Genomic DNA, 137,591 nt, shown 5'->3' on the forward strand with positions numbered 1-137,591 from the left:
GAGAAGGAGGGTCGGAGATGGCTGCTTGGTGACAGACAAGTGACAACTTGGTGACAGGACAGGGGCGACAGTAACGACGAGAGCAACGACATGAGGACATTGCAGTGTAAGGACATTCGTCGCTAAGCTTATTATGGATACGGGTCAGTGGTACGTTATGAGTTGGGAAAGGTGAAGAAGACCCCCAACCAAAGGTTGACATGTATGTTAGTGTTGACCGTCTGACTGACTAGTTAATCAGTTGCAGTGAGTGGGCCATGCCAGCATTCAATGAGATTGAGAAACACGGAAGCCCGGCGGAGCGGAGATCGTGTTTGGCGTTCATCAAACCATGTTGCAACTTATTGACTAGAGTGGCTCGGGCAAAGATTCAGTCTCCGCCCGTGCATTGATGCATGTCACGGTTGGTTAATGGTTATCATACATCTCCCTCTCTCCGCAGCAGACTGCAGGAAAGTGCTAACTTAGTGTGGCAATTCCCTGTCAGTAAACATCAACAGAAGCAGAAGCATCAGCCATCATCCAGCCATCACCTCTCAATCTCATTCTCACCCTAACCGGCTGCAAAGGGCGACTCTAGTGACTGTGTGGTAACTCCTGGCCACATATCCTCAATCAGCAACGTCACCTAACTCCTCTCCCCCTCCCACAGGCGTCACAACTCGCGCTGGGCTCTGGAGCGGGCCAAGCGGACCGTGCAGCGCCAGTTCGCCACTGTCGGCGTCCTGGAGAGCCTCAACACCACACTGGCCGTGGCAGAGACGCTGCTGCCGCGCTACTTCGCCGGCGCGTGGGACAGGTTCTTCATCGATCTCGTCGGACAGATCGGTAAGGGAACCGAAACTACATAACAGTTCTTTGCTGATCTCGTGAGCCAAATCAGTGAGGGAACAGCTAGTTCTTCATAAATGTCTTAAGCTAGATTGGTGAGGAAACAAATAGAGCTTCACATAGATCTCGTAGGGTAGGCCAAATCATTGAGGACACTCGCAGCTATGTCTCTGCATGCCTAGATACCTAACTCCAGGCCCAATTCAGGAAAACGAGACAGCTGAGCTTGTTTGATTTGCCGAGGCTAGCACACTGAGTGGGTGTGTTTTGTAAGACAAGTGGCTGCATTCCACTAGCGCTGAACATGAGAGACTAAGTCGAAATGCCGGATTGTCATGCTTTACGCTCGTGAAATGAAGAACATTTTTTCGGGAGTTTTGGAGATCATGCACTGTTGTCTGGACACTTCCGAGGTCATGCAACCCTCTGATACCGCTCAAAATCTGGAAACTATTCATGAGTCAGTGCTTGCCTTCAAAATGTCCCCTCTACCCAACCAACTCTGTGTGACTGTCTGGCGAGCTCTCCGCACCTTTACCTGGCACCCCTCAGCACACCAGCGCCACCTGCTAACTACTACTTTTGTCTTCTGCCGCCAGGTGACTCAATGATCCCGAGATCGCTGGACGAGCTCTCACCAAAGGCAAGGGAGGGTCTACGGGCGAACCTGACCACTGAATATGAGTTTTACGACTTCGTGAAGCAGCGAGTTGAGCAGCAGTACAATGCGTTTGTTCCCGGGTCATCGTCATGATCAAATATTGCTGGCTATAACTGCCATAATCCTCGAGATGAACCTAGGAAGAAGCCACGGGGCGTTCAATGCTGTGATGCAAATGTCTGATGGTGTTGCGTGGAAACCCTCGTGTTCCGGCTTGATTAAGTTCAAATAGCAATCGATGAACAGTAGAGACAGAAAAGTGTTGCGGAACGAATCGCGGAATTCGTTCAAGCGGGCGTTAGTTGGTGTCAGACTTCATCAGACATCAAGACCGGTAGGTATTGGCTGAAGTTAGGCATACCTACTTGATCCTTTGCTTGACACCCGTTCCCTTCAACGATTGTTGAGCAGCTCTGAGAAGTTCAGTAAAACACCATGTTGCATTCAATCTGAGCATAAGTGTTGAATACACGACTTTTCCATTGTGATTTGGGAGCCCGGTACATATTTTCCATCGTTTGCGGTTCGTAAATGTGTGGGCCGTAAAACACTACCGACCTCTCAAGCCAACGGCGAACCCTGAGCTCGAGATGACACATCACTTGCTACAAACTACGCCTCTACACGACTGTTACAACAACTCGAGACCAGAACAACGACTTCTGTTCTCAGCGGAAACACAAGCATCCGCTGTTATAACACAAGAAAGCATGCATTCACCTACGCCAGCCGTCAGCCATAGGGCTAAGGGCACGCTTTTCTTCTCCCAAGACAAGCTCCCAACCCACCACAATCACAACAAACATCTACTGTTCTCTGCTGGTCGCCCGTCAATCGACCCCTCCCCCTCCACTGCCATTAGTACCCCTCCCAGGGGGGGGGGGGGGTTGACACCTGGCGGGGGGCCACGCCTCGGGCCAACGGGCTCTGATGGATCATGTCGGTTTAGCTTACTGACGTGGTCCATCATTTAGCTGTGATGTATTGGAGGCCGAAGGTGGTTGTGAGAGAGGGACGATTGATGGGTGTTGTGACAGTATTTTATCACTGGGTGGATGGCAGAGGATCGTGATTTGTTGGTGCGGTTAAGCCTGCAATGTGTCACGCTTGATCCTGTGAATTAGAATAATGGTAGGAATTTCTCGTTTAAGCCGAACATTTCTGGGGCGCATTCGCGCATCCCACATCAGACTTGTCACTGAGAGCACAAGGTAACAATAATATCCAAGGTTTAAAAAAAATCAATTGTAGTTGATATGGCTTCAATCCACTTCAACTAAGCAATCCCTCGCACGTTATCGAGCTAACATCTCGCCGGCGCGTGTCCTCACAACACACACGTGTCCTCACAGCGCCCGATGCACCGGCCGTGAACCGCAGCAGCGAGCAGTCCGATCGCTCGACTTCACCGCACGTTGGCCCCCAGCCAGCTCCTCTGAACTCGGCTGTCTCGCCGCCAGTCCCACTGTGCGCTGTCAAACGGCGCGTGCGTCTGGGCGTGCGTGTGTGTGAGAGACCGAGTCCCTGGTTTGTGCCTGATTGTGCTATTCTCGTATCCAGTCTGGCACTCGTGGAATAGATCTATCAGAGTAGTGCAATCGGTGTGGTGGAAGGTAAAGCAGACCGCAAAACCTTCAAAAAGTGTGAGATTAAGTTGCTATTTCAAATATTTTCCTTTAAGCTTAACTTTGAAGATGATACATTTTCAAGGCATGTGATTTAGTAACGTAAGTTCCTGACAGAGTGATTATCGCCATTCCTCACTCCTCCAGTTTCGCTTATTTAATTGCCTCTTTCTCTTCCGTAACCAGTCTCTAGTTTCTACCTTGTTTCGCACCAAGCCCCTCGGCCAAGCCCCTTCCACCCCCTCGGCCCCTGGGTGGCACTGTCAGGTGCGGCTGCGACATGGATAAATCCCACCCTCCATTGATAAATTACAGCACGCTGGCAGCGTCACCATGTGATGACAGGACGGCATGGGAGCGAGGTGGCACCCAAATGACAGTGACAGCGCCAAAGCCGCTGTCCGTGGCATGGCTGGCCATCCCTGCCGACCTGGTCCCTACCGCCGCTCTATTTTGGATAAAACTGCGGTTGCTGGCGCCCCCGTCACCGCCGTCTCGAACACGGGGTAACGAATGGTGACGGCTGGTGCAGAGTGCCAGGTGGTGATCTCATCGTGATGGGCGCAAGGGTGACGTGTCGCCGTCACTTCCAGTCGTGTCACGGGCGGGGCTTCCAGTCTCATAATGTGTGTAGTCACGTCTGCGGTCCGGGGATTCGTCACTGGGGAGACGTAATGGGGCGCCAAGGTGGGGCGAAAATAGCGATGATGTGGCTTCAGAAACAGAGCGAGAGCGAACGTTATGAAAATAATGCATCTCCTTATTATGAAAATAAGCTTATGTCCCACCCGCCACTGGCAGCTTTTTTCGGTGGAGCCAACACGTCCTGTTGGCTCCACCGATAACCTCATAACACAAATATGTCCTTAAATAAAATAATCAGCAACTGAAAGCTTTACCTTCACTAGCTTTCACAATCGGAACGACCCTCGCTGCACACGTCAACTTGTATTGGCAGTTGCACGAAAGAGGAAGCAAGCCTCCCGCCGGGTACGTCCAAACGCCACAAGCCGCCCAACACAGCAGGACCACAGGCCCGGCCGGCCAGGCACCGGCACTCAGCCGGAACATGTTAGAAATTCTCCAGCACTGCCATTAAGCCATCACAGTCCACCCAACAAGCAGCTCTCCGAAATACGTCGGTATACGTCGGTAATTTGATAAAGTCCACCAATAGAAAAATCCAAAACCTAGGCGTTGCACGTGCACGTTGGTTTGTGCGCGTGCGCGGGTTCACTTCTTTTTGCCGGTGAGTCCCGCACCGGCGTTGAATTTGAAGTAAATGATGTCACCGTCCTCGACGACGTAGGTTTTACCTTGCTGTCGGTAGCCGCCGGCCGCCTGTCGAAAGAGACAGAACATCAGACAGGTCATCGGGTGGGTGCGGAAACCCGTACACCAAGGGCAATATGTGTCAGAAACGGTCAGCGTCACCGGGTCAACGGGTCAATACATCAGGGTCAGGCGGTCTACGAACGGTCACGGAAGGCACCAAAGGTCAATGCTAGTACAGTCAACAAACCGTAACCAAAGCCACAAAACAGCAGCATGTGCTAGCAATAAACAATACAGCATGACAAACTTCCTCATATTCTGATCGAGCAAAGGTCAGAACTGTCGAAACTTTCATAAGAAATGAAGACAAGAGCACAACAACCTGCGCTGCCCCTAACAATTTTCTCACTTGTTGATATATACCGTTCGGCTGCATATTGCTTTCCAAAGGCGTGACCACAAAATCAACCGCCGCGCTACTGATTCACAGGGTGATGTTCAAAAAGCCGTGAAGACTGCCGCAATAATGTGCGTCCCATAAATAACGAGAACAGAGCTCATCAGAGCTGGAACCGCTCTGTGCGTCGTACAGCGGTGGAGCGCAGACGATCGGTGACGTCTGCCCTCTAATTGGTCCCTGATGCAGACAGACGTCCTGTCAGACGACACGCAGCGCCATTCTCAAATTGGACAAATGGGGACCGATCGAACACAGGCACAGGCGAGCCGTGGTCTGCTGTGGCGGAGAGGAGAGGAGCGGGAAAGATGCAGACATCACCAGGACCAGTGGACGTCGAGCATCTTGCCTAGTATACAAAAAAGAGGGAAATAATGAATCACTTCTTCGACTTCACGTTATGTTACCATTAATGCGATTGGGAGTGCCTTGAACGCTTGATTTAACGCTAATCAAGAGTCGGCTTATCAGGAGCGTCACATTAGCCGCCGCGCTAGGTGCGACCTTCCAGAGCGCCGGGCCCGGTCAGACAGGGTCAGTAAACAATGACACCCTCTGTCGCACCCTGTTATCGTAAGCCTTTCTCAACAAACACAGGGACACCGGCCGTCATTCACTGCTGTTTGACAGTAAGGTGTTAGGAGACACAAGACAACAACACACACAACAGACGGACAGGCGTCCGCGACCCTACTTAGACGGTCGTCCAACGCCCTGCCAGTGCTTTCCCCTCACCCCCCACCCACACTCCACCGCCAGCCCCATAAAGTGCCCCCGCTCCCCCTCCCGTCGCATACCACACTTATCACCGAATGACGGGGCGCTATTTTGAGTAGCACAGCCTCGTTTCCCGGAGGATCATCCGACAAACCTGGCAGAAAGAGGCGCATCGGGGGCGCGCGAGGCAGCCCGGGCCCACGCACGTTCGGGAGGGGAGGGGGCTCTCGCCCACCCGGCTCTTGTCTGTGCCGGTAGACTGTGACTTCGACGAATCGATTACATCATATTACACAGCCCACGTCACACGAGAGTAGATATTAATAGACCGTATCCTTGTCAAAGACAAACAGACAGACCATGTAAATGAGACTCTTTAGGATCAAAACGGTTCGTGTTTAGATGAAAGATCAATAGTAGACGCCACGCTATTTTTGACCTGAATAAGGACATAAAGCTGAAAGAGGATAATAAACCAATCGCTATTTTCAGTTTAAGTATCGCCATAAAATGATACCTGAGATACAAATGTTACGAACTTTGATCAGAATGCGTCGTTACATCGTTCCAATAACTCTTTTACTACGTGATTAATATACTTGAGAGGAAAACCCCTTGGGAAAAAATGAAATAAAAGCCAGGCGATGTCATTGCGATTAATCGAACGACATAACACAAAAAGAACGCATTACACTTTAGTAGTATGCCAATAAGCAATGCTAAACCAAAACTCTGAATAAATAAACAGCCTCAGCTTGGTAGTCCCGTGGTATTCCCGACAGAACTGAGTTGGATCAGAGTGCAGACTTCGACAGAGCTTGCCAACAATCTGACTAGTACTCTCGGCCAGACAGACGCATACGCACTGACGCAGAACACGCGTTTCAGTGCACATCTGCAAAAAGCTGGGACTCGGGGCCAGATATTGAGGGCCGTGCAGCAAACACACCCGAGAGAGTCAGTCAGCCAAACGATAACGGTTCGCAGCTGGGAGAACTGACAGCGGCAGAAGAACGACAACAAGGCAGTCAGCAGCTCGTCGAGCGATTTTTTCGCAACAAGCCGTCGTAACAACATCGTTCTTTTCCCCAGCGTTCTTTCTAGAAGTTTGCAGGTTTTACGGACGCCAACAATTCACATTGCAGGCTCATAACAGCTTCGACCACGTCCTAATGACGTAAATTGTTCTAAGCCCCTGCCGCTTCCGAGACCTATCCTGGTCCCCGGCAAAAATCGGGAGCTGAGAAGATTCGAACCGAAACCTCACTACCGAGCGGACCGGGTCGGGTCCTCTTCCCACAATCTCCAGGAGATCTCAATGACGTCAATGCTATTTTGAAACAGCAGCGGCGCTTTTCCAATCAGCTGTCTACTGCCCATCAATCTGTCGAAGAACAGCCACACCTCGCAGCAATATCAACTGTCGACCGCGCCAGTCTGTATTTTTACACCGGTCTCCGACCACGAGACCGATCCAAACGTGTTTGGATAGTACCAACATCCGGTTATCACTCCAAAGTGGCCTCCCTGACATTCAAATTCAACCCAATCGCGGGAATTAAACACAACCCTTCTCGCTAGACAAGTCTCCTGAGAAAAGACAAACACCACCAGACAGGGTGCAAACCCGAAAACGATTGCAAACCCAAAGCCAGAGACGGATGCATGATCGAGATCCAAAGCCAAGGCCGTCTCAAAACCGATCCGCGGCCTCCGTCTGAAATATACCTCCGGGAATTGGACGCTACTTGGCACGGCTTTGGAGGTGTGAGTCGGTCGGCTGGTTGTACAAAGGCCAGAGGAGGGGTCGGGCCGTGCCAGTGAATAAGCATTGCGGCGGAACATGGCGCCAAATATTGGCGCGAGATCAACACCAAAGCACGTATATGAACTGAATCAGAGACCGAATTAGAGCATTGTGTTTGGCTTAGGGCTCGGGTAGTTTATTGTGGATGCTAACATGATTCGAACCAGCATCTGAGGGCTTGTTTACTCACCTGTCGGAAGGAAAACACGGTTCGCTCGGAAACGAGTCAGAAGGAAGAAAGAAAAAGAATATGTTTAGCCCGCATAATATGACTTCTTTGCGATATTTACTCATGCTAGTAAATTGTTAACTCTTAAATCAAAACATATGCATATGAGCACAACGACGTAAGTTTTAAACACTTTTGACTCAGGTTACCTGTCTGGATGCATTCCGACGTTTCAGGTTACTGTCGCAGGTCACCCGAGTCAACCGACACGATGACCTTGTTAGGCTGTGTGTGGAGTTCCGGCACGTTCCACCCATTTTGTGAGCTTACCGTCCGACTCCATATGTCCCCTCGCGTTACCCACTCCCCACTCTCTCCCTACAGAGTGGCTACCGGGCTGATTCACTCCCCTCCCCTCTCTCTGTGGGGCGTGCTCTGTCACACACCAAGGACCGAGTGCAGGCGCACGGACAGTGCCCCCGGGGAGCGACCCGCCGGAGTAGAGCTGACACTCTCGGTAGTTTGGGGCCGGCGGGTCAGTCGGGTCACGGGGAGAACGGTGGCGGGTGTGTCGTGCGTGTGGCGTTCAGGCAAAACCAGAGTGATTCGGCGTTTCAGTTTCGTTTCGCGGTGTTGTCCGTTCTACCTGTCAGTCTCGGTGACTGAGAAAACAGCGCCGTTGACTGACACTTGTTGACAGCGACTGTGACTGCCGTGATCAGTCAGCATCCGAGCTCACACGTCAGGAGCAACACTGACATCACAGCCGAGTGCATAAAGTGATCGAGTTTGTGAAAGCCGCCGTGCCACCGCCCACCGTTCTAATCTCGCCGCCCGGGGCCCAGTTTACGAGAACGTGCCGCCCAGGCGTTCTCAGAGGGAAACTAGCTCTCAAACACCGTGAGGGACATAACTCACCCAAACTGCGACCATTTGCGACAAACAACCGCCTTAGTTATCACCAACGACCAGCAGGAATTCGGCGGCTGACTCCAAAAACTCCAGCTCAATCTATTCCAACTCCAACAACCCAGAGATTCTCCACCGACAGTCCAACACATCAACACCTCCCACTTGTTCCCTGGACCCTAAGTCCACCAGGACAGCTGTCCGGGACAGCAGCGTTCTGAACAGGTCCGGGACAGCAGCGCTCTAGACAACGGTCATCAGCCACCTGCCGACGGCGGTGGGGCGCTGAGACGAGCCGACAACCGCGCCGCTACCACCGTCGGACCACGACCGCCGCCATCGGAGCCGACGGGACCGACGGAGCCGTCGGAGTCGACGGATCGGACACGTGTTGGGGCGCGGAGAGGTCGGCCAGTCGGCCGGCAGCCAGCCGCTAGTCAGGTGGTGGCGCGAGCAGTCGTGTTCAGTGGTCGGTTGGACGGCACGAGAGCGGAGTGAGGTATACTGAGCAGTGGCAAGTGGTGTCCAGCGGGAAGTGTTTGATACGTCTGACAAAAAAAAAAATGTTGGTGGAAATTTTGCGGGTGCAATGTAGCAGTGCTGAAAAGGTAATCGTTGATTAAATTTGCTGTCGAATAAAACCGCACTCCGTGGCTTAGAGGTATTCGCAAAGCGCCGTTGCTGCACACTATATTACCAAAGCATCGAAACCAGCATGGTGGGTAAGCGACAAGCGCTGAAGAACAAGGCCGTGGAAGCCACGGCAAAGCTGGCCGCAAACCTCTCTCACTCCTCACCGAGTTCCAACTCTACGGGCGAGAAGACGGCAGCCGCACCCAGCACCAAGAACAAGATCAAGAAGCGCATCCGGTGGCGTTCGGCCGAGCAGCCGCGGCCCGTGATTGTCCTCGCGCGCCGCGCCGACAGCTGTGTGCTCCACCAGCCACCGGCCGGGTTTGCAGAGGTCGGCACAGTCCGGCGGGCCTCCAGTCCGAGCCCAAAACGGAGTAACTGTGACAGCGAGTCGAGCGGAGCCAGCGGGCCGGCCTCGCCAGCAGTCGGAGGGCCGAGGTCGCCCAACTCTCTGGAGGTGCCTCCGCAGCAGAAACTCCGCCCGCTGACGCTGCCGCCGCGACCGGTGACTGAGCAGCACGCGCGCCAGCAGTCCGCCTCGCCCCGGCCGAGTCCGTGTGTGCTGGAGGAGTGTACAGAGCTCACGCCAGCCTTTCCGAAGGCAGTGACGCTCACACCACGACCGGTTAGTGAGCCGGTGCCGGAGGAGGAGGCGCCAGTGATGCCGGCGCACCAGCTGCGCCACCGCCGCCGCTGCGCCGCCTGCCGCTCCTCTGAGCCGGCGGCGGCGCAGTGGCGCGCCGTCCGCGCCGAGTTAGCAGCAGCGCTCGAATCTGCGCGCGGTGTGCGGCCCGTCTGCTCGGCTCAGGATATACTCATCACGGCTCCGTGTGATGTGAGCAGCGATCTACCACCGTCGGGCCGGCCGCGGGCACAACCGGTGGACGGACGCACGGTGGCCGGTGACGCCCTGTGTGACTTCAACCCCGCCGAGGGGCCGTTCCAGTCCGAATCCGCGCTGCGTGCCGGATACTCCTGGCTGCCGGCCGGCCTACCGTCCGGAGCCGCCGGCGAGTTCATGCGGCAGCTTCCCGAGCAGCTGCGGCCGCTGCTGCACTCGCCCGGCCAGCGGGAGCGCACACGGCGGCTGCTGCGCCAGCTACCCGCGCACGACCTCTCGCTCGCCTGCTGTCGACACGTCAGTGCCGAGCAGCGCGGAGCGTTCGCAGAGTGGGCGGCCGCGCGGCGCCGGCTAGCGCTCGAGGCGGGCATGGTGACGCGTCTGATGGGCACCAAAGTCTGCCGCGGCTGCCGAAAGACCATCACCGCCGGCGCGCTGGCCGTCACCGCGCGTCGCTTCCCCATCTCTGCCTGGCACCCGGCCTGCTTCCGATGTGCCGACTGCGCCGAGCCGCTCGCCGACCTGGTGTTCTGTGAGCTGTTCGGAGAACCGCTCTGCCTCCGTCACCACGGCGAGCGACTGCGACCGCGTTGTGCCGCCTGTGACGAGCTGATATTCTCGGGCGAGTTTGTGTGCGCGCTCGGCCTGGCCTGGCACCGCGAGCACCTCGCCTGTGACCGATGTGCAGTGCCTCTAGACTCGCGCCGATTTGCGCTCCGACTCGGCGCGCCGCTGTGCCTGGAGTGTTACCGTGCCGCCGGAGCGCCCGTCTGTCTCGGCTGTGACCAATCCATCGAGCTCGACAGCCGCCAGCTGTCGTACGGCGGCCGGCACTGGCACAGCGACTGTTTCACCTGCCGCGCCTGCGGGACGCCTCTCGAGGGCCAGCAATTTGCTCTGCACGACGGACGAGCTCTGTGCGCCCCCTGCTGTGGAGAGTCGGCCGTCGCGCCGGCCTGTAGCGCCTGCAGCGCCGCCATCGCAGCAGACACACCGCAGGTCGTCTACAAGGCGTTCCACTGGCACCAGGCGTGCTTCATCTGCTGCGTGTGTCAGACTCCTCTCGATGCGCGGACCTTCCTCCCCAAGGAGCAGCGCCTCTTCTGTCCGCGCTGCTACGAGGACACGTTCGCTGCGCGCTGCCGCGGCTGTGGCGGCACCATCACCAGTCTCGGCGTCACCTACCAGGGCGAGACGTTTCACCGGCGCTGCTTCGTCTGCGCCGGCTGTGAGACACCGCTCGCCGGTCAGAAATTCCGCAGCCGGGCCCAGCGCTGCTACTGTGCCGACTGCTACACAAAACTGTTCTCCAAGCGATGCGCGTCCTGTCAGGAGCTCATCCCACGAGAGCCGGGGACGAAATACAGCGTGTTCCGCGACCGCTGCTGGCACAACGCCTGTTTTGTGTGCACCGTCTGCAAACAGTCGCTGGTCGGAAGAGGGTTTATCGATGCGGATGGAGAGCTGCTCTGTGCCACGGCGGAGTGCGCCGCCAGCCAGCTGGCCGCCAAGGCTGACAACTAGCGGTTAGGCGCGGAAGCTCCAGTTTCGGCGCTGGCCGCCTGGTACGCTGAGTGAAAACTGGGTTTGGGTTCATGAGTTTTGCTATTGCTGTTTGCTACCTGTTGGCTATTTTGCTTGTTGTTTGATGCACCGTGTCAGCAAACGCTTATGGTTTTGCGCTGTTTGTGCCAGTTATAATGTGCATCCGTGCTGAAATGTTGAATAAATATGAAGAATAAAAGGGAAATGAAAATACCTACCACGTTTCGAAGGACTCGGGCAATGAGCACCGAGCAGATTTGCCACGGTAATCTATAAAATACGGTTTGGATCTGTATATCGTGCTATAGACATCCGGTCTCGGAACGCAGGACAGCAGTAGAAGTAGACCACACCGATCACAGTACAATAATTCCGCTGGCTGCCTAGGACCACAACTCATGGAACGCGGCATTAGATCTGCTGAAGCCCCACTGCTCCACTTAAAACGCCATAACCCACACATGTGTCAGCACCTAATCAGTTTAATGAAATGAACGTCGCCTTTATGCGTATGGGGGGGGGGGGGGGGGGACGAACCCACCAACGAGCGAACGGTATGCACGACACATCGGCCCTGGAACTACAAGACACCCGGCAATCCATCGGTATCACAGGTTCACTCATTGGCCACCAGGGGACAGTCCCGTCAGTTACCACTCAAAGGAGCTCGACTTTCGTTTCTCAATTCTCTTATACCAAAGACACCATAAATTTTCATTAAAATATCCATGGATATTAATCAAAGCAAGAATAGACGAAGGTAGATATCTACTGTCATAGCTGCATAGGGGCATAGATCATAGACGTGTGCGATATTCAGTTCAATATTCTCGTAATCGGCTGGAGCAACTCAAAACTCTCAATCTTTTATATCTTACCCAATTCAGGGCTGCGGAGTCGATGGATTTTCGGCGACTCCGACTCCGACTACGACTCCGACTCCGCAGCCCTGTTACCCATGTTCACAAAATCAACGGTCACACCCGAACCCCACTCATCGATCAGCAGTTCTCTCACCTTAACGGCTGCTTCTGAGCCGAGCTCATGGAAGTCAGCGTACTTCATGACCTCCGCCATGATGAAGCCCTTCTCGAAGTCGGTATGGATCCGGCCGGCCGCCTGGGGCGCCTTGGTTCCGGCCTGAGGGTAGAGGTCAGGTCAGGGGTCAGTCCGCTGTGTGGTAAAGACGAGCAGCGATGATATAGGAGGGCGGGGAGCGGGACACGCAGAACAGGGGGTCACACGTCAGCAGCACGCCACACATTTAACGACAGGATGTGCGAAACGAACAAGGGTTTACACAGCACGGAACAATAGAATGACGCGCGAATGTTTTACGCCTGTTTTCTGAGCGGTTGGTCTCCTGTTTCACTTGAAATAAAAACGGAACGTCAGTCTTCTGAGGCTAGAAAATTGACAGAAAACAACAGGAAATGCTTGCATTATGTTCACTGTTAGGTTTGGTGTAAGGACCATCAGATATGAAGTGTTTCCTTATCTTGTCGGTCGTCTTTGCCTTTCCCTACCTTAACCCTATTAGTGGCAGGGGGGGGGTTGTTTTTATCCACCCCTCAGGTTTTTCGGGATTATCTCCGAAACCGCTGAAGCTACGATGCTGAAATTTTCTGACTTTTCCTAAAACTAAATTGGGCACATTCCCTGAAAATTTCAAGTTCATACCTTTACCAGGGGCGGCTCCAGAGCACTGGGAATTGGGGGGTTCTATTCGTGAAGCGAGTCATTTGGGGCGAAGATCACGATGCTGATGTATTATAACTGTATACACCAGTTTTACGAACATTGAATGAAAGGTATCATGTGATAACATATACAAAGTTATTGTGCATCCTCTTTGGACACGTTTTTGCTATAATAGGCGGATCCAGGCGTCCAAAAAGGGGGGTTATGTTTTACCTCCCAACATAGGTGCCCTGACACCGCCTATGCATGTCCAATACAATTGTAGTCGTTTTCTCATAAGAAAATTGTAACATAACAAGACCATTGCCACCCTTTTTAGAAACAGTACCAACAAAAACCTTATTTACTATTCTTTTTGTGTACCCCCAATCTCAATGATCTGTATCCGCCTATGATTTTTGAAAATGCATATTTTAGGATCCATGTGAATTTCTGGTTCATTCTCTATCGATCGGCAAAAGTTGCGTTAAGATTGGTTCAGAAACCTGGCCGTGATAAACAGTCTAAAATGTATCTGCAATTTGCCCGTTTTTACCCCCCTCTTCCCCCCTATTGACATTTTTTAATTTTTATTTTTTAGAAATGTAGATCACGTTGAGCGAAATCGAATGCCGTTTGAATTTTGAAAATCGGCCCGTTAGATCTCGAGATATCAAGGGGGGTCGTAAACAGCCCCCCCCCCTGCCACTAATATGGGGTAGCCAGGAGCCTGCCACTAATAGGGTTAATTATCACAAAACACGATATAGCCGGGTTCGGTTAAGCTCTAAAATTTGACGATTGCTAATAGCTTTGTTGAAGTTCTGCAACCAAACCCACCGAACAAAGCGTTCCAGTAAAACCGTACGCGCGCCTGACAGCCGAGACCGCCCATTTCACGACTACGGAAAGGAAGCGCTCACTAAATCATCTCCCGTGATTACACCCAGAAACAAAGATAATTTCCTACACTCCAGGAAAGATCGGCCCACATTTCAGCCAATGGCGCGTGGTATGGTTTTCCGGGAACCAACTCATCTAACCAGCTTCCGCCGCCGCAGAGCGTCTCCGTTACAGGTAACCGGTTCGGTAACCATCCCGATAACCACATCCCAGGTAACCGCAGGAGGTTACGTGCACCGCAGACACGTTGTAACGGCCGCCGCCGACCGCCGTACCACCGCTCTCAGTCGTACCCAGCGCGCTAACCATCGCACCTTTATCACAGACCCCCTCCCATCTCTCCTCCCCGCGTCTCGCCGGTCTGACTCCCCTCCCGCAATATTCCCCGGTACCCCGTCCCCATTCTCAAACCCCGTTCAAACCCACCGCTGCCCCTTGGTACTCCCCTGTGCTCTAAATCAGGGCACGAGGGGGCGGAGCGGGCGCGGCGGGGCGCCCCTTTCCCACGGCCAGATCAGAGCGCTGCCGACAATCGACTATTTACTAAACACCTGTGATAACCAGGCGGGCACGCGGCAGACCCGGCGCCGGCCGGCGCATACCTGGCGGCGCCACGGCGGCGGCGTGGCCGGGGGCGGGCGGGGGCGGGCCGCCGGCGCCGGCTTCAAGGCGCGCCGCCGCCGCCACCGCAATCAGCCCAGTCTCATTTGTTGTCACGGGGCGGCGGCGGGGGCGGGGGCGGGGGCGGCCGGGCGTCAAACGCGACCGCAACAGCTCCAGAGGCGGGCACCTCCGCGGAAACGGTCCGCGTCGGCTCTCCTCCTCCCCGGCGACTGCTACAAACGGGGGCGGGTCAAACCCAGCCCATAGCACAGCTCGGTTTGATTTTAGTCGTAACCTGTGCGCGGCTGAGCGCCCTGCGGCAGTCGGCGGTTGGAGAGCGCCGAGAGGTTGTTCGGCGGACTCATTACATGGGTCCCTTGTTTAACCGAGCCGCACGAACAAGGCAAATAGGTGGGATGGACCGCCGGGAGAGTGGACGCCGACCGACTCCTCCGCGGCGGAGGATAAAGGCAGCGGACACCCACGTGGAACACAAGAAAAACAGACATTCCGAGCAGTGCATGAGGCAGTTTGCTACGTATTTGCACACATAGAACAATATGAAACCCAATGTCCATAAAGAGTACATTTAGCCATTTCACAGCAACAGGACATACGCACAAAAATGAGAACCAAATCCAAGACTTAACGGCTAACGCTTGCAGAATAGCGTAGGTCAAGCCAAGGTGCCAGTGCCATGGTGCCAAGGAAGGTCAGGCCATTACACATAATCGCTTATCATATATTTAGCCAAGGAATCGAGATAGTTCCTGTATCATTCTTGATTCTCGAAAACCCGTGACCGTGACCCCTCCTCCCTTTTCAGCACATCTGTCCGTGACCCCGCCGCAGATCACTCCCTCCCCTCCCAGTGACCTCTCGACCATCATCCGCCCGCCCGTCGCCGGTTGGCATTTCGATAGTCGCCTCCATACAGGTCATTGCGTGTGTGATTGTGGAAAATTAGCGCTGCCGGGGGCGGCGGTATCAGAAACGGTGCCGGCCCGGGTCCGGGGGCGGGGAGGAGCGGTCACCAGGGCCGCCGGCTGACCCGACCCGGGGGCGGAGAGCGAGGCCGCGGGGTCGGCCCGAGGCGGGCGACGGAGGAATGCGAGATGATGGAGGGACACAGGCGTCCAGTCCAAATGATTCATCATATGTAGTTGATTTGTCCCAGCGTAAGCCTCAACCATATTCCATCAACCATATAGCTGCGTGAATTTTGCTGGCTAAGGAAGTAACTACAAAATGTTCTGTAAAAATGTCGCTGTCAAGATACAAATTCAACACATTCACCAATCCGATTATTATATTTATACAATTTTTTACATTGCGGTGAGCCGCTGACCCTTAACATCATGCCTCTGGTTGAAATAAACGTATGTATTTGAAGTTAAAACACCCATTCCTTAAACCCCGACCAGATTCCCATAAATCAAATCCCCGACTTCCAGTTGACAGAAAGGGGACAACACCCCTGCGCAGCGGGTCTCCGGTAACCTGCACACGTCTGTTTCTGCGCCAAATTGGCCGTCCAACTCCTCACTGCGCCGCGGTGCGCCGGTCCCGTGCTGTTTATGCTAATACCCCAGCCATGTCCGCGGCAGTTTAAATTCATTAAGCCTTTGTCGGTGAACTCGCACTGCCGAACAGCTCGCTTAAAATGCGAAAAATGTTCTCTGTTAGCGGCCGGCCGTATTATCGCGGCTCGGACGTCACGTGTCGGGACGGGGACGCGCCGCACCGGGTGACGCTTGGTTACGGCGGCAGCGTCATCCGAGCGGCAGCGCGTCATCCGCCCCACTGCGTCATCGGAGCAGAACGTCATCCGCCTCACCGAGTCGTCAGGGGATTCGGTGCGTCCCCGGATCGTACGGCTAATTTGGCCGGCGCAGAGTCCGATCAGTGATCTCGCGATCGAATGGTGTCGGGTGGCGAGTTCTGGGTGCCAATAGTTTAGACGGCTCTCAGATTTTAATTCATTTGTTTTTTGGAAAAGTTTCAATTATATTTCTGTATCTAATTTTTGTAGTAACATGACCTGAAGATCGCTAATTGACTTTAAACTTATTCGCCTTTGGGACTCGAATACCTAGCACTAAAAACTTATGTCACGGACACCAGAGTACCTACTTTATTGTATTTACTCCTACCAATATACCTAACAAAAGGCCTTTGTTCCAGCACCACTACCAAACCTAAGGTAAATAAAAAACATCGATTCCGAGTACCGATTTCCGTTTGTCCGGCTGTCGGTGACACTGGCCCGGGTAACACTGCCAGAGCCCAGCGTCGGACGCGTCTGTACGGAGCTGCCCTCTGCCGGATAGTGGCCAACAGTGACAGCCAGTGATACCCACTACACAGCGACACGGGCCCCGTGATAGCTGAAACACGGTGAATGCCACTGGCGAGGATCCCCATGAGCCAACTCCTCCAGCAGTAGCTTACCTGGATGGTCCAGGCCTTGACCTCGTCAGGTCCGCAGGTGAAGAAGTACTGCAGGTTCAGCGCCTTGTAGCCGGCCACAATGATCTTCTCCAGCTGACTGCAAAAGGACAGACGAGGAAACAGTTAATTTGTGAGCTCAAAGAAACAGTGATGCGCTTTCCAGGCTCAGTCAAAACTAGCTAGCAAAGACGATTTATCGCAGACAATTTCAGGCTAACAAAATCATGAGGTATTGTATTTGGTTGGTGAGGTTCGATCGGTTCGGCTCCAAGTAGGTAAAGCTGCTCAGCTGGCTAAGTTTTTAGTAGTTACAAATTTAAATGATTAATGCGTCAAACCACAGTACCGACACATCGAGTATTGATTGCTCGCGTGTTATGCTGTTTGTGTGGGGCACAGACATCGATAATTTCGAAATATAAAATTATCCATCCGAACAGAAACAATTAACTATTGGGACGGCCCAACGACAGATATGAGGTAGAAAACTCAAATAATTAGGCAATCAAGAAGAACTCGTTAGTGCCTAACTGCCATTTATTCTGTTTCGATCAAATCTATATTTACAGATTCACTTACGGAACACAAAGAAACATTTCCGGAAAAACATACAGCCAGACAGAAAACCATGCCGTTATGCCGGTACAGCCAACAGTATAAAACGTGTTTGAACTGAGTCAGTGCATGTGGGTACGTTGTTGAGGTTAGTGAGCCGCTCTCCGAACCGCAGAATAGCGGGATGTGTAATGCAAACAAGATATGTTTTGGGTACGGCCCACGGGACTGGCGGTCGGCGGAACATCCTTTGTGGATATCTAAATAGGAGGGATTTTACATGCAAATGAACAAAGCCTTGAGTTCCGCCAGCAAGTGGTGCCCCCACCAGCTGGTTTCAACCGACTTAATTGTCTGAATTCTCAACGGAGGGAGTGAGTGAAAAAGGTAGCACGCCACCAGCCTCAGTGCCTTGCAGTGCCGGTGTATCACTTGGTCTAAAGTAGGTAGATATCCGAGCCAGTCGTCAGGTAACTTAAAGGCCAGAAGTGATTGCTACTATTCAACTCGAACAGTTAACGTCTATTGCACCAACACTACACTTAGCCTACGTTACATCAGACTGCCATTACATTCGCCATTCATCGAACAAATACGACCTATGCAAACGGCCCGTTTTTCCGTTTCGCGATGCAGAACACCGATAAAGCTCCGATCCATCACACATATCCGTCCGGGGCGGTGTGGTTTCGGGCTGTGTGACAGGGGACCGGGGACCGATCTGTCACCATCGCTGTCACCGCACGTCCCTCCAGCTGGGGACACCCCTCCTCCGCCCCACACCACCCCTTCACCGCCCCCATACCTCCCTGTAACGCACCAGGCGTCCCTCCGTCCTTCAAACCCCGCCGAAACCACGCCGGCGCATCCCGCCGCATCGATAAACCACCGCCATTGCATGCTGACCGCGGCGATAACACGCACCCAAAAAAGCGCGCGCGCCCGCCTCCCCGAACCGCGCGCGCGCCACCGGCCGGCCGGCGCGCGCTTTTTCTCGTGTCGGCGGCGGCGGCGCGCGGCGCCAGCCCGCCCGGCGGCCAATTTTGTTTTCGATCTCATGGCTCTGATAATGATACATACGGCCACAACGACGCTATCATTTCCGACGATTTGCCGGTGCGCCGAATCGAAGCCGGCCGGGCAAATGACATTCTTTCCCAGTCGCAATGACGATGATTGAGCGAAGGGCGTAATTGGCGGCGGCTACAATGGCGGCGGCTCGGTAATGGACTGGGAGCGGCCCCCAGAGACACAGCCACAGCCCCACACAGACACACACAGTGGACTGTGGAACTCGGCCGGAGAGGGCCCAGCTCCGCCGGCGCCCCGGGATCGCCAGTGGGCCGGACACGGACCGCGCAGGACACCAATTTTGTCATTACCCGGGCATATGATTAATCGGGCGGATGGTTTTGTGTCATTTGTCTTGGAAGGCGGTGGGTCGCGGCTGGCGGCGACAGGCCGGGCGGTGATGGCAGCGGAGGGGGGGGGGGGCGGGGAGCCGGAGCCGGAGAGCGGCGAGGCTTCAGACCGCGTTATTCACTGCGCTTCAGTCAGATAAGTTGACATTACAAGAAGATTCCAGTCACTGATATCGCCAGATTTTGATACAGACGAGCAATTTCGTCAAGCATCTATCCATACTAAGACAAAACTTAGTGAAGTGTGTTCAGAAATAGTGACCTGCAAACATCAACTCCCATGTTTCTACCAATGTATCCTGACACCCAGCTCGACAGCGACATAAGTCACAATTATTGAGCATCACTGATTCAGTGATTGCGCTGAGAAATGTCACTCATCTGCGAACTGCATTCAGCATTCCCGTTTGCTTCATGCCCGAATCGATGCCGGCTGACGTTTGTGAGACAATCAAACGTCAGTGCGAGCCGACGCTGAGCTGAGTGCAGGCTAGTTTATAATTCAGGATTCAGGAAATAATGGAGTTCGATAAACTTTAATTAACTCCGCCCGAAAATGCAACCATGGCAAGTCCCAAAATGGTGCAACACTTGTGAGCTGCGGGCTTAATCGCCTACTTGGACTGAAACTTAGGTCCTTTTTTACCTCATGTCTATTCTTATGTCTTGATTCATCGTCACTGTATCGGCAAGCAAACAAGCAAAGAAACGACAAGCAGATCTAAGCACTACCGACTCAAACCTTATTTCATAGAAATTTCACATATCTGCAATCTGTACCTAATTCAGTTCGCACCCTATCAAAACTAATGCCGGCTGACCGACCTTCCTGAGTGTTTCAGTAAACAAATCTGAGTCTCCATCAATGAAACACTTCATGCTTTCTCGAAGTGCTTTCGATGCAATTTTTCACCGCACCAAGGCGTAATGATTTTGAGAATTTTTGAGCAATCACGTGCGAATGGCATCTTAGAATAATGACCAAACTCAGCCACACGATAGTTACCTACATTTCATATGCATATGGCCACGGGCCCACTGCTGATCAGTTCTTCGAATGTCAGCCGGCTATCGCCTTACCCCGAAAAGAGTCATCACTATTGCTTACACCGCGCACAGTGATAGTTCGCTCCCATACACCCTTATTTCAGAAATCCCTCACATTCATTCCACCGACAGACCATAACCGGCGCTGCCTAAAAAAGAGCCGGTTACTCTTTAACCGGACAGATACAAACGTGCTCACATTGAGCGGCGCCACTCTCACCCATCAGGTCGTAATGGCAGCTCGTAAGCGCACCCCGTTAGCTAGCTCACACCAGCCCCCGGTCCCGGTACCAGACGCAGTCATCAACTCAACAGGGCCATTTGCACCACCGGTTCACCGCGGCAAGACTGGCGCCATGAGGCAGCCCTGGCGCAGCGTATCAGTCCTGGCGCACCAGATTTGTCATATCATACAGTGTCAATCTTAGAGCACCGAGTCAACCCTGGCGCACCATGTTATTATGGGCGCACCGCGGCAACCCTGGCAAAGCGTGTCAACCATGACATACTGTGTCGCCCTAGCGCACCGTGTTAATTCTGGCGCACCGTGTCCACCCTAGCGCACGGTATCAATCCTGACGCACCGTATCAATCCTAGCGCACTGTGTCAACCTTAACGCACCTCTCTATCTTCTCTGACCCCACTCTGCCCCTCTCCACAGACCGAACGCTCTCTCGGGGCCTCGCCGCGCTCTGCCGCCGCCATTTTGTTCGTTTGTGGTCGGTAATCGGCCCTTGATAGCGCATTAATAGCGGCGCCGCCATACTGGCCCGCCCGGCGGCGGCGGCGGCGGCGGCTGGAATGGGCGGCCATTGGAGGGCGGACTGCCACCCCACCCCCCACCGTCCCCGCCCCAACCGGTATCCGGAGAGTGATATCAACAGGATGGGACGGGTGGGGAAGGGGTGCGTGTGGGTGGAAGGGGGGGGGGGGTAACTGGTCAGGGCACAGTCCGAAGATGACAGACGAACAGGGGCAGACGGACAGGAAGACGCAGACGAAAGATGACAATAGCTTGAGGAGATACCAACACAGACTGAGAGTCGAGAGACAAGGACGCGTCGAGTAAGGCCAGCTACAACTGTCTTCGCTCAGAAAATAATAAATTATACAGAAAAATAATAATTCGAATGGTAAACTTAACTCTGCACTTACGTCGGCTGGTAGCCACCGCCCATAGATTATCGTGTGCTTATGTTGAGACATGGCCCTCCATTATTTCTGTCCAGTCACGCTGCCCACGAGGTGCATCATCATATGATAATTCAGGCCCGTTCCATCAAGAAGTATACCAACAATCATCGCATGATGGCTATTGTCAGACAAACTGCTGGCGATTGTTCCGTAACTACAGTTGAGCCACGCCAAGCAGTTAGGCCAAGTAGGTACTTCGCATGACGCCCAGCGAACGATGCACATTGCACAATGCACGTTGCAGAAGGCATGATAAAGACATCACGATTGATGGGAACCAGACAGCTGGCAGCCGAACTGTCAGACAAGATGCATGGACATTTTTGGCGACGGCTTCAAACATGACGCAGTCATTCAATGAAGTTCCGAGGCGACACTGAAACACAGATACCTACTGCTACAAAACTTTCCATTACAGCGGCAACGATGGGAAACTAAACCATGACACCGAGACAGAGAAAAAGGCCTTCTGCAGAGAATAAGAGTGAACAACGTGCAGTTGCATTTAAATGAAGTAAAGGAAACTGCAACGAAAATATCAGACATGCTTTGAAAAATACGTGAAGCTGTGAGACAAACAAAAAGACAAGAGGCATGAACAGGAATCCAGACTCCTCCGAACCACAACGAAGAATCCTGGGGCCACCAAATTAGCAAACATTCATCACACAAATAAATAACGACAAGGGGCCAGCCCACCGCCCGAAATGTCACCCTGCCCACCAATTCACGCCATGAATCAGTCACGACCAGAGCAGCGTCCACGCGCTAATAAACACCCTGTGGTGGCACGTGCGTTCCCGCCGGGACGCGGGGAGGGTCCGCCCTGCCCCGCCCCGCCCGCCGTACCGCCGCCGGGGTTACTTATTAAAGATGACAAAACACAGCCCAGCTGTCACGGAACGATGGGGAGAGGAGAATAGGGGAGGGGAGAGAGACAGTGTCCACTGTCTACTGTCCAGACATCCTCTCAGTCCCGCACCGGATACTGAAACTATAGCAACAAGCCGGACCGCATCCCGATTTTCGCTCGAACACCCAAGTTCCCGAATCAGCTCAGTGGGTTTCAAAAACTATTGAACCACGGTGATTTGTCTTAGAGCGGCACAGATGCGTCAAACTATAGCCAATACCATACTTTATCGGTGGCACTGTAACAAATGACCTGAGCAAGTGGGTCAAACGACGCGCCCGGGGAGCAGTACTAAATAACGGAACGCACAGAGGCGCCATCGGAGGGCCCAGTAAGGAAGTGACATCTCCGAAAATAAATGACACCGCCGCTGAAATACCCGCTAATGATGTGGAGAAACTGTATATGGGCCGCGAAAGTAAGTCCAAGTTAGCGAGAGCTGATGCGTGGGAATAAAGTTTAGGTGTCGATTGAGGCGTTCAGAGAAACAAAATAAAAGATATCTTATCCTATCGTTACATGTGGATACCTTCAGTTTGTATGCAAAAACAAAGTCTCAAGGAAATTATACAAATGTAAGGAGAAAAGACCAATACTCGTACAAGTTCAAAAGCATGATGTGACTGGCTTGTTTATTAAAATCCGCAGATGGTGGGCAGTATTTTCATTTAAATCATTTCTAATAAAATAATATCAAGCAAGCGCATATGAGTATCACATTCCACGCTTCAACAGTCGCCGTAAGTACCGTCCTAGCCGCAGACACCAGACTAGGGCACCACACCAGACACGCCAGACTGCCGGCGACTAAACCGTGGGAGTCACACATAATACGATAATAACCAGAGGCCACATGGGACGGGTTACTGGTGACATTGGAAAAGAACGTGACACAAATATTTGATAAATTTATTATCTTTGATCAATTTACTAAATAAAATTTCTGACAAATGATGGCATGACACTGTTTCGGATACTCCAACTAGATCCTAAAACACTGGGCCCTGCTATTCATTCTGACACCCCCAAGACAAATCAGTTCTTCCAAATTGGTTCCGCCCATTCTTTGTCCGTCAACAACCCATGTTCCTCCCCAGCCCCACCCAACACCAAACAACAAAACCCCGTCCATTTATCTAACGGAGGCGCGACAAACGACCTCCTTCCCCACACAACACCTCACCACCGCTACCGCCACCCCTGGTCACTACCGTCCGCCCCTCCCCTCCCCAACTCCACCCAGTAGTCGAAGGCCGGTCAAAAGAGCGTCGCCCGACCCTGGCGACATACCTCCGCTCGGTAAACTGTCACGGGACGCTGTTAATTACCACACGGTGACACAGTCTCATTATGTCCCCCAGGATTTGGTTCATTAGAACACCGAGGGGAGCCACGCCCTGGCTGGTATCGGTTCGACGTACTGTCACAATCGACATCGACAGCTGATACCCTCCGCAACCCGCCACTCCTTCGAATGCAGCGCAGCTGCTGTTCGGCGCAGAGAAAATATAATGGAAGTCCATGACGTTTGAAATAGTTGCACGTTAAGCCGGTTTACATTCTCCACTCAAAATTAATCCCATGATGAGGCTGGACAACATCGAACGTAGCTCATAGCTCGCCCTTCCCACCGCGAACATTTGCGGTCGCGCTAGCTCCGGTGACTTCAATCTCCCACAGCACACGACCACCAGCGCGTCTTGCGGCACAGTCTACCTCCCAGGTCCGTCTCCTACCCTCCCACCGCGCCGGCCGGGTCCAGCCGAGACGACCGTCGTCGTCAGTCCCATACGACCGCGCCCCGCGGTGCCCAAAGGATTACTCCCAGCGGCGGCACCGGTTACATCTGTCCCGCGGCCGACGACGGCCCGTTCTCATGATTCCGCGACATTTTCGGTGGCCATAAATACCGCCGATCGGCGCGGCTCGGCCGGGTAAAGGCGGCCGCGGCGACGGGCCGCTTTGTCGGCACAGCGGTACACCGTGTCGGCGCTATGTCCAAGGCTGCACGGACCCACTCTGCCGGCCGGCGGCCGTCTGTCAATGCGGCCACCACTCGCGACGACATTCGGTCGACACGGGGGGCCGCGGCGCGCGCGCAAAACGAAAATCGGACCGAAAAAATCAGCCCCGTATAGTACCCAATGCACAGCGGGAGTTGCGGACGACCCAGAAAAAAATCCACCCGGTCCGGAGAAATATGATCGGCAGAGTCGGGAGAGCAGAGAGAGGAGTGAGGCGGCGAATCGACGGACGATATTTACGATGACTGCAGGCCTTTGAGTCGGACCGTGTTCCGCGGCTCTCACAATCCCGCCCATTCTTCAGTCGAGCCCGCATAAAGGTGAACTAATGAACTGCCCACTGAGAAAGTCCCCGTCGCCGAAAAGTTCTCACGGGTTCTCTCGGTCGAGATGTATAAACAGGTGGGATTTTAAGTGTCGCAAAAAATATAGAGATATTCCTGCGGAATTTGACTGAATAACTCCGGGAATAGGAGGAACACAGCGCGGGCAATCCCAGACAGATTGGTGGTGAATTATACACTTCTTCAAATAATAATAATAATAAGCTCAAACGCAATCACCATCACTTGGCGATAAGCAAGCAAGATTAGCAAGATAATCAAGCGAGCGAGAACGTGTTGTTTCCCAACAGAGACAACAACAAGCTTTCAGATGCAAGCTTTCAGTGACACACTGACAAGGCCCAAGTGATGCATAGCGTCGCCCAGCTAACTAGTCGACCTCAGCGACCCGCCCTCAGAGCCTCGATCCCACCAGCCCGGCCCCGAGCTCATTGCCCCGAGCCGACTGACCTGGTGGCCTTGTGCTCCTCCTCGAATGCCTTCTTCTCCTCTTTGGACATGTCAACCACCTGAAGCTCGAAGGCGGCAGAGAAGGGGACGATGAGCGCGCCGGGGTCGCTCTTTTCCACCGCCTCCTTGATCTTCACCAGCCTGACGGGAAGGGGGCAGAGATCAGAGGTCAGCAAAGGCCAAGATCGACGGTCAGAGAAGGTTAACAACGACAACAGATGTCAGGTAAGATCACACCATCACTGGACGGGCGCAAAATGACCATTGCAGTCGGTGTGCTCTTAAGCCCCTACTACCAAAATTAGATCACTGGTGATCAGCATTGATTAACAGTTGTATCAAAGCTGGTCAACTGCGATCCAGGATGTCAAGAAGGTCATCAGATGTTAGGGTAGCAGTTCATTCTATTGGGGTAAGGAAGTATGCCCCGAGGTCAACATCAGTCATGGATTAGGTAACATGGAGGCCATCTGCTAGTCATTTGAACAGTATGAGTATAGCTAGAGCCAAAGGCTATTTGTGATGTCCTTCAATGTTGACAGTGGAAGGCTGTTTGTCGGAAATGAAACCAACTCATCAAAACTAATCAGGAAAATGACAGTGGAGTTGTATGGGAATGTATCGGTATGTGAGCTACGAATGGGGTTCACTGAAATTAGAGGCCAATCACGGAATTAATTTCAATTGCGTTGATAACCACGGTCACTCAATTTCCACAATCATCGGAATAAAAATTGACGACCGACCACATCACCACATAGCGATCACAAAGTAAACAAAAACCATTCACACAACGCCTAAATACCAAATAGCCTCCAAAAAAAAGATCCAATCGCCAGCTCAGACTATGTATCAGACTGTCTTCGTTGATCTGTGACGGTACTGAAGAACTTCACACCAATAGCATTTAGGGACAAGGACCTCCCGCAGCAGACAGGAGGTCCTTCCGTGCGGTACCGGAGCGTCCGTCCTGTTCCGCCGCCCTCAGCGATACGACCTGCCATTATCGCCACAAACAACACCGACAAAAACGAACACGGCCCCGGCGCCAGAGACTTGGCGCCTGTAAAGACGGGTCGGTCTGTTTCGGTGGGTAGGGACCGTCAGTGGAAGACGTGGGTTAAACGAAGACTCCAGTTGCCATTTGTATGTCAGATTGTGTTTCTCAGTTCCAACCGTTTCACGATAAACGACTGTATGTCATTTAGGCGAGTTTTCAGTAACCGGATTGAAGCCACCGCACTCTGCATTCCCTTAGATTATAAGACCGCTGATACCCTACGAAACAAGGGACGCTCCATCTCGCCGCCACACCACCACGCACTCTTCCAAGACCCTCATCCCACCCCACACCGATGACCGGCTAACCCGAGCCCGGCGGCAGACGCCCCTCCCCGGACGGCGCCGGGCGGTCGGCGCCGAACACTTAGCCCGTCAGGCGTGACATGACCTCTGACCCTCAGTATGACGTCATCGGGGTATATGTGTCATTACGGCGCCCGCAGTTCCACTGGTCTGATGAAATGGTAATTATGGAGTTATCGTGAATGCGGAGGTGGCATCTAAAGCGCGGTGGGCGATGGGCGTAGCGCGAAAAGCGATGGACGTGCCGTGGAAGGGAAGCTGAGGGCGATAGTTGCGATGGTATCAGAGGCATTTGCAATGGAGCTGGTGGTGGCAAAATAAATTAATTAAAGGTAGTGTGCCACCTTTGAAAGATTTCCCATTTTATTTTTCCTAGGATAAGAAGCTTCTGTTTTTACCTAATATCGCAAAAAAAAATCAAAAATGGGCCTGAAATAGTGCCTTTTTCGCCTAAAAGTTTATCGGTTTTTAGATATGTATAACAACTGTAGTGGGCTCACCTGCAAACAGGCGTCGGGCAACAATCGCGAATGCGGCGCACTTGTGATAATAAGCAAAGGTCATTATAGTGTTACGACCATACGACGTACGGGAATGAGTTATCAGCTGTCTAATCGTAGACAACACAATGTCGAGCCTTAAACTGTAAGCCCGTATTGGTATTGTTTCTTTTATTTGGCTGTCGAACATTATTTATGGTTTGAAATATGATTTTATGTAAAATAATTGATATGATAAAGCCGTCTTATAAGTTATGACCCCATTTCACCACACGCAAGTGGCAGAAATGACAAGATCAGCTGACGCATTTTTCTTGGCCGAAGTCAGAGCGCGCAGCCCGACGCACCACCACCGCACCACAAAGTATGAGCAGAAGCCGCGCCCAAAGCCAGGGCCCCGGTAACGTGAGGTAGCCGAGTCGGCGGCCCCGGGCTATCACATGACACCGGGAGGACGCGCGGCTCCGGCTTGGGTCAGCGCACGCTGCCCTGACTCGGCTACCTCACGTTACCGGGGCCCTGGCTTTGGGCGTGGTCTACCGCACCACCTAACAGGAGTGTTCGAAACCGCAGGAGCTGATGATGAACGGGTTTATCGAAACTTGATTGGATGAGCATATCGGTAATAGCGATTTCAGTGTGTGCATTTATTGTTCATAGTGGTGTGAAATGTGGTTGGGGTACGACCGACAACCCGTCGGGGCGAATTTCGCACTGGGGTACTCAAAATTTGAAGAATTTAAGACGTTTCCATGAGTTTTGAAGGTATGGATAAGTTCTAAAAATCCGGTTCTCCTTATCTGGGCCATTAACTCCATACGGTCCAAGAAAGCTGGCACACTACCTTTAATCGATCAATGTGCCACAAATACGACATAGTCGACCGGGGCTTTTTGAAATGCGGGACTATGTGGGTAGTAATAGTGACACTATCAGCAGTTCTTACGAAACATGCGTAGAAGAGCCTAAAGACCAAACCCGAAAACAAAAACGGCCAGGAAGCCGAAAACAGCGCAGGGGAGGGACATCCAGGTCGAAATTTCCCTTCCTCTATATTTACGCCCGATCTGACACCAGCTGGTACGGCGGACGCACGCTGGAGTCCTGTTCTCTGCCGACATGCGGGCCAGCTGGGACCGGTGGCACGCACCTGCCCCCTCCCCCACCGCGCAGATGCGTGTCTCCCCCCCAGGATATGGGGTATGGTGACACATCGGCCGGCTGTGATTGACGGCACCAGTCCAGAGCGGTGTGAAATACTCAACGTGCATGAATCACGAGGTGGTAACTGGTAAGGTGGTTTTATAACGTGCACGAATCCTAATTCGACGGACGTGCGATATGAAAAACAGCTTACTCCAAAAGCGAGGAATTCCTAACATCACAATTCTGACAAATCTGTAGCCAATTAAACATCAGCCCCAATCATCTCTGCTCCAAATGGAAACTCTCAGTCGCCATAATCAAACACAATCGAGTCGTTCGACTGACAGCGGTGTTAACCAGTCTGCTGCGGCACCTCTGACGCACGGCGGCGCGCCACAAAGGAGGCCCGCGCGCGTATCGGCGCCACATCTCGCCGCCGCGGCCGCAGTGCGCCGTAATTGCCAGCGAGTGCGCCACGATTGGATCAGGGACCGCGGCGCGGCGGGGCTCCCGCTGCATGAGTCGGCAGCGGCCGGACGGCGAGGGCAGAAATCAGACGGGCCGCTGACAACTGAAGTTCGCCGCCGCCGCCGCTGGCCAGGCTCCCGGGTCAAATGTGCGGACACTAAAGTGTCGTGTCAACAAAGCTAAAAAATAGTCCAAGTCGTTTACGCATTGGTGGGATATTGAATAGTTTTTTATGTTTAGCGTCTTTCGGATGCGGACAAGATGTATATGTTGAACGAATCGTGAGTTGATGCAGTAACACGGTTCGGTTATAAACCAAATTTGATAAGGATTGACATAATTATCTTCTCTGATATAATTTGTCAGCTTTTTCATAGAGCTAATAAGCGGTGACAATGGCATTACAATCACCATGTCGCAACAACCCATCCATAGCGTGACCTTCATCAGTCAAAGAAACTGTCTTCGTATCACATGTCAAAACGAAAATCATTACAGTGAGCAATAACAATGGCAGTTTAAAGCCTACAAAACACCATATACCGTCCGTTGTCCCGCAGCCTGTCAGCCAGCCTATTATCCCACATGATCGGTCGGGTTAGCAAACAAACGACCCATCACACGTCTCCAGCGGTGGCCCAGATCCCGCAAACAGGTGCCGGGGTGCCCCGCCGCCGCCGCCGCCCAAAACCGGGCCACGACGAACAGCAGAGGACCCAGCACAGTCCCCTGCGATACCCTCCGACCGGGAGAAATTGGCATCCCGCGGTGCGCGCGCACAGCCGAGTCCCCGCGCGGGATTAATAGCGCGGACCGCTCGGCACAGCTACCACATTACACAGCCCGGCGGGGGGTCAACCCTTCCGCGTCTGACGGGCCCGACCGGAGTCGGCCGGCCGTCTCTAGGTCGGGCGGTCACAAATCGCGACCCTCCGGAGCCCGGCGACACCTGGCGACGGGGCGGCGAGGTCGGCCGCCGCACGGGAGCGGCCCAGCGGCGAGAGAACCTGTGCTCCGGAGGTATTACAGCGACGGGGACAAGCCGATGGTCTGATTACAGCACTGGGGGCCGTCCGGGAGAGGGCACTCACCATTTGTTCTTCTTCCGTATGAAGTCCTTCTCCGAGAGGTTGACCAGGTAGATAACCGGTTTGGTGGTGAGGAAAAGGTGCTTGTTCAGGACCTCGATCTGCCAAAGAAACGTTCCCAGAATTTTAGCGCGCAACGAAAACGAGAAAAACGACAAATTTGTTTTCAGAGCAGTGCAAAAGATTGAAAACAAACCATGATTTTCTGCACTGATGAAGTAGCGGTTTATACGTAAACAAAAAACTATGCAACTTTCCACAAAGTTTCATAGTCTTATGATCAACAGTATCATAGAAAGTCGCGAGCTTGCACAAGCGCAGCGATCTCTTGAAGGCAATATTGCCACGTTCGTGTCTCCTGCACCGTGTGAAAATCGTGTGAGTGCCGTGTGAGTGGCATGTGACTCACCTCGTGGGCGTTCCAGTCCTGGAATCGGAGGTGCTTCTTCTCGTCACACAACACCGACTTGATCTTGAGAAGGATATCCTGCCGAACAAAACATGCAATCGTTCGTGAATGAATCCAGTGGTTAGGGGCTCGATTATTAGGCGGCCTGTTCCTTCGGTTCGCTTCCGGTCCTTTCAGTCTACAACTACGGAATAATACTCAAATGCCTTCCGAAACGTTAATACTGTCTGCAATGCTGAGTCACTACCTAAGTGAAAACGTACACAGCGCTCCAGATTTTCACTAGAAAAAGCTCAAAAGAAAGCAAAATGAAAACATAAGTCCAAACCTAACCAATAACCATAGGAAACACTAGTTCTCTGCCATTGCACGTCCTAAACCACCCACCCAACAAACACGAAACTTCTCAATTTAACCGGCAATCCACAAAGGATTCATGTAAAAAAGTCCAAAAGACTCCAACAAATGTGCGTTAACACTCAAAAACCCAAACAATTCACCCAACCAATCTACCCATTTTCCGCACAATCTCACCGCACTTACATATTCGGGTTTAGCCTTTTTATCGGACCGCAGTGTGGTCTTCTCGAACTTCTCGATGTAAGGCAGCAGGTAGGACTCGTCTTTGAGTCGCAGCTCCTCATTGATGATGCCCAGGTCACGGACCGGGTCCACCTCACCCTCCACATGAGTGACGTCGTCGTCGTCGAATGCACCTGCGCGAGAGGGGATGGGGAGGTCACACACAGGTGGATGGATGGGTAGCTTGGTGATAGGATGCTAGGTTCGCCAGCTCGTTGTCTTTTAGAAGGCATTACGTATGCACGTATGATCGCATTGTTAAGCCAGCAATGTGTTAGAGAGATAAACATTGGCTAAATCCTGTTTTGAAAGCTAACCCTCTTGCACTGATTGCTTTTATGTTAGGTACTTCTCAGAGCAAATCAAATGCTATTCAAAATGCGCACGAATTTCGTCTGTAAGATTGTGTGTTTATGTTAAAATATTTCCTTACTGAAACCAAACAAATATATCGCCGATCGGTTCACCATCAGCCACACTGCTAATTTAGCTGGCCTCAGTCACCAGCCACCCAGCGGCAGTATATATTCAGTTACCACGCTCGCCTAACTTTCCACCAGCCGAAATCCTCGGACCTGTCGGCAACTTCACTGAACCTCCGACGAATGCGGCTCAATGAATCGTAAACCACCCCAGTGGGCAAAGGCACAAAAGATGTTCAATTAAGCGGTGCGCCCCGCACAAAACGCATGAGGGAAACAGGCAATGAAAGGCCACCTTAACACAATGATGGCTTGAATTTATTGTTATCCAGTTACAAATGATTCGGGAACATTGGGGAGTAATATACAAACCCATAAAACCACCTGTTGAAATGGGCACCCAATTTCCCACTTTCCAAAGCGTGAAGCGATAGCATCAAAGGCAATTACAGACATAAGGCTGTGGGAAGATTAATTTCCCGGGCTATTTTTAACCGGTTGAACGGATACCCAACCGCTACCCTATCAGCCAAAACAAATACCCCGGCCTCGCACCAGTGCCCACCACCATAAAAAACAACACAATTCCGACCACCCGGGGAGAACAACGCCATCTCAGTCTCCGGCGGCACCTAACCCCCGCCACAAACAGAACCGGTGACAGTACGCAGCCCTGTGCACACCCTCCACATGTAAATACACAAAGTGACGGGCCGGGTATTACTGAGCTGTGCCGCCACGGCCCCAGGTCGCCGCCATCAATTACCGGACACCGCCGGCCGGCCCCGGCCCGCCCTTTGGCGGCGCCCGGCCACGTTAATTTATCGGTCGCACTCTATAATTAAGCATATTACACCGTTGTTCTTATGACCAGAATGCGGCGGCTAGGATTGAATAGCGAGACAGCGACCGCGGCCCGGCTGAATTATGAATCGCCAGGCATTTAATGTATTCGGCAGCCGGGCGGCGTTTTTTCCTGTAAAACAGTCTGAATAGAAGTCGGAGACCGATGTGCGGTAAAAAAACGGCGAGTATTCCGAGGTCGCAATGTCGGCACGCGCTATGAACTCGAAAGGTCAAGAGCCGCCGTTTCGAGGAACGTTGCCACCCACCGACACAGCATGAGGACTGAGGAGTATGCTAACAGTCCGTCCCTTCCCCCTCCCTTAGCACAGCGTGCGAGCCACTCGCAGTCACAAACAAAGCCGCCATCACAGCGTCGGGAACGACGGTCGATGCGTCGGCACGCGAGGCGCCAATCCGTCCGTCACGATAGCCGGTGGAGAGGGGGGGGGGGGCGCACGCAGTGGGCGGAGTCAGGCCGGGGGCGGGACCGGCGCCGCTCCACTGCGCCCCACCCAACCGCCCGCCCCACTTCGTGTCAACAGCGAGGGAACACCCTCCGACACCCCAACACAGGCGTGCATCGTTAACACGCCGCAGCATGACAACTCAATTCTCACCGAAGTCGCTCGGTGGAGGTCATTTGCACCCCATCAGCGAGCAGCGGTAGCCAGGGAATTCGTCACCTGCTCTCTCACCCCTCCCCCCTGAGTTCATCAATCGTGTGCCACCTCGATAGCTTATCATCGCTGACCACAGCTGCCGACAGCGCCGGCAGCGACGGCCGATCGGCGTGCAAAAACGCGCGTCAGCGGCCGACTGTCATTAATAAACAGCTCTGGCCGGGGCGGCAAATGGCCGCCAAACTCACACAGCTGACCAGGGACCAGGGGTCATCAACACACTGACAGAGAGCACGGTCTGACTGTGGCGAATACTCGTATAACCATCCAGTCCGTCATTTGTCACCAAAATCGTATTGACAGATGATCACAGACTACCGAGTCACTGGGATCTCATAGGCTGATGATCACCGAGTCTACCAGATCTCATGAAGACCGTGAGCTACGGATAACGCTATTGATACGACCAACGGAAGATCAAACTTCATCACCAGACCATAGGCTGGACCACATGTACATCTTTTTTTTTGCAATGAGTTAACCCGCGCCCCACTGGGGGGGGGGGGCTATTTATAGCCCCCCTCCCGTTTTTCTGCAATAACTTCCAAACCGCTTGACGAATCGACGCCAAACTTTCAGTACCTTCGGCTGCATCAATTTGACACCTTGAGTCAAAATTTGAACTTCGTAGCTACTATAGGTCGGCCGGAAATGACGTCAGAGTGACGTCATGTTCGTCCGATTTCGACGCAAAACATTGAACCACGGCAATCGCTCCCAAGAGCTCAGTTTTTAAGCTAGATCCAATTTCTTTGCATGAAAGAACTCAGAATTGACCGCGCTATCAAACTGCTATCTCGGATTTTGAAAATTTTGAAAATTTTGAAAATTTTATATAATAATATTCAAAATCTATATTTTTTATATTTTTTTCAAAAAGTTTTTGACTTTTCGAAAAAAAAAACGGAATATATGTGACAGAACGCATGATTATGACTAACTCTAGCAAGTTTTAGCTAAATATCTTCAAAAATGGCCAAGTTATACGCATTATTGCAAAAAATTCACAATTATTAATTTTTCAAATCAATTTTTCAGTACGTATTTGGCATCGTACACCAATATAAATGGCACCATCGTGTTCCTGAGCTCAAACTGCATCCAATAGACACCTTTTTTGTTGAAAAATTTCAACTTCAAAATTTGACCTTTTTTGACCTGAAAGTGACCTGACCTAAGCTAATTTCGACTCAAAATGACCTTGAATGACACAGACGACATCAAATTCGAAATCTATGGCCTAAATGGACCATAAAACATGTGTCACGTGACCGACGCATGATATATTTTCGTGACCTGTGATGACCTGACCCTGACCTGAAAATCAAAGTACAAGTTTGGTACCCTCAAGGTATCTAGAGCATCTGTTCACGAGTGTGGAAACCAAAAATGAGCCTGATCTGACTTGTAAGACGGCGGCCAGAGCCCAAAATGTGAACAAGCCAAAGTGCTAATAATTTTTACTTTGACCTGACCTGTGACGTCATCGGTGACCTCGAGGTCAATGAAATTAGGTTTCGCTCGACAGTTTTTCCGGGGCTATCAGACGCCGTTTGAATTTTGACGATCGGCCCAGTAGTTTCGGAGTTAGGAGGGGGGGCTATGAATAGCCCCCCCCCCCCAGTAGGGCGTGTTATACACAGACCCCAGTGGGGCGCGGGTTAAATCCTAGTAACGAGTCGGAAAGGCATAAAGAATGAAGCTATCGACTTGTGGGAGACTTGGGTCAAATGCATTGCGGCCAAATGCGACTAACGATGATGAATTACCATTCGTCCAATAAGAAACCAGCAAAACTGCAAAAAGCGAGGGAGCTGTGAGAAAAATATCCGAATGATGTGCCAAATCGTTGAACAACGTGAATCACCATCACGTCACGCTATGGCTATTATTTACTCTACGATGATCTGATTCACTTCTAGAAACATGACCTCGTGAAAATTGGGCCTCTTGATATCGTAAGCTAGAATTCACCACACACAAACTACTCCTGTTTCACCCGAAATTTCATGAATCACCAATCACCATATGCCGATGCCACCACATCCGACAATAGCCTTCAATCCACAGAACCACTATCTACCGGCCTCTTCATCGCAACTCCTATACCCCTTTTACACTCCCTCCTCCATGACGACCCCGACCGTCCGATCAGACCCACCAGAGGAAATCGGACCGAAGGTGCGGGGCCGGGGTCGGCCATGACGCGGCACGCGACTCGGCGGCTCCCTTTGATGTCGGCCTTCAGAGATGATTGACACCCAAATGACAAAATTGGCTCCACGGGGGGGGGGGGGTGAGCGCAGACAGAACACAGGTCACTGGGGTGGGGGGTAGGGGTGGTGAAGGGGCGGGACGGAGGCATCAAAGTCGAACCGCGCGGTTCACAGAATTGAGGAAACTTTGGCACCCGAGGGGTGCAAGCAGCAAACTGAACCGATATGCGTCATCGCAGCAGGGGGTCAGCTAAGGTCACGATGACGCCATCAGAAGTCACCATCCCGAGGCACGCACAGAAGTATCCGGGTATGACGCGGGTTTCAAGAATACGTGATCGTATTCATATGAGCGTTCAGCACCGATTGTAAGGTTCTGATTCAGGGCGCGAGAAATGACCGTGAATTTCCATTCGACAGCGTAAGGTGTAGGATAAGGTAAATAGACGCATTTCAGCCATCAGACGACAAAGCTTGATCATTTCTATTCTTCTTATGGATAAATGCGATCACAGATAAGTCGTAACAGTTTCTGTCGTAATTTATTTCAATTAATTAAAAACTTTAAGCAACAAAGGCTTATTAACGAATATTTATCTGAGAGACGAAATGAAAATAAGAAATAAAAACCAATATTCTTAGCCTGAAACACATTTTTGGAACATTTAGGCAAAAACTGAATTTAAGAAACACGCCCACATCCACGTCCTATAAGACTCTCGGAACGTACAATCACCCTCAATTGTCCGAACAACTAATTCAACCAGTCACCACAAAACGTTGAACCTCACCCAGCACTGCCCCTTCCCTCTCTCTCGTTCGGACATCTTCATTATCGAGCTCCGCCCAGCTCGTCTTCCAGCCCTCTCTCCGATCATAGGCGCTGTCACAGCCACCGTCCAGACCACATCCCACTACCCGCTGTCCACCGACATACAAAGCAAACATCATCACCAGCCGGCCTTTTTTTGTCGGCGGCCGACCGTCCCTCCGTCTGGGGCAGCTCGGACACCGAAAATCAAAGCGATGCGGCGTGTGGATGCTGTCCACTGCACCCACATCAGACGGCGATGGAGGGAGAGGTTTGGGGGAAACTCGAGCTAATCAACCCTCCGCGGCTGGCCGAGGAGGAGGACGGGCGATTTGGGAGCGAGGGATGAGATGGGCTGGTCTCGTTTGTACGTGACTGTTTGATAGACGGTGCCGAGACGCTTTGGACTCTGCCATGTGGCAATGGACGTGATGTCTAAGACTAACTTGGGAAGTTAGTTGAAGAAAAGTGAGTTCATTATCCGACCACAGAAGATTCTTTGAATATGACAGCAATAGACTTGACGCAGGCCTGACGCATTGGTAAGACGCAGACACGGTGGTAATACTCCGGAGCTACAGCGATATTTTCCAACATGCAAACTGCACCTGATTTTTTCCCCTCAAATGTAAACGTGTCACTTGACATAAAGAAACAGACATCCTACACTTCAAGACACGCACCGTTCACTTCCCTATCCGTATATCCCACCAGTCAATCATTCAAGCTCAGACCCAATTTCTCATGACCCCATATCCCCTCCTCACCCTAGGTGACCCAGTCTCCAGTGACCCTCTCCACCTGTCATAACTCTGCCTGAGGCGAGGAGCCGTCCAGTGCCCGGCGCCGCACAGTCGCGCGGGGTACCCTCTGATCAAGCCGCCCTGTCACAACAGCGTATTACACTGACGGCTCGGGTGGGCCATGACTGTATCGCTGCAGGCTCGGGAAGGTAGAGAACCGGAGGGTAGGTTTGGGAGGGTTCTTAGATCAATTTGGGGACGGGGGCATGCCGCCCCAGAAGTGTCGATCAAATGGTTTTGACCCAGCAGGGATAAGAGGAGCAGAGGTTGGCAGTTTTTAGGGAAAAGTTAGTAACCACAGTTCTCTCGTGACAACAATTGACATCATCAGAACTCCATGCATGCGTCATAATGTCAAGACGCCATTCAGAGATATAAAAGGAGACATGAGGCGCACGCTCGCGTCAGAGGGAATAATGGGCAGTGCGCACGGCATTGGTAGCACTGGAAAATGGAATGAATGGAAATGAAGATGATATCGCAATGATTGTTAGGTTTGGTCGTTGACAAAGAAAGGAAAGCATCTCTATTCATTTGAGTGAATTAGAAAAAAGTCAATTAAAACTAATATAAAGTACATTATTTTTAAGCTATGAACGAAATAAAGGTGAAATTTTATCCGCAAGACGCATGTTTATTACCTTCACATATTCTATTTACCTCTCAACATAAACACAGCCCACAACCTCATCCAAATGCGTCTCCACCCACGACCGCCCACCCCCATCCAAATAGCGGTCCTTTGGTGTGTGGGAGGGCCCAACATCAGTGGACTCTCAGCGACACCGGCATTACCGTACCGACACCCGCAATCACCGCCTCAAACCGACCGGTCACAGCGAGCATAGTGCGCGACAGCAGACTAGCTACAGCGAGCGACACTGGGCCAGCGACAGGAAGCGTTACTAGCCAGCGACAGCGCTGAACTAAACCAAGAAGGAGCGAGACACTGGGCCCACGACTAAGTGACCAGTGACAGCGTGCGATACTGGCTAGGCGACATGGCGGAGGTAACTATGTAGTTACGACCTTCCGCCCGGTCACGGCATCCAAGCAGTGGTGACATTGTGATGAATGACGCGGCTATTGACATCGGGGTTCAGCGCTCAATTGTGACATTTTGATAGGTGATGGATGGGTGACAAGTTGAAACGGTTTGAGCATTGGTACCCCGTGACACATCTCCCATTGACAGTGAAGCTATTTCCAGCCAGAGATAGCTTTGAAAAAGCAAGAGGTTTATGTATACTCTGTGTGCGACTAGCATAATTGTAGTGGCAAACGGATGCCGACTTCACGATATAATGTTCACTTTGTTTGAATTAAGAAAAATTAATAGGGGAAGCGATGAAGTAATAAAAGCGGGGCAGATCACATTCACAGCCCCCTGAACCTACTCCCATCACCTCATCTTTGCCGTTGATAACATCCTCCTCTCCTGCCCCCTCCCCTCTCGAGCTGTACTTACGGCAGAGGTGGAAGAGGGCATCACAAGCCTTGATGTGCGACAGGAAGGCGTTGCCGAGGCCCTGACCCTCGCTGGCGCCCTTCACCAGGCCGGCAATGTCGGTGACGTTCAGAAACGCCGGCACCTTGCTGTGGACACAGATAAGCGGGGTTCGTGTCAATTGTCTTCCCTGTTCAGTGGTTGGGTCAAATCAATCGGTTCACTTCAGTGTATTTTTGGAAAATGCTTCGGTTGAAAGTTGAAAGTGAACTTCACGAGCGATAAAGTGTGAACGCGGCATCGGGCATGTGGCAATAAATTCCATAACAGCCATCAATAAATTAGTGAGAACCTCAACCATTGTAGCACACTACATATATTTTCCGAAAAGACGTAAGTATCGGACACCGAGACAGCGGCGGTAGGATGAAAGCGTCACCGCCGAGGATAATAAGACACCGGCACTCGGCGCCACCCCCTTGTGACCCACAATTACACACAAACGGACAGTCAAAATTACACATCCGGCCATCCGCAATTACACATACACCTCTGATCGCACCACCGCGACCGCAGATCAAACCCGGGACAGCCAGGTGGTCGCTGCGCCCCAAAATACAACACACGAGGAAAAAACAGCCGTCCGGTTGCATCGCAAGCGCGCTGTTTGGCGGGCAATTTGGCGCGCCGAAATTATGGCGCGCCACAGCGACACTGATCATAACGTCCGGTGAATCGTATCATTCCGCCCGGTAATCGTACCGATCCAATGTGTAATGAATGTTTTGACCGGTGGCGCCGCGGCCGCGCCGTGTGTCTCATCCGCCGCAATGGCCGCAGCTGTGGTTCGCGGCGATCCTGGCGCACCGGAGACGTCTGACGGCTGGCGCCGCGCCGTCGCGCAGGAAACGTCGACGCGCAGAGGAATCCGTACCAATCGGCGTCGATTGCGGATAATGATACGGAGAGGTGCGGTCGCCGCCGGTCAGAGGGTCGGTCAGAGGGCGGTCAGAGGCCGGTCAGGGAGGCGCCAGATTGACGGCTCGAGCCTTTAAGAAATGGATGTAAAGCGGAGACATAGGGGAGATAAAACGAAGACGAAATAGAGACTACAGAGTGGCAGGTCATAGACGGAGAGAAAAAGGACGGCGTGATAACAGAAACGGCGCAAATTATTTGCATCCCCAGAAAAAGATACAGTTTTACGACGGATACATCCGAAAAGGAAGAGAGAGAAAAGGGAAGAGAGAGAGAGAGAGAGAGAGAGAGAGAGAGAGAGAGAGAGAGAGAGAGAGAGAGAGAGAGAGAGAGAGAGAGAGAGAGAGAGAGAGAGAGAGAGACCCGCCACCGGTCCCAAAGCGGCGAGTGCCTGGCAGATGGCGACTGAAGGCGGCGTCGACCGCTGAAATTCCGACCGTCACATTTGATTGGCCAGGTGATGTCAATTACCCAATTTTGTGACGACTGATTCAGACCCCACGCAGAGGAAAGCGTCCACGGGAGACGTGGGGAGAACGGACGGACAGCGGCCGGAAACCACATACTTCCGGCGCAGATTCCAGCACGATGCACCGTGGGTATATGTTTGCGGTACATCCGGCGGCTGCTCTTTGAGGAATCATTTCGGCTTGCTTTATCAGCAGTAAGGTTGCGCTAGTACAATTAAATAGAACTGTATCAATGTCCCACATGAACTCGTTCTTAGTTTCATTTTCTAGCTATGGAAACTTTTACTGCCTGAATAACGCCATGTACGACGGCCTATGTCGACTTGGTAACATTCTTGTTCACCTTTTCCGTTACGTCCAAGTCTTTAAGAATGAATTGCATTAAATCGTCCTTCCTTTGAGATTAGTATCTCCCGTCAAATATCAAATGATGCAAGATCTGACAAATGTCCTAATTACATCACATACAAACGCATACTGCACACACAAGATGATCGTAGCGCTGTAATAGCGTAACTTTTCGACTGTCGCATTCCGTTACGCGTCGTCACAGCCGTCAAACGATCAATTATGTCACGGACGACATGATGCGCTAATTACGTCACTGGAATTGTCACATTTCCAACCGGCAATTGTCGCAATCGAAGTGATATGTGCTTTTGAAACGCCACTTGATGGATCACTATTGCTTATGGACCACTGGGCTCTCTAGGCTGAAAGAGACGACGAGAAATGCAATAGATGCGCCACGTATGTCTATATCATTGACCTGTGCGGTAGCGGAGGCATAATAAGAGCGCTGACTCTGATTCGTGCCGTATGCTACTTTTGACGCGTGTCCCGTCAGACTTTTGAGCCAAGCCGATTCCAGCCTCTGATCCGTGTTTCCCCGTTCCAAATTTCAAGTCATACCCAACTCCGGCTCGCGCCGCTCAAACCTCGGACCAGAGCCTGTCCTCCGTGTCAGGACAAAACCATGCGTGTCAGATTGACACCGAAAGTTCACCCCGCAATAGCACATAACAGCCGGACTGGACCGATCCCCGCGCGGCCAATACCCGTTATTGGCGGACCGGCGGCGCACAATGAGCCCCAGTGAAATATGCCCACCCTTTTTTTACCGTCCGAAATCAAGGATTCGACTCTGTTCGACAGAACATGATCGTTATTTTGCCCAGGACTCATAACCCGTCGTCCGCACGGGCTAATGGCGAAAAAACGCGACCACAACTAGGTCAGACACCGTATTCAGGCGAACAAGATCGGCCGTAAATTATATCAGAAATAGAAAAAGTGATGGGTGAATTAAGTTATTATGCTAAAAAAGAACTATCGAGTTTCACCCGCTGCAGTAAAATGCAGTGACTTACTTTTTACCATTTCGATAATACTCCAATGCGTAGGTTTAGTCAGAATCATTTTAGGGCGAAATTCTTGGGTTATCAGACCGCAAGATAGATTGAAGGGATGCCAAAAAAAAAGAAACAGCGGAATGGTAGACTGCTACTGCAGGAGTATCCAATGTCAGCACAGAAATCGTGGGACCTAGAGGAAACCCATTAGTGCCCAATGCCCATTGTTCCAATATCATTTGTGGTTTTATGCGGGTGTCAGTAGAACAATGCATTATTTGTTCCTTTTAACGTAGCGTTGTGTGCCATCAATTAACGCAAGCCTCCAAACTTAAACTTCCCAAATTATGCAAATTACTCTACCAGAAATATTACAGTTAAAAACATACTGGCTTATTGTCGAATGCCGATAGACATTGGTCAAAGCATACCTTCATTTAGAAAAAGGTGTAACTAAAGAATCACAAATCACTTCTTTCACCCTTAATGAAAAGCATAGCCTAAGAAACAAAATGCATGTCTTAGGTTTCATACTGCCTTTCAGCAGTATGGAACAGCACACGGTTATCGCTACTCAGCACCAACCGACCCAGCCCGGTGGGCCCACCGTCCCCAATCGGTCATGTTTAATCGATCCGAACGTCGTCTTTGTCCAATCATCATCATTATCGGTCTCCAACCGGCCATTGTCATACTGTCTACCATTCCAGTCACGGCCGCAGTCACAGAACCGGCACAAATCGCCCTGGAGAATCAGAGACGGCTAGGACGGCCATATGACATAAAACGCCATCATGGTGTTCCATGTGTGCGGGCAGCGGCGGCGGCGGCGGCGGTGCGATCAGCCCGCTCCCAGGCAACGCTTCACATGATCGAAAGTCATTAGATCAGCCAGCTGTCCGTCGGCACTTCTGATTGGCTCACCGCTGCCAACATGGCGCCTCACGTTGCCATGGTGACCGGCCAGCAATTACCTGCGTCGGCAGACGCGAGGTGTGAAGCACCGCAAATGCACAGGGTTAAGTTTGGTGTAAATCGAACGCCGCCTCAGGGCAGAAATTGGTGCCCGGAGACCGTAAACGCACGTGACTGACCGTTCATTAGTTCGTCATACAGGGGGGTTCGGGCGAAAGACGGAACCAGAAATGTAATTGGATTTGTCCGAGAACAATAATCATTGGCACAATGCACACGAAAAGCTCAGGCAAGATCAATAGACAATTTTGAGGGGAATGCATGCGTACCTGAGGAAATTTTGAACACATGTAACTGGTATGCCATTCAACATGCGACAACCAAACGGCTAAGTGCAAAGGCCCGTGATAAACGCGATATTGAGGCAGAGCAGGACATAATTTATTTTTGACATGGATTCTTGTCACCCAAATGAAAAATAAGAACTAAGGAAGACCTCGTAAGAACTTCTAGACGCCGTGAAAATTCAAACGGCAACCATCACCATTCTACGCTGCGATGAACTATACTTCCATGATACAATCAATGTGAACAAAAAACAAGCGCTGGAGCCTCCCGTCCTCAAGCAAAATACCCACATCATACGCCATTCTCCAGCATCGATACTCAAAAGCGTATATTAAACGACTGACATTTCATTCTATGGCCTATTTAGTCTTTAGGGTGGAAGGGGCAGGTAGGTAAGATTCGTACCCAGTCGTGAACCACTAACAGTTCATCCCCAAACCGGCAGATAACCGCCAAGATATGAAGGCCCGTAAGGATCGCGTGGCACAATGCGATAAAATGCACGGAACGCACGCAATGCCATTAGCCCAGTGTTTGTGGCGTATAAACGGTTACGCCAGGTTATCGCCTTCTACGATAAGTTTCTTTACCGTACATACGGTTTCAGCAATCGAAAGCGGTTTCCGGGCTAGTTTCATCAAACGGAGCAGCCGAGCGGTAGTTCTTTATAGTGGCATTTCTTGCTCTTTCCTATAGCAAACCCGAGCATACAGCGGTCAGTCCAGACAAGAATGAAACTGCGCCTGTGTGGGTGGTTCTCCAAAAACAAAACGCTTTAGGCAAAGTACGTACACACAGATTCACGCCAGTTAGCTATCGATAGCGAGCCAGTAACGTATAAATTACCTTAGAAGGGAAGCAGATAAGAGAAGGGTTAATGGTTAATGGTAAATGATAAAACGATAAAAAACTATTTAAATCACAGAGAGTCGGTACTGTTAAACAATTCACTAATCACTGCTAGCGATGATGACAGCCCACGCATCTCCATGCATCTAAGACCTCCCCGGTACTGCAAGGCCAAGCACCAAGCACTACACACGAGCCGAGATACGGCAAGAGAGGTGAAAGATGTCTGACCGAGACGGTTTAGGTCGTGCGGACTGACCTGACTGGCTTGTAGTGCTCTACCAGGAAGTCGTACCGGGCGTCCGGCACCGGGACACGACGTGCCTGAAACAGAGCACAGGTCAGACGCGTCCGAACACATGATACACCGCACGGCTGGACGAATCTCGGGAGGTCAGGTAGGTCACACATTTGTAACGATGGGTCTGTTCATGGTGAATCGGGTTACGGTGGGTCGGATCACGGTGGCTCAGGCAGCATTGGATTGATTGAGTAGTAAGATGGGTCGCGGTGATCAAGGCCATACTGGGTTAAACCATTTGGCCATGGTGGGTTACAGACTTGTCATCAGACAAGTCCGTGGGTTACAGACTTGTCATCCGGTCATAAAGGTCGGGAGGCAAAAGCAAGGTCAGAAAGCCAGGTCAAGATGGGTCAATGGCGGATGAAGTCATACCGATTCACGCCATTCCAGATCCCCATAAGGCATACCCCCTAACAAATAACAGCAAATCTCAATGCCAATGCTTTGTTCGTCGGGATACCGGTAACACTGATGCACATTGAGCAGTTATGCACAATCTCTCCGTTAGATCTTCCGTTACTCAGTACTGTACGCTAATGTGAGGAAAACAACACCATCACTGATGAATCACGATCCCCGAGTCGTGGTTTTGCGTTCCGTTCTCTCCAAAACAGAGCATCATGTAGGCGACTGTTATCCACCCACACGATTGTTGTTACGTGGCTTTGCAATCCGTTAGCATCAACAACAATCTTGCTGAAATCTTAGGTAAATCGCACCATCTAATGGTGTTGTGTTGTAGCGCTCACCACCGAACGGATATCAGAAACCACGGAGAGAGAGAGAGAGAGAGAGAGAGAGAGAGAGAGAGAGAGAGAGAGAGAGAGAGAGAGAGAGAGAGAGAGAGAGAGAGAGAGAGAGAGAGAGAGAGAGAGAGAGAGATAGAGAAAGAAAGAGAGAGAGAGAGAAAGAAAGAGAGAGAGAGAGAGAAAGAAAGAGAGAGAGAGAGAAAGAAAGAGAGAGAGAAGAGGAAGAGAGTGGGAGAGATAGAAAGAGAAAAGAGAGAGAGAGAGAGAGAGAGAGAGAGAGAGAGAGAGAGAGAGAGAGAGAGGTGGGAGAGGGAAGGAGAGAGGGAGCGAGAGGGAGAGGGGAAAGGGATATAGAGAGGGAGAAGAGAGAGAGAGAGAGAGAGAGAGAGAGAGAGAGAGAGAGAGAGAGAGAGAGAGAGAGAGAGAGAGAGAGAGAGAGAGAGAGAGAGAGAGAGAGAGAGAGAGAGAGAGAGAGAGAAAGTGAGAGAGAGGGAGAGAGAGGGAGGGAGAGAGAGGGAGGGAGAGAGAGGGAGGGAGAGAGAGGGAGGGAGAGAGAGGGGGGAGAGGGAGAGAGAGCGCTCCCTCGCCGACGGACTGTGACGTCATCATTACGCCTCAGACGGCGCCGCTGGTCGGTGCACCTACCGAGCGTACAGCGGTGGTATTCTCTCTGCTAGCGGTGGGCCAGAGCACCGACCCCTGCACGGACTGTGATCGTGCCTTCCGTACCGACTACGGAAAACGGAAAGGTAACCCACACCGCTACAAAGTGCTTCGTACGGTGGATGTTTTCGGAGAGGTGCCAAAGGTTTGTACGCCGTCTGATCGAAAGGTGACGAAGTGGGAGTGGATGGTGGGAGCGGGAGTCTGTAGCGGGAAGGGGCCGGCTATAAACCGACATAGGACAGAGCTAGAGAGGGGGTGCAGGAGTGACAAGGTAAGCCATTGTCAACCAGAATCAACTCTTTAGCGCGTTTTAGGTCGGTGTCACCTATTAAAGCCATGACGTCCTAATAAGCCACTTGACATTACCTCAATTACTCGGTGTATGACCTTGGTAACGTAATTTATTCATTGTGTGACGTCACATATTCGTTCCGTGACGTCACATGTCCGATTGATGACGTCAAACACATGTGCTCCGTGACGTCATGTGTCTTTTTCGCGGGTCGACTGCGTCAAAATGCATCGCTTCCGCCGCCAAAGCAGATCTGAATCGCTTCCCAGATTTCATCGAGCTTACTTCTCAAAATAAGCCCACGGTCAAGTTCACAGCCGGTCATGACCTCGCGAGCCGGCACAGTAGGTCATCACCCTCTTGGCGGGACCTAGCAGGCGAGCTCACTCATGCCTCCATCTATCGGTGCGATCGGAGCTCTCCACCATCTAACCCACTCCTTCGTATACTCGTTCTACAATCCTCGCCGTCCTTCGAGCAGTGTAAGCAGTAAGCCAGGCGAGCAGGCGTCACACATCCACCGGTGTTCTCCGTGAGCGTTTGACTTGACAGCGCCTGGCAGTCCACCGATACACCTACTGTCGTCTTGATGGAGATAGCCGCGACTGTCACAGTGGATCTCAAACCACCGAGAGACATCACAAAACGGACCCGATGACTGTTACACGCCATAGATCACCATAGATCGCTTGAGCTCACAACAGATCGTCACAAACCACCAGATATCACCACAGGTCCCTCGGAACACGTCAAAGCCATCCACAGACCGACATCGCACCATCGGCTCTCTGTCGCACCTTCTGTACTCGACTGTCGGTCACTGGCGAGCGACACACGGCCCCGCCGCCACAATCACAACCAAATTGCTGCTCCTGGCTGGCCGGCAAGACGCAGCCAAATGCGTACGTGTCGCCCAGAAACTTGTCATTGTGTCGGTCGTAATGACCGTCGAGCCGTCGGATAAATCATACGGCGCAACTGTAGCGCACGGAGGTAATAATATACGCAGGGCGGAGGGTGGACGGTGGACGGACGTCCGCTGCCCGGGGCCCGGGGCGGGGGCGGGGGCGGGTCAGGGCGGGCCCGCTGTTGGCGAGGCGTGTGACCGTGTCGTGACAGTGACCAGGTGATACGGCGGGAGGCGACTGAAAGTCTCCAAATGTGTGTCAAAGCTGGCGGCAGGACGAAACGGGGGGGGGGGGGGGATAAGGGCTTCTTTCGGTCTAGAATGTGTTTCTATGCATTCAGGATAGAGAACTAAATGAACACGGTCATTAAGATAAGGAAGATTTGCATCATTTCTTCACGCATAAAAAACTTATCGTAACGACGTAATATAGCACCTGAAACATCTTTCACCATGCGATCAAGTTCGTCGCACTCTAAACAAAAGAATCATTGACATAAGGCCCGCTCACAATAAAGCTCACTCTTGTTAAAAAAAAACAGACAGTCACAGTCCTGTCCTAACCCCCCCCCCCCCCACCCATTCAAAAGTATACTTATTCTCATTGGGGTCGATGGTGCAGAAGGGGAAGTTCTCCGCGTGGGCCTGCGACTTGGTGAGCACGTTGAAGAAGGTCGACTTGCCGACGTTCGGCAGTCCGACGATACCGATCCGGAGGTTTGTGCCCACGCGCCCGATCAGCGCCCGCTTCTCGGGCTCTGCGGCCTTCTTCGGCGGCATGGCGGCGGCGGACTAGTCTGTCACACAGAGGAGAGAGAGAGAATGGGTTAGTCAAAACTGCATTGTTACATTTTGTTGCTGTAAGTCGTTGATTTAGGCTATAGGCTGGGAGAGGAAACATGTTTGAGGTCAAACCCACATAAATGTAGGAACATCAAGGTAATTCATTAACCATTTATATACTTTATTTCAGAAGCCGGCATTAGGCTTGGTTAGGTAAGGTTTGATGTTACATAAGGAAACGTTTTTGATCAAGCTTTAATTTCAAATATGAAGCAATTGTAACATTTTTGGCACAAAAGGGCAGGTTCTTTAGTCAGAGGTTAGTCACCAAGTTTCCTCTTATGGAAATTGTTAATTGTTTTGACATCAATAACAATTAGAAGCGAGATTCAGGCAAAATGCTGTTCTTATCATGCAATGCCATTGAGCTCTTACCCTAAAATGAATTGTCAAAAGGACCATACCAGAAATGAAAAAAAAAACACTCATACCTATGACACGTCTCTAATTTGCTTCTTGTTGGTGATTAAAAAATATATCCTAATGGTCCACAGATACAAGTGGAGCTTATATTGTAACTGGCATAAAAGAGATCAGTTGTGGATCACCCAGGGGTGCCACCCCCCCCCCCCCTGCCCCCCACAGCACCTGAAAGTTAAAATTTGAGTTTTTTTTTCAAGAATGAAAATAAATCACCACAAATTTTATTGTGAAAAGCATCTTTTGAACTGCACAGGGGAGCATTAGGAATAAAAAGGCAGGAACCATTAAAAAATGGATAACTTTTTTAGTACACCCCCACAGGCCACAAACTTCGGGATTGGGATGACTGCCTTTCTGAATCCGACTACGTTGATGTAGGACTTAGGATTCCTTATTTCCGTAACATGTATGTAAGGTGTATTTACTCTGCCAATGTATACCATATATGTAGAAATTCCTAGCGAATATCTAGGTGAGCCAAATGACTAATGAAATCACAGAAGCAATAATATATCACATTGACATTTACATTGATGCAGGGAACATGAACAGGGCGGTGACAGATGCTGTTTCATTCCATATATAGGCATATTCAACGGATACTAGGCATACAACTTCGAAGAAAATCTACTGAAAAGTTAAGTATACCATAAAATGCTATTTCCACTAAAAAAACTGGAATAAAATAGGCAATAAATTCACAAAATACCGGACCTAAATGTGACAGCTCTTCAATCACTTCAATGGAACATGTGTGAAAGACGGATTGTCGCAGTGGCGTCAGATATGTCTCAAGTCGCGAAGCAAAACAACAGCGAAAAGGTTGAACGACTCCAGCATATTGCATGTTAAAAAAATCGTTAAAATGAACATCATATCCTGAAAAAGTGAAGCAAAATTTTCAAATTTATCATTATTGATATAGATATAATCACAGTTGATAACTGTGATCAACTGTGATGTCTAGGAATGTGATATGCACAACGCCAAATAATGTATTTTAGATGACGTCCCTAGTATCAAGAAAAGCAAGCGGCTCTGAACTCTGATAATTTTATCAGCATTTTTTGTCCATTAGTAATATCAAAGCAACATATATTTTCAAAGTACATCACATTACATGCTTACAACGAATGAAAATTCAAATTTTGCTTTTAAAGAAAAACAAAAAAGTCTGAAAAACCAACGTTATTTATGTCGTCATCAGTTTTGTCATATTTTGTGTTGCGATTTGTTCGGTTACATGTATTTGGCGCGAATTTTTGTTGTTATATAATTGCTGCAATTATCGGCCATCCGGGTTCGATTCCCGGGCAATGCACGTGGCATTGCCGCTACCTGACCGCTTGGCAGTGCTGCCAGATTTGGAGGATTTCCGCAAATCTGGAGGATTTTGAACTCTATTTGCGGACAAATTTCGCTTTTGGAGGATTTTTGATTCTGGAGGAAAATCTGGAGGATTTGTCGCCCGATGATTATATTCAATTTATGGAAAAATATAACACAATCAAGACTAAAAAGGCATTTTCCTGCCCAGCGTCACCCTACCCGTTAGGATATATCACGTCCTTTATCACCGTGAGACTGCAGAATGTCTCAGTCTGTAGCTATATCTACGAGGGTACCAAACTACTGGCGGATCTAAGAGGGACATTTGGAGCAAATGCCCCCGGTTCCCCTGCAGCGCCCGAAATCGACGAAAATTTTCGTTTCTTTTTGGAGGATAAAACGAAAACTAAACAACTTTTATAAGAAAAAGTATCTTTTAAACTGCACAGCAGTGCGAAAGGATTCGAAATCCGATGGTTTTTAGAATTTGGTGAAACTTTTTGGGGGGTATAGCCCCCCGCAGCGTCCAAGACCGCCTTGCTATATCTACCAATAGGATTTGGAGGAATCTGGAGGATTTTTGTAACTGATCTGGAGGATTACAGCATTCCCCATCTGGCAGCACTGCCGCTTGGAACAGCGTGAGAGTTCCGGTTAGCACCTTGGTCCACTGGATGTGGTGCTTAACCCAAACCAACCAACCAGCTGCAATTATCGTGTTTGGTTGGTTCAGTGGCTGATTTTCCGTTTTCATTTGAGATCATCTCATTTGCTGGAGTTTTTGTTGGTTGCGTCTTGTTTGCTAAGCTTCACGTGCATTGTCATTGTTAGGAGTACAAGAAAGAAGTGTAAGTATTCAAGGAAACTGTTAAGTTTTGTTGTGTTTGCGTGCTGGTGCATGTTTGTAATCTTTGTAAATACTAATTAGTGCCTTTGTGATAGGCACTAATGCTGGTCCCTTGTTTGCATCCTTTTGGCATAGATCAGTGTTGTGTTCCTACTTCCTCATGTCCTGGGTGTCTTCAACCATCCATTCTCAGCTTGAGCTGGTCCGCAGAGCTGGATGCTGCTGCAGCTAGTGTGGGTGTTGAAACTTTGGTGTGGTAGGATCAGCGATTTATTTTTTAAAAAGTTATGATTTGGCTCATTATGGTAATGGACAATTTTCCTCTGTATGTAACAAACCCCAATAAAAGCCAGGTAAGGTTTCTCATTTCACAGTAAGAAACGGGGTTTGGTTGCTGTTTTTTCTAAGCAGGCTGACTGCTTGCTGGCACGGTAATGCTTCGCATCGGTGAATTTCACACTGGTGATTTTAGAATCTTGGTAGTTGGTACCCTAATTCTTTCATGTCCATTGTACTTCAGCTGCACTTTCTACCTTGAGGAAAATCAGACCAGGCCCTAGATCCTGGCTATATGCTTGACTTAATGTCAATGGCCTTCGTCTTAAAGTGGCAGGAAATTCTGAGATGTATGTTGGTGGATTGGGATTGTTCTGTCTTTGGCTTTTGTTTTTCATCAATCTAGCAATTCAAGATCATTTGAGGTGCCAGGCATATTTCCATAACTTTGATCGTACGTAATGCACATTCAAATGTCTGATCACTGATCAATTTAATATGTTACAGGAACATGTTGTCACAAAGCTGCTTTAATGGTTTTAGGAGTAATAGTTTGTCGTTCTTTCCAGGTTTGGCCACAGGATGCCTCCAAGGAAGCCAAGAAGCGCTGTTAAGACTCAGGCTGGCATTGCCACTAAGGAGTCAAATGCTATGGAAAATGCTTCACCAAACGTCTGTGGAGAAACACCTGAGAGTTCCACGCTAAAGGAAACCACAGAAGCGACTACAGCTGTTCCAGCAGTGGAAGAGGATCCAGAGGACCCTCTGCCGTCTTGTTCTGCATCGGACAAAGGTGAGACATCGCCCGAGTCATCGCAAGGTGGGGATCCTTCCACGTCATCGCAAGATGGGGATCCTTCCACGTCATCGCAAGGTGGGGATCCTTCCACGGAGGACGCGGACGACGGCGCTGTGGACAAGCGTAGTGACGACTCGTCCACTGCTGGCGAAGGCTCCTCGCGAAGTTCTCCCCAGACTGGTCTGTGTGAGCCAGCCGAACCCACGGACGCCACGCTCGGGCCCGACATCGACCCCGACTGGGTGGCTGAGGAGGAGCGCATCGCTGCCGAGAACGAGCGTGAGACAGCACGAACCATGCGTGAGGTGGAACTCCGCAATCAGCATGAGGAGCGTGAAGCGCGCTTCAAACGTCTCCTACGGCTGTTAAACACAAGCCAGTTCTATGTGAAGTACCTGGTGGATAAGATCGACAACCAGCATGAGAAGCTAAAGGAAACACTTGAGAAGCAGAAAGCGAGGGGCAAGAAGCGTGCTCACACGGAAGAGACGGCCGAACCTGTGAGGAGGTCGGGCCGTCAGGCCAACAAGGAAAACGACACCGAACCTCCGCCGGCGAAGAAGGCAGCTACCGGCCGAAGGAAGCGCGCTTCGACGCGCAAGAGTGTCCTCTCTTCGCAGGATGATTCCCAGTCTCAGGGAGGCAGTCAGTCGTCGAGTCAGGAATCGAAGCCTCCCTCGCAGCCGGAGCCTGAGCCGGAGGGAGCGCGGGAGCCGACGGAGGAGTCGGCAGGCGATGGCACCCAGCCGCGCCTGCTGACCGGAGGTACGCTGAGAGACTACCAGCTGGAGGGCTACCACTGGCTCAAGGTGATGTTCGAGAACGGCGTCAACTGCATTCTCGGCGACGAGATGGGCCTGGGCAAGACGATCCAGTGCATCAGCCTGATCGCCTACCTGGTGGAGCAGTCTGTGGTGGGCCCGTTCCTGGTGGCCGCGCCGCTGTCCACGCTGCCCAACTGGCTCTCAGAGTTCGAGCGATTCTGTCCGGACATCCCAGTCGTGCTGTATCACGGATCAAACCGCGACGAGCTGATCCCGCAGATCGCCAAGTTCCACCGCGTTCCTGGCTGCTCCATCCCAGTGCACCCGGTCGTTCTTACCTCCTACGGACTGATAATGCGCGACGCACGTCAGCTGAGCCAATTCAAGTGGCGCTACCTGATCATCGACGAGGGACACCGCATCAAGAACTACGAGTGTCGGTTGGTGCAGGAGCTGAAGCGCTACTCGTCAGTGAACAGGCTGCTGCTGACGGGCACGCCGCTGCAGAACAACCTGGCCGAACTGTGGTCGCTGCTTAACTTCCTCCTCCCTGAGATCTTTGATGATCTTGCTGTGTTCGAGTCGTGGTTCGACGTGACCAGCATGACCACGGAGGAAGACGACGCCAAGATCGTGGCCCAGGAGCGCGAGAAGCAGGTGGTGTCTACCCTCCACAAGATCCTGACGCCATTCCTGCTTCGCCGCGTCAAACGCGACGTGGATCTTCAGATCCCGCCGAAGCGAGAGCTTCTCGTTTACTGTCCGCTCGTCGAGGACCAGGAGACTCTCTACAAGGCGGCGATGGACAGGACGATCGACAAACTGATGGGAAAGCGCCACGGCGATGATCCGGAGAAGCCCCCAGAACTGGACGCAAAGGGTCGTCCGCGGCGTGCTGGCAAGGAGAAGGTCAACTTCGAGTTTCTGTTCGCTGATTCTGGTGACGTTCTCCAGGACGAGGATCGCTGGATGGCCGGACTCAAAGGTCTGGAAGAAGCGCGTGCCGTGACTACTGCGTCGGCAAAGAAGGTGAAGAACATCAGCTTGCACCTGCCAATGCAGAGTCTGATGATGGTGCTTCGTCATGTGGTGAACCACCCGTTCCTGCTGGAGCATCCCATCGACCCGGAGACGAAGGAGTATCTCCTTGTGCCCGAGGTCGGCGAGAAGAGCGGCAAGATGATGGTGCTGGACGCGATGCTGAAGCGTCTGATCGCCGACGGCCACAAGGTGCTCATCTTCTCCCAGTTCCGGTTGATGCTCGACATTCTCGGCGACTTCCTGACGGTGAAGGGCCACAGCTTCCTGCGGCTGGACGGCTCAGATGCCGTCGAGGACCGCCGAGAAAACATCGCCGCCTTCAACACCGACCCCGATGTCAAGGTATTCATCGTCTCCACTCGCGCCGGCGGTCTGGGCATCAACCTGACTGGCGCCGACACGGTCATCATCTACGACTCGGACTGGAACCCGCAGTGCGACCTGCAGGCGCAGGATCGGGCGCACCGGATCGGCCAGACCAAACCGGTGGTCGTGTACCGCCTGGTCGCCGGTGGCACCATCGACGAACGCATCGTCGAGCGCGCCGCCGCCAAGCGCAAGCTCGAGAAGATGGTGATGCACTCTGGCAAGTTCAAGTCGGGTCGCCGGGACCAGGTAAGTACCAGCCTGGCGCCCGTGTCGCCCGAGGAGCTGCTACAACTGCTGCGCGAGAGGCAGCACCACCGTGTGGTGCGCGCCGGAGGTCACGTGTTCACCGACAAAGAGATGGATCAGCTGCTAGACCGGAGCGACCTGCTGGACGCCTGGAACGGGCAGAAGACTCAGATGAAGCCCAAGAAGGCGGCCGGCGTGTTCAAGGAACTCGAGGAGGTGGATGCGCCGACTCTGGTCTGATTCTGAGGGGATGGTTGGTTAGACGGATGGCGAACATTCAGGAAGTGTAGCATCACGGACATGCCTTTTCAGTTGCGCTGTAGTGGCCAATTTAGGGCCTTCCAGAAAGGAGCCACTCATGGCTGCCATTGTTGATGCGTAGTTTGTGCCATGGTGCCATCCCTGCTATGCTGATTGGCTGTGCGAGAATTTCGTCTTTGCCGGAATGAGTGGTCGTTAGCCTTTCTTACTTAGTAGTCAGTGTTCTGATGCGGTCTGGATGGGGTAGCTATTAGTCAAGAATAAACGAGCTAATCTTATCCCAACTGTAGTCCAAATGTTGCCGTGAGTCGAGTATGGAAAGCTCTGCCACGCTTCAATCATGACACTTCGTTTTGTTTAGTTTTCGTGATGTTCAGTGTACAAACGTGGATCAGACATGTATCCCATACAGTCCCATTTTTCATTCCAGTTCCGCATTTCTGTCGTCTGATGATTCATCGCCACTGTTTCGTCTTGCATTCCACACTGTCGAAGCATTTGGTATTAGAGCTCTGTGTACTTTTGGTAGTACCTGATTTTATTGTGTAAGTTAAGAATAAACCTGTTCTTGGAAGCTAGCGAGACTTTTAAGGATGTTGGATGGGTTTCTCTCGAGATGAATGGAAGAGTTTTTCTATTAACCCTCGCCCCGTTGGGGGGGGGCCATTTTGGCCCCCCCCTGTGGTTTTTCCTGAATAGCAAGAAAACGGTGGCGCGCAGCGCCGCCAAATTTTCAGTACCTTCCCGGGCATCAATTTGACACCTTCACACCAAATTTCAAGTCTTAGGTCACCTTAGGTCAGGAGTTATTGAGGTCAAACTGAGGTCATGTTAGAGCAAAAATGAGCAAAAAACATGCAATCTTGAAACGCTCACCAAATCTACAGTTATCAAGCAATTTCAAAGTTCTTTATATGGTCTAGTAGACAAAAAGCGGCGCTACAAAACTGCTATCTCGGATTTTCAAAATTTTTGGTTTTTGACCAAAAAAAATTCAAAAAAATTGATTTTTTTAAGAAAAACTTTGAAAAAATCAAAAAAAAATCCGAATTTCGAAAAAAACGGAATATATGTGATATTCCCAGCGCTCTTCTATACATACCAAATTTCAGATCGATATCTCGTTTTTTGGCCAAGTTATAGCGAAAAAACTGTTCAAAAATGATGACGTCAAATTTTTGAACTCAATTTTTAGCAATTCTAGACCACGTACGGCAAAACAAAGACCACCATTGAACTCCCCGTGACGAGCTGCATCGATTCGATACCCGTTTTATGCAAAAATATTAACTTTGAAATTTGACCTAATTTGACCTGACCTTGACCTGACCTTGACCTGACCTTGACCAAAACGTGATCTAAGCTGGCCCCAAAGGCTGCCTGACCCATATAATCGCATTTGTCATGTAAAATGGACCATAAAACATGTATCACACGACACTTGGGGCATTCCACGTCAAATCAAACACCGAAATCCGTCATCCCCTTCGATTTTTCTGAAAATTTGTAGGCAGACTGGGCATAGTTCAAAACTGAGTTACGTATAATATTTTCGAAATTTGATTAAGTATCGCTGAGATATAGGTCATCGAATATAGCCAAAAATGCCACACATCAATTTTTTAAATGTCTATAACTCTGGTTCCTTTTCTGGTATCAAAATGATATTAATAGGGTCTTGTAGGCAATTGATACGGCTTTGATTTTTAATTATAAAATTAAATTGAAGTGACCTTGAAATGCATTTGACTTTGAATTAAAACAGAAAAATTTAAATAGCAAAAAACACGTCACCTTCGATTCGGGTAATTTTTACATATTATGTCCGTCACAATGTTCCTAACCATCTGTGAAAAAATTGGAGTGGGCCATTCATAACTCTCGCGGCAAACGCCGTTTTCATGCATCAACATCACGCAACTGCGCGTGACCTTGAAAGACAGAGTCAAGACATGCTTGCATGTGTACACTTTCTGAAATGAATGATTGCTGATTAGTGATATCCCAAACTCTGCGAGAATGGAAATACATAGTCATCGTAGTCAAGCATTCAAGTTCCATAGTAAAAGTGTCTCAGGCAAACGGTATTTTGCGGTGAATTTTGAGCCGTGTGGAAATGCATCATGAAGCCAAAAATTCAACGAAAACATTATCACACAACGATATCTTCACGTCTTTTTATCTTCACTATACGAAAGAATATACATTTTTGAGTATGTATGGGGAATTTCTAGTTAATCCAATAATATATATGGCAGTTAGAGACCTGATAAGAGTCATGTCGCCGGCTGAGGCGGGATCGGCCGACGCGGGAAACGCAGCAATCACAATTTTGTGTTTCCACGTTCATATTTCAATCGTTTACCAACCGATAATCAAAATTCTTACACCATAAGATTGCCTGTACATTTCTTAGTCTTCTCACAAAATTTGACGCGAATCGAAGGTAATCAGCGGTAAGGAGCGCCATGTAAAGACGGAACCGTTCCGTTCCGTCCCGGCACAGTCTACAATTCAGGCGGCGGCTAGCGGTCGGCGCCGGCTGCCGAGTCGCCGCGTCGCCGCGGCGACAGGATGTTCACTTTACACCGCTATTACTAGACCAGTTGTGAACCGATTTTCTTCTTGCTTGCACGATGAGATGTGCAATTCAATTTTGGACAGGTAGCTTTAATTAATTTCGCATTAATACTATGAGATATTGGCGAAAAACAGGAGGGGTGGGGCGAAATTCACTCTTCCCCCTCCACTGCGCGTGCTAACATACGTTTGCATATGTGCCATTTTCTTCAAAACTTATGAATGGCCCACTCTAATTTTTTCACAGGTTGTTAAGAATATGGTAGGCAATAAAATATATGAAAATTAGCCAAATCGAAGGTGACGTGTTTTTTGCTATTTCAATTTTTGTGCTTAAGAACAGAATTAAGCAAACTTCAAGGTCAAATATTTAAGTAGGTGCAATTCTAACAAATGCTTAACCCTAGAACGCCTAGGGGGGGGGTTGTATCAACCCCCCCCCCTGAGGTTTTTCGGAAATAGTGCAAAAACGGCGGCGCGCAGCGCCGCCAAATTTTGGGTACCTTATGGGGCAACCTTTGCGCATCTTTTGCCGAAAAAAAATTGATCGGGTCATGTCAGGTCACGGAGTTATGACGTCATAAGAGGTACAGCCTCCGGCCGGATTTTCACAAACTGAGTGCCAACGCCCGAGGTTTCCTGCCGGTGGTACGGACATCGGTTGATGGATCGTGATGAAACTTCCCATGCATGTTGGGGCAAGTATTGGCTATCATATGGTATAAGAAATTTGACCGGGTCAGGTCAGGTCACGGAGCTATGACGTCACAAGAGGAACAGCGTCCGGTACTATTTTTGAAAAGCGCCCGAACCACTATTTTGCTAATTCTTGTCACCTCAATGGGAATATGCAGCAATATTAGCTTCTACAGGGAGCAAATGGACCTCCCAAATCCAAAAATACAATCAGATTTCAAAAATTTAAATTTTGATTTTTCGAATTTCTGCCGCCGACTGTGACCTTGCCGACTTCCGGCGCTCCCAACGCGCCATTTTTAGAGCTAGGGAAACGAAATACATACCAAACGATAGAGAATTGATCAAGGAACACGATAGTGAAGGTTTCAAGTCGATATCTCCCACCGTTTTGCCGCAATCGCCGCCGAAAGTTGAAAAAAGTCTATTTTTCCGAAAATTTGACCTTTGACCGGTCAAAAGTAGGTCAAATGTTGACCTAGGACCAAAAAATATACCACCAATCGCGAGATCTCGGCGAGAGCAATCCGTTGGTCTTTTCCGCTAAGCTCTACGACCTTCCGTTTCGAAACGCCAGGGGGGGGGTCGTAACAACCCCCCCCCTGGTCGTTCGTGTTATGAGAAATGGCCTGGTCGTGCGAGGGTTAAGAAATTACCTAGACAGTAAGGTTTATTTCATTCAAATCAAACAAGTACAACCAAAGTTATGGTCGTTCAAAAATATAAGGATGCAACATTTTGTAAAAATTCGATGCCCTATATTTAGAAGACCTGTGGTCAGAATGTGCAAAAAACATCAATGTAATGTTCGGGGCGACACAGGAACTCGCTCACAAATTTATAATGAAATCGCTGATGGTAAGGTGTAAAACAGCCGATTTTTGTTCGATTTGACGTGGAATGCCCCACTTTCATATTGTGACCCCCCCGTGACCTGACCTCTGTGACCTGACCTGGTATCAGTGACCTCAAATAGCAAAATATGTGTTTGAAGAACATTTCCCCATCGATGATTTTCAATGAAATGCATTTTACTCGATTTTACAACGCATTTCTTGAAGTGCCTGTAAACGGTGAAAATTGGACCTTTGACCTGACCTGTGACGTCATCGGTTTGACCTAGGTCAATAAAATTGGGTCACAAGGTAGTTCCCCGTTGGGGCTATCCATCGTCGTTTACCGCTTGTCGCTATGTTGCGTGGTTCTCGAGATCTTAGGGGGGGGGGCCAAAATGGCCCCCCCCCAACCGGGCGCGTTGCTCGGCAGAGCCCAACGGGGCGCGGCGCGGCTAATATCAAAGGTGCAAAATAAAACGTTACGCTAAGCTAAGCTTGAGCATCCACATCCGTTTTATTTAACTGACGATGTCAGAATTTGCCAAGTGGTACAAAACGTGTCGTGTTGGGTTGTTCGTGCGTTTAATGAATCCCTCAACTTTGATGGATGTCCGTGAATGATAGCGTGCCAAACGGCGTTAGCCGGTACGGCGGGAGACTGCAGGGACCTCGGGGACGCAGTGAGCTCTGCTTTTTGTCGAATTTATACTCTGGGGTCAGAAATTTGTTTTTAAATGGGACATTCGGTCATTGGCAATTCATTTACTTACTAGTGCGTTACTCAACCGGTTTCTAGAAAAGAAATCCAGATTTTAAGAAAGAAGTTATGAATCGGATGAATGAAATGAATTATGAATTTGCTTCGAAGCCGAGCTAAATAATAGCTGGGGCTTTCGTTGTGTCATCCTACCGCGAATGGTTTTATCTCCGCGATTTATCGATGCCACTACCCTACCAGTCGCCACAACTGCCCCCAGTTTAGTTCCACCGGAATGCCCGAGGTGCCACTGCCGCCCCACCCCACTGACAGACGCTCACCGGCCGGCCCCACCCTCATGTCCGCCCGCCTGGAAACAGTTCGAGTCACTGATCACGCCACTCGGTTCCCGGGAACACTCCGTGTGCACGGCTCGGCCACGCTCTCGGCACGACCGCCGCGAGTCAAACCGCTCCGAAACACACCCATTGTGCCGCCGCAATGCCAACACTTACGATGCGTCTTCGCCATATAGGCCGTTTTGCGGTCTGCAATGGACGGATGTGCGTTCGAGTGTTTTCGCAGAACCACCCGACGGCAAGATGGCGTGCCGGCCACGCGTAAATCTTATTTATGGCACCCATTATCGCCAAACATTACGTTGCCGACACGGAAACGACGGTCGTAGTTCGGCGAATCGATCAGAGATGGCGCTGGGTGTCCCGCGCGGCGACAGCGGCCGGCGTATGCGGTGGTGCTTGCCTTCTGGTGTCCGTTGAAGTCTCCGAGATGGGCGAGATGCTCGGCGCGCTTAGGATGATCATTGATCGTGGCCTCTAAGCAACTTCTTTGAGGTGTCAATGCGTTTGGCGACACGACGTACCTATAAAGACTAGACAGTTTGGAAGCGCATTCACGTTCATACCTATCTACCTTGAGCGTCTTGAATGTGGCCACCCCCATGCACGAGCCGAGTTTTACGAGCGCAAAACGCGTCGCTTACACCCCCATCAGCGGTCTGGCTCTCATAACGCTAACAAGTTATGGACGCGAAAGTTCGCCATTTCAATAATAACGCCACTTTTGTATGACTCACTTTATGACTCAGGAGATTCATAAAACGGAAATCCGACAGAAATTCTTCGGTAATAACAGTGCGGCATTTCCGACCTGGGCCACATCTCGCGACTGCCCTTACGTCTTCACAACCGTATTATTATCGATGTTTTAGGGCGTCGCTAAATCCCGAGCACGCTATAAAGTAGCAATCATGACATCACCATAAAACACTGCGCCGCGTTGGCCGCACAGGGTCGGAGCGTGACCGGCGCTGCCCCGCGGCCGCTGCAAGTGTTCAAATCGAGAGCGAAACGGCTGCTAGTCGGGCGAATGTTGATGTCCCGGGCTGTGCTGTTAACTTATAGGGCGGAGTTTTGGAAAGAATCGTGGGTACCTACACTTATGAAGTGATTTGTTAATAAAAACTTAGTGTCATAGGCGGCGGAACGGGGAGGGCACCGGGGCACGGTGCCCCCCTTTGATTTTGGCATTTTAACGTTAGCCCTATGGGCATTGCACGGAAAGAATGGGACCAAAAGTCGGCAGTTCCCCCCCCCCCCCCTCAATTGAAGGTGTTCCGCCGCTACTGGTCAATGTTATTGAAGGCGTTTGTTTCTCAAGCAGTCTTGCGATCATCTGGAGGAGGAAATTAAACCATATTTTTAAGCGTAGGAGCTTTTAGTTTTATTCCTTCCTATGAATAGGTATACATACGGAATACCTAAGGGATCGGCTTAATTGCAACTCGGTGGCCAGGTGATGTCTATTCTGTTTGACCCACCACAAATACCTACCCACTATGATAGGACCTTATCAAACCGCAGGGCAATCAGTCAATCACCACGCAGAGTCAATCACCACGATCCAGCCGACTGTCCCTCTCCTCTCACCTTCTCCGTCCCTCTGTCCTCGCGCTGACCTCATTCGGTGCCCGCGGTCGGCCTGTCGTGCCCTCCCTCCCCGGGGGCGGACCGTGCCGCCCAGGGCGGGCGGGGGCGGCTCCGTGGGCGGCGGGGCGGCGCCGCCGATCGGTCGCCGCCACGGCGCTCACAATGCGCCTCATCTAGCGATATTGATGGAAGGCGTGGAGCGCTGGTCGGGCGTTGGTAGTCAGCTTCCGAGGCGGCGTGTTGGAAACGATGGGCGATGAAGACGGCGGGTGAGGGATAGGTGGAAGCTTGACAGGATTACTTTGAATGGATCCACGTTGGACTTTATATGTCACGTTATTTTTCTACTTACTGACGTCTGACGACATAGGTATATGCCTATAATTTGACTGCCGGATGGACTGGTCGCACGGTTCAGTTAGGTGGATTAGTAGACATCAGACTATTCAAATGCACTGATTTTTATGCAAGCTAAATATCACACAACTGGCAAGTTTCCTATTCCTAAGCCCTCTTTGACGTCCACAAAAACCTCACGCAGGAATTCGCCGTATGTCGGGCCGCCAAATTCCTCTCTATCACCCCTGTCTCGGAGTGTTCCCGGCGCACAGTGGGCCAGGCGCATCAAAAAAGCGGAATTAAGTCGAAAATCAACTTCGGTGAAATTCCTGTAATTATGGGATAGAGTATTGTAAAAATGTCCAAAGTTTCCGAATAAGCAAGTTTCCTTTCCCCAATGTCAAGGCAGATAATGCTATAACGTCGCAAAGTAGGACTTACCGACTGGAGATGGAAATGACTGCTGTGTACCATATTCCGTTTCCCCGATTCAAAAGCTCTCAGCGTAAAATCATTAAAGCTATTCCGTACAAAAAAGCTTTAAAAAACAGCCGGTATTTCTGCGCATGTTTCTCGTACTCAAGTTCCCGGGAACTATTTCATGCTTACTAGTAGCGGTGGGGTTTACAGTGCCTGTTCAAAACCGTGCAACGACGCAATGAATTTATATAAGGATATAAAGAAAACGTCACCGAACAACACGAAGATATTTGCTGCCTGACTTTCCTCAAGGTGTATAGCTTGCTGCCCAATGCAAATATTTTGCGCATTTTTGCGCGAAATGGACAAATAAGGGTTTAACCCTCGCCGGCATAGGCCGTTTTGCATCCCTCGACGGCACAGGGGGATGCGACCCTCCTCGCGTTTGGCCCCTAATTGAGCTAGAGCCTCGCGGAAAAAACCATCGTGTAGGTCGTCACGAGACAAAGCCAACGGTACCCGGTTTTAAGGTCATAGGTCAAATGGTGACCTCTGAGGTCAGGTCAATGGCCGAAAGTCGGGACCTGTTAGAACGTCGTATAGTGTGGCTGCTTAGGGGTTTTTCGGGATGCTGATCACGAATATCAAGTTAGTTTTGATCACAGATGATGTCTTCATGCATTTAGGCCAGGTCGGGTCAGCTCAGGTCAGGTCAACCAGTATGGGTCCTGCCGGGTATTCGTAGTAGGTGTCAACCCGCCTCTGACAGCTTCGTAACATGTTACGAAGGCACCAAAACTACTTCGTAAATGTTCAAATGGTTCCTAAATTCGAATTCAGCTCAAAAAACTAGCCCAGAAACATGTAAAACTCGAAAAAGTGAACCGAGGTCATCGAAGGTCAATGACCTGACCTCTGACCTTCAGGTGACCTTTACACCCACCCTAATGCATGGGACCAACATCATATCACATGTTTGAACGCTTGAAACCACGAAAAGACTGCAAACGCGCGGCCAATGCGGCATAGTGCCCACCTGTCCCAGGCATATGTGCAGCGCAGAAATTAAATAATGACGTCATAGGTCAGTGACCTAGAGTAACCAATCAAATTTGAAAATGGATATCGGATTCGGCTTTAGCATGATATTTTACCCTGTAACGAATCATTTTTGGCACCGCAGCTGTGCTCAATGATTTAATTCCGCTTTTTTGAAGCGCCTGGCCCACTGTGCGGCGTCCGTCACATCAGTCCGATCCGCCGCCATGATACTGTCTCGGCGGCACTACCACCTACAAACGGAACACAATGGCAGACATAGCGTCCATTCTGCGCTCGTCTGGCATCCATTGCCCGGCGCTGCCCGTTTGAGTAGTGTTCTGTCAGGACGCTGGCCGATTGGCGCTGGTCGCTGGTTGTTCCATCTCTGGTAGGTGTTCTGTCGGGACGCTGGCCGCTGGTCGCTGGTTGCTGGCCTAAAGCCTCTTGCCTCCGCCCGTTGTAGTTGGTTGCCGGCCACTATTCTCGTGTCTGCAGTCGGAGCACTGTACCCGTTCACCTCTGGTCGCTGGCCGCTGGTTGTTAGTTGCTAGCCGCTGTTCGCTGACCGCTGCCCGTTCTCTGGCCGCCCGTTGCTGACCGCTGACCGTAGTTCTCGTGCTGTTCTCGTTTTCGGCCGTTGGCGTCACTCTCTGAAGCGTCGCTCCGGAATGCAGCTCGGACTCGGTCTGCCGCGGCCAGCAGGCCATTTGGACGTGTAATTGGCGTCATAACGCCGGACGAAATCACCTCGCTCAGTACAAGTGGACATGTCGGTCGGGCCTGGTCTGGCGGCCGCTTATGTATGTATGTAAATGGGAACGAGGCGGTCGTGCTGTAAAGATGGGCACATGACAGGCTCAGGTAATGTGTAATTATACCAGAGCCGAAGTAAAATTCATTTTACAGTTGTGTTTTGGACTTTGGTTCTAAATGTGGCAACAAATACACCAACTGTGTATTTGTTCCGGCGATGAGTTCTAACGATTAACAAATTTCTGCAGAGCACTTCACACTTAAATCTTCCCAGCCATTGTTTCCGAGTTCCCAAATTCCATCCACTTGAGGTTCATCATCACATGCCAATCCTTCTCCGTCCTGCTCATTCCCTCATTCCCTCTTTTCGGCTATTGGCCGTATCTTGTTCGATCTGAGCCCAGACTCGTCCCTCGTCATCTCACTGTCATGTGTCCGTCACCGGCGGCATACCCGACGCACGGTGTGTCACTTTGGTCACTGACCGCATCACCGCGTCACTCATGCGCGCGACAGGCGACTCATGAGACCAGCGGGACGCGTGCCGGCGATCGTGGGTGGCCGTTTGGCGGCCTCAGTGGGACGGAGAGTTCATCTGACGAGTGTGCTAGTCTGTTGACAGTTTCTTATACCTCGGAGGGTATTCTCCGAGCGCCCGCCATATGCCAGAAGATAAGCCTGGTGTGGGGAGTCTGCGAGACGGAGGACTGGGGTGAAAAGGTGATAATAACCAGACCTAACAGGTGACCGACGGGGAGCGACTGTCGTCTGTCCCCCGGTGGGCGGCCCTGGGGTAAATCGACCACCAGCGGCGAACAAAGCCCGGTCACAGCGCGGTCACACATCCTACCGCCCCTCTCCGCCCCTCTCCGCCCCTCTCCGCGCCCGTCGCAGACATGTATGTAATTATACCACACTGAGCCAAATGTCACCGGGGAGGTGTTTCGCGAGGGTGGTCCCCCAAAACTGCGCCAAAGTGCCGACTTTGAACGCCGTGTGTGATCCTTACAGGCACGGAGATGTGTGGTGATTGCTCGGGAGAAGAATTTGGGACTCAGGTAAACACTAGGGGTTGGTAGGGGTGGAGCATAGGTAGTTGGTTTTTCATGGAATGCAGCCGCGGTTTTGATGAAGCAATTGACACGGACTGCGAGCTTACAGACTACTGTTTAAAAGGATGATGGGCATGCGATATTAGCCGGCTTATTTCAAAGCACATTTGTGGGCATCCCGGATTCGAATTAACTGTGATTTATGATTCTCGCTAGCATTTAAACTCCAACTATTCATACAACTGTCATTACAGTTGTCTTTAGAAAGCTGCATTACAACATAATCATACTTTGATAAATAGCACATAATGCATTTCGGGAAAATACACTAAGTGATAGATGTGCATCATTCATGCTAAAGGAATGGTAACATTTCAATGTAACGTGAGCTCAATACGCTTCCATTGGAACGTTTTAAGATGCATTAGTTGCTGTCATTGTCATTGGCTATTACAGTCGCCATTAATTGCGAAATGGGAAGCGATTTTGCTCTAAGTTTTGGGACACGATACATGCCAAAATGCCCGTTGTATGACTATCATTTTGGGCGCCTAATATTTGTAGCAATGAAACGTGCAGTTGCCCGTACTTTACGTTTGTTAAATGCCTGTCATATGCTCTATGTATTAATTTACTCGTTCATGGCAAAACTTGTGACGACATGATCGCCAGCACAAAGCGCGGTGTTTTTATCTCTCCTGTGCTGTGTACAGCTCTTTCCACATTACATCACCCTCACTCCAGCACAGTCAGACAGAGCTGGGGACAGTCGATTTATCACCGGTCTCTACACCGCTCTGTGCCGACGAGCCGGCAGCCGCCACTGTCTGCGGCGAAAACTGTGCTCCAATCATCACCAAATCAAACGCACCGACTGCGTGTCGACGCGGAAGACAAACAGAACCACCGCCAGCGGCCCCTCCGACCGGACCCCCGGGGACCGGCCGTCCCAAACACGCCCCCAAAAGGCGCCGAGAGCGCGGCCCTCTTGAAATGCATATGACGCACCGTCAGCCCAGCAATTAAACCAATATTAATGACTCGGTATCGGTCTATCTTTGGCTGAGGAGCCGCAGCCGCCCCCGTCGTGCTGATTGGGTGCGGGAGATACCTTTTGCGGGCCGCCGTTTTGCGCTTCTCGTGTCGTCTCGGCGGCGTTTCTGCGAGTCTCTCAACCTATAGGAAGCGTGAGACCATGGTGAGTTCAGAACCTAAACCGGTGATGATGAGGGGTCGGTACGGTACCTGGCGGCGGGGACCACCCTGACCGGCCCCCTGTGACACCTCACCGCGCCGGTGACCGAGCGGTGGGGGACAGGTCAGGGGGTGAGGGGGCGCGCGACTCCTGGGGCCGCCGGAGGAGGGGAGGGACCGACGTGAACGTGGGAACCCGTACCTGTACGTGCGCCCACAGAGGTCAATTCGATACGCGCATTGCCCACTTTGTGCTGCAGCACAAAGTGGGCAAGTACATGTACTTCCGAGTGATGTCCTATCGGGGAATCGCCAGTGGTCAGCGGGCCCCAGGAAGTGGACGGTCAGGGATGAGTTCAATCAACTGTGTCACCCGCTGCCACATAAGGTGACGGCTACTAAATCAGCTTTCGCCAACTGTCACTCTCAAATAAGATTGATGGGGTGGGGGAATGGGGAAAAAATGTCTACTGCCACCGAACTAGACAGTGTCTGCCTTTAATCGGACGTGGGAATGCACAGGAAGGCGCGTGTGAACATTCCATGTTTTTAAAATACTTTGAATATTTTCATGTTTGGTTTTGATCACAGAGATGTACATCTGTAGAACTTATACAAACATTTCATTGTGAATTAAAAAAAAATGTATCGTACCTTTTCTGGCTATCCGCTGGTTTCGACGGTGCTTTAATGTCATGTTTTTGGTATGTTTTTTTTTTTACAGCATTTGACTTAAAGTTGTGCCACTTGTCGGTCTGAAAAGCCGCTAAAATTTCCCTTGATGTCACTTCTCTGATACTTTTTGAAGCCTCTTTATTGATCCTTCTTACATTCAAGGCTATGTTTGTTCTAAAATTATCTGTTAATGTGACGCATTCGCATTGCGGCATTTCAAGCCTGAGGTCTATTTATTTCATACCATAGTCGCTCATCATGCCGCTCACTCTGGGACATAAAACGACCTCTGCTCCCCTCCCCTCCCTCCCTGGACCACCGCGGACCACCCCGGGACCACGGCGGACCACCCGTGGACCGTCTGCCCAGAGTGTCACCCGGTGACGAGCCGCTTTTGTCGCGGTGGCCTCTGATTTAGTGGCCCGTACTGGGTGGACACTGGACCGACTCGTCGTTCACACACGGAGGACCCTCGTTCCGACACGGTGGGAAGATAATGGAAAGTTTCTGCTCAGAGTGGAATGTCAATTCCGTTTTAAAGTTATAATTGCAAGCTCATAGGATTACATGATTATTAATTCCGCTTTTTTAGTTTTGTTTCTCTTCTCTAGTTCGCAGCTGCCCACACCTCAATTTATTTTCTTCGCTGGTTTACTTATAACTACGACACGTGTACCTATACTTTTCTTCGCTTTTCCCTCTCGTAGGTCAAAGTAATCCAGCCGGCAGGTAAAGAGAGCGTGGGACGGTCGGAAGTGAACGTGACTGAATGTATATACTTGCCACCTACCGGGCTGTGGGAATATTGTTACCTTCAAGTACCTTTTTCACGAATTCATGCTAACTATAATGCACCATTTTTGCAACCATTTTAGCGATTTACGTGTACATATGGCACGGCCAAATATCCTGTATTCAACACCATTTTCAGCTACGATCACATGGAGTGCAAGAAACGGGCAATACCTGCGGCAGAACAGTAGCGACCGAAAATTGTTTAACATCCATTCATTATTGCCACATATTTGCAGTCTTGGTCGGCACCGACTTTATCGTCGCCTATGGTCGTCGTTGCTTGGCTGCATAACTCACTAAAAATGCATGGTACTGCTATGTAAAAACACATTATTACCAGTGTGATTAGTGGCTGGGTGCCGTGAATGCACAGGTAAATTACCACGGCTGCCGCCGGTCTCATCACAGCCAAACTCGTTGCAATAAGCGGTGTGAACAGGTCTCATATCCATCAGGTGAGCCCGCTGCCTTTCGGCTGACGAGCGGTGCTGAATGCTCCCGTTTTGGGTCACGCGCCCACCGCCCCTGACCTGCACTGTCTCGGCACGCACCGGGTATCGGAAATGGTCGCCGGAAGTGAACTCTTCCGGTGCAGAGGGGGCGATGTGTGTGGTGAAGTGCATCGGTTTCCGGGCGTCTGGTTTGACTGGCATTAAGTATCACTGAAGTGAGAAACTGGGCTAGGGGCAAAAGGCTCTAACGCTCTAAGCCCACAATAAAGTTCCTTAATCACTGAAGACCGAACCAGGCAATACGAAGAAAGTAATTTGAAAAATTGATCGTTTTGTATTGAAACATTGCGAAGAGAATTTTGTGTTCTACAGAGAACACAAAAGTGCCATCAAGATACTTTTTATGTGATATTTAGGTTTTATCAGCAAACTCAGTCGGATGATAAAAAATGGTTTATAAGTCAGTTTTTTAACCCGCGCCCCACTGGGGTCTGCGTATAACACGCCCTACTGGGGGGGGGGGGGCTATTCATAGCCCCCCCCTCCTAACTCCGAAACTACTGGGCCGATCGTCAAAATTCAAACGGCTTCTGATAGCCCCGGAAAAACTGTCGAGCGAAACCTAATTTCATTGACCTCGAGGTCACCGATGACGTCACAGGTCAGGTCAAAGTAAAAATTATTAGCATTTTGCTTGTTCACGTTTTGGGCTCTGGCCGCCGTCTTACAAGTCAGATCAGGCTCATTTTTGGATCACACACTCGTGAACAGATCCTCTAGATACCCCGAGGGTACCAAACTTGTACTTTGATTTTCAGGTCAAGGTCAGGTCATCACAGGTCACGAAAATATTATATCATGCGTCGGTCACGTGACACATGTTTTATGGTCCATTTAGGCCAGAGATTTCGAATGTGACGTCGTCTGTGTCATTCGAGGTCATTTTGAGTCGAATTTAGCTTAGGTCAGGTCACTTTCAGGTCAAAAAAGGTCAAATTTTGAAGTTAAAATTTTTCAACAAAAAAGGTGTCTATTGGATGCAGTTTGAGCTCAGGAACACGATGGTGCTATTTTTATTGGCGTACGATGTCAAATACGTGCTGAAAAATTGATTTGAAAAATTAATAATTGTGAATTTTTGCAATAATGCGTAAAACTTGGCCATTTTTGAAGCTATTTAGCTAAAACTTGCTAGAGTTAGTCATAATAATGCGTTCTATCACATATATTCCGGTTTTTTCGAAAAGTCAAAAACTTTTTGAAAAAAAATGTAAAAATATAAATTTTGGATTTTATTATATCAAATTTTCGAAATTTTCAAAATTTCGAAAATCCGAGATAGCTGTTTGCTAGCGCAGTCTATTCTGAGTCCTCTCATGCAAAGAAATTGGATCTAGCTTAAAAACTGAGCTCTTGGGAGCGATTGCCGTGGTTCAATGTTTTACGTCGAAATCGGCCGAACATGACGTCACTCTGACGTCATTTCCGGCCGACCTATGGTAGCTACGATGTTAAAATTTTGACACAAGGTGTCAAATTGATGCAGCCGAAGGTACTGAAAGTTTGGCGTCGATACGTCAAGCGGTTTGGAAGTTATTGCAGAAAAACGGGAGGGGGGGCTATAAATAGCCCCCCCCCCCCAGTGGGGCGCGGGTTAAGTTAATTCCCCGACAGTTCTACGTCTATACCTTAGAATAGACAGTACCTATGAAATATAAAACCTAAGGTAGGTATAATAATGAATGAAATGTGAAATGGTCGAATGCTTTGCAAGTCAAGGATTAATTGCATCATCAAAAGTGTGTTTACCTAACTGGCAACATGTCAATCCACTGGCTCTTTAATCATGCACTCCTCAATAAATATTACGGCTTGCGTGTATCGAGTGCATATCTTAGATTAAATGCTGTGGTATGAGGGCATTGGCACCCGCCTTGCGAATTGCGCCACACTTAGCACCAATTATTTGTTGTTTAGGAACTAGGAACTTGGCGGGATATATTTACCGTCCTTATTTCAGACTGGGCCATCGTTCTTCCTGTTCCCACCCCGGAAAGATGGAGTAGCTCCATCCCAGGCGCTCCTTTTCACAGCACATGTTTATTTATGATTCACCAAATTTGGCAGCGCTCATAAATTGCCCGTCCATTCCGAATCCAACCGCAGCGCTCAGCCGCAGTGCGATCCGTAACTCAGCCGACAGTCCGATAAACATCTTCCACTGCGCCATTCTCGCCGCATTCGCCGCAACGCAGAAATCCAAGATGGCGTCGCGTTGCCCTGCAGCGGCGGCTGCGTCTCTCGGAAGACGCAGCAGTACATTAGCTGTCGATCCGTAACGTTCACGCCCGGTCGCGTCACGTTACGACCCGAGTCGACTTCGTCAACGTCACGGCCACTCCGCGACGGCCGCGTCACCTTGGCTCGGCGCTAATTTAGACCGGTCGTCACGAACAACAGCCATTAGGGAGAGCCGCGCGGTGATTATGGACAGTGTTGCAACCGAATGGAGCGAGGCATTAGCGGCGGGCCGGCAGAGTGCTCTGTCCCGACCGACCGAGGGTGTTTGTGTGCATTAGAGGAGAAAAAATGACGCCCGCGCCCCGGCACGGAAGGCGGCCATAGTTAGCAGGGAGTCGCTATAGTTGGGACCACCCACTCGAGTACCTACTGCAGTTGCAACGTGACACAGTCAGGCAAGGGTTATGGGGCCGTTAGCACCATGGAGGAACGGATATGACGGCTCTTCAAAATTTTGTATTTTTTCTTACTTGTTTGCATTATGTAAACATTGCAATGAGCATTAGATGCCTCTGGCACCCCGAACCATTGAACTATGGTTTATCTCTTTGGCATTGCAGGCGCTGCTGCATATAAATAACGATCCTGTCATGACTGCTCCGTGACCCTCGGTGTTGCATCGCGCGCGATGGTCGAAGCCTGAAGAGTGCAGCAAAACATCCATCGCTCCCTCAAAGTGCCCGTGTCGGGCCCCAAAGTGCACCGCTGCCGCCTGCGTCAGCTCAGTCACAAAAACAAACGCGGCCGGCCCGAGCTCCGCCTACCGTGCCGCCCTCGACTAATGAGATTGGAGACTAACGGCGCACGGGAGACGAACCTGGTGTGCGAGAGACGAGCCCCATGTCCCGTGATGGCTATAGAAGAGCATGGGTATTTTTGTAGAGGAAATTTGATTGTCAATGCAGATACGGTTGAATTGTTGTCCCTTATATTTGCTGAGGGTTTGCTGTCAGTCGTTACAAAGTAAACGTTATTTCGTTGACTTTGAAGGACTGAGGCCTCTGAAGGACTTCTGAGCGTCATTTAATTAAATGTTTGCTTGTTTCCAAGGCACCATGTGACTTGTATTGCATACCGTGTTATTCGCGACTCCATATTTCGACTCAGCTACGGTGCAATGAAACCTCTAAAAGTTTCCCAGATGCGCAGACTCCCAGCCAGAAATCATCCGCACACCACACGGCAGCTAATTCCCGCGTATCCACCATGCAGCTCCGCCGTTCACCGTTTACCTGCTGTCGGTATACAGTACAGTTGTACAATACAGTTGTAGTTGTGGTCCGGATCATGCTGATCAATAACGCTTCCGATCAATATTGCAAGGGGTCAGATTGCACTACTCTTAGTTTCCCCGCCCGGTGTCTGTTCTCTGTCCGTACCGGTATACGAGACCGGACCGGTATGGCATAGTATGGTAAGGTATGGTATGGCATGGAATGTTATGGTATGGTATGGCATGGTATGGTATGGTATGGTACTCCTGCGTGATAGAACAGCCTGTAAGATTATTCAAGAAAAAAAAAATATTTCACTTTTAGGTGTTTTGAGGGTCGCCTTTCGGCGCCCTGGACTCCTTTTGCGCTCTGGACTCCTGCCTGATGGAACTTGTGCTCAAGATTTTATGCACGTTTTCGGACTGGTGGGCCTTTTGCGTTTCAGCATAGCATCAATGACATGAGACCTCGCATTACTATAACCATTGTTTAGCCGTAGCACGGTAGCATCTGCAAATGTGCCATTGTTTGTAGCAAGCGAATTGCAGGGTTTCCCATGCATTATGTTAAACAGATCACTCTATCAAATGAACTACAAAACGCCGCTTCCTGAGTTCGCACGTCTCATTATATTCGATGACTCAACGTCCTTGTAAGTGCCCGGCGGGCTATCCAGGGGCCATGCATCGGACATTACCAATGCTGGCGCAGTAACCTGACATTTTTTACATGAGACTGTCTGCTCGTTAACAAGTAATACAAAAAGTAACAACAATCACATTATAGAATCTTTGAGCCACCATCGAAACGGTGGTGACTGGTGAGTGATGAATTGCTTGGGCGATATTTCTGGTTTACCGTTTATCATTGCTTTCTGGGACTGTCTACACAAAAAATAGCTGCACAAATGCACACACACCAAACTGCAAGTTTGCGTTTTTCTTACGCTGTCTTAACAAGCTGACATCTCCTCAGTCCGCTCCTAGCGGAACATATAATTGGATCATCTCTCCCCAGACTGTACCGCGGGCGGCATGTGGTCGTATTATAGGACAGTGGGCGGAGGACGGTGGTTGTGTAGGGCGGTGGACGGAGGGCGGCGAGCGGAGGGTGTAGGGAGGGCGGTGGGCGGTAGTTGAACGGCGGTGGGCGGCTACCCCACCCCCGGCACCGTCCATCAGTCAGCAGCCAACCGTCCGCCTCCGGCCAGCTCGCGTCGCTCATTTGTAAATATGTTTACCGGGCCGCAGCCCGCGGCTGAATTATTGATACCGTTACACGAGGACTTGTTTAGACCTTTTGTGGCGCCGCGTCGCCCCCGGCATGCGGAAGAAACCCTTCGGATGGGCGGAGCGAGGAGGGAAGAGTCATCGTGCGTCAAAATACGCCGCGAGTGGATCCCTCCGCGTCAAAATACGCCGCCTCGCGGCACGCGCGGCGGCGGAGTTACCTCGACTGCGGCGAATTGAGCCAATCCCGCTCACGCTTCCTTCTCTTGACATCCCAGTGGCGGCGAAAATAACGTTTTCATTCGCTTTTGCATCGCGGCATAATTAGTGCTGCTGGGTGCGTATCCGGGAGGTCGGAGAAAAACAGGCGCCGGGGCTGTTATTAAGCGGTCAGCGCGGACGATGGTGGATGCGGGAACGGTGAAGGAGTGCCACGTCAGAGACAGCAGGAAGCGAATCGATCAGGGAGCTCACCTGTCCACCTGCTGGCGTAGTCGCAGAATGGTTCCCTGGAGGAGGAGAGAGACAGGTAGTGGCTGAATAACACGGTTGGTCCTGATCGCTAACCCGCGCCCCAGCTGTTGGTTCCCCGATTAGGGAAGGGAGGAAACGTTTTTCCGGGTTATCATGGAACTTATCCGCCTGTCTGAAGCTATTAACAATTTTCGTTGGCAGCATTTTTCTTATGCTGTGAGTCATGACAAACTTTTTAGTATTTTTGGATAAACCTGGTGTATTCATGAAGAGCAGCACATTTCTTTTGCTGCGAGTCGTGACATATAAGTATTTTTGGATAAAACTGATGTATTTATGAAGACACTGAGCTTGGCACAACTAATAGGTATACCTACCAACTCTGCTGAGACTAAATAATACATTGAATTGCTTCCGATGTAAAGTTGGGCCATTCACATGTTTGCAAACAATCCCATATTTCCCAGTACGCTAATTTCCCACATTCAACAAAAACCCGTGTCACCCCATTTCTTGTATTCCCTAGGGCCCAGGCATTCCACCCATGCTGTGTCGGCGGTGCACTTAAAGTCACCGCTATGCCTCCACAGCAGCGGATGTGGCGGTTTGCGGTCCCCCAAACCGCCATCGTGCGTGCAACTAACTGAACGGACCAGCGCTCCCCAGTGCCGGTGATGCAACTCGGACCCCACGCTCAGTTTAGTTGGGTTGGGTCTGTGATGAGCAGGGAAGCGCGAGTCCGGTTCTGCATCGGTGCAAAAGACGCGGTCAATGGTGACTGCACGCGTCATTACACACTGTGGTGAGATGAATAGTATTGGTGTTAATGACGGATGGTGTTTGAGGTCCGAAAGTACGGCCTGTGGTAGGGATGATGCTGATTACTGCCAGGAAAATAAGCTGCACTGTGCAATGGTTTGACGTCTTTAGGCTTTTTTCTGGCACAAAGTTTTCAGTTTCTCCTCTCCATCACTTCGAGGTCCACACTTGATCCATCGATGCTTGATCAATTAGCAGCGCTATCGCTATCGGGCAAGTTACATCTAATTGAACCCAGCCTAGCACAGATAACATTACCATTTCCTGGCTTCTGTCTTACGTATGCCCACCTCATTCCTCTCTCCGTTTTCCTCTGCTCTGCCGCTCGTTTGCTATCGATTAGCCGCCTGTCTGCCCGCCGACCGACCTCTCTGCTAGCTCCCTCGCGTTGCGACCTCCTCTGCACTGATTACAGCGGCACCGGTGACCATTTGACAGTGCTACCTCAGCCCCAAGCGACCAGCACAGTCTTCAGCAGTGGCCACTGGCCAGGAACCCACAGCGGCCCCAGAGGCCCCGAGAGGCCCCACCGCGGCCCTAAAGCGGCCCCGAGCGACCCGCCGAGCGGGACAGTAGTCGCTCGCCATGCAAATGGGTGCCTGTTTACCGGCCGTGTTGGCGGCACGAGACTGAGTGGGTGCCGCCGCTGGCGCAGTCATTAGGCCAGACGCTGATGAGCTGAATGCTGATCGGGGACACGGTCCGCCGGTCTGAGGTTTGGTGAGGCTAGGTGGAGTGATGTGGTGAGGTCCAGTGGTCATGATGTGTCTGGGAGGATGGAAAAGAGCAGTGATAAAGGATCCTTGCCGTTGTGTATTTATATTCTGATATCTTGATGCAATTGGCTTGCTATATTTAGTCAGAGTTGATAATTGCCTGGAAAGAAATCAGCATGGATAATGTCTTTAAAAATGGTCTGCGATATGGATGATTAACAGCGGGTGAACGAACAGCATTAAAATGTAACGGTGCTTTTAGACGGATTAGAACCTCATGACAGTTCCATTCATATCTAATTGAAACGGCTATTCTTGTTTCGATTTTAAACAATTTAACGGTAATGGTAAAAAAGGTATGCAAATTCGAATACTGCAGTATAACACATCTGGCATAGAGCTCACGCGTGTCGATTTAAATTGAGCCAACTTATCATTACATCGTCACGTTGCATTACTTTTATTGGATGCCTTGCCATTACGGTGCCTTTATAGCTGCACACCTCGCAATGATTCCATTATACTCTCGTAAAAAATCCAAGCAGTTACAGCTCTTACCATTTGACCCACATAGTTTGACAGCTTGACTGGCTTCGGGCGGCATTCCTGGTTAAAAGTGGGCACGTGGAGAAATTTCACAGCGCATGGAACGTGCTGGTATGTGCAAACGTCACATTGGAAAAAGTAGCTGCTAGATCTGCCTTAGCTATGTCCCGTTTATCGATGATAATGGCCGTCATGTTCAGCCTACCACAGAGCTGCCTCAAGGCTGAGCACTTGGCACGCTATTGGAAGGCTCAAAGACATCGAATGTGCATGAAAAATAAAAACCGAAATTCGGAGTTTTCAATAACTGGTAGTCCTATTCAACAGTTACCGGTAGCCGATACCGGAAATCATTTTTCACCCCACTTAGCTGTGCGGTAGGCTTCTAACCAAAAGCTCATAATGGTTAATGATGACCGTGTTTGCTTAGAGTCTGTGGTGGCTAATATTTGCGTGCTCGGATCATTAATCTCTGGGATGGAGAGGGTGCGGGGGCAGGTCGGGCCGCCTCCCGCCGCAGACTGACCCCAGATGACCCGACAGTGTCACTGCCGGTAACCCAGGGTTACTTGATGGGTGGCACCATTTGGCTGCAACAAAACGAAAGCGCCCTGTCACTGGATAAACTGCGACGACTGTTTCCAGGCCCTGGCCTTTGGGTTTCATTGAAAGCAATCTGGGAGGGCGTTGAAGCCTCCAAAAGTCGGCCAAGTGAAAAAGTCATCCAGTTGCACGCGATGGCTTTTACCTCGCAACTGCATTCGCTTCCGTATTGCAGTATTGCAGATGCATGTCAATCGACTTCAAACAATTGACTTTTACATGGGCCGATCAACGTCTTTGTATTATCGAGCAGGAAGTAATGCAAAGACATCCTTGGCCAGGAACTCAATCCGCTGACCATGAGGTAGGTATCTTCTGTGTCTTGACCACAGTCCGAGTCCTGAATGGGCTCGGGTCCGGGTCCGGCTTCAGTTCGGGTCCCGGTCCGGTCCACTCGGGGACACCTCCGTCGGCCGACCGATGGGCCCGGCTCGTTTTTACGCGGCCGGCCGTCCCGCGCGCGAGCATAATCACCCCCGCGCGCGGACGACGCTGAATATTCATCAGTGAACGCGGTAATTTGTTTTCTTCTGCGGCGGCGCGCGCGACCGCGTCAGTCAGCTGGCTACTCAGCTGACTGCGGTCAACGAGATGACCTGGGGGCGTGGAGAGGGAGCGCAGAAGATTCCGTGATCTGTGCCGTGGCTGGCCGAGCTGAAATAATGTTTGTAAATAGAATGCGGATTTTATGCTTTTACGGAATCATTCCTATTCAGGTGTTCAGAATGAATAGTGAAAAATGACGTCTTTATTTTGCTTTTCGACAATCAAGTGCAATTATGCCAAGTAATGCTTTTAGTTAGCTCCACTGGACCCAATATCCATTTTCGTCCTCCGTTTTTGACGGAGGCGATGCAGTTCAGCAATGAGTAAGAAACTACCGCATACAAAACGCTGACCTCAGATTTATAAATCACTGGTGTGCACGTTTATAATGCAAGGTGGAGTTTTAGCACGGAAGGCAATCGAAAGCACAATCGTGATTTTGATGTGACAATCGAAAGCATTTTTCAACCAACAAAATATGTCAACACTGTCCAATGACACACACTACACAGTGTTTCAACATTCAGCCGGTGCTGTCTCTCTAATGCGTCATAACAAATCGTTTGCGACTGACAAGTCAAGACTCTTTCATTGTAACTGTGCTGCTTCTAGACACAACTCTGCCGCTCCTCAAATCTCAGAGAACATTTTCAGCTCTTGCACGGCAGATAGCTCCAGCTTATGACGTAATGGTGGTGTAAATATTAATGTAAGCGTAATTAAGTTGACGGGCTTATACACGGTTTGCATAAAAGCGCTGTAGGCAGTGAAGATATACGGGAGTGTTATTCATTAAATTCATCACAGGTGAGGAGATTAAATTATGGTAACTTTAATTCATGCCTACCTAATCTGCCAAGTGCTGCTGCTTCTATTGACGATGAGGCTAATATTGCATATGATTTACATGTTAATTTGTATTTATAATAAAACAAATGAAATGAAAATTTGAAAGCAAAATTATCCAAAGAATTGATAAGTGCAGTGTGGCACCTAGACGCAAGGCCATCCACAGACGCTAGTGTTTTAACTTCTCTTCATTTCAGCGCTCATACCGAAAGCAGCCGTCTGATTGGAGGATAATAGTGGTGATGTGGTTAGGATGTACCCATACTTTGCGCCCTCAAGGTGATCATAACAAGTTAGGGAGATGTGAACGATACTTTCCTGGATGGAAGCGCGGGGAGCGGAGTAAAAGTGATGAAGACGAAGCGAAAGATAGAACGATAAATTGAAGAGGGATGATGGATTTAGAATGATGGAGAGCATTTAGAATCATTTGAATGATGCAGAGCAGATGCCAGATGCTACGGATGGGGAGGGAGAGGGAGAGAGAGAAAGAGAGAGAGAGAAAGAGAGAGAGAGAGAGAGAGAGGGAGGGAGGGAGAGAGAGAGAGAGAGGGAGGGAGAGAGGTAACCTTACCTTAAACACACTTGAAAACTCCTGACACTTATAAATGGCTCACGAAGATGCCTCTACCTCGCTGTACTGAGTGATATGTGTGTAAACGGGGCCAACGGAGGGTAATAACATAAATCCTACCACTATGCAATGCATGCCGCTGTGACAAAACTGCCACAATAACCTTCCCCGACCCTTTGCCTGTCACCGGCACATTAAGCCAGATTATAGAGCGTCTCTGCATGAGGTTTAAACTCGGTGTCACGACGCAGAGGTGTCACCAGTCCATGACCCGGTTCGGTGAATGATCATGCAGACAAGTTATCACATCCGTTTTAGACCTGGGCTGCAAGCATGGAGCTGCACAAAAAGTCATTGGCTCAGGAAACATCAACGTACAGGCTGCACAAGCGCACTCTTCGGTGAGCTATATAAACTGATGTTTAAGGGCAATTAATACAATAAGGCTTTTTTCATGTTATTTTCATCACATGCAACACATCAGTCGCTGATCAATGATTTTAATTGTCATTTGTAAGCCGGTTTCTTGCATTTTTCACCAAATGAGGTTTACGGATACGCATTCCCTTGCGCTTGTTCCACAGTCATTGCCACCTCTCTTTACCTTTGTAAGCCAGTTTCTTGCATCTTGGGACTTGGGTTGCACGAGTAATATAGATAGCTGTTCTGCTTTTTTAGCTATTTACGCCTCTCTGCCTCTAACCGCCCCTCACGCTCCCCCTCCCGCTCCATCCCCCGTGGTCCGCGGCTGCACGGCGCGACAGGGCCCGCATTCCTGTGGTGGCGGCGCTGCGTGCGTTCAGTCAGGGTCACCGCGCAGTCCAATGGGTGACCGGCCCGGTCACAAGCCCCGCCCACCACCGCGCCGGCTCGGGCCGAGCCGAGGCGACGCCCGCAGCCGCCGCCGCTTGCAAAGATGGCAAGCGCTCTGCCGCGGCTGATGCGGCGGCGGCGGCGGCGATAGCAACGGCAAAGGAGGAATGATCGCGATGTTGGCGGTCGCAGCCCTGCGTTGACGGTTCTCGATTCTTACACCTTTTCCTCGAGTGCAGGTGTTTTCCTACAGCAGAGATATCCGTGACTATTTGTGTGGCTGCGTGACGAACCGGCCCGTCACGGGGTGGTCCGTGACCGAAGGTCGTGACCTGGCTGAAGTACGGGCATTTCCCGGGAAATCCGGGAGGGTGCTGAATGAATCGTACTTCTCAATTAATCGATTGCGAGTGCTTCAGCTTCCGGTTCTGGACTTCGATTTGCTTTGCAGCTCAAATTCATTCAAATCCATTTTTCCCGATCGTTTGCAAATTCTTTGGCAACTAACTAGTTAGGCACCATCATCAGCCTAATGATATCATATCGTGACGACGTGGCAAGTCAAGGATGGTTTGACCTTTTCTGAGATTAAATGACAATTGACCAGTGTCCACCTCCCGTCCAGTGGAACACGGTAGCTAGCTCGTGCTAATGAACCCCACTTTCCAGCACTGCGTTTTTTCTGCCCCTCCCGGTGGCAGCAATTCTTCAACGGCGCCCCTCCTCCTCCGGAGTTTTGGTCGAAACACGGAACGCGTCGGCAGTCGAGTGACGAGCTCGCCCTCGGCTATTACGGGCACTTAGGTCTCGTAACCATTTATAACTTTTTACGTGTGCCGGGCACCGTCTGTCTGCTAGCGTCCACTTAGGTCCGTGCAGTGATGAAATACTACCCCCGCCCTCTCTCAGTCGGGCGAAAAAACGCGCACCGATTTCTGATCCCTCTCTCGACCAAGACGGACAACCGTCACTTTTTACCGTCGTTTTTTTGCCATTGAGTGTGGCCGAATTGTTACATAATCGTCGTCGGCCGGTGCAGGCCAGCTCTGTGGGGCTCGTCACGGCGCACTGGTCTGTAATTAGGACCGGGAGAGGCGGCCGCGGTCCGGGGCGGTGGCCGGCCGCCGCTGCCCGACATCAGTCGACGTCACGCTGCCGCCGCCGCCGCCGCCTGCCGGGGTGTCGACCCCTGACGGCCAGTAGAGCTGGTTTGAGCCGACCTGCTCCCGGGCCTGCTATTATCCTGTGGCGCATGCCAGGGTAGCCAGGAGACGGCTAGTAGGCGGAAGACGCGAGACAGGAGACGAGAGACGCGAGACAGGAGACGCGGGGCGCTTGACGTGAGACGCCCGCCGCAAAATACTATCGGCTAGAAATTCCATACCAGGCCAGAACAAGCGAACTTAGGTTACCAGACTTACCAGACTCGTTACCGACTCGCATTCATGCAGCTTTTCTTGAATATTATCATTTGACTCTTGCCTTCACTTTCCTTTAGGAACATGCCCCCTAAATTTCACCAGCTTCAGACATAATCTGAAACCCCCTCTGCCTATCTTTGTCTGCCTATATCTGCCTTCTCACTCCCGACCGCCGAGTACCTACCGTTCCCCGGGAGCGGCCAGTCCAGCGGGGAGTCCTCCATCCTCCATCCTCCGCCGGTCGGGAGGTGTCAGAGGCGCGCGTCTCTCGGCGGGGAGCCGCGGACTCCCGTCGACAACACAAACAAACGAGCTGCGCTCCACAGCAGGAGGCCGTCAGCCCACCGACCAGCGCCGACGCGATATTTCTCATCGGGAGGCACCTGACCGGCCGAGCGGTCCGTCGAATGGCACTAACGGCCGTTACAACCCAATTAACATGGCCAGAGCTTTATCACGAATGGCGGAAGAATTGACTTGGACTCCCAGCGCGTTTAGGGACCGTACTTTAGGGCAATTATGTGCGATGGTTCCCTTCACACGCTCGCTGAGGTAATGTGTCTAAATAATGTGTGCATTGTTTAACGCATAAGTGATTCACGGGCTAAATCATTTCTGTGGCGGGACGTATGGTTGCCGACTCCCACGTATAAAGACGTTGGGGCACTGCGAAGTTCACAGATAATCATAGCTCGAAAAACGAGCACTGGCGTGCTAACAGGAACGAAAAAGGCAAGGGTGGAAATAGGGCTAAGTGGATCCTAGTAGTTCTTATCGGAGCTTTTTACGGCCCCGCCCTGAAAGCCGCTGATTAAATTCGTGCTGAGATGAGAGTGGCAAAATCGTGACGTCAGAGGTTGAAGTTCTCTTCTGCGAGGGTGAAACTTGACCATCTTGTCGTGAGAGGTGGGACGGATATGACTTCTCGTCTGCCGATAAAAAGATCACGTCGGTCAGTGCGATACCACTTAATTGTCATATTTTAAAGATTCTTTTTGCTGGCTTAAAAAAGACGACACCACCTCGCTGGCCTGATCGTTCCACTCTTATGATCAGAAATACTCATAATGCCCACCCAATTTCTCCCAACATCCCCCGCTTGAAGCAAATCAGAAACACTTGAGCGAACAGCATCGCAGTACCTATGAGTATCATCCCTGCCAAAGTCCAAACGACTAGGTTAAGAAAGATTACCCATATTCAATCCAGAACAATTCTCCTTCCTCGGTTGTTGAGATCGATCCTCGCTGGACGTCCTTGTGGCTGGAATTTAGCCAGAGACATCGAAAGCAATTAATGGACACCAGAACCGCGACACGGCCTGACCACGAAGGGCAACAAGAGCCAGGGTTTCCTTGCCAACTAGCTGTCTTCGCTAAAGATCGAGCACCTCGCTACGCGCCAGCTGCCGCAGCCGCGTCACATTGAGCGACACCACAGGACGCCAGGCTCGTCTCTGCCGCGCCACGACTGCCGCACGGTGACAGCCCGGCGGGCGTGGTCGCTGCGCCGGCCGGGGCGGGCCGGGGGAGGGCAGCTAGGACGCGGGCCCACATCAGGGCGGGCTAAGGCGGAGTTCGTTCTCCTCGGGGCGGACTAGGGCGGGCTGAGGCCGGCTAAGGCGGGCTGGGGCGGAGGCGAGGCGGGCTGGGGCGGGGTCCGTCCTCCTCAGGGCGGACTGAGGCGGAGGCGAGGCGGGCTGGGGCGGTATCGACTCACGACGAGGCGGTGTCGGGCGGTCTCGGGCGGTGCGGGGCGGACTCGGGCGGGGCGTGCTCCCACTGCCGCGGTCTCTGAGCCGTCTAATGTAGGAGGCTCTCCTCTGGTGTGGGCGGCGACCGTCGGAGACGTTATCGTGACGGAGTGAGACCGATAAAACGGAGCGGGATGGACCGACACGTTCGGCACCGCCCCCTGACCTGCCTTTCTAGCCACTGCCGTCGGTCAGCGCCCTCAGAATGACTCCCGAAATAGCCTGACTGCTGAACGGGACTCAGATCGTGTGCTAAAACGTTGCACATTGTCCCGAAACAACTTAACCGCTGAAAAGGATACAGCTCCTGTGCTAAAGTGTGTGATGAAAGAAGGCATGTCCTTATATATAGGTAGTTAGTTGTCTATATCATTACGTCTTTGCACGTACGAATAATGAAGGTCCGTTTGGCTTTCCGCTTCTCTTAATTCTTTTACGATCAATTCTCTTTTTGGCATATAGCCTGGTGAATTTTTTGCTACATCAATATCCGACGGACGCAAACAAGCGAAAACATTTTGACCATAACGGCGTAACGGTGCTGTAGGTAGCAAACTTCAGTCAGTGCTGCTCGGCGTTCACTTCTTTGGCACTTCAAAGATTAGAATGAGCCCTTATTGCTAATATCACCTACTTATTCGCGATTTGTTCATTTTCCTTTCGTGCCAGCGGCACCTCAGTATGCTCCCGGTCTGTTAATTTGGAGCAGCTACATGGAAGGAAAACTTGTGGCCTGCATGCGATATAAAAGGTGTGGGAGAGACAGGTGCAAATTATCACACCTTATCGTGCGATTGCATGCAAGTAGTAATGCGGTTAGCATGTTCCTAGATTCGATTGGTTATTTAAGAGAGCCATTCTCATTAATAGATATGTGAAGTTTTTTTTCATTAAATTTTTGTGTTCTTACATGATGTCACCGACCTCTTCTCTAACGCCTAGGTATAGGGTAACTGTACATTTCGCACGCTCTGAACCTTGCTTTTACATTTACCTTCGGCCAATTTGAGCCCTCTGTTCCACGCACCACAAAAGCATCATACTCGCCTCTCGCTGCGCCACCAATTTGTCTCCGCTGCGCATGAAAGGCCACAGTGCGACAAATAGCGGCTCGCCACGCTGCGCTCGTGTCGCGGCGAACCCGGCGCCCTGTTGATGATATATGGCTGGCGAGAGCGGACCGAATGCCGCCCCGCCGTGTAGAGCGGTTCCAAAGGTTTCGGTCGGTAGAGTTGAATGCCCGAGGGGCGTGTCTAATACTTTACCGGTGCGGCAGTATTGTCCCCTCTGCCGGCGGGGCGCTACTGCTCGCCGCAGAGGGCACAAACGCGGCGCAGGGGCGTGCTGATCGACACACATGGAGCGGAAAATGCGCCGTGTACGCCGCACCAGCACGTCTCTTTGTATGTGGTGTTCACGGGGGCTGGATTATCACCCCCTAGAGTGGATATCAATTCATTACACGCGAATATCGCTCAAATATACCTACTATGGGATGACTAAAACCACCAGCTTCTCTAATATAACCTCACACAAAAATAGCCTTCAATGAATAGCACTACTTCGTTGGTCTTCCTGGTCCCCATTTGACACATGGCCAAAACGGTAACCGATTCTAACCCCACCAGCCTGCCGGCACGCCCCTTGGCCCTCGGCCTCCATGAATTGACAAAGTCCTGAATTCATTATGGTCTAGGACGCGGCGGCGGCGTTGGCGGCGGCAGCGGCGGCTGCGGCGGCGGTGGTGGCGGCGGTGGTGGCGGCGGCGGCGGTGGTGGACCCAGGCCAATTATCGACTCTGGCTCCTTCCAGCCGGCCGGCGATTGTCATTCCTGATCCACCGCTCTGGGTTAGGGTGCAGGCCGGGGCCTGCCGGCCGCGGCTGCCGTGCGGTCGCTGCGGCGACCCGCGCAGATGTTTTATGCAGTAGCCATTTGGGTAAATGAGTCGCGGGAATACGGTACTGGCAATCGGTGGAGGACGTAGGGGGGAGGGGAAGAGGACAGAGACGGAGGACAGGGCGGATACAGAGAATAGGGATAGAGGTAGAAAACGAAGTGATGGAGACGGGGAAAATTAGGAATAAGGAAACAGAGAAGACGGAATTGAAGAGAATACGTGTGGGGATTGATCAGGGCAGGCGAGCCTATGTTCGAGCTAGTAGAGGAAGTGAGGATGTGTGGTCGATGTGGGTCAGAAAGATGAAGCTAGCTGACTTACGATGACACAAAAAAAACAAGGACCGCCCTCTTCCCTTTCCCTCTCCCTCTCTCTCTCTCTCTCTCTCTCTTCCCCTCTCTACCTCTATCTCTCTCCTTCTTTTTTTATCTCTTTCTCTTTCCCTCTCTCTCTCTCTCTCTCTCTCTCTCTCTCTCTCTCTCTCTCTCTCTCTCTCTCTCTCTCTCTCTCTCTCTCTCTCTCTCTCTCACTCACCCTCCATCCCATACGCCTCTGGCAGGCTCGGCGCCGGCCGGTCGTGCGTCGTTTTTGTGCCGGCCACTGATATAATTGAAGTCGGCCATTACACCAACGTCTAAATTGCCGACAACAATGCAGCGATGGCAGCGGCCGTGTGTCACGTGACAAATGTGACGTCATTGGCAAACCGATGGCGTCAACAAATAAAACGCTGGGACGATGAAAAGGAAATAAACGCTCGTTTGAGATTTGGTTCAGTGAATCAAATAAGCGTTATAGTCCATCACAGAATCATTGAGAAAGATGCGTATAAAAACCAAATCGGTGTTCTTTCGATGCGATGATAGCTCCTGGTCACTTAGAGCCTCTTTAAACGACGCGACCGCTTGACGTTCAGCTATAAAAATGTACTTCATTACAATGCAAAGTCCGCTTATTGGCCATCTATGGATGAATGATGTCTATGTTATGCCATGAACAAGTTTAGATTGATCAATAAGCTATCATAAATTTTCCTTTTGTTGAAAATTTTTGGTTCAATTGCCTTATTTCGCTGATGGCCACTGGCACCCATTTCAGCAAACCATCATTTATCCATTTTGGCTGCCGTTAAGGTAAAACTTGTCCATCTAATGGGGCAAAATTGCAACCAATTACGGGCAGACGTGAAGCAGAATGGGGAACAGGTGGCATGCCAATATTGCAGGCGAGTCAATTGCTGGACAATAGAGGGAGCGACGAAAGCAATACAATATCTAGAGGAAGCAGCTGACTCCTTTAAATAAGCGGCTTCAAAAAGCAAATAAAAGAGATGTCATGAAAAAGTCTTGAAGCACTATTAATGTATTTTTCTGTCCTATATTATGCAAGAAAATAAATTCGTTCAGACGATTAATAATATAAAAAAAAAATCAGATGAAAAATGAAGAACAGCATGAATCCCTGTTGCTGTTCACCGTTCGGATCTCATTATCTCTGCCTTACACCATCCAGTCATTTCACCAGTGCAGTCATTGCGCCACGACAAACCCATGTCACTCTGTCCACCGGCTGTCGCGGCGCAGCGCGGCGTACCCGGCGCACCGCGGCGCTGATCTGCATAGAGACGCGCCACTAATCGTCTCCGGCCCGCCGATAAAGTACCGGGTAATGACGGGTGCGGTGCCGACGGCCGCCGGCCGTAATGGCCCGCCTGCAATAGAATAATAACACGCGTCCGCCGGCCCGATCATGAGGTGAAGATGTGAACATGCCCGAATTATAGGGATTTCGCCGGGTAATGGGGATTTTTCGCACCCGGCAACGGGCTGCCCGAAATGGTTACCGAGCACTGACATGTAATCCCAGAGTAGAAAAGTCGTAAACAGACCACATCGGCTAGTCGTTCTGATTAAAAGGGCGTTGGGCAATTTGTTTATGCTTTTGTGATGGCGCCGTTTTGGCCTATGGAGGCCGAGGACGGCGCTGCTTTTGTGGTGCCGATGATTGAGCACTCGTGACCTACTCAGTCATCGATTGTGTCGGGAGGGTGCGCCGGGGAAGCGGTAGACAGGCGAGGTCCATTTGGTGGCCTCTTCAAGGCCGGTGATGGTGAAAGAACAGCGCCACTTTGTTATACATTAGTTGGCCGAAATGGCACGGCGGCTGCGGAGGCGTTATAGGGACTCAGCATCATTTGACAGACCTGGAAAGTTACAGTGAATATATTCGTATCCGTGGACCATTGGGCATATTGAACGTTCACTGCTCCGAGTAAAATGCGACACACACAATGGGACAATGGACATGGCATTAATAGGTACAACTGTGATTTGTTGCTATTCAAAGTTGATGTTGAAATTCAGCTAACTGAAGATTTTGGACGATGATGTCTTATGCATTCAGAATTCGTTCTGTTCTGTTCACTTACCTATGTTTTGTTTTTGTTTGAAAGGACTTGGCTTGCTTGTCAATTGGATGGTATTACTCGCTTGCTTTCAAAATGTCTTTGGCCATATCATTACGATCAGCGCGGTACGTCAAATCGAGTCTCAAAATGGTTGCATGGTGTGTGGCAAATGGGACAAGCTAAAGTTCACGGCGAGCTAGCTCGCTTGAAATATGCCCGGCAGGAGCAATTGCGACATTCCAGCCGCATGGACCACACGCCAAGCTCGTGAGCGCGTTCTTACACAGAATTTCGCCTACCCCACTCCTGCATTCACCTTCACTTGAACCCATATAGTCCAGCCATCAGCGCTGCGCCGACGCCCACCTCTCACGTTCCGTTCCGCCCGGGACTTTACCGTGACCTCGGGTCACTCCTCTGCAGGGCGGGGCCCGCCCGCGGCGCCACTGCACCCACACGTGCTCACCCACGTGGCCACGTGCGGTCGTGGCGACCATGGCCGGCCTGAGATGGTCACGTGGCCATTGGATCATCATGGGCGCGTCTCACGCTGCGCTGTGCCGCGGGCGGCGGTCGACGCTCGCTGCAGAGCTCAGCTCGGCTCGGAGGCTGGTCGGAGGCTGGTCGGAGACCGGCGCAGGGCGGCGCGGGAGGCGGGGTGCGACGCTTCATAGCGCAGCGCCGCCGGACAAGTGCGCGTTATTTACAACTACACTTTCCCGACGGAGTCTGTGCCCGCTCCGCCGCCGCCGCCGCCGCCGCCGTCGGACTAGCCGTAGATCAACCACGGCGGAGCATTCAAACATATCGTACGATATTTATAATTCACTAAAAGCGGCGGGGATCGTAAATCTGACCAGACTCCGCCCATCGGCGGCCGCGCCGCGCCGCCGGGATACAGTCGAGCCCGCTCCAGCCACCACCGCCGCCGCCGCCGCCGAGCCGTTGTGCCGTGCCGAGCCGAATCACCGGCGTCACTAATGCAGAATAGTCGTTAACAGGCTGTCCAACCGGGACTGGCTTCAAAATCCACCGGTTAATGGTCGTCGAAGGCACGTCTCTGTCCTTGGCTTTCGACCTGAATGGATTCAGGAAAGCTGGGGAGGCGCTGGGCTAAGCCGTCCGAACCGAAAGGTCGTACCATCGACGAGCGTTAGCGGATGTTATCACGGAGATGTTGACGAACGCTGCGATGCCGGCGCGGCGGCGGCGCGAGCCACAGGCAGGATAAGCACGCCCTGCATGAAGCTAATAAGCATATTTAGACAGAGCAGATCGGCGGCCTGCCGGCGGGTCGGGTTTTTGCGCGATCGGCTGCACGCACCTCCACTTGACGTTGCTCGGCGTACGGTAAAACCGGCGCAGCGCTGCGGCAAAACCGGCGCGGCGGCGCGGCGATATCGCGCCGGTCAGACGTGTGCTGTTCGTGAGCGGGTGATTGACTGCGTGTCGGCGTGACCGCAGCCCGCAGACCTCCGCTGTGAGAAAGATACGAGGCGGCCGCACGCGCGTCCGATTTCTGAGAGCGCCGCCGCGCCGCCGACCGCTTTTGGAGCTGCCGTCTTCCCGGGCTCGACTGTACGCCTTTTATGGCGCTCTGATGTGGCCTCATGCATATTCATGCATTTTTCGAGCCGTAACATTAACATTTGAGTAGCTATTTTCCATCTGCCGCGATAAAGCTTCAAAATGGGACGTCAGTGGTGTAGCATGTGTAAGTGTATGGGCTGAGATACCGAGGAGAGGGAGGGGAGACCGGTGCGACCGGCCGCCCAGGGCACGGTTTGGGAGATGGGAGAACATAGATGGGGTTTCAGAACAAGGCTCAAGCGTTTCCGAGGGTCTGGGAGGAGGAATAGAACGTCCTGAGCCTGAGGCGCTACTTTGGTTTAGTGCTGATTGCCTACCTTACAGACAATAACTAGTTTGTGCTTTCGAGGGAATTTCTGGCTAAGACAATGAACGTTAGCGAGTGAAAAGGCAGTCTCAGGATCATTGAATGCCGGTGTTAGTGTTCATAAAATAGCTGTTCGAATATCTCGCGGTCTGCTCGCCTCATCTAATGGTCATTTCATAGACAAACCGAGCCATCAGTAAAACTTTCTGTGGTGTATCGTCATTCATTTTTACCAGGGCCTATTTTAACATGTTAACTGGGGGGGGCAAATGCCCCCGCACTCAACAGAATTGCCCCCCCGGTCGTCGAGATGTGCCCACTATAAAAATGGGCATAAAGGAACACGGTGACAAACATACAACTGTGACTTGTTTTGCAATGGATGTCAAATGAGTCAGTCTGCAAGTAATGACCAGTGGTGGATCCAATGGTGGGTCATATGGGTTATGACCCCCGCCCCCTTTGGCCCGGGGACACCACAGGCCTGCCTGGGGCACCACCGGCCTGTCAGGGGCACCACAGACCTGTTGGGAGCACCATCGACCTAGGAAGAGCACCATAGGTCTGCCAGGGGCACCACAGACCTGCCAGAGGCCCCACCGGCCTCGCAGGGGCGCCACCTTGGGCCTGTCAGGGATACCACCACAGGCCCGCCAGGGGCACCACAGGCCTGCCAGAGGCACCACAGGCCTAGCAAGGGCACCACAGACCTGTCAGCGACACCACGGGCCTGTCGGGGGCACCTCAAGCTTGTCAGGGCCAAGGGACACCACAGGCCTGTCAGGGGAACCAGAGGCCTAGCAGGGACACCACATGCCTGGCAGGGGCACCACCGGCCTCGCAGGGACATCTTGGGCCTGTAAGTGGCACCACGTGCCTGTCGGGGACACTCCAGGCTTGTCAGGAGCACCACAGTCCTCTCAGGGCCCAGGGGCACCAGCGGCCTAGCAGAGGCACCACCGGCCTAGCACTAGCAGGGACACCAACGGCCTCGCAAGGGCATCATGGGCCTGTCAGGGGCACCACGGGCCTGTCGTTGGAACTTCAGGCTTGTCAGGGGCACCCACAGTTCTTTCAGATGCACCGGCGGCCTAGCACCATGGCACCATGTTTGGCCGGGATTGCGATTCGGCGCATGTCGCCTCGCATTAGCCGCTCGTTTGCAGTCTTTTCGTGGTTTCAAACGTTCAAACATGGGATATGATGTTGCTCCCATGCATTAGGGTGGGTGTCAAGGTCACCGGAAGGTCAGGTCAGGTCATTTACCTTTGATGACCTCGGTTCACATTTTCGAGTTCTATAAGATTCTAGGCTAGTTTTTGGAGCTAAATTCGAATTTAGCAACCATTTGACCGTTTGCGAAGTAGTTTTGGTGCCTTCGTAACATGTTACGAGGCTGTCAGAGGCGGTTGCCACCTACTACGAACACCCGGCAAAACCCTTACTGGTTGACCTGACCTGACCTGACCCGACCTGGCCTAAATGCATGAAGACATCTATAATCATAACGAACATGATATTCGTGATCATCACCCCGAAAAAACATAGCAGCCACCCTTTACGATGCTCTAACAGGTCTCGATTTTCCCGACTTTTGGGTCATTGACCTGACCTGGAAGGTCAAGTAATGACGACCTAGGACCTTAACACTCGCCGGCACAGGCCATTTTGCGTCCTTCGACGGCACAAGGGAGGGTTGGTACGACCCCCCCCCCCCCTCGCGTTTGGCCCCTGATCGAGCTAGAGCTTCGCGGAAAAAACGAGCGTGCTGCCCGTCACGAGACGAGAGGAAGCCGATGATATCCAATTTTAATGTCCTAGGTCATCGGGTGACCTTCCAGGTCAGGTCAATGACCCGAAAATCGGGAAAATCGGGACCTGTTAGAACGTCGTAAAGTGTGGCTGCTATGGGGTTTTTCGGGGTGCTGATCCGAATGATATCATGTGAGTTTTGAGCACAGATGATGTCTTCATGCATTTAGTCCAGGTCGGGTCAGGTCAGGTCAGGTCAACCAGTAGGGGTCCTGCCGGGTATTCCTAGTAGGTGTCAACCGCCTCTGACAGCTTCGTAACATGTTACAAAGGCACTAAAACTAGGCTTCGTAAATGTTCATCGGGTTGCTAAATTCGAATTCAGCTCCAAAAACTGGCCTAGAAACATGTAAAACTCGAAAAAGTGAACCGAGGTCATCAAAGGTCACTGACCTGACCTGACCTTCAGGTGACCTTGACATCCACCCTAATGCATGGGAGCAACATCAAATCACATGTTTGAACGTTTGAAAGCACGAAAAGCTTGCAAAAGCGCGGCTAATGCGAGTCGACATACGCCGAATCGTGATTCCGGCCAAACATGGTCTCGGAAAGTAGGTCACAGGTCAAAGGTCATTTGGATCAGGGTCATGAAATTTTCAGGGTAGGTGTAAAATTGATAAATGCGAGGGTACTGAAAGTTTCGTTGCAATCGGCAGCTTTTTACGCGAGTTATTCGCGAAAAAAACCTTAGGGAGGGTTGCATCAACCCCCCCCCCCCCCTGTGTCGGCGAGGGTCGGCGAGGGTTAAAATTGGGTATCATCGGCTTCCTTTCATCACGGGCAACACGGTCGTTTTTTCCACGAAGCTCTAGCTCGAGCAGGGTCGAAACGGCAAGGGGGAAGGTCCAACGGACCCCCCCCCAATATACGTTCGCAGCTGGAAAATACCAATACGGGCGAGGGTTGATGGATTATAAGAGACAATTTTCCAGGTTGCCCCCCCAGTCAAATTCCCTTAAAATAGGCTCTGATTTTTACATTTACATTAGTTATTTTCATATTTAGGTAATACAAAAGTGGGAAAATTCGTGAGTTATAGCTCGTTAATATTTTACCGAATCAGTGACAATTAATGTGATAATAAAAGCCAAACTACTGATCAAGTTCGATGGGGCACGATTGAGCCCGACCAACTATCCCGTGACCTGGGTCATACGTCCAACTTTGACCCATCCGCGCCGCCCAAATGAATTCGTCGTCCTACACGGTGATTTGACAACTTTTCCGGTAGCGCTCGACGTTAATGGCGTGTAATTGGCCAGTATCGGAAACACGAACAAGCCTCGTGCCGTGGTGCACCGGTCGCCTGCGCCGTTTTCGCCGTCAGTTGGCAGCACTAAGCGGGAACGTTTGGCAGCTCTGGGCGTGACCTTGACCGTTAACGGTTCGTGATTCGCCACGGCAGCTTCATAGTTGACCCAGCGCTGCTGTTATGGCCGACAAAGCTGTTCATCAGCTCGTCAATTTCCCTTTATCGTCGTAAAATGGTTTCTCATTAGGCCGCTTAGAGGAGCTGTAAAGCTGGTATGGCGTATTCCCATGCAATGTTAAACATATTCCTTGGAAGTGTATGCAGACATCATGCCAATGAATATGTGGGAAGCATAACAGCAATGCATGACAGCAATGTGTTCAATTGCAAATGTACATAGCTTATGTTGATTGTCTGTCGTTTGAGACCTTTGCTGTTCCCTACATTGCCACTTGATTTATGTTGTTATCTCATTAGGCACATATTTTCTTATGTTTCATCTGTTCTATGCCGTGGTAGAGACTTGACAAGTCTCTGGCACCTGGGAGAGTATTTTGGCATGCTAATGCTATTCATAGCAATCAATATACGGGTTAAGCGCTCATTGCTGTATCACGTGCTCACTGGCAGTTGGACACCTGCGCCGGCTGCTAGTGCGCTCAGACATGCAAGAAATGAAAATCTCCTGAAGAGACATGCTCTTTCTACATTGGCTGTGGGTAATTATTGTCTTCTGTAGCTGATGAACAGCCGATAGTTTAGACAACTGCGCTAACCGGGTGCGTTCAACACTAATAAATTCATAAAGATGAGATCGTTTGTCAAGGTAAATATAATATTCACGGTACAGCATCCTTTAGATAATCAGGATGGGACTTCATAAATAACTGTGAACACATTTTGTCAGGTTACCAACACCTACAATCGGCCACACACGCCCGGAGATTTAAACATCACGGCATGTGACTTGAAGTCCTTATAGCCTAAACTCATCTCATTCTGCTTCATTCTATAGCACAAAGTAATGCCCGGACACCATTCGACCGTTGTGAGCTTACGAAAGGCTCTCAAAATAACACACGACCACCATTTTCTTTCCTCGAGAGAGTGAGCTCACAGAGCTGCACTGAGCACCTCGCAGAGAGCCCGGCGCCTCGAGAACGACCGCCTTCGGGGCAGCATCGGATTAGCGCACATTTACATTCAAAACTGGTCGCTAAATTAATTCAGCGTGGCGCCAATACCCAGCCAAGCATTCAGCCGGTGCAATGAACACCCAACATGCACCGTTCCTCTTTTGGTGGGGTGATTATGGCCAAAATGGGCCGGCCTGGTCCATCCCCACCCTCCCCCTACTCCCCCCGGTCACCGCCCGCTCAGCGCTCACCGAACAACCCTGCTCCGAGAGGTCGAAATTCCAGCAATCAGTGCCCGTTGGCAGTTTGCCGACACGGGTCGAAATCGCCCCGGGCTAGCTGCTCGGGCGTTGCATGCGTGTGCGCGCCTGGGCCGCCCCGGGGCTGGTTCGGTGTTCAGAGAAGGCGGGCTGGGCGGCGCTGATGGGCGAGGCGAACATCGAACTTATGTGAGGAGCTGTGGTTGTTGGGAGAGGGAGGTCAATCAGCAATGAACGATCGAAAACGATGGGCGTAACGCTGAAGATAATACGATTATAGTTTATCCTGGCGACCACAGCCAAGAATGGTTGCCATGTAAAATAAACGAAGGTTTTCTTATACTTGAAATTGCAAATTAAGCTGTCACATAAAAAATAAATAAATAGGAACCAAATCGTTCTGATGTAACAAAACTAGGATGTGACTGTTTTATATGATGAAGCGAAACACGTATTTTTTCATTCCTAATTACGCTGAGATACACAATTGACATTATTTATGCTCACCATTTATCTTTTCTATTTTACTTTCCATTTATTGTGACTCTTGACATATCTTTCTATCCTCAACAACACTCACCCACCCATTCACCGTTGCGCATTCCTCCAGCTCCCGCTCCCTCCACCATACCGCTATATCTGCCTTCCCACTTTCCATATCTTCCTCCCCATCCCGCGCCGCGAACGAGCGGAACCAATGCGGTCCTGATGAGCTGCGGAATCGTCCCGGTGAGGGACGCCCGCCGCCTGTCGGCCGCTGAGAGGACCATCAGAGGGGTGACGGATCACCCCCTACTCCCTCCACTCCCCTCTGTACCTGTCTGATCGGGGAGCCCTCCCCTCCCCGGGTCTTGCACTGTGTGACCTGCCCTTGGCGCTGAGCCGGGCCCCTCCGAGTCTCCCCTGGCTATTCCCCCTCGCCCTGACCCCCGCCCCCCTCCGACCCTATAGATACCATCTGTGGTGGCGGTGCGGCGGCATCGGCGAAATGAAGCGGTCACTTGCCCAAAAAGGCCGTCGGTAATTCATTTACGGTGGGCGGACTGCAGAGATGGATCGGTGCGCCGCTTCCCGTCTCCGCCGCGCCGCTACCGTCGCCGCCGCGCCGCGTCTGCCGAACAATAGCAACGGGCTCCGGAAACGACACCGGCGCGCCGGGATCGTCACGGGGCTTAGCTGCGCCATTCTCAGCCGTGCGTAATGGTTCTGTGGGGCTGGTCTGGGTCCAAACCCAGCGCCCGAACAGACACTGCGCACGAGCCTGATAAATTCATCCTCGGTTCGGTACGAGACGTTACGAGCGGGATTAAGGTATTTGTCCGGTTTGCGGTGATCTCCACTTCGATCGGAGCACTTTCGGTCGTGTTTTTCACCGTTTGGTTTAATGATGCGCTGACAGAGGCGAACGGAGTGCCACAGTCAAGAAACTGAATGACACCGTAGAGTTAAATTCGTAAACTCTCCCGTCTCGCGAAAGGAGTCGAATGGTGAATGAATCAACCGGGGTTCTCGGCAAAACTCTAACGATTAGTGCTAAGCCAGCAATCCGACCCGGCGCGTGTTTTCGACGTGTTATCCGGGTATATCGAGAGCCGCCAGTGACCACGGTATGCACATTACGCACACGGGTGGACGTTTATGTGACCTGTCTGTGTGTTCGGAGGTGATTGAGACGGACCGTGCGGCCATACAATGGCGGGGACGTCCGGTGGCCAGACAGAGACAGATGACTGGGTGTATGATTGAAATATCAACAGCACTTGCCATCATTTTGTCTCCATTGCATCTTATCTGCACAGTGTGTACTGTGCAACCAAGCAAAAAGAGTTCCTTTCATGTGAGGAAGTTTTTTTGGCAGCTTCTCTTTCATACGGCTCCAAATCCAATTATATGTCCCTTTTTATGTGTTATTCAATTTCTCCGGCTGAAGGTTTCTAAAGTGATATGATCAATTTTCACAGAATGTTTTTACCTGTTCGGAATAAAGATTTTATGCCATTGCAAAGTGTTTCTCATCACTGTTAAGCCATATCTGGTGATGCTGGTAAGTTTCAAAAACAAAACGGTGCTATAACGCATTTTTTAACCATTGCAATATCCTGTTAGCCCTCCGCATTACGAAAACCTTCCGTTTAGTCTGTAGCATTCGAAATGACAGCACTGAGTGACAAAGTGCCGCTCCAAGTGACACGGGGCGTAACAAAATGACACTACGTGACAGTAAAGAAGACAAAGTGACACTCGTGTTGATGCACTCTAGAATTGTAACACTCATGACGTTCCAACGACGTAGTAACCTCGGATTAAGTACGACAACAAGTCGTCTCGTCAGCGTATAAAACTGACCGTGACTCGCCGTTGTTTCCGAAAATCGTTGGCATTTCGCCAACAGTGGCGCCTTTGCCACCATCGCAGCGCATTTGTGACGTGTTTGCGGTCCCCAAACGGCTGTAAGTTCCGCCAATGGGACGTTAATTGAAATAATGAAGCCACTTTAACGGAAACAGCTTAATTGTGCCAATTAGACGGCGCCAGTCGGCTGCCATTACAAAAAGACCACAACTGCCACTGCTGAACCATTCTGTCCTTCGGTCTGTAGCGTTTCCTCCATACCTACGTCTCTACCGTGTCCGAAACCCAAATGTGTGCGTTAAATTCGCCGTAAGGTTAGCCCACTCTTCTGACCACCCCTGCGCTAAAAATACCCAAACATAAAGGATACTGCCCGATAAAACGACCCTACCAGGGCCGTTATGGGCGTTCATGCCGCATCATGCGGACATTTGTTGGCGCACAGAACGACTGGGCAATCATCTGAGCGGCCGAGTACGCTGCTAATTCATGGCTGCTAAATTTATGGCGTATGTTCTTGTTTATGCAATGGTTTATGCCCATCTCGGGCGGAACGGCCAATAGCTGTCAGGGTGGGCATTATTCCATTACTGGGCCGGTAATGTGACTCGTTTTCGGCCGTTTAAGCGCTCCGAACACGGCCCAAATTACCGCATGTGCGCTCGGCCGCGGCGGCGGGGCGGCAGTGCGCACGGCGCAGCACGGATAATTTGGCCGTGCGCACCGGCACTGGCACAGCGCACACCCGGGTTACGGGTGCGCACACCCGGGTTACGGGTGCGCACACCCGGGGTAAGACACACCTGGAGTTCTAGGTACAGGGTGTTCTGTCCTGAAGAAGAAGCAGACTCTGCAAAATGGGCACAACTCGCCGGTATCCTAGATTGGTTGGAAATTCTTGGCACAAGGTGAATGAGTGAAATCCTCCTTATAGACGCATACAGATGAGCTGAATAAGAATGTTTAACATGCTTCTTCCCTGATTTATTTTGGCATCGCTTCTAACAGTATTTTGATATGCCGGCATGACATCACTGCAAAAATTGCCAGACCCATTTCTAATTCCTTCAACATGTACAGGCTTATGCATCTTACCATGCCGCACGGATTGCTATAAAGAGAATGCTTTATCATTATTCATCAATGGAAGTTCTTATGCATTCAAAAGGGGCCGTAAAACGCTTGTAGCAGCTAAATCAGCACTACAGCTGGTTATGATTCTGTTTTAGTGGCGGTGTCTCTTTATCTCTTAGGCGACGCTGGGGGGGGGGGGGGGGGGGGGGTGGCGGGCTTCATTGATGGCCAACTGTCCAGCAGGTGGAGCGGAGGGGGGAGGGAGCTTCTGCAGAGGCTGCACACCCAGGCTAGTCCTCATGCAAGGTCTTGGGCAATAGGATCGGTGAGATGGTCGAGACGGTGGAGGAGGTGCGGTCATGTGAACTCTGCACAGGTGTACTGATATGGAGACTAAGGTTATACAATACACAAGCGCTCAGTATGTGCGGTGGTTCCGACGCAGGTCTCTGTGCCTTTCGTCTCAGTCAATGTAGGCGTTGTCATTCGGTCACTCATATCATATCAATATGCGCTGCGTTCCACAGAGATCTTATTGCTGCGTCCAGCCTAACCCAGCTCCTGCCTCGACCCGGGGAGTAAATCTATTCGAATCAATTATTTCCTCCTTATACTCGCACATAGGTGCAGACGCACACCAATCCCCTCCAATCAATGAATGGTATGCAGCCCTTCTTATCTCAGCCCCCTAGCCCCATCTCACTCTGCACCTTCCCCGGCCTACCAAAGTACCCAGCACCTCTTACGAACTCTCTCTGCCCTCCCACTCGCCACCCCAGCCCCGCCGGCGGCCACTGACCAGCATGGGGTCCGATCCCCCGCTGGGTGAATCAGATAGAGAAGCCAATCCCACTCCACCCTCCACGTGCTGTGGTTCGAAGGTGAGGCCGCAACATCGCGCCGTCCAATCCAAACAGGAACCCCGCTGTGACACCAACGGGCGGGAGGCTGCGAGATGTGTGGGAAGATGGCGGGCGCAGTGCATCGCGAGGTGGATGGGGTGGCATGGTGGGAGAGGATGGTCCAAGGAGACGCTGCATATTATTTTTGAATTACTTTTAAGTTTGCTGGTGATTCTAAAAGAAAAAAAAATATACGAAAACGATGCAAATGTTTCACTTTGTTCTGCTTTCAGAAGTATTTATTTACTTTGGCAATGCTATCGAGGCTTGATGCCTTGCACGTTTATTAGTGGTGCCCTTCACACTCTCCATAATTTGCGTCCAAAAACATTGATATTGGTTGAAAATGCCAAAAACTCTAAAGACAATAAGTTCTTCATCTTGCTGTCAAATACGAACCCTTCCTTGCTGGCATGATGCAAATCTAGAACGTGAAGCTACTCATACATTGCACTGTCACTCACCCCAGCCAATCAAGAAAAAGTGTTTCAACAGCGCGAATAACACGGCGTCTCTTTTATCTGATCGACACCCGCCGGCAATCGCCAGGCTAAGTGCGTTAGCGGGCCAAAATTAAACTAAGTGTACCACTTATATGCAAATAAGAAGACATCCATCACATCAGTATTGCTGTTTTATGCCAGTCAATGCGAATTGTACTGAAATAATGGCAGCCGTTGATGTCTCGTGTTCACATCCATCATTTCAGCTATCACCCAACAGAGCTATATTCCAATGCGTACATGCATATGTATGTTCACAAAGCCAGGCCAATGAGTAGGTCGAAAAACGTGATTTATTGTCATGCACGTTTGACGTCAGATGAATTGGTAAATGCATTGGCTGGTGTGTAATTTTGCTCGCCGGTCTCTATAGAAGGACTGAATGCAATAGGAAAAACCGGTGTATCAGACATTAGTCATGACTGAGCATTAAGCAAGCAGCAGTAACGGGTGAGACTACTGTCTAAATGCGCATGTGACTGAATTTAAATTGAGTTTAGACTTAAATCGGGCTGAGCTTTGATTGGACTGCGACGAAATTCTTGCTGAGCTCACAGACAGCTCGGAGAAAGTTCGGAGCTCTATAGTTGAGGACTGAGTGTTCCGAAGCTTGGGAAGCCTGAATGGTTCTGGTCCTCCCCTAGTAAAGGTGACGTGGAACGTAACAAGACAAGTGTGAGATTTAATGCATGCAAACTTGTCTGTTCAGTGTCACCGAGGGCCACACAAACTGTGGGCGGAGTTGCGCATCTCGGGTCATGAGAACGAGGTCAGCACTGCAGTTACACCTCAAACGACCGTCATGCATCAACACACTGCGCCAGACCAGCTACCTCGGAGATCTCGCGAAACATGGGAGCTTAAATCACAGCCTCCCCTCCCTCCAAGCTCCCCACACCCACGCATGACTTGCATCAGAGAATCCCCTCCCACCTCTTGCTCTGCTGCTGCCTGGCACCGGCGAACCACCGGGCAGACCCACGGGACCGGTTACCCAGCGCTCGTGAGGGGGTGGCTCCGAATTGACCATGATTTCGCCGCGAATTGGCACCGGCCCAGCGCTATCGGACCATCTTGCCGGCGCTAACCGTGGCTTGTCGAACTCTCGTGCAAAGCTGGTCCCGATTATTGTCGAAATAAATCCCGGATTGAGCCGTTTTCTTGTGGCGCATTGGACGTCGCTGGGCCGACCGAGTCGTAAAGAGGCGTGGAAACGGCGCCTGGTCCGAGCGAGTTGTAGGGCGGGGTGGGAGAGTTGAACAGGTACGAACTAAATCGGTTCGGCGTGGTCGGTAGTGGAGCTGTGAGAATCCCATAGTCAGAAGTGGACGGGAAGATTCTAGCTGATAGCACTGAAGTCGATTATAGTTAGTTGGGTCGGCCAATGTTGGGAAGGCAATGACTGCAGGTTGAGCAAGGCCGAGGACTGTCACCTTATACATTATTTATATTTTCGAGAGGAAGACCTACCTCACTGGCAGAAACTGGAAGCCAATGTGTCATTAAATTAAGAAAACTTTTTGATATTGGGCCTTATTACGAGCGAGCGAGCGCAGCGAGCGAAGCGAAGTGTTTTCAATATAACGGAAAAATCTCAGTATGAGCGGCCCGGCCCGGCCGGCGGCCCGGCCCGGCCTGTAACGCTTTTGAGAGGCTTATATCTCAGCAACCGCTGGACCAATTGGCCTGCGGTCTTTTTTGCTGGGTAGCCCCATCCCTTCTACCACGTAATTGACTACTTTTGATACATCTCAGTGACCGTCGTGGCACGTGCCACGTGAAAAGTCAAGGGTGTTCAAGCAGTTTTGCAAAAGTAATGATTTTGAGAGGCCCATATCTCAGCAGCGGCTTGAGCGATTGTCTTGCGGTCATTTTTGTAGGGTAGGTGCATCCCTTCTACCAAAGGTCGGGTACTCTTGATCTATGTGAGTGACCCCCACTGCACGTGCAAAATACAACAATAAGAGGTGTCAAATTTGTTCCCATTTCAGTAACTCGGTAACTACTGGGGCGATTTCGCTGAAACTTGGCATACAGGTAGGCACCCACCAGGCAATGCATTCCCATGTGTTGCGGTTAGGGTGCTACTGCACGTGCGCACGTGCAAGGGGCGTTTCCAGATCTCGAGAACGGCTGGGCCGATTGCGCTCAAATTTGGTACACGGTTGGGGACCGGTTAGTAGGGTGCCGTGCAAAAGTCATTTTGGACCCCGTTTGCACGTGCGCACGTGCAGAATGCCGCTTCCAGATCTCAGGAACGGCTGGGCTGATTGCGCTCAAATTTGGCACACCGCTAGCGACTGGTTAGAAGGGTGCTTTGCACAAGCCCGTTGGAAGTACCCTCTCGCCCTTCTGCACGTGCAGGGCTCACTATCTCGCTCGCTCGTTCTTCGCCCGAAAGGCGTTTTACTGGTATATAATGTAGAATGTTGATTTATTTTCGCATGGCTGTTGCAGCATAGGCGCTGGAGCCGGGGGTGGGGGGGGGGGCAGTGGGGGCAGCTTGCCCCCCCCCCCAACTCTGGGGCCGTGGGGGCGGTGCCCCCACAGCTTTGAGACGGAATACCACACTTTTTTTGCAAATGTTTTCTTTTTTTGTTGAAAAAGCCGAGGGGTGAAAAATAAGTGGCCTAAAACCGGTGAGAAAACTAGATTTGGGGGTACCCTAGGTTAATCTCTATTATGGTGTGCCCCCCCAGTCGGAAAGTAGTTCCCGCGCCCCTGTGTTGCAGAGTAATGTGTGTTATATTTGATCGGCCCTTTGCATCTTCAGCTGGTGCTTTCTTCTCGATCTCCTGTCCCTCGAAGGAAATGTGTTCTGTCGATTTAGGTCTCTAGCCTGATCCCGAAAGCCTTTTCAGAAAATCTACCACGTCCCCTACCCATACACTTCCATGCCAGCTCACCATTTCGATCACAAGATCACGCCATCGGCACAGTTCCACACTCTTCAAACCGGTGCTGCGTTTGTGTTGAAACTCACAGCGACCGGTGACAGGGCACAATTCTGACAGCCCCGTTCTGAGCGACCCGTTTCACTAGTAGCACCGCTGGGGCGTGTGCGAACTGACGTGACCATTAATCTTTGGGCCCGCTGATTTTAGACAGGAGCGTCGCACGGTGTTTTCGTGTGACCGCGAGCTGCGAGAGACTCTCGCTCGAGGTCACTGGGCGAGACGACTTCTCTCTCGACTGCTGGGTGTGGTAGTTTGGGAGTGGCTTCTGCAAGATAATCTGGGTCAAGTGAAAAAGGGCAGTAGGGCTTCAAGTGAGTGTCATTTTATCTAAAAAAAAAACGCAATTTCGGAAGCGGTCTTAACCCTAGAACGCCTAGGGGGGGGGGGGGGGTTGTATCAACCCCCCCCTGAGGTTTTTTCGAAGTGCACGCTAAACGGCTTGTCGTAGCGGGCTGAAATTTTCAATACCCTCTGGGGCAACCTTTGCGCATCTTTTGCCGAAAAAAATTGATCGGGTCATGTCAGGTCACGGAGTTATGACGTCATAAGAGGTACAGCCTCCGGCCGACAGTTACCAAACGTGTGCGCCGAATCCCTAGGTTTTCTGCCGGTGATACCCACATTGTTTGATGGATCATGATGAAACTTCCCATGCATGTTGGGGCAAGCATTGGCTATCGTGTGGTGCAAGAAAATTGACCGGGTCAGGTCAGGTCACGGAGTTATGACGTCATAAGAGGTACAGCCTCCGGCCGGATTTTCACGAAGTGTGTACCGAGTCCCGAGGTTTTCTGCTGATGCTATCCACATCAGCAGATGTGGACATACATGTGGACATACACTTTTCTGAGTCGTTACCTACAGTATTTATAGCGGAGCAGTGGTCAACAGCCGACGAATCGGGACAAACACCGGAGGGTGATGTGACACCATATCACTCATCAGCAATAGGCCTCTTACTTTTATAGGGTAAATACACCAAAAACACCATATATGATGCAGAATTGAGTGGGGAATACGTTGTTGAAGGTTTGAAGTTAATATCTCTCACCGTTTTGCCGCAATCGTTGCGCAAAGTTGAAAAAGTTTGATTTTTTTTTTTCGGAAAATTTGACCTTTGACCGGTCATAAGTAGGTCAAATGTTGACCTAGGACCAAAAAATATACCACCAATCGCGAGATCTCGTTGAGAGCAATCCGTTGATTTTTTCCGCTAAGCTCTACGACCTTCCGTTTCGAAACGCCAGGGGGGGGTCGTAACAACCCCCCCCCCCCTGGTCGTTCGTGTTATGAGAAATGGCCTGGTCGTGCGAGGGTTAACTTCGGATTTTTAATTCCTACATTGATGCTACAATGATGGTCTCGAAAAAAGTCATATGTTGCGGTAAGTGGGGTGCATAGACATCCGGCAATGTCAAGTAAAGTCAAATATTTGTCCCTTGGACTATTTGCACCGCACTTCAGTGGCAGCAAATGGAGGGGCAGTCAAATACTCGGCATTCATCGGAGGGCAGGCTCACATCATTAGAAGCTGCCGGGGAGCGGGACTTGGAGCCGTTCAAAGGCGCCTTTTGAGCGGCCCTCGGGCGTCGGCGCCTATTCATGCATTCACGGAGTCGTAGCCTGTAAAGCTCCGTTGTCCGCGCGGCTATGCATTTTAACGTGCCTGCGGTAACCGGCGTGACAACATTACCAATTGTCCACGACAGCCGTTTCTGCGTCATTAAATATTGTCACCGGGCGCTGGTTCAATCCGGGAGAGCAATTTGCAGTCCAAAGGCAATAACGGCATAACAAGCGGAGAAAAGGAGCGAGGTTAAGCGTTTTTCCGCATTTATGGACATCGTCACGCATGACCAGACGTAGAGTTACACGGAAGTCTTCATCGGTGGACAAGAACGGTCTGGGCGTTAGACTGACCGACGAAATTGAAATACGACGAGACGAATTTGTAGCGCGACTTGGCGGCCGGCCCTCGGCCCGCCCCTTCCGGCGGGGGTTCTGTTGACAAACCAATCCGCCCGTGCGCCACCTTTGTCACAAACGCGCCACCTTGCCGCGCTACAAATCACACGTCGGTTTTGGCAGGCGCCGCGGCGGCCGCCGTGATCAAGCAGCGAGCACCCGACAAAGGCGGCGCGCCGCGACAACTGTGGCGCCGCGCCGGCAAAAAGGCGTCGCCATTGTGGCGCGGCAGCGGCGACCAACTAATGACGTGCGCATTGTGGCGCACGGCGGCGGCCGGCGCGTCAAAGGCGCCGGTGGACCCAGGTGTGTCGGCCCGCCTCCGCCGCCGTCCCGCCGCTGACCGGCGACTGTAGGCGACAAATGAGCAGTCGGCTACTATTTTACGGCGGAATTATAAATAAAAATAAATGTGAATATTGTTTGCTCAAGCAATTTATTTTTAGACAAAATATTTTATAACAATGTGTGCGAACTGCGAAGAATGCTTGCTCTGCAGTTAAATCCAGAGTTTGCGCTCTTTTCGACTTTCGAGCCATTGGGCGCATAAATCATTCCTCTTTTCTGAGCTAACAGATAATAGATTTGAGGACTTCCGACGTTTTTTATGTTCCTCCTGCCATAACCCGTGCGGTGCTGCCCTAGACCGACGGTCACGCCCCAGTTTCAGCCGGTGAGGGACAGTGAGAGGCGACGAAATCTGCTTCCGTCGCACTCTGCCACTTCAGACGAGCCGAGAGAGACAGATGGAAAGGGGGAGAAACAAATGTCAGTAAGAGTGGAAGGGAGAGGAGAGAAGAGGAAATGTGAGAGGAATGTGATTGACAGAATGTGGATGGAGAAAGGAATAATACTCGCAGATAATTATCGGACCGATGCAACGATAATTAGCCAAGTCCCCAATGAAATTATTATGTTTTAAGTTTTTTCATAAATATGGTATGACTGTGTGTTCTATACTGGCTATAAACTGTACATAAAATGAACTGTAGTGTATATGACTGTGTTCTATACTGGCTATTCGTCTGCTCTACCGATGATACCGATCAGAGCACTGCATCAATGGCCCGCTGCGAAGATATACAACCGTGTTCTGGTAAGCAGTGCTCGCTCGCAAATCATGCTCGACATGGTCTCACCACCCGGTGGCCCCTGCGCCCAACTACAATCGTGCTGGGCGCTGTTAAAGTCGCACGAATCGGCGGCGAGCAATACAACTGTGAGTGATGGCGATATTATCTAACACTTATCCACCTTCCACCATTCGTTCGATAATTAACATAGCATCTTAAGCTCATACATCATCGTGCAGAAGGCTATTATGAAGCATTGCTATGGGTTATTCGTTCAGTTCATGTCTGTCTTTAGAGCTGACTATTAACACTTGCAGTCATGTGCGCTGTGCATGGTTTAATTGTTCAGAATATGCATACATGCATATTTTCCCATAAGGTGCAGACAAGTGTTTTAATTACAGGAAACAATGAATCCGGGGCAGAGCCATTTACCACGCCAAGTTTGCGTGATAGGCCCACTTGCAAAGTCATTGCCTACCTACCTCAAGAAAGCTGGAAAATTATTATCCTCCATTACATGTTCGGGAAATTCCAGTTTTGTTATCAATGGCGGGGATTTCCATAATTATTTAAGCAATGAAGATGAATGAAAGTAAAAGGAACCAGGAAATAATATGAAAATGTTGTTAGCGAGCAACAGCAAGCTTGGAAAATAATAATGTTTGTCTATGAACTTCTTTGTTATAATAGCGTGTCAATTATTTATCTTTAATCTTAACCATACCATGCACGAAATTATATATTTTTGACCTTCACCAGCTCTACCTGCACTAGCCTGGAGGACCATAGGTAGGCCCCAGGACCACCCTGGGCCGCCACCTGGAGTGTTATCCCCCTCCCCGTGAGCAGTGTCATAGTCCTGCCACCCTCAGCAGGGTCCAACGTCTACCACCACCGGTCTGGCTGTCTCATCACTCTGCACCCCTCTCGACTCCTGTTCTCTTCATCGCTCTCCTTTCTTCCCGGCGAGAGTGAGCCGGTAGCTCGTCAGTCGCGCGCTTCCGGTCGCCGCTTTGATACCGCCGACAAAGACCTCCCACGTGCAGAAAAAAGAGCGGAGTTGGTCGCCATCCGTCTCCCGTCCTCTCTCCAGTCGCCGGTCGGCCGCCGGTCGGTCGCCCTCGTGGTGGTGAACCGTCTCCCGTAAGGTTGTATGTATGTATGTATGTATTGACGATCAAGAGCAATCCACAATCGGCGTGGCGATTACACTCCGAGTCCGAGCTGGTTGAAGATAACACAAGAAATAGGTACCTACACAAGAAAACGCACACACTTACGGATACGAAATACACAACGCGAACGCCGAACACGCACATACTTGGTGTAACCCGCACGAAGCCGCGTTCATGACTATGTACACACAGACTCGTTTGCCTTTCATAGACCAAGAGTCATGAGGCTAGCTACTATGGCTAGGTTTTGTGCGGACTCTTGTAGCGGCGGTCAGAGTCGCGCAGACCCCCGAGAGAGGAACATCAATCGAACGGGCAGAGCTGGACGGGTCAGTTCCGGTATAGAAGGCGAGCGGTGCGAGAGAGATGTCGCACTAGGGCAAAAAATGTCCTCGGCAGAAGACCGGTAGCTGTTTGGAAGAGTTATCGCCTGAGTGTTGTGTCGAGATGGAGAGAGAGTGGTGTCACTGGGTTGGATTCGAGGGGAGGATGTTTTATCTCCAAACATTCAGCACGTTACACAACAGTGAACGGTAGTGGAAACATATAACTCCTAAGATTTATCCTATGGGCATGCTCACTATCTTCATAACGCTACTGAATGGCTTCGTTACCGTAGAAGCACGCTTATCGATGCTTTCCAATCGATCGAATCACATATATGTATGCATCGCGCCTTCCGAGCAATGCATTTGCCTGTCTGCGAAACCCGCAGACAAGACTTAGTGCTGAATGAACTTGCTCGAACTTTGTGAATGGACTCGAAACATGTGTCATGCCTTTGCTTGAGTGTGCTTTTGTGCAATGTCAACACCACGCGCACACAAGCCTTATATTGACCAACATGGTCTGCCAGTTTGCTGCCAGTGACACACAAAAGAAAAGCAAATTCATGACGCATCGATTATTGAGTTTGCCCTTTACGATCATGCACCGACAATGGTGCCATTAAACTTTGTTATGCGAACAAAACTACAAGCTCCTCCTGATGCAGAGCAGCATTACGGTTGCTACGACTTTTGACAGTTCTAATGCACATGTCCAATACCGCCACGATACAGCAATACAGTCCCATCGACTGTACGCTTACACTTGTCCAGTGCAACCCAAGCTATAGCTTGGGTGCGCTGGACAAGTGTAAGACAATGCTTCCGTTGACCGTTACACGGTCACACTACTACAGGCTGTGCCGACTGACTGTGACTGATTCGGCTTCGCTTCTGTGACGTCCTGGTCGCTGTGATGCCTGTGATGATTGTGACGGTGGTAGCCTCTGTGTGACGGTTGTGACGGCTCAGTCTCTGTGAACTCTGGCTGTGACGCTTGTGACAAACACAGCGGTGGTGGTTTGTTCACCACGCCTTCCTCAAGCCTCCAGTCCCACATTTCCACTGAAAACCTTTCGTTCCAGCTTCCTCTCTGCCTCGAATGTCGACACAGCTTCCGACCGACAATGCGTTCGACGGTTTACCCGGGGGATGTTTAAAACCACTCAGAGACAGGATTTACCTTGCGGTTGATCAGGATTGCTCTTGTCCGTTCGCTAGTTATGATTTTTTTAGTTGTTCAGAAAATGTAGGTATCTTCCTTCGTACACAAATGCCTACTAATGCCTACCTGTATGCGAAAAATGGGAGAAAGGCTCACATATTGCATGTTTACTGTTGAGTTTAATTAATACGATGAAATAAAGACGTTTTCTCGACTAAATGACTGGCCTAAAACAGAGCTGTCACTTCAGTATGAAACCAATGCAGGTCAGGCGCGGGTCGAAGCCGGTTTCCAGGGCAAGCTGCGGACCATCACCGGATTTCGGCTCGACTGCGGCCCCACCCGGATACCGGAACAGTCACAGCTCCGGGCCTTATTCCGGGACTGCGGCTGCGGTCCGTCCCGTCCCCGGGTCCGTCAACCGCAGCACGGGCTCCGTCGAGTCGCTCTCGTGTGACCAACGGCAGTTAGACCGACGGAATTCAAGCCGGCGGCAGTTAGACCGACCGGATTTTCAGCACTGACGTCATCACTCTGTCCCCAGGCGATCGCTGTGGAATAATGAAGAAAATGTGCTGCAAGCTCTTGGAGAATGAACGGTGCCTTGCGAAAGGCTTGGAAGATTATTGGATTCCGTGAACGATTGAGCGCCTGACCTGGTGCCAAGGCGTTACTAGAGATGCAAGATGCTGAGCGAAAGTATCGAGCCGTCAGTGTTGCCTTTGTATGGGACCAGCATTCAGTGAAACATTTGTGTCTGTTGGTATCGTAACATCACTACTCACAGGCGGTCACTGTGTTTTGCCGTTTGTTCCGCTGAGCCCCAGCTTTGGCGGCCGTTCGAGCGACTAGCGTGACCGGCGCCGATGTGAACCTAATGCAATATCCTGGCCGCTGGTGGCGGCGTGGCGTGCGGCGGCGACATCGCGGGCCGGTGATCGGTTCGACAGAACCACCCCCGTTCCACCCAGTCCCTCCACCCCTCCCCCCGTGCTCGTGGGGGAAGGGGGGCACGCCATCTCACCCTGGCGAGGTCGGCTGACGTGCTGATGATGTCTGTATCGACGAGTTTCCGACGTGGATTAACTCTGCAGAGCACAATCGGATTAAGTGCGAGTGTGTCGAATAATCCGGTGAGAAAGTGAGATAGTACGCATGTGTTGAAAACCTGTCGGCTCACTTTCGCTATCGTTCGCAGTTCGGTGATCTGTCGGCAGTTTTTGAAAAGCTGCAGCTTGTAGAATAAAACATCCCTCGCCAATAAAAAGACTGAAATGTGCATAGCAGTGTTTGTTATTATTGTCATTGCCATATTTGTACAGAATATTATGAAGATACCGCGCAAAGAACAGTCACTATTTATAGCACATTCGACAAGCGCGGCACCCAACGAGCCACTAAAAAATCAACAAAATAATCGTCACAACAAGTCCAGTAGTCAGCCACGAATAAAACGTGTCAGCGCGATCCGGTACACAACCGAACAGCACGCAAATCATAATATGCCAAGGCCCCCTTATGTACATCGATGGCGGGGCCGTGCCGCGCGGGCGGGGGCGGGGGCGGGGCGGCCAACCGCCCAGGAACATCACAGTTGTCCGCGGAGGCGCGCGCTGCCGTGCGCACTAGATAACACCCGTGATACATTGTGGTTATTTTGGCACAGACACGGCGCGGGCAGGCTCACGGGCGACGCACAAAACGGGTAGAGGAACTATGTCGGCAGCACGCTCGCGCCCAGCGGACCACGGAGAACACACGCGACAGCAGCGACAACTCACGACGCCGCCGATACGACGGCGTCGACGGCACACACATCGACGGCACAACGAATCGACAGTCACACATACACACAGACAGACATACGCACACTGTGATACGGCTACAGGGCGGGTTTGACGTCGGCAGGTGAGGTGGCCGCACTGCCGTGCAGGGGAGGCGTGTGAACAGAGGCCGGGGAGCTCACCGACTGACCCTCGCTAGGAGACTCGGAGTCGGAGCCGGAGCCCTTGCAGCCGGGCTCGTCAGAGTGCGTCTTGGAGTGCTTGGCCAGGTGATCAGACCGCATGAATTTCTTGTTGCACAGCGGGCACGCGAAGCGCTTCTCGCCGGTGTGGGTGCGCAGGTGACGCTGGAGCTCGTCCGAGCGCGTGAACCTCTTGCCACAGAAGAGCCAGTTGCAGACGAACGGCCGCTCACCGGTGTGCCAGCGCAGGTGGGCCTTCAGGTGGGAGCTCTTGTTGTACACCTTGCCACAGCCGGGGATGTGGCACGAGTGGACGCTCTTCTTGCGCAGGTGAAGCGCCGCCGCCGGGCCGAGTCTCTCCGCCTCGGCGCAGTTGGGGCAGTCGCAGGTAGCCCGACCCGTATAGCGCCTCTGGGAGCGTGACGACCCCACCGGTCCGAGGCTGCTCTGGGCGAGACCGAACGGCGACCCCACCGCTCCCGGCATGGTCTGGCCGGGCAGCATCGACTTGTAGGTGTCCTGCAGCAGGTGCTGTCCCGAAGACGCCAGCAGGTGGGCGTTCGAACCGAAACCGAGCGACGAGTAGTCCGACGTCACCGGATAGGTCATCTGCGTCATCGCGCCGGGCATGCCACCAGCGAGCGCCTGTCCGGCAGCCGCGTTGGACATCTCGATCCAGTTGGCCTGCGCGGCGGCCGCCGAGTGCATGTCCCACCAAGAGTTGGCTGACACCTCGGGTTTGACTGCGCCCGTGCCAGCGGCTCCGGCGAAGGGCCACTGGTCGTAGGGATGTCCCGGAACGCGACCGTATACTGAAGACATGGGTGAGAAGTGTGATCCCACTGCGTCGGCCCCCGAGCTCATGGCGGCTGCCGAGAAGTACTCGCCGCTGCCGTAGCCGGAGAGGCTGCTGGATGAGCTGCTGTTGGTGGCAGGTCGCGAGTAGCTGAGCGCCGCAGCTGCCGTCGAGCTGGCTGCTGGAGACGAGCGGGACGGCTGCGCGCCCGGGGACGACGCGGCGGGACCGTTCTTCTTCCAGGGAGTGAAGCCCTTACCGACGGCGGCGTCGGCGAGAGCCGGGGGTGACTTGCTGGTGAGCTTGTTGCACTGGGCTGCCAGCATCGCCAGAGGAGTGCCGCGGAGCGACGGGTGGTCCTGCAACAACAGAGAGGCGTGGTTAGCAACTGGTCACATAGAGGTCACGGTCAGGTCACGGAACTTCACATTAGGGCAAGTTTTAACAAATGCTTATCATGCATCAGATTATGATAGGAGTTATTCGCAAACGTTATTTTTGACCGCACAATAATATTCTCTGTCCGCCCTCCCCCCCCCTACCTTGCACACCCATCGCATATGAGCGCCTAGCCCACGTGTTTCCCACGTGTCACCGCCGCCTCCCGAACCCCATGACCCGGCCACAGCCGTCACCCTCAATCAGTGACCGATTCGTCCCGGTCACGGCGGCCGGCCGGTCACGAGCTCCACCGTGACATTAACGACACTCCCGTGATATGGGTCATACCGTGACGGAGTCGAGGTCCACGCGGTGTCTGTCCTACATGGGTCACATTCGCGGCAGACGCGTCCCTCACACGGGTGCGCTTTTTTAATGTAACCCCACCGTCGACAGCGCTCCGGTAATCTCTCCATAAACTCGTCAGTGTTATGACAGTCGGTGGTTTTTATATGACGTTGATAGTTGCCCGAGGCCCTCGGCTGCTTCACTCGCAGATTCATCAGGTTCTCTGGGGAAGTTTACGGGAGATAGCGGCGCCTGGAGCGACTGGAGATCGGGAGACGCCCCGGAACTCGTCTGGGCTCCCAGATACGCCCCGGGCTTCTCCGGACTCAGAGATTCCAGTGTTAGGAATCTGTGGGATAGTCCGAGATTAGGAATAGCTAGCAACAGTGCCGAGTCAGCCGACCGAACACGGCCACCCGGTCTTTGTGGCCGCCTGTGGGCGATGTCTCTGTTCCGGCAGGCCCATTATTGGTTCTGGGTAAAGTGCCACGCTGCAGCGGCGGTGGCGGCGGTGGTGGCGGTGGTTCTGGAGTTACCGCAGCGCCCAGCCCAGCTGCAGGCTGCAGCCAGTGCCGTGAAAACGGCCCCACTCCCACACCGGGACCATATCACCTGGCCGGGCCGGCCCAAGGCCACGTGGCCAGGATACTGCCAAATAACGGATAATGTATCCTGGTGGTAGTCTTTATAACGTCATATATTATGGAGAAGGATGTACGAGCGCATACGTTTGATCATAAAATTTATGGATACTGCCGGCTCATTCCGAGCTGCCAATGCCCATGAAAATTCGCGCTTGTTCCGTCAAGTTGAAATAAATTTTGAAAGTATAACTTTTACAGACCACTTTACGATGGAATAAGCCACAGAGAGAATACTTGACCACCTAAGAGAGTCATTTAATGACCGTTCAGGCGTCATGCCTGGTGAATTCATGCCACAAGAGGCTGACCAACGGAGTCGATTCTACCACAGTCACGTCTCATTCCGTGACTGTCAGCGGACGGCTGAGGCGGCCAGTCTTTGGTCAGCTCCGGAGGGCAGATCGCCGGTATGTCGCCCACTGACGAGCCGCTTCCGCGCCGTTCCCGCCGCTAACTACCCTCTGCAGCCGCCGCCGCCGCCGCCGCCGCCCATCACCCTCCCCTGACCGCCCGGGGCGCGCCGAGCCGCACCGCGGCCGCCTGCGGTTGCCGACTGCACCGCCACACGCGGAGACTTCGATTACGCAGCGGGCGCTAACATGCTCGTCAGCGCCCCGCCGCGCCGGGCGCGCCAAAAATCACGAGATGAGCGCGCGTCGGCTACCGTTTAGCGCGCGAGGCATGCTGGCCGTCCCGGGATTTTATTACCGGCGCCGGGGACCCCGCCGAGTAGAGCGATGATCACTGTAACGAGCTCAGTAGCGGCCGGCGGCGGCGCGCCCGGTTAGATTAACCAATATGAGCGCGAGGGTGCGATTGTTTGGCAGGCGCCACCGCCGCCGCCGCGCGGAGAGCCGCCTTTAATCAGTACCGCTCAGTCGGCACTGGGCAAAACATGACCGGCACCGCTGGACGCGCGATGGTATCGTGGAGCGGCTCGCACCTCGCGCTGTCGGCGCGTTAGTGGTGCAATTATTCCGGCACCGCGCGCCGCGGCGGCGGGCGCATTTCTCAGTCAAACGGTCACTCAGCTCCTTCATCTACCAGATAATGTTCTCCATCTCTCTCTCTCTCTCTCTCTCTCTCTCTCTCTCTCTCTCTCTCTCTCTCTCTCTCTCTCTCTCTCTCTCTCTCTCTCTCTCTCTCTCTCTCTCTCTCTCTCTCTCTCTCTCTCTCTCTCTCTCTCTCTCTCTCTCTCTCTCTCTCTCTCTCTCCTCTCCCTACTCTTGCGGTGTTTCCTCTGTCCGCTCTCGATCTCGTCTCGGTCTCTCTCTGAAGAGCCGCCTCTGTCCCGAATGACGCCACCACAATGCCGAGGTTAATGAGGTCTGTAAACAGAACGCCCTTCTCATTCCGCGCACAGGCCTCCGGCCGGCCTCCCACGTGAAAAATCGCTCCGCTCGAGGTCCTAGCCGAGGTCTAGCCTGCCGCCGCCACCGCCACCGCCGCTGACGCCGTGCTGCCGCCCACAGCTCCAACACCGGCCGGATGATGGGATGTTTCTGCGTAAAACGGCGGCGGCGGCGGCGGCGGCGAGTTCCAAGAGTTGCCTGATTCATAGCCGATCCTGAGCGGCGCGCTTCTGTCGACAGCTTGTCGGACGAGCCGACAGAGACAGAGGGGTAGGACGACAGAGGCGGAGGGTTTAAACGGGAGCCGCTGGTGGTGGGGACGGAGACCGGAGGTGAGCGGGCTTCTGGGGAGCTGGACAACGTCCGGGTGACCCAAATCGAAGATCATTTGGAAAGGAGTTATCAATGAGCCTTATTAGGGTTTTTTGGCTTTCTGATATTTCTTGTTGGTAAAATAGCACTTCTTAACGCTTACTGCAGTTGCTGGCAAATTTTTCTTTCTTCGGTATTTTTATCTCACTCATATCTAGGCTGCAGCTTCTCTCTTTCTTTCTTTCTTTCTCTCTCTCTCTCTCTCTCTCTCTCTCTCTCTCTCTCTCTCTCTCTCTCTCCCCTCTCTCTCTCTCTCTCTCTCTCTCTCTCTCTCTCTCTCTCTCTCTCTCTCTCTCCCCCACATTCCTCCCGTCCTCAAACGACCTGCGCCCGCCGTCGTTCTGGTCAGCTGACCTGGCACACGCCAGATGTGGCCGCCGTTAGTGGAGGAGGCCCAGATGTGAGCCGGGCTGACCGAGCTATCCGCCGAGCCAGACAGCCACCCTGCTACCGGCGCTGGCGATTCATCAGTGTGGTGTGTTCCGCGTGCCGCGGAGAGGGGTGAGTCAACCAGTAGGTCATCACGGGTGGTGAAAACCAGTGATGTGGATTAGGGGTTAGACCAGATGATGTTGGTGACCAGTGAATATATGGACAAGTGGTGCAGCTCATTGATAAAGACACAAAAGATATGTAATTAAGGCTTATGATAGATCAAACGCCACATTCCAAGCGTCTAGTCAAGTTACCGGGTCACTGTGTAGTGTGTTTACTCTCCACCTGACTCTGCCCTCTTTCAACTGCACCCTAACCCTGACGGTGGTGTGGCTCGTCGCGTGGCCGCCTCTCCACCGTCTGTCGCCGTTTACGGCCCGTACGACGGGCGGCGGAACTAACGTTTGGCGGCGCGGCTCCTGATTTACTGGCCGGCCCGGCCGCGGTCCCTAATGGAACGGCCGTAGGGTCGTCGGGCGGCGGCGGCGGCGGCGGCGGTGGCGGCGGTTGTGGGGCTTCCAACCACAGTCGTGGCAACGGCGGAGACCTCGGTAGCCAACCGCACCCCTGCAACTCTCCTGACCTTCGTGTTGACCCGCACAGAGCGTGCAGCAGCTTGAGAGCTCCCTCGGGCGTTTACGGAGAACTTAGTGAGCGCCCTGGGACACGCCTAAGGCTCCGGCCCGCTGTCCAGACCGAGATGAGCTGTTTTGTACCCGGTGACCCGTCCGTCACTCAGTGTGTTTTGCTCGTTTGTTTACCGACTAATGAACAGCATACTGATGAGTTACAAATACGTCAAAACGATGGACGTTTGGGGTGTTGTGGGCCGTCTGCTCGGACACAAAATCGACAGCGAGGCGCTCCGATTTTCTCCGGCCGGTGGTGACCATACTTCGCCGCGGGTCGGGACAAACGACTAATTGCCGGTAAATTAGTCTGAATAATTATCTAGCAGCGATTTGCGCTGATGGTAATGAGTCAATTAATGGACCGGTCCTGTCCCCGGGCCATGGCTCAGGACATGCGCGGCGTCGCAATGTCCTCCCCTGCGATGAGAAAGGGGGAGGGGTGCATGCACTCTGAAGAAGACGCGTCCTAAATGGGGCACATGGAGCCCAGTAAGTGCATAATGACCTTGTGTAGCCTTGGCTCGTTTTGGATAGCGCAATGGACCTAATGCACATTACACCAGAATTGCGTGGTCACCTGATTTATGAACAGCCCACAATGACTGGCGGACGTAATAAAACACCGCGGCACGACAGCCCTAATTGAGCTGTATCGAAAAACGCCGAATCAATAAAAACATCAAACAAAACAGAAGCGATAGGCGGCTGAAAAGTTTCCCAATAAAAACAATTTCACTCTCATGACTGGCGACCATCGGCGCTGCTGGCACTCTGATACAATTAAAATGGACGATCTGGCAGTCAACTAACCGTCCCGTTTCACGGTATCCGTCCCGATATCGGACTCAGCCCCGACAGAAGCCGAGGCCGTCCAGCCAGCGCAGTAATGGGGGTCTGCAGTGGGAAGGGCAGTTAAGTTGTCTCGTGTGTCAGCCACGGCGGTGACAGCGCCGATTATGCGTGGGAGGTCTGTGACAGCGGTGACATCGGTGTCATTGGGTCACTTGAGCCGGTGACTGAACTGTCATATGGACTGTCATATTTAAGTGGGCGCTGTGGGGAGTCTGTTCAACAGACTTGCTGCATACACTGCTGACTGTAGTTCAGGAGACCTTTGGATGACACGGTGTAGTGCATTGGTATTAAGTTTTGCCTTATATCTGCCCATCTCCACCAAAAGGTGAAGGCATGACGTCATTGGAACGCTGCTTGCTCTCACAATCCCATGACGTCACCGGATCTGTTTAGCGTCCCAAAGCTCCCTCCAGAGAGTCTGTCAAACGTCACCGTCACGTGACTGCCGGCCGCCACCCGGGGCCGTCACACGCCGGTGAGCAAATGGCGCGGAAAACACGGCGCCATAATCACCTCAAGGTCGGCGCCGGTGCGTCGCTGCACGCCACCACCGCGCCGCGCCACGCCGCAAAGACACGCAGCGCGCCGCGGCGCGTCAGCACAGCGTGCAATCACATCGCCGTGCATAGAGACGTGCTCTGCCTTGCACATGACCGTGCACAGGTTGGCGTTCCTATGCGTGCGTGGTGGAACTTCCCGAGGTCAGTGAGACCAGCGCTCTGATCGGTTCCTATAACCACAGTCAGGTGATCAGGTCACGGGATGATTCACCCTCCGTGACCCGGTGCTGGGCTGTCAGAGGGGGAGGGGTGCAGGTCGCGGCACACTCACCACTCGGTGCGAGCCCGAGCGGCCACCGGCGCCGCGGAGCCTGCAGGCGCGCGGCGTGCAAATAGATTCCAAGATCCACCACGGCGACGGGCCAGTGGCGTGATTGGCGGCCACAGGCGGCGTTGGCATGGCAACCGGTCGCGTGAGTGGTCCGCATTGCGCCGCCAGGATAATTCTGACCAGATCGGCGGCTATTACGCCTCCGCTGCGCCTCTGGAGATGGCGCACCGCCGCTGAAGGCTGCGGGCTCCGAGCCCCGACCGGCGGCGGCGGCGGTGGCGGCGGCGGAGACGGACGCTTTTTGTGACGGTCGGTCGGCTCAGAAGGTCGGCCGAATGGAGCAGCGGCTTTGCGTCGTTCGGCGCCGCTTTGAAGTTGGCCAAAGTTCGATGAGGAATGGCTGACGCGGAATGGGCTGGTGTGAATCACCAGCTGCAGCGGATCGACCGACGGCACGAACGGCAACTTACTGACCCCGCCGCCCGCAGTCGGCGCTGTTAATTCCACACTTTCCCGGTAGTTAATTTTCCAAACTCGTTCACAAACGGCCAGACGAGTATTCTCACCGATAATTGATATTCCCTTATTCTAGCTCAAGCCTCGTATAGCCAGCCAAACGGCACATTCAACTAAGCAAAAGCTCCGGCACTGCAGTTCAGCCAGACTGCAGCTGTTGTATGGAGCGCCGGGAGCGGCAGCTCAAACCGGCAAACGCGGCACTAATCGGCCCTGGCCCACCGCCATCACCACCAAAACTCCGACGTTAGACCTGCACCACTCCAGCACGACTTCTTGAATCACCCAACATCAGCAGAACAGTCGCAGCCCACGAACATTTTTCGGTAACGAGCGAAGGCTTACTCGCTCCCTCTTCGCTCGGAACGCTGCGTCGCAAACGACGGCGTCGACATGCCGACGTTCCGGTCGCGCCGACGCGTCATCGGCGACGGGCGTCGAGCGCCGGCGGCAGGTGACGCCAAAAGTGCGTGACGGCGGAGACGGGACGCAGACAGCTCTCGCCACGGGCTGCTGCCTGGCTCTTCACGCTAACAAGCTCCACGCAGGCGTCAGGAGAACGCACACGCTGCTATCGGCTTCCCACCGCCGCCCCCGCTGGAACATCATCAGCGACTACCTGCCGCTACCATCGACAAACACCCTCCCTCACCTACTCTTCCCCCTCCGACCGGCAGCAGCGACGCCCGCTCCCTGCCTCTGGTGATGATATAACCAGTACCGCCGTCATCAGCTCGGCAAAAACGCCCGCTCGCACGGCACGGACCCGGCAGGGGCGCCGGCTCGCCCGGCCGACCGGCAGGGGAGCCTGCCTTGATGAGGTGGCTATCGGAGTGGAGGACGGTAACGCTGCTCTCTCAAAGTTGGCATTACTCCAGCGAGGGCGATGAAATGAAATGAAGGCGGTAAAATGATGTGCTTGATTAGGAGGTGATATTTTAGGTAGATTGAATGAGGATGTAAGTTTGGGTATTAGGTATATTGGAAATGGCAATGATGTGAGGCTCCCTAAATCAGGCAATGGGGATGAAGGTGAAATGATATGTAATAAAACGCAAATGAGTATCATCAGCACGAGTTTATTGACCACAAAACTGTGAAAGATTATTTAATTGCTTTGTAGGGAATAGTGTGCTGGATGCACGAATGTGTTGCCCCGTTTACTAAGCCATGGTAATTCACCATAGTAATTCATCGATGGTCTTCTTAATTATTTTCCTCAGCGGTGAAACTCTCATTCGCTCGCCTCAGCAATACCAACTTGTACTTTACGTGCAGCTTTAAATATACATCACTTGAAACGTCTCGGTCTCAATGTATAGAAGTTTTGTTTTCTAGGAAAAAAATAACTGGGAAGTTCAGATACTTTTGCGACCACGAACAGTCATATGTAAAAGGTCATCATATTTCCTACAGTTCCAAAGAACCTACCGCTCTTCTAATGCGTGTCTGCGTTATAACCGAAGGACACCGCTGCCAAACGCCGCCAAACCACGCGACCCTCAATCAGGAAGTCGTCTCTTTGTCAGAGCGAAACTCACGAGTTTCCAAGACTCACAGCCGCAATTCTCACGGAGAAACTCACTGAGTGGCGGCTCAGTGAGTGGAGAGTTGTTTATCACAGGAAGAGCGCCTGTCCTTGAGGTGTTTCACCGTCTGACCGTTTTAAGGGTGGTTAGTGGTTATCGTTATCGTCTGTCCGGTCAGTTGGGCGCAATTGGACACGGCCGTGCGACCGGGCGGCTGTCTCCTTCAATTGGACAGGTTTCTTTCGAATAGTCTGACGTTTTCCGAGTTCTAAAACCGTGGTCTGGTCGGCTTGTCCGGACCGACGTTGAGGTCACTAAGCACCGTTTGTTTTCGAGTTCATTTGGATCAAGAGCTACGGGACTTTGGCTGACATCAAAGACAGGTTCTCACGGACGGAACCTCCCTTTGGGTCGCCCACCTAGTCCAGACCGGTAATCATCGTTTGTGAAGTGTCACTGGTGACACATTGGACGGATGTGACACACTAAAGACCACCACCATCGCTCCCACCACAAACCCACAATGGACACAGGGTTCCACAGAGACACACCACCGCACATTAGGGCTGAGGTGGAGCCAAACAAGGCCGGACTCCGTGACTCATTGGGGCCCTACCTTGAGCCAAGGGGGACTACCAAGACCCAATGCCCAAAGAGGCCCACTCAAGACCCCTAGGGCCCAACTGTGACCCACCATGACCCCACTTAGTCCCACCGGATCCCCCCAAAGTCCCAATCTCCCAATGCGCGCACCTTACGCTCCCGCTCCCCGTATAAGCCGTATCTCGGCCAGGCCACCCGGCTAAGCCGGCGGCGGTGGTGGGACATCCCGCTGTGATCCGCCGACCTCCCGTCACCCCCGACAATCCCATCAATAGGTGTGAGGGGGATCAGCCACCGGCTCGGAATAAGAACCCACGGGCGGGAGCGGCCCGGCGGTCTCCGCGGCCGCTGACAGGTCTTTGAGTGAATTGACAGTTGGACGCGTGTAATCCCGGATTAGTTTTGTTAGTGTGTATGAGGTGTAAATGTAATCGGGTGAAGTTATCGAATTGACTGCAGAAGGTTGACAGGTGTAAGAAGCCGTGTAAATTAACTGTTTACAGGATGGCGACGGATTTAATCCTGCACGAGGTTTCACCTATGGGGAATTTCCTGTGAAGGAAGTATGAACGACGCCGAATAGTGTCATAACAGCGCTGGAAATTACCCAGAGTTGGAATAATTAGCAGGGAATATAGCGTCGGCGATACCTCGAATAGAGTCCAATGGGTTATTCAGAGAATGCCGACAGCTCGGCTCGGGCCTACTGCCGATGGCCCAGTGACATGACATGTGACAAATGACAGATGTCAATAAGGCCAATTGGTTTGAACTCTGTCATCCCTTGACGGCCCTGTGAGCATTACTGAGCGGCAGGCACGATCTGGACACGTGGCCACTGTCTACTCTTTGCAACAAAATGAGCAATGTGTTACATTTTGTACATATTTGCACTTATAGGGCTGATATGGTTTTTCGTATAATGATATGGTTAATGATATGATATGATATGGTTTCTTACCACCATTTTTACAGCTCGGATGTATTGTTGTGCACTTGTGCCTGCCGTTCGCTAAATTTTTGTCTTCTTCCTTCTAGTTGATTTATATTGATTAGTAAGTACCTAAGCAAACAAACTTTGTATGTTATAGGCATAGGCAAAGATTTGTATTAAAAAGTTGTTCGATAAAGCACATTTGACACGGTGCAGCCACCATAACTTCTATAGGCTGGGTGTGCTTGATCTGTCTACCAAAAATATCCGACAGGCAGCAATACCATTGGATGCCGGGAAAGCCGACAGGCCAATTTAGAGTAAAATCCCATGGTCCCGCCTGGGTGGACAATTTTCGTAGAAAACAATTTGCGTAGGTGGCTATACTCTTGGCAGTAACACCATCCCAGGACACCCCAAAAGCCCCACCCTTTCTCACTTAAAAACACCGGGGCCGGCAGCGGGCGGACCGGCCCCGCAGCTATCAGTCGATGGACAGAGTCCAGCACTCACCATGGTTTTTTCCAGGCCAGCCGTCGGGTTGTAAATGTCGTTTCTGGGTATGTTCAGATCAGTCAGCATCTTGCCCTCTCGCTCACGTGCCGCACGCCCGCGTGACACCGATACTGTTCGCTCTGCTCTCTCCGAGGTGCCCCGAGTCTCTGCGCGCGATAATTACTGGTGCGATAATTACGGCCGCCGCTGCCACACTGCCGCTCCTGAGCCGCCCGGCCGGCAGCAGCATGGGAGGCACCCGGGTCGGTGCTGGCTCCGCCCACCGCGCCGCGCCGCCGCCGGCCATTGGTCGGAGCCGAACCGACCGACCAATCAGCGGCCGCCGCTGAGGCCGGCGCCGCGCGGTCGGCAGCGCCTCGGGCGATGGCCAGGTAACTGCAAACTTACGGCCAGCTGATGACATCTATCGGGAAATACCTGAAGCTCCGTGGTAGACGGTTCAGGTAAAAAAGTGGGATTGGTTATGCTCGTTTTTTATCGGAGAGGAATGACCGAGCCTCTCCTCGACCTCACCCCGGTGGCGTGGCATGTTGAATAAAATAATAAAGGATTAATAATTTTCATGCCAGTTACCACTAGCAGCAGTTTTAGTTGGTTTTTCATGCCTGTTGGCTTCACGAGAATAAACTTTTCAAATTCTGCTTGGCGTTTTCGTGGAGCTAATCTGTAAGGATCTGTGGGTTGCTGAATAGCAGGCAACTTCCGTTACGTTCAGTTACGCTCTCTCCCTCTTCTTGATGAATGGAGTACGTACTTGTTCGATGTTTTATGGCGTCAAAGTGCCTCACTCATGCACTTGCTCCAAAAATAATGATGCTGAGATATTGCAGTTCCCTATTTGTTCGGCACTTTGTAAGGCCAAGCCTACACCCTCGGCCCTATAATACCAACACCAACAGCCCACGGCCACCCCGTTTGACCCGCGCCTACCTCACTCTTTTCCGCCGAGTCTCTATGGGGCTGGTCGTCGTTACAGCCGGTCCCATGACATGGTTTACGACTCTCCAAACACCCACTAATAGCACGAGTCCCGGCTCTCTGATTACGTTTTACGCGAGCCAGCACGCAGCGATTATAATCTAACTACTAGGCCGGCATCAGAGAAGATGCTTGCAATTGGCTATAACATGGATTAATAGGATGCATCTCGAGTCTTTGAAACAAACAAGGTGGTAGGTATGCTGGGGCTCATAGACTGTCAACACCCACCAGGCATACGACATGGTATTGCGTTTTTATAGTGCGGTTTTGAGGATGACGAGAATTCGCTAAATGCGTAATCAGACAGGGTGTAACCATGTGGTGTGATGCTTGGTGTTCATTCAAATGTGATTAGATAATGAGTACATTAGGGTAACAGGCAATTCACTGTTTTAGCTTAAATTGCTTAATTAGCAGTTCCATTTCGTATTCCATTTTTCTATTAGCTAAATTATCATATGGTCCCGATTTATCACGCTTAAGCGAAATAATTGTTGCAAAAGGTTCTCAGTTTTCTATAAAACAAGTAGGCACTTTTTATGCTCAAACACTTCCATCATGTGTTTCTGTTTGGCGGATAGACAGACAACGGACCTGAACAAAGCGTCTCTGGGCCCCTGGCGACGCTAAATAGTGCCCATTGTTCCCAGGATGCCTTGTCAGGCCAAGGACGGTGGATGAAATGGAAGGACCTGACCGAAAGTCTGACGTGAGAATTCCGTCGCTATGAGCCTTCAAAATTTGAAACATTTATTTTGTTCAATTAGGTAATACTTTATTGGACGCTTTGCATCTAAAAAAATACATGATATATTGGTCTAACAAATGACACCACAGAAAGACCGCAAGGTGAGTACGTATATATCTTAAGCGAGATTTTATCAATGAAAATTAGGAGCAGGCTTGCGAACTGTTGCAAACGGCTGTCAAAATTACCGATCAGACATGCCAGCACCAATTCCACAGCAGCATAAATCACAACCGCTCCGTTCCGCGGAGCGTTTTCGTTTCCTGTCCGACACACAGGGCCGTTCTTTGTCTCTGTTCCGATCACGTGCCGGTCTTTCGCAAAATCAGCCTCGATTCCCTACCCCAGTTCTGATTGGCTGCGAAATCCCCCCTCCCCCCACAGGAAAGCGGCCACACGCCACCTTTGAACTTCACCGCAGGTCGCGCGCGGCGCGTGACACGGACAAGGTCACTGAGGGGGCCTTTGATGTTGCCGCCGGCAGCGCGCGCGGGGCACCAGGTGCTCCCACCGCTAAATGATTCATTCGATGGCGGCCAGCGTTGCGTCAGTGGTGGTCGGTCGGGCGGGCGTATTTTGTACCTGTCCCCTCCAATCATGTCAGCTGACTGGAGTGAAAATCGTTATCGGTCCGCCGGATTTCGGTCCTGTGATACGAGCAGCTGTTTTCCGGGCTCGATACCGAGGGAAATGTAGAAATGGTCTGGCTGATTGAGACATTTGGTAGAAGGGAGCAGCTGTTGTTTGCTTGTTATTTGTTAAAAATGTCTATTATATCTTTGCAGACAGGATATCCTGCTGTTACAATGCTATCGAAATCCTTATCAGCGAGTAATACAGCTTTATATGAACTTGCTAACACAAAACGACGCCATTTCTATTTCTGATGGTGTGTCTGCCTTTTCAATAACTCAGCAGAACTGTCCTCACTACAGTCCCACACAGCTGTGGAGCCAATCCGTCGGCACAGGCAGCTGTTTTCACCGAATTGCTGACCAAGCTGCCGTGATAGGCTTGTTTGACGGCCCCGGGGAACTTTGATATCGACGTGTATCGGGAGTGGCGAGGGTGGGTGGCGGGTCTCGGAGCAGTGGTGGCTAGACCGGCGATATTCGAGAGTGTAAAATACGAGCAAATGCTCGTCAAGTGGAGTGGGAAATGCATGTTACCAATATTGGAAATATATTTTCAACTTCTTTTACTGACCTTAACGTCTCCCTGAGCCTATCAGCGTCCAAATACGACTAAAAATTAACCTGGGTGATTTATGGGTTAGAGCTCACTTTGTACGGTAAGTCATACGAGCTGACATTTGAAATTGCATCTACTTACATAGTGGTAGGTAACTACTGTCCGGAAGTATTCGTGTCTCAACATCATGTTGAAGCACTCAGGTGTTACAAACTCAACTTCAAACACCACTGCGCCATTTGAAACTCCTTCAACGTGCACTAATTGAAAATAAACTGAGAATAAGACCCGCCCCGGTAGTTGGCCGGCCTGTACTCAGTACCGCGGCGGCACACTGGCTGGGTGGACGGGGCGGGCCGGCGGCTTTGTCGACTGTGCAGCCCGCCATTACACCATGTTTATGACTGCAGAAGGTGCCGGTTAGTTTTTGTGACCGTTTAGATGGTCGGCGTGGTACCGGGGTGTGAGGGAAGACGCGGTGGTGGTAGTGCTACTGCAATATTCGATGTCCGTTGATCCATAATAATATGCAAATGTGACAAAAATTTCTGAAAAATGAATGCTAAATACTGAAGATATACTGTTTCGATATTGCATGACGCATTTGGTTTCCGATGTAAAACATTCATCGGCATTCTGCTATCCTGTGATGACAGCAGCGATATGGCTCACTCAGCAGTGAATCTTTGGGACCCACTTGTCAACAGAAATGAACAGCACTTTATCACAAATCTCCACTAGCCAGCTTCTAAGGCAGCGACAGGCGTGGCGACCTTCCTCCACGACTGTCACCCCCGTCTATCCCCCCCCCCCATCCTCCCGAGCCATCCCAAATGAGCCAGTACAAAAGGACCGATAAAAACATCGTGTCATCTCGCCGGAGCTTTCCGGCCGAGTTATTCAGCGGTGTGCCGATCGAATTTCTCCTCCCGACGCCCGGTGTCTCCGAGTCTGGTGCTGCCCTCAACCCTTTGGCGGGGCATTCAGGGAGAGGAGCGGCGAGGGAGAGCGGTGGGGTCATCCGACACTCGTCGAGAGAGGAGCTTCCGGTCGTCTTTCTTCGTGCCGACGCGTCGAAGGAGAAGAGAGGAGAGAAATGGCTTGGATGGCAGCGAGTGAGGATTTGAAGGACGAGTTTCGGAACGGTTTGTGCCAGGTGTGGAACCCAAGCAAAATGAAATGTGGGGAAAGCAGAAAGAACAAATACGGTTTTCTATTTGACGTTGTTAGAAATGGTGTGAGATAAGTGGCAGTGGTTGGATTACAGGTCATGCCATGTCAGCACTCTAAGTTATCAGCCTCGGGTTTCTGGACAGATGCTATGTCAATTACTAAGTGCGCATGTTAGGTAGTAGTTTGCACAACAATACACTCCGTCGTGCGTTTAATTTATGTTAATATATCCTTGCAAATTCAAATATACCAATTAAAACAAATCAACTCACATCTAATTCGTTTTATGTACTCAAACTGACCTAGCGTTTTCCACGCATATCCTGATTGCTATAATCACTCATTGAAACACCACCATGCGTGCGGGCTGCGTGCTGAAACCTTCCCTGACACTCCTTACTCAGCAAATATTCAAATCAACCACCTCCAACTCGACCCTCCCGAGTTTCACCGCGTATAACGCCAATGTGAAGCTATCCTCGGCGGAAGGAGCGTTGCATGTTTGGCCTCCAATTAGCGATACTGTTTGTCATGTAGCCGCCATGGGTGGTCGCTGTGTCCCGCCCCCGCAGCTACCGTGCGACGCGCTTATGGATGGTGGGCTGACACCGTGCAACAAAAATGTCTGATGAAGGAATGGGGAGGATTATTTATACATCGTTGCAGTTTCAGGGTGAGAGTGAATTTGAAGGTTTTCTCACAAATCATATAACCGGAAATGCAAACGTTTGTATTGAATGTCTTCCATCTATGATGACAAAAAGATGACAAGCTAGGGATAAGTATCATGCACATTGCTTTTTCTAAGTCAAAGCCTTGAGTCATTTTCCCATTTTCGAGAGTTATGATTCACATACCTATCTGAAATGATAAACTTAGGGCAAGCCCTATGTAAACTGGCCCACTGCTGAAGCTAGCTTTGAAAATAGCACAGAGCAATTCAACGGCTACAGCAAAGCAACTGCCAGCAGCTCCTACATACTTATTCCCCTTCAGAAAGGTCCATAGCCGCCGCCAGTTTGCTTTAGTTCTCCCACCTCCCAACAGATGTCTCTGTCTGACAGCCCTGCCTTCCGTGCCACCCACCGCGGCCGGTCAACAAAGGTGCGACTGTCACTGGCGACACCCCTCTGCCGGCGCGTGTTGCCGCTCTTCCTTGGCACTCTGTCCCGCTGGCCTGTGACGCCCTCTGCCGCCGCCCCTCCGCCCTCTATCCACCGCGCTCCACCCCTTTCCCGCCCTCAGTGTCACCGCGACAGAGACAGGATGTGACGACTTCCGCCAGGCTGAGGCACCTTTTGAGGCCGGGCTGACGCCGAGACGACATGCTCAGTGGTTAGGGATGGGACAGGATGGGATGGAATGGGATGGGACCATCGCACCGGTCGGGACAGTGGTGGCTGGTGACTGACAAAGCGGGTCCCAGGTATGAGGTAGGGATATGAAAAGAAGCATCAAAGACTCGTATGACAAATATTCAATGAAAACAATATAGTGTAATCGAGATTTCAGCAATTACGCGATCAAATGCAAAACTAATAAGCCGGCAGGATATGAAAATTATTAGATGCTTTGTTGTCAAAGCTAGTAGCTACCATAGAGGTTTGCAAACGGCAGACAGCCAAATCCGTGTCATGACTTCACATTAACCTAACTCTCAAAAACATAACCTGCCGTCTGTCCTCTGTCGGATGATCTACACGCGCGTGTCGCTGGTCTCTCGTGTCCATTTCCGCTTCCGCTCCTAGTTAGTCACCCAGTTGGTTAGTTAGCCAGCTAGTCGTCGGACTGAGACGGTCCAGACGGCCTGTCGAGCCCGCAGCGGTCAATATACCGACACAAGAGGGACCGACCCGGCAGAGGGGACGATCACGGAAGGGGCGACCCGACCAGACACCCCGCTTCTCACGGTCCACCGCGGTTGACTCAAGTTTCAGGTGGCACGCGGCACGCTTAGGTCTCCCCCGCGGCGGCTGGGCGGTCAGTCGGCCTAATTAACCCCTTCTGTCGTCCAGATGAACCTCTGACCCGAAAGTGGAGCACGCTCGCCCCCTCCCATCATCGCCCTCCCCGGAAGAGGAACAGGAACTCTGACGCCCTCACGCGTCCCCACACCACGGAGGCCCGACCCGACACGGGGACTGTTTTGGAATGTGTCGGCACCCGGCGGTATTTAAATAATCCCTGTGGAATGCGGATTAGTGGTGTAGCGACACCCCACGGTAGTGAATGCGGTCTGTGGAGATGAATGGGGGTCAGCGGATTTGGGCCGGGGACAGGGCCCGTGTTTGTACAATGTGGGGGATCAGCGCACGAGCGACCCTCGAGACCGAAGAGGACGCACGTGCGGGCATCCAAGAGGGAAAGTTACGGGGCCGTGAATGCGCGCAGACTCTAACCACGGTGAAGATATTTTTTACAGCGAGCAGCTTCATACTCTGCCGGGCATGCATGTCCTTAGACGACGGAATAAAAGAGTTTCGGCGGAAAAATAGACAACAAAATAAATACGCTGAAATAAAGATGGCGTCGAGGATACTTTGTATGATTATCTGTCGTCAAAAGGCCTCTTATAACGGTGCATAGTAACTAGGCTGATTCTGGCCGCCGCCCAAATTGGGCGCAATTTTGTGGCATTAGCTAACAAGGATAATCTCCGATATAAGGCATAACTAGCCCGATAACAAGGTCTTTTCTCAGGTCGTCATTACGGCAGCATCTGCCGCTGCGATTTGCCGTCAAAGGCAGTGTTTGTTCTCACGACAAACACAGACAAACAGCATGTTGTAGCACGGGATCATCACGTTCCGAAGTCGAAAATTGGAGCCCGCAGTAATGCGCCTTCACGGCTCGTTGAGGCGATGGCCCGCGCTGGTAGATTGTGGGGAGTTTATGTGCCGCCAGCTGCCGACGAGTTTATGTCCCGTCAGCTGCCAAACAAGGTGCTGGTTTCGGGGTTCATATCCACCTGGTGTCTGTAAATGTCCAAACTGCGGTGCATGGACATTATTTGGAAAGACCGAAGACGGGATGGGCATGGGGCTTACCCTTTCAATGGGTTTATTCTGAATGCAACCGTCCGCTTTTCTAAATGAAGGCACTTACATCTTTTGGTCATTATCACTGGATATTTTGCGTAAGCAAAAAGTTGAATGAAAATTGAAACTGATTTTACTTTTTATGTATATGTTCTTTGGGCGATGGCAGAAATCCTGAGCTACATACATAACTGCTGACATTGGTTAATTTCTAAAATCATCGAAGCTTCTCGTCCTTCCGACTGTTCTCCCTTTCCATTGCTCTGCTCCGATCTCCTCACTTTTAATTCTCTCTCTCTCTCTCTCTCTCTCTCTCTCTCTCTCTCTCTCTCTCTCTCTCTCTCTCTCTCTCTCTCTCTCTCTCTCTCCTCTCTCTTTCTTTCTTGCCCTCTCTCCCATCTTTTCGCTGGGCGACACCAGCTATTCATCTGTGCACTGGTCGCCTCGACACACCGTCTCCGATTACTCCCCCTCAGACTGTGACAAAAACGTGTCCGGTTCACCGGATCTGGCAGCTCTGAGCCGCGCTTCACGGCCACATCTGAGCCGGGCTTTAAACGCACAATGTGGTGGGATGGTGGATAGGAATGCGGGCAGTGTGCCGGGGACGAAATAGTTGGACGGTGTCGACTGTCGCGTGGAAACTGAACGGAGGTCTGTGTGTGTAAGCATTGGTGTTGATAGGATGGTCCAGTGTGTTAGTGGTTTGGTATGAAGCGAAGATAAATTTTGCCATTTGGCATTGCTTTCAATTTTTTGAAGATTTGTATCGAACGTATTTTAATCTTTTTCACTTTATTACTTTGTTTATTAGAGAAAGCTGATTTTACGCCGCTGATGGATTTTCTAAAGGGACACCGCACTTGTCATAACTTAGTTCAATATAGTATTTCATCTTTTTTCGAAGCTGAGAAAGAAGTTTCCGCAGCCGAGAGCCCTTAGGCTACAAAGGAAGCATGGTGGGCAGTTGAGTGGGTTGATACTAGGAAACATACCTGCAGCTGTATTTTAAGAAGGGCGGGATTCAAATCGTCATAACTTCAGCTGTGCAGGGTTGTATACGACTCAGAGTTGAATCATGAATCGACTCAAGAATCAGTCGTTTTTCTTCGAGTCATGAGTTGAGTCGAATCAAATAATTTGAAAGCTTAATGAATCATGAGTCGAGTCGATTCACATATGCATAGGCCACTTGAGTCAGAGTTTGAGACTTGAGTCGATTCAAGGTAACGCGAGTCACATTTTGAATCGATTCAAGGAACTTGTCACAGTCTGCTCCAGCCACCAGGTAAGATAAACTTATTTTTAAAGTCATGAAACTGCTTGTGAAGTAGTGAGCACCTTTTATGTTTTGGCTGGCATCAGCTACCTATTATATTCAACTTTGGCAAGTCAGCATTGCAATTGCCTCAGCCTGTATTTAACTATACCTATATGCAATCACTACATCTGTGGACTGTTACTGAAATACTCACATTGGGTTGGCTTTGTGAGTGCTAGTAAGGGACACTAACAAGTATGAGATAGATACCAGTTAACAATTGAAATAAAACCTTAAATAATTGTCTATCAAAGTTGTCTAGAAAGACCATCAATAACCCTCACATTTTTCTTTTCCGATGGTTCACAATTGCTAATTCGTGGTCGCGCATGACGTCGCAAATAACTATTCGTAAACAAGATGAAAAATGAAGTTTTTATTTAATTCAAGCTGATAAATGAATAGGAACAGATTTAAAACGATATGAGAACTTGATCTTTTTAGCCAGAAAATTATAAAATGATAAAAGTTAAGAAAAAATATAACATGATTTGGTTTCAAATTAAAATTGTATGACGTCATTAACGTGGACAAATGTTTCTCGAGCTTGCATAGATAAGAGTAATATTTGTAAGTTATTAGCAATTTCTGTCGACAATCATATTTGCTGCCATATCCCAAACGTAAAGGAAAAGCAAAAAATCGTAGCGGCGCTACCATAGCTAAAAAAAAACGCTACCATAACGCAAATCAACTGGAAAGTGACGTTTTATTTAACTTTGTTATTTATAATTATCGCAAACGTCCATTTTTAGGCTTGGTGTTGTATTCTTCTGCTAAATTTAATAAAAATTGGTTTGTTTATTTTGAGTTTAATTAGTTATGACAAGCTAAAGCTAAGGTTAAGATAATTGACGTCATGTGTTTATACCTTTAAAAAGTAAACCACACTACATTATTGGATTATGCCCTAAACCTTGTCCTGGTAAATTCTCAAGGCCGCAAGACAACAGGGCATGAACAAAATGTTTTTTCTTTGCATTTTGAGATTCTAATTAGCCTTACATTTGGCTTCATATTTGTCATATATTAAAGGCTTCATATTTGCATTCTTATTTATAAATCAATACTGTGCTGGCTTGCAGCTGGCACGTAGTTAGGTACATATTGATTTGCTGCTGGCATTTTTATTTACATTATAGGTATGCAAAGTGTGTTATGTGGTTTCAATAATAATAGCAACATGTTTTTCTTTATTTTTATTTCATACATAAATAAAATGGTTAATGTTAGCTTTTTTAAAATATCTACATGTATATAGTTCACTAGTTGTCAGGAATTACATATGCAGTATGCACCCATGAATGTATTTCACTACATAGTAAAGCAAGCGTCACACTTCTTTTTGCAACAAAGGAGAGGCGCTGTAGGTTAGGTTTTAGGTTTTAGGTGGTAGGTTTTAGGTTGTAGGTTGTGTTAGGTTATGCCAGGTTTGATTAGGTTTGGTTTGGTTTGGGTTGATTAGAAAGCATCTCTGGGTACAGCGCCTCCATGGTTGCAGAAATAAGTGTGACGCCTGCTTTACGACTACCTGTATTTCTTGGGTTTGCACAAACATTCTATGTTGAATAATTTGATGAGTCTGTCCAATGAGTTGAGTCAGAATTGAGTCATGAGTCAATTCAAATTATTTAACAGAACCCTTGAGTCATGAGTTGAATCGAATCGTTAAACTGAAAATATGTTTGAATCATGAGTCGAATTGATTCATATATTTCTTGTCATGTTTGAGTCAAGAGTTGAATCGAATCATTTCAATTAAAGTTTTTGGAATCATGAGTCGAGTCGATTCAGTTTTAGGAAACTCTCTTCTGAATCGACTCACCAAAAATTTGAGTCGTATACAACCCTGCAGCTGTGGAAACATTCATGTTCAATATCATGCATAACTCGAAGCTCGAATTCGCTTATGAAATGAATTGCGCTTTGCAGTACCCTCACCGATATAATCAGTTCAACTGTTGACAGGCCAATAAAGAGGATACTTAGTAGGAAGCCCGAAATCCATATCAGATTAGCCTATTCAATGTTCTAATTCAGCACCAGTGTTGTGCAATTAAACTACCGTCTGCAGTCGGTGCCGCCTGATTAATATAGATTATCTCCATCGATATACCGTTCAACATATTGGCTACATGCAAAACGTAATTGGTTTGTGCAGCGCGCTGCCTGTATAGCGGAGCATCCACTTGCCGGAGGGATTTTACGGGCCTGGGTTCGGCCCAGCAGCAGCCTCTACCCCGATGAGTCTGATTCACCACTCGATTATGCAATATGCATTGTTTATGCACTCTGGACTGCGGGGGACGCTCCTGTGGTCAAAATGAGCACACTGTCCGTGACAGCAGTCAACTGCGGGGTTCAGCGCTCGTCGCGGGATCATACGCCAGCAAAATGGAGCGCGGGGCCATTGCACACGTGCTTTCGTGTCCGGGTAGGCTCGCAGTTGGCTTCTGAGAAACGACAGGCCATTACTTTGAGTTATGGCAACGCAAATTTAGATGAATGGCCGGCCGAAATTTCATTAATCTCGTGGCGGCAATGAAGACGAGCGGAGCCGTGCACGTGCTGTCCGGTGCAGAGTTGATTACGTCACGGAGCGATGGCCGACGGTTCGTGGTGATGGCCGGTCAATAGTGACTGTCTCGGGGGGGGGGAGGGGGGGGGGGGCGACCGCTGAGTGCTGGACGAATGGCTACATTTAGGAAAGCCAGGCCAGACATGCATAGGCAAACATGATTGGATTGTGTGCGATAGAACAAAACAGCACTTTAATGTGAGGTATGTCTACTAGTAAAATTCACTGGATAGTGGATAAAGGCTCCACTTGCGGATCCAGAAAGGAGTTGTTGAACGCCATGGGAACAGGGAAAATACTTCCAAAAATCTTTTACATTTTCAAAACTCCTAAGATTTTGAATCCTAATAGGTTGCTGCGCAATTTGAAGCAAACTTTTCCTTAAAATACTTGTTTTGTTTTTCTTCCTTGCGAAGGAAACGACAAAATTTCGCCCTTCCGGACTGTGCAGAGGAACAATTGCCCATAATGCCCTCTTCAATCTGCTAGTGAATGCTTCATGCCTTTGCCACGTTTCTCCATTTGATCCACATCAACCACTACTAGTGAGTCACAACCCCATTTTTTCATTGCCCTATAGGTCATATGCATGCCATCGCACATAAGCAGCGCGTTTTCCTTTACCCACAGTGTCACGCAAAGCATGTCTCAGGACATTGATCATTGTTTGCCAGAACTGAGTTGACCTCTGGCCTTCACAGTACCGCTCTGAACCTGAGGCCAGTGGTCAAAGGTCAACACCAGGTGCCCACGGAGTAAGCTGATTGGGGACTATAATTTCAGCGAATTCCAAGGAGCTAGCTACTGCGCATGCATTTGGACAGGTTTCTTTAAAACAGAAAAAGCCGAAAGACGAAAGACAAGATCATGAAAAAATTACGCCATCGTTTGTCTTGCCTGTTTTACATTTTTTTCATATGCTCATCCCTTCTTTTCGCATGAATGATGAGGCTGCCAAAAATAACATTCAAGGCAGGGCGGCTAAAAACTGATTTAAACTGAAATCCAATCAAAGTAAACAAACTGCCTTACCGTGTATAGCTACAGTTGTTATCAGTTTTCAGTTATCACTACCTTTTTGGAGGTAATGGGCTGCCCCATTCCTGCCGAACTTACCTACCTTATCAGTTACCTGCAGAACCATGCACCATTGTCAGGAACAAACTGAACTATTTACACTCTATATTTGAGCTTCGAACCAGCCCAGCTGTGTCAGGAGACAGGGCTAGCGCAGCGAATATGACGTGCCTTATGACGAATATGACTCCGTTGACATGCCTGTTGTCTCGGGTCTTCTAGTATTAGCTGGCTGCCAGTAACGCCTTGGCATACCTACTGTCAGCGGGTGCTATATTTACTGGGGGCGTGACGAGGGGAAGACAGGAAGTGATAGTGGAGCTCTCATGGTTACTAGGACAGGCTGTGATGTGGAGACGCCACTGGCACACATAGTCAATATTCAGCGATTTGCAAGATATTTACAGCCTTGCGATGGATTTCGAAAAAGCGTAACAAGTGCTGCAAAAGCTCTTCCGTTTACAATGCATGTTACATTTCTTTTGAGCAACATTTTTTTTTTCACAGTCAGCATTTAAATATTTCCCACAATTTTTAAACGGATCTCCGTTTCAGTTTTCGCGTTTTTCGGCAATTTCCCCTACAACTCGTCCGTTTTCCCTCAAATCTGTATCGCCCCCTCCCCAATCCGGAGCACGCGCCAGCCGGCCGGGCGGCACCTCTGATCCAGGGAGGCCAGCACCGAATCAAACGCACCGCCCGGCCGCGCGGCGCGTCTTGATTCGCCGCGGTCACGTGACTGCGCCGGGCCGCCGCGGCGTAAACACACCATTACAACAGAAAACAGCGCTGAGCACACCTGATAAATCACGTGGTGTCTCGACGGACCGGACGCGTGGAGCCGACCGGACACGCCCTGTCATTAGGGGGGCCGCCGACACGGACGCCCCGCCCCCTGGGCCGCCCCCGCCCCCGCCCACCAGGCTGGCCGGCGCCAGTGTGGTTCGTCTGGGTGGCAGAGACGGTCTCGAATATAGGGGAAACTGGAGCGGCCAATTCCTAAGGCAAACCCTCCACCTGGCTCCGGACCAGCAAAGGGACCGGCGCTGGATCGATTCTTCCAAAGATTTAGTTAGGTATTTTCCCACGATTCGCATACAATTTCACTTTTATAAATCTTATCTTGTGAGTGTACAATAAAATTGTGCATGTCAAACACTTCCCTGATACTAATCTATTACAAACAGGTGTACAAGCACCGCTCTTAAATCAATGGTTTGGTGTATGACAATAAAACACATTCGTAAAGAAAGCAGTACAATACCCGAAGACAGAACATTGGGCAAGATTTATTTTACTAGCAGTGATCTGTTATGGATTTGGACATCCTAGCCTCTTTCGCCCTTGAGTGCATCTCTTTAACCACTCTCGACACAGTACCGCGGCACGTTATTCATCCATCCCTCGTGCCAGGCACATTCCTCCCATTGTTGCCACGTTTCGCGCACGAGACCACCTCTGAAGCGGCCTCCTCCGCGCCGCCGCACCCCTCTCAGCAGGACGTCCTCAAACCTCTTCATCTTCGTCTTAGATCTTCCTCTTCAGAAGATCAGACCTTCGTCAGCAGCGCCAACTCTCACTCGACGCGTGCTTGGGGGGAGGGGAGGGGTGCATTCCGCGGAGGTGGCTGCCGGCCGGATGCCCCCCTCCCCCACGGCCTTTGAAAGCTCCGGTTCCGCCCCCCGTCGGTAGCGCGCGTCCTGAATACATCCCCGGGCCAAATTAGCCGATATAGCGCTCGAGCGCGGCACGACGCTCCGAATTTAAAGGCATACAGTGTAAAATGCCATCTACAAATGAATGGCCTCCAATCTCTATGGATGAAAGGAGGCTAAGGATAATTATACGTGGCCGGATGTAGCCAGGTGGGTGCACGAGCGCCGCATGTTAACTCCACAAAAGCGTTTCCAATTGGGCGCGTTTAACCCCTGCAGAGCGCGCCCGGCAGCCGGACGAGCCGCAGCTCAGACATGCAGGGCGCGTTTGTAGTCTCCGGAGCGCGGCAGACGGCTCATTCTGCCCCGGTGGCCATTGTTTGGACTGGTGCACTGAAGGGTTGCCGTTTAGGGCCTCTGACGTGTTGATTGTGACATAATCGGCGCAGCGGTGGTTTGGCCTGTGATGAGAGAATCGGCTGTTTTAAAGCTAAGTGGCTCGCTTTTGAGCCATGTTTTGGGGTTGTAATAAAAATGTGCTCAATAGAAATTTGATGATATACAACACCGACAGCCATTTAATCGATTTTGCTTCGTTTCTGCCCATTATGCAGTGCTGATATTAAAAAATTGTTTGTAAATTATTTTCCAAAGCTGCAAAACAATTGTAATGAAACATACATTACATCTTCAAACATTCATTTTGCTAGCTTTTAGTTTCCTAGCAATCGAATTCAGAGCTGGTACTAGTTCATCACACCCTGAGCATTGTAACTGTAACGTTTTCTTCTCACAATTTATTTATCAAAACTGTTTGTCTGCTCTTGGCTCTATTCAACACGGGCCCACCGGAAGGTAGTGCGGAGGCCACGGCGCCTGCGCACTAATTACACGTGCGCGCGCGATAATTATCCTGTTTTGGCGCGTAAAAACACGGCCAAATTATGGGGTGTGGCGGCGGTGGGGCCGGCGAGGCTGGCCGGGATAGGTCACGGTGTCACCGTCTTCTGTGTTGGACAGCGGCCCGCGCCGGTCCGTGCAGACACTGGTAAACAGATCACTCAGTGCAGCGCGGGATCGCAGACTCTATGCAGTCGGCAGTAAAGGGCGGAGGTTGGGACAGGGAATATGACAAACAGCAAACAGCTTGCTTCTGAAACAATGATTGCATGTGTAGTCGGTAGATTCAAACTGGAAGAGATACCTAGTCCCTTTCTTACTTTGCAGTCTTTAGGAAAGTTTAGACATTGGGCCGCGTTTTTTTGTATCCCTTTTCGCTAGCGGTTTGCGCCAAACCAAAGATCATTTGCCTTCCACAAAAAAGCCAATAACTGTCTTCTGCTCCATCTGGATGGCTAGCAAGGAATAATGCCAGGATGGTAACATCATATATTCTTATTCAACAATAGACAGTCCCATATAACCCTGCGTGTGATCGGCCATTGTAACAAATGTAAAAAGTAAATAAACAATTTCTTCTTCTGTGATAGTCTGTTTGGGGACCTCTTGTTCGAGCCGTATAACCAACACGGTTTTTCTTTTCTTGAAGTATGTATTGCAAATTTGACGACAGAATCCAAAAGTAATAAACAGTCGGCCGAGACTTTGAATAACGATACGTCAGGCCGCTACGGCGGTTGGCTTTCGATTGATCCTTTCACAGCTACTGCTCGGCGTTCGGCGTCGGCCGCTATATTCAAACGTCATACACACACGTCATACATATAGATGTACGTCATATCATAGCACCAATCAGAAGCGGGCGAGGACAGGCGTCGCTGGTGAGGAGTGAGGACCATATAAGGGTATTGTAAGTGGGCGAGGGGGCTGGGCAGTAAGTAGGTACAGAGGGAGGTGGAGGACGGGGTAGGAACGAATTTCGTTACAACACAACGCGAGGTCCTTAAAGCTGAAATTTTGACCAAAATTTTCGGCTTGGGATACTCCTAATATGATGCATGATATAACGTACACAACACACGACACAACACAAACAACACCTAACACAACAATATACACAGCACCTCAACACACAATTTCCCGTTCTTTTTCGTTGTAGTCCTCGTAGCTATAAGTCTATAGAGTCTTCTTCATTGTCCGCTTACGAAACATAGTCTACTGTCCCACTCGTGCTCATCGATTCGGTTCTCGCTTCGCAATCACTGGTAAAATTCCGCTGCGGGCACATCAGTTCAGGGAGTTCAGAGAGTTCAGAGGGTTTAGGTCACCTTTGACGCTGCTGTCTGACACGTGTTTGTCCGTCCATTGTCCATTGACACCAGATCGTGTGTCAGATATTGACACATTGACGTTCTCACGTCTCGCGTATTGTTGTGGGTCGTCCGTCCGGTGTCGGCTGACCAGACCACGCGTCAGCGTAGTTTTATCGGGGCGCCCGGACGTGGGGTGTCCGATGCGGGGCGGCCCGATCTCAGTGGCGCTGACTAGCACCGGCGGCGGCTCGACCGAGTGTGGGAGCGCCGCTACTGGTACCTCTGCTGCGGAGAAAGAACTCCTCTGGAAAATATTTGCATCAGGCATCTGCGGATTTCTGAGAAGCGAGGGTTGGAGACGGTTTTAACCATTTTAAGCACGAGGGACTTGGGTCCGTGAGTTTTTCCCGGGGCTTGATATTTGGAGCTACACTTGACGTTTCTTCAACAATAACGCTGTCAGGGGCAGGATTTTGAGCGGATACTTTCTGGGGTCGGATCATAATGGGTTTAAACACATGACATCGGACGTATAGAACAGTTAATAGCACTAACGCAACCACAATACACGTTGTGACCGAGATGGCGGGGATAACGACAGTTTTATTATGCTGAGCATTGCGTACTCGAATCTGTTGAATATGTTTCTTCAAGTTAGACAAATGGACACTTTTGTCCTGAAGTGGGGGAATGAAGTTTACGGCTTCGGGGAGTGAAACATTAGTTTCCGAAAAATCAACAAGTACCGCATTTGACCAAGTATCTATTACAATGTCAATAACTTTTACGCTCTGGTTAAACTTAGCAAAAAGCTGAATTGCCTGGTCACTTCGCAATTGTTGGCGGTGCTCTGCAAATATACTACTGACTTTACTTTTAAAGAGCTTCACATGATGCTCCAGCTTCAATACAAACGTCCATAATGTCCTGGTTTCGATGGGGATGTGAAGAGTCCAGTGGTCGTATGAAGCGTAGAGATGGCCTCGGGGCAGGAAGAGAACGTTGGCCGTTGTCGGAGATGTCAGATAGAACAGGAATGTCAGGAAGAACGGTCTTGCCCACATCTCTGGAACACACACAAACAACTATCAACATTTCGCAAACATGAGGTTAGTACACGAACAATTGAACGGTTCACTGACCGAACGTAAAATGAACAACACATAAATGGCTGTGGCATACTAGCCAGAGTCGGTATATCATTAAACACAATACAACGTGGTACCGCGATTACGTTGTCTTCGGCATACAAACCGGGATCCATAATCTATATAAACACTATAACACAATACAGCCGTTCAGCCTTCATCGTACTAGCTGGGTTCCACACAATACTGTAGACATTCGGCTGTCGTCCGACCTGTAATAACTCAGTGGGCCGGGGAACCTTTTTACATTTTCTCTAATTGTTTGAACATGTCGGTCATCAGCTTCTCATGCGTTTTCAGCATCTTAACTAACAGGGCTTCTTTCACACGTGGGTTAGTACACATCTGCTCCTTTTCAATATGTACACCATCGGCGTCCAATTCGTCTGAATCCGATTCATGGTCTTGGTCGGCACATTGTAATTTTGAAGGAGGGCTACGCGCTTCTGCATCCATGTCGTTCGACTCTGATTCTGTACGGGTGAGTGGTCTTTTCATAGGGGTAGGTTCAATTTCGAATGGATCAGATAACTTTTCCGTTCTCAGGCGCTTTGCTAATTGGGACAAAGGAATATTCTCGTCGTCAGAACTATTGTCTTTCGATTTTTCTTCTCTCCATCGTTTTCGCATTTCGGATAACGGCACGTCAAGATCTGCATCGGAATCAGAATCTTCAGGTAAAGGTGGGTAATTTTGTTCACTCGGCGACGGTTTCGCTGGAGCGTAAGTTTCAACAGGGTTTGATATCGAACTGGGGGTTGAATCACGAAAAGACCGATCTGTGACTGTTTCAGTATTATGCATTTCTGTATCAGCGAAGGAGAACTTTGATTGACGTGGAGGCTGCACACGAAGTGGAACCGGGATAAACGACTTCTGTTTACTTTCGTACTTGCTGTTGATATGATGTGGTTCTTCTGTCACGTTTTCCCAAAGGGTATCTGGATCAGCGAATCTCAAATTATGAACGTTCACTACTTTGACATCGCCAGACAGCTGGTTCTTAATGACAAACGTTACGTCGTTGATGGCTTTGATAACGCGGTAAAAAGGTTTCCAATGGCACGACAGTTTGGAAGCATTTTGAGTCGCCTCTGTAGGGTTTCTGAAGTAAACCATATCACCGACTTTGATTTTCGTTGGCTTGGCGGTACGATCGTAATAAAATTTGTTTCTCTCATGACTTTGTACTAGGTTGTGACGCACATGACTGTAGGCAGAATGCATGTTTTCGAGCATGGTAGGTACGTAATCTTCACCTTGGTAACGATATTTTGGAGATAAAATGCTATCGAGTGGTAGAACAGGGTCACGACCGTAAAGAAGGAAGAAAGGGGAATACTTGGTAGTCTCGTTTTTCGCGGTGCGATAAGCAGACAAGATTGAAGGAAGCTTTGTGTCCCAGTCACGTTGAGATTTACTCACTAACTTTGCTAACATGTCGTTCTGAACTCGATTATATCTTTCGCATTTGCCGTTCGATTGCGGGTGGTAAACGGAAGTTCGGATATGTTTAATGTTGCTAAAAGTTGTAATTTGGTCTATGACGGCGTTACAAAACTCTGTACCATTGTCTGAAATCATAATTCTAGGACAAGCATGGCGAGGGATGATATGTTCTAATAAAATTTGAGCAACCGTTTCTGCACTTTTTGATGAGGTAGCGAACGACTCTGGCCATCCAGAAAATAAATCGATGACAGTAATAATGTACCGGTTTCCTTGGAAACTTTCAGGGTACGGACCGGACGTATCTACTGCGATCTGCTCGAAAGGAAATTTTGGGATTGGCATATCTTGCAGAGGGGGTCGCTCGCGTCTGAGCTTCCGCATATTACAGGCGACACATGTTTTTAAATACTGAACAACGTCTCGATATAAACCGGACCAAAAATAACGTGAACGGATCTTGTCGTACGTTTTATCTATACCTAAGTGTCCGCCGAAATAGCCTGAATGAATTTCTTCGATGATCAGTTTCTGTAGGGGCTTGGGAATAACTAACTGCAAACCTGGAAATGAGGGGTATTTGGACGGATCAGAAACTCGATATAGTAGACCGTCTTCCAAAATATAATAACGAGACACTACAGCATGGTTCGAATGATTTGGGTCCTGTAATACTTTGATCAATTGTTGGATCTCGGGATCCTCTCTCTGAAGTAAACCAAGGTCGGGATGTCCTTGTAAAAACTCTTTGAATTTTTCCTTGGGAGGAGCCTCAGGTAACTCACTTCTTTGCACTTCAGTCTCTACTTGAATGTCAGGCGCTCTATCGGAATCAATCACATTCACACTGCACGAAGATTCATTATTTACACCGAATGTGTCTACGCATTCGTCGACATGGCACGGTAATGACTCACTAGTCATTAATCCATTTCCTGGGATATCCGTGTGACAATCCTCTCCTGAGGTGTCCAGTCGCGACAATGCGTCTGCAACTACATTCTGACGTCCACTAATATACTGTATATCACATCCATACTCATCTAATATAATCGCCCAACGTTGAATCCTAGCATTCTTCATTTCACTGGTGAACAGGTGCTTGAGGGGCTGGTGGTCCGTCATAATCGTAACTTTACAACCGAGTAAATAGGGACGGAACTTTTGTACACTATATACAATCGCATAAGCTTCTCGCTCGATAGTAGGCCAGCGTTGCTGGGTTTCGTTGAGCTGATGCGACAAATATTGGATGACTCTTTCACCCAATTCAGTCTCTTGGACTAGCGCAGCACCTATGGCGTTTTGTGACGCGTCAGTATATAACTTGTACGGCTTATCTACGTTCGGATATGCCAAAATTGGTGCAACTGTTAAAGCTGAACGAAGAGTTTCAAACGAAGACTGACATGCATCATCCCAATAAAAACGACGATTTTTCTTTGTTAGCTCGGTCAATGGTTTGGCTATCCTTGCAAAATTTGGAACGAATCGCCTGTAGAATCCACACATACCAAGGAATGATCTGACGCCTTTGACATTTGTCGGAGGACGGAGATTTTGTATTGCACTTATTTTCTCGGGATCCGGTTTGATACCAGATGGAGTAACTACATGGCCTAGGTATTTTACTTCTTGTTTCAAAAACTCACATTTTGACATCTTCAATTTCAAGCCAGCGTCTCTCAAACGTGAAAAGACTGCATCTATATGTTCTAAATGTTCCTCAAAGGTTTTTGAATAAATCAAAATATCATCCAAATACGCAATAGTAAATTTGTGTTGAATGCCCCACAGTACTTTATTCATAAGCTCTGAAAATAGACTGGGTGCATTGACATACCCAAAACATAACTTTTCAAACTCGTATTGGCCCATGAAACAAGTGAATGCCGTTTTGGCCTTTGACTCGGGATCCATGGCTATCTGCCAGTACCCACTGCG

The 137,591-nt window shown here is 50.9% G+C and overlaps 4 protein-coding genes and 1 long non-coding RNA gene across 5 annotated transcripts in view; 2 read left to right on the forward strand and 3 right to left on the reverse strand.

Moving 5' to 3' along the window:
- Window positions 1-652: 652 nt before the first annotated feature.
- Window positions 653-1,980, forward strand: LOC122388013 (heparan sulfate 2-O-sulfotransferase pipe-like; the record flags this gene model as incomplete). The annotated part of the gene is made up of 2 exons (XM_043378750.1): window positions 653-828; window positions 1,431-1,980. Coding segments are annotated over 2 exons (331 nt in total), but the record flags the coding sequence as incomplete, so codon positions are not given.
- A 2,068-nt stretch (window positions 1,981-4,048) lies between these two features.
- On the reverse strand, window positions 4,049-47,824 carry LOC122388011 (obg-like ATPase 1). The gene is made up of 11 exons (XM_043378748.1): window positions 47,650-47,824; window positions 46,269-46,466; window positions 43,011-43,071; window positions 37,861-37,988; window positions 30,576-30,748; window positions 30,033-30,110; window positions 29,627-29,724; window positions 25,057-25,197; window positions 17,108-17,204; window positions 12,488-12,610; window positions 4,049-4,458 (listed from the first exon to the last, which is right to left on the reverse strand). The coding sequence occupies exons 2-11, from the start codon at window positions 46,447-46,449 to the stop codon at window positions 4,351-4,353; spliced, it is 1,188 nt and encodes a 395-aa protein (XP_043234683.1). The 5' UTR covers window positions 46,450-46,466; window positions 47,650-47,824; the 3' UTR covers window positions 4,049-4,350.
- A 1,073-nt stretch (window positions 47,825-48,897) lies between these two features.
- On the forward strand, window positions 48,898-53,445 carry LOC122388015 (lymphocyte-specific helicase-like). The gene is made up of 2 exons (XM_043378751.1): window positions 48,898-49,112; window positions 49,957-53,445. The coding sequence occupies exon 2, from the start codon at window positions 49,970-49,972 to the stop codon at window positions 52,844-52,846; it is 2,877 nt and encodes a 958-aa protein (XP_043234686.1). The 5' UTR covers window positions 48,898-49,112; window positions 49,957-49,969; the 3' UTR covers window positions 52,847-53,445.
- A 52,195-nt stretch (window positions 53,446-105,640) lies between these two features.
- On the reverse strand, window positions 105,641-117,308 carry LOC122388016 (transcription factor Sp9-like). Its single transcript, XM_043378752.1, has 2 exons — window positions 117,073-117,308; window positions 105,641-107,486 (listed from the first exon to the last, which is right to left on the reverse strand). The coding sequence occupies exons 1-2, from the start codon at window positions 117,139-117,141 to the stop codon at window positions 106,248-106,250; spliced, it is 1,308 nt and encodes a 435-aa protein (XP_043234687.1). The 5' UTR covers window positions 117,142-117,308; the 3' UTR covers window positions 105,641-106,247.
- A 15,579-nt stretch (window positions 117,309-132,887) lies between these two features.
- LOC122388002 overlaps window positions 132,888-137,591 on the reverse strand; it is a 7,771-nt gene continuing 3,067 nt past the window's right edge. The window contains exon 2 of the long non-coding RNA XR_006257721.1: window positions 132,888-134,116. This is a non-coding gene — a long non-coding RNA (uncharacterized LOC122388002). The remainder of the gene's footprint in view (window positions 134,117-137,591) is intronic.

This window comes from Amphibalanus amphitrite, unplaced genomic scaffold (genome assembly GCF_019059575.1).
Source record: "Amphibalanus amphitrite isolate SeventyFive unplaced genomic scaffold, NRLGWU_Aamphi_draft 000305F_arrow, whole genome shotgun sequence".
Taxonomy (NCBI): Eukaryota; Metazoa; Arthropoda; class Thecostraca; order Balanomorpha; family Balanidae; genus Amphibalanus; species Amphibalanus amphitrite.

Coding starts and splice junctions, on each gene's coding strand:
- LOC122388015 (XM_043378751.1), top strand. CDS start 49,970: ATGCCTCCAAGGAAGCCAAGAAGCGCTGTTAAGACTCAGGCTGGCATT.
- LOC122388011 (XM_043378748.1), bottom strand. CDS start 46,449: ATGCCGCCGAAGAAGGCCGCAGAGCCCGAGAAGCGGGCGCTGATCGGG. Junction 29,725..30,032: donor AGGACTGGAACGCCCACGAG/GTGAGTCACATG, acceptor TTTCTTTGGCAG/ATCGAGGTCCTGAACAAGCA. Junction 4,459..12,487: donor GCTCAGAAGCAGCCGTTAAG/GTGAGAGAACTG, acceptor CTCTTTCGACAG/GCGGCCGGCGGCTACCGACA.
- LOC122388016 (XM_043378752.1), bottom strand. CDS start 117,141: ATGCTGACTGATCTGAACATACCCAGAAACGACATTTACAACCCGACG. Junction 107,487..117,072: donor CTGGCCTGGAAAAAACCATG/GTGAGTGCTGGA, acceptor CTGTTGTTGCAG/GACCACCCGTCGCTCCGCGG.